A 144,179-nucleotide genomic window follows, 5' to 3' on the forward strand; every position below is an offset into this window, starting at 1 on the left:
GGGTTATGGACAGGCAGAGAACCTCCACAGAGAAAACAAGACCCTCTGATGTCCCCTCTGTGCGCGCGCGTGTGTGTGTGTGTGTGAGTGCTGCGCTTCTTTCTTTCATCGCTATAGAGCCGGGGTGCTACTGGGCCAAAATGTAATTCTATGCGAAGGTGACGAGAAAACTCATAAAAAAAGTTTAACACGCAAATGTCAAGTAAACGAAAGTAATACTTTTATTTGTGTTCACTATTTATTTTATTCATGCATCCTGTTATTTACAAATGTTTTGATTTAATGATGACTGGCAAGCAGTATGTCTGTAAAAAAAAAAGAAAGATTTAAATTAAAAAATGTATAAAATGGAAGCTGTGGTTGGCAGAACTTCAGTAGAAAAAAACTGGGTTGCAATATTTTGCAATGTTCAGCAAAAGCTGTAGGTATATTTTATTAAATGGTATACTGTTACCAAACTACATAGGGCCTACTAATATAATACTGACAATCACCAGAAAATACGGGTATTAATGAGAAAACCTCAAACTAAAGTAAACAAATGTAAGGTGCACAGTGTCATTAACACAAATACTTAACACCATCATGGCAATGCACATGATAATGTAATAAACATTCATAGAACAACATATGATTTAACACAAAACCCTAATGTACAGAACTGATAAGAAAAAAACTAAAAAGAAACATTTAGTTCATGAACCATCAAAGGTGCCACGACATGGATTGTGTGAGTGTTCATTCATGGTTTGTCCCTGTCATCACATGACACATTAATTCATTTTGTGTCTGCCCCGACTCACGCTTACAGGTTTACTCTTAATCCTGAGTTTTGTTAACACTGTATATTTTGGTAGAGGATTACCAGATGTTCTCGCTCAACTTTACCCATGATGAACAAACCATCCAAATTATGGTATTTCATCAAATGTACCATAATCCACTGGAAAATGGAAAATTGTCTAAGCAGTTTTACAATGCATGCTCTCTGATTGAGAAAGAATGAGCTGATGTGATTTTGGTGGATGTGAGATCCCAATGTCCTCCTTCTGTCGACTTCCATACCTGCAAACTCACCTGTGTTTTCAGCAGAGCTTCTTCATTCTCCTCAGTGTCGCTTGCATTAGTCTTGCTGACATCTCAAAGGCCTAAAATAATGAGATACATCCATTTACAGTGAATAGGCCTGCAGTTCCAGGTCAACAGTTTCAGGATGAATGTGCAACATTAAATCTGTTTGGTGAAAACTAATGCACTATCCCTTCCCTTGCCTGCTGTGATACTAAACTGCAATAAACAATGTTTGTTGTCATAAAATTGTGTCATTAAAAAAACAGCCATCAAGAAATGGTTTGTCCTTAGACTTTTTCTAACTCATAAAACTTCCAAACCCACAGGAAACAAGAATAAAACACAAGAACATAAACATAAGCATTTATAAGACCAAACACCACATTCCGATAATATTAATTCAGATAAAATAATCATAAAACACAAATAAAATTATTTAAATTTTATAGAAAAATGTATAATTATGCCAAAACATTGCTTACCTATGTGACTGTACACAGAACAATATACAAATGTGATTTTGCAAATTAAAAATAATTTCTTGCTGAAAAAGAAATCATAGTGAGGAACAGGCCAAAAACCTAAATCAGCATAAACATATATATTTGGAAGTATTGTTATGTTTTTAAATCACAAATGTATTTGTTGTTATATATGTTTGACTATTTCTTAGGGACGCAAAAGGCACCGATTTGGTGGAATGACCCTCCTATTATACGCGAGTGAACTACATACGTACAGTTTAAAACTACATCCCCCACATGGCGCGAAAGCTGTAGTGTCCCGGATATTGAGAGCACCGGAAGAGAAGCAGGTGTCTTCCTTGGCCATCTTGTGGTTATCCACCGTGAGCCGTTCGCGCGAAGCCTCGAAGAATCGGAGGATAATCCCGTTGTTGGGGCGCCATCATGCCGGGGCATCTGCAAGAAGGCTTCGGCTGCGTCGTTACCAATCGGTTCGACCAGTTATTGGATGACGAATCCGACCCCTTCGAGATATTAAAGGCGGCCGAGAACAAGAAGAAAGAAGCGGCCGCGTCAGGCGCCTCGAAGACGGCAGCTCAAGCCGCCAAACAGCCGAAGAAAGAGTCCCAGAAAGACAGGAAAAATGTAGTGCAGGACAAGAAAGAAGAAACCCAGGCCCCTGTGCCACTTAAGAAAGAGGGTATGTAGAAATACAGTCCTAAATATCGGGCGCGTCTCAAAAACTAGAAAGCCTAGGCAGCATATTTGGAGATTGTAGACCCGCTCAGAGCCATAAAAGCGGTTAAAACTGCTGGAGTGAAGCCTATAAACGCGCCAACGGTTGAGCTATTGAATCGCGCGCATGGTGCCTATAATGCTGTCTAGGTAGGAAGCTCAGTAGGTTCTGAGACACTGAGTGCTCGTGTGCATATAAACACAGCAGAGAAGTCAACACGGACGACAATAACAGCCTGAGCTGCTGCTGCTAACGTTACTCCTATCGTCGACGACGTTTAATGTACACAAACACATATTTTTTGTGAGCGAAATACCCCCGGAGGTGTTTTATTTACCCCTTTTCTTCCACTGACATGTCCGTATCACTCTCCGATCACGATTTCACTTGATTTATAACTGCGTAGCTGCTTTAGCCACATGCTACTATGCTAGCTGTATGTAAATATTACGCGACTAGCCTTTGCTCTGCTGATTTGCACATGGTTTAGAAACGTTGGCGTGTATCGATATCATGCAAATATGAATGAGAACACTTTAACTTTTATTTCATAAGGCGTGACGAAGATAAAGGGATCAACTCATTAAAGCAGTCAAATGTAGGCCAGCGTTGATCTGTCATTTCGTATTGTCATATTTCTTACATGCATGCATGATTGCGATCTTACTCGTATGTAACCTGGTGCTTTAAAAACAGAGCTCATAACTGAAAATGCTGCTTCGGACATCACTAGAGTTGATTCAGGAATAGTGTGACCTTGGGGAAGACACTAAAACTAACATATCATTCACTAATTACAAATGCTCCTGCATAGACCATGTATATGCTTGAATTATAAATATTGACTACGTTTAGTGGGCTTTTGTGAGACTGTGTGTTATGCTTTTTGAAGCTTGATAGCGGTTGAGTATGTTTTTTTTGTAACCTCTGTACTGATTTGGATAAGAGTATTTGCTCAGGACTAGTCGTTTTGTCAGTGTTGAGCTTGTTTCTGAGTGTGTGTGTGTTTTAGGGATGAGGAGGGTTGGCCGGCGGCCGGAGCAGCAGGGTCAGGTCAGTTCCCAGCACCAGGGAGGTCAAGGAGAGGCTCGGCCCGGCGACAGACGACCCGAGAGACGACCTCCTCGTGAACGACGCTTTGAGAAACCAGCTGATGAGAAACCAGAGTCCGGCGAGTTCTCTGCGGACAGGTGAGGGTTTTTATTATAACACAAATGACTGCTTTAGGGCTGACACTATCACTTTTTTAAATTTTTTATCATTTTTAATTTTAATTTATTGATTCTTTATTCAAAACGATCAATCTTTCTCTCTTGACGCTTTTGGAGGTTTAAAATAATATACTCTGTAATCATCCACTTATATTTACTTTTTTTTGTATCAGTTTTAATTTCTTCTCCTTTGGTAATAGAACTGATTTACAAAACAACTTTGAATATTGTCAGTTGTGTTTATTCTCAATAATTATTTTTGAGTATATGAGTATATTTTTCTTTACTGAGGCAATCCAGATGTTGTTTTTTGTTTTTCTTCCCTGTATTTGTGTAAATGTGTGCCCTTGTTGTCTTATGTTGGTTATTGTTTTATACCTTTGTGTTTGTCAATATAACTTAAAAACTCTGTATAAAAAAAATAAAAAAAAAAAATATATATATATATATATATATATAGAAAATCAATCAATCTTTGTTGACGTGCGAACAAAACTTCACTAAACATTATTTGTAGTGCATTTCCATCCTTCCAGGTTTGTGCCTTCTTGCTTGATATGAAACAAAGTCTCTCTGCTTTCAAATACTTTCAACAATAAAAAAAATTGCACAAAGTTAACATGAATGAACATCAGAAAATGTCAAAAGTAATCTTACAACTATTTTTAGGGTAAATACTCAATCCTTGTTTCAGCCGAAAAAGATTAAAATAAAAAATCAGCTTGTAAGCTATCCTGAGATAAATTATTTCTGAAATTCATTGCTTTTTAGAAAACTTGAAAAAATAAGTCTAGAGAGGAGCAGTTTGCTAAAAACATTTGCGTTATATATTTATTGTATTAAGTGATGTCTCATTAATTGTTTGTCAGTATAATTTATGGAATATCAATTATTATATCTGCCATAAAAATCCTGACAGCCACTGTTTAAATGTCTATATTTAAACAATGAATATGGGTAGAAACTATTATATTTTGTTACAATACATTATTAAAGTTAATATAAAACTGCCTTAAATGCAGTTTAAATGTTTTTATACAAACTTGAGTATGAATAATAATAATATATTAAATGAAAGTGCAATTTTTTAAATTTTTTTTTTAGCTTTTAAAATTTTTTTTAAAATTTTTTTTCTTTCATATTATAGCAATGCACCAGCTGTCTGGGTTCTGTTGTTATTGATGTATTTAAGAGCTTGTGAATCAGATTGATTTGTGAAGTCTGTCAGTACTCCGCAGTAGACAGCGTTCGGTGGTTTATGGGTGTATAGACAGTGGAGGTCTAGTCGAGTGAAGGTGGTTTCATTTAGAAAACCCTTTTGCAGAAACCAAACAGAGTTTCACAGATAAAGTCTGTCTGTTTTCAACTCATGCCAGTGTTTCTGTGTCGTGCTGATTGTGATCCTTAAGCATTTGTAGAAGCACCATGGTAATAAATCCACTAAATTCCTATTTAATCAATAGCTGAGCAACATCATTGATTGTGTAGCTCCAGAATGCCAGATGTCTTTGTGCGTGTTGTCCTCAGGCCATTTGGGGATAAGCCCCCTAGAGGCCGTGGAGTAGGCCGCGGGGCCAGAGGAGGCCGTGGACGAGGTGTGGGACGCGGAGAAGGCTTTGATTCCCGAGGCAAGCGTGACTTTGACAGACACAGCGGCAATGACAAATCGTAAGTGCTGAAGCCGGCAATACTGAAGGGTTGAAAGTGTGGTGTGCACTAGTCTCACTGGAATGTCCTTCATGCTTTAGTCGACAGAAAGGAGAGGAGAAGCGCGGTGGGAGTGGCTTGCACAACTGGGGCAATGTGAAGGAAGAAGCCAGGTACGATTGGAAATGGTTTCTGCATTTCTTAAATTCATCGTTCCACAAATGAAGGCCTCAAAAAGATTGTAAATCAGAGCTGAGAGTCTGAAATTCATAGTCGTGGAATTAAATGTCACATGCATTGCTAAAAGTTAATTACTTGAGATGAAAACGAAGACGTGAGAATTTGTTTTCTGAAAAAATTGAACTATATTAAGTTTACTTTTTAAATGGGATGGGGAATGAAAACATCCTCTTAGAATTAAGTTGTTGTTTGAGGCCATTTAAAAACAAAACAAAAAGTATTAAACAGTAATGAGATCTGTTCAGAAGCTATGTTTTCAAACTTTGAAGTGTTGCTAATACAAATCATTGTGTGCTCCCTAAACATTTACATTTAGAGAAGACATTTTCATATTGTGTTCCCTTCAATTTATCCCTTGTTCTAAAACAACCTTTATACAATCCAAATAACCTTTATAAAATCTGCAGAAACCCTGAATGTGTGATACAGAAAAATTGCAGGTTTTCTAAAATATTGGACTCTTGTTTATTCTAATTAGTGGTGCTTGATACGGAAAGCATTATTATTATTATTTATACTTGGGATTAACTTAAGTATTAAACTATGACATGCAGCTTGTCCCAAAGCACTTGTGTCCTGGACATGAATAACCGCTAACACTGAAAGACCAGGTGGGCTGGATATAAAATAATAATGTTGTCTGATTTGACAGTGAGCTCGATCAGTCTGCAGCACCAGAGCCTGTTCCTGAAGGTGAAGATCAAGCCCCTGCTGACTCTGAAAACAAGTGAGTAAAAGAGAATTCTGTTCAGAACAACAGAGCAGTTCAGTATCTCTCGACTAGATGTACAGAGAGCATGTCATTGGATGGTTGTGTCTAGGGCTGTAGCTATCGAATAAATTTAGTAATCGAGTATTCTACCAAAAATTCCACTGAGTAATCGGATAAAACGTGTTTGATTTAAAGTGCAATATTAATTATGCAAGAGAAAATAAGACTCCTGCGTCTCTTAAAATGAACACCTTAGTTTCCTTTTTTAGATTTGTATTTTTTATTTTTTTAAATGCATAGAATGCAAAGCAAACATCAAAAATAGACATTAAATTATTACCCATTGTTTCTCTGTCTGTACTTGTACTGTGAACAATGACAAGAAAGTTGACAGATGAATGAAGTGCATTTAAGTGCCATTCAGTTGTGGTTTAAATAAAGCATTTTCTGAGATGCACATTAAACAAATAAAACATTAATTTATCTTTTAATTATTGAAAATTAAGCAAACTTAACTTTTTGGTAAACACAGGGGATTTAGGATCCTACTATTAAAAATAAAACATGGAAGAAATGTTGTGTGATTAAACCTTAAAACCTTTTTTTTTTAGTAGTAGGATAAATACATTCTGCTGAACAATAGTAATACATATCTGGCAAATACTTGTCTTTAAACCGGACTTTTATTTTGACGGGTTGACTGACATACCTTTACAGTTCTGTTGTGACGCTAGTTTTACTCAAATCAAACGGTCAAATGCTGATGAAGTGACTATCAGAGCAGTTCTGGAGATGTTGTTCATGTGTTCACGTCCTTATTTAGTGAGAGGAAAGACGCTGAATTCATCGCGAGCATCACGCACGCTTCAGTGTGTGTAAATAAAGGAAGTCAAGCTTCTGCTCCATTCATTAACACAGACACGCAGAACATGCAAGATTTCATATTTAAATAGACTGTTCCGGCTTAATATTTACAGATATTAGTCCATATCGTGATTTGATGTAAGTGCAATGACCTATTTTTGATTAATTCATTCAAAATTTGGCAAATTCCGTGCCATTCCGCGTTAAACTGTAAATTCCGTTTTTATGACTGGATTCCGCGATTCCCTCCTCGTTTTCTGCATCACGGAAATCATAGGGCCCTAGTTGTGTTATGCCAGCTCTATGGACACACGCCACGACGTTCTCTTTACATTTGCCCGCGTCCTCAAATCAAAACACTGCTGACTCCTTGCAGAATGAGATTTCAGACACAGCGCTTGTCTCCTTCCGCTTTGTGGATGACGTAAACGCGTCGTCACATTAAAAAAAAATCTTTGCGAAAGAACCTGACGTGAGATTTAAAATAAATATTATAAGAGGCTTCGAGGCAGAGGAATTTGCCTCGATCATTTTTTGTAATAGTGTTACTCAAGGAATTGTTTCAGCCCTAGTTGTGTCTGTAGGGAGAATGAGGCCGAGGAGGTGAAGGAGGAAGGTCCTAAGGAGATGACACTGGATGAGTGGAAGGCCATGCAAGACAAAGAACGCTCCAAAGTTGAGTTCAACATCCGCAAGCCCAACGAGGGCAACGACGGTCAGTGGAAGAAGGGCTACGTACTGCACAAGTCAAAGAGTGAGGAAGTTGGCACGGTAAGTTAAATTAGTCCATTTACCAGCCTTGTAAAATCTGTCATTTTAGGGTTTTGAGACTAATCTTCTTTTCTTTTCTTTTTTCATTTCCAGCGTCCAGCTGGATCTGTGATTGAAGCCGGAGATGTTGATCCTGATTCATTTCAGAAGGTACCTGTCCCGGTTTGTGTCTGGATTTGGTTTATTTTATTTACCGCTCACAGTTTTGGTCACCTTTGTAATTGATGGTCTGTAGTTAACCTGAACTAAAATTTAGTTCACTTAGAACCATGCCAGAATACAAGAGTCTTTGGCCATGTACACACAGAGACATGTTGGCTGTTCATTTATTTTTAAATTCCCACTTTTCAGTTCGCAATAAATGTAAAATCAAACAATTCTAAATACCAAAGCAGAACAGGGTAACTCGTACAAGTAAAAAATTAAGTGCTCGGATTATTGAAAAGTAATTAAACAGTAATGCAATAAAAACTAAAGCAAAGCACAAATTCAATATAAAAACGATACAAATGAAAGTGTTTTACTCTTCTGTACAGTGTAGAAATTGAATAATCGAATATAAAATAAAACAGCACTGTAAGAATTCAACTTGCTTTGTTCATTTTCAGAGCTACATAAGTCATTCAGTCAAGAGCAGTGAGTGATTTTCTGTCTTTTTTTATTAATATTTAAGCACAGAGTCAGCAGCAGGAATATTAGACTGCTGTCACTTTAAGAGCTGCACAGATCCACTTGAGTTAAAAACGACGAGGGATTCTGTGAATAATAATCACTGCATTTTGACACATTTTTGCATGTGTTTGACCCTTTAGGCATGCAACTTAAACTAAAAGTTGACTATCTTGTCCGTGTTGTATTCTGTCTTGGAGCGCATGCACAGAATGCCTCCTGAGGAACAGCACAAGTGCTCTTTTGCACCTTTAAAAACATGTGAAAATAAAACTTTAATAAATGAAGCACGTTCCATTTTGCAAAAGTCATGTCACAAGATTTTGCTGATTTACACATGAAGTTTGAGCTTTTATGGAAGAACGAAAGTGCACCTCTGGAAGGGGGGGGGGGGCGATTATTGTTTTCTCGATTATTGGATTTTCATAATCATTGGAGTCTGAAATCAAAACAGTATTATGCTTAACTGCACAGCTCTACATGAAAGGAATTGTATTATTTAGAGAAGTGCATTCTGCTTTTCAGTAGTAGTGTATTTCTGTCACAGTTTCTTCCAGTTGGTTTTCATGAAGACCTTTGAGTTTTTAGTCAATATTGCGATTGTGTTCATTTGTACAGCCTGCTTGTGATTTTATTCATCCAAGTTCTGTGAATTCCATTCTTATCAGATTGTGTGATTTTGTCCATGTTTTCCGCATTGAGGAGAACTCCTAGTTTTCTAGCTGAAATCCTCACGGCCCATTACGAAAGCAAGCATTATGTGGTAATGGCATCTAGATCTGTTTAGTTCCTGAAGCTGATCTTGTATCATTCCCTCTTAAAGGCTGAAGAGGGGGGAGATCACCACTTCCGGAAGCCCGCCAATGACATCACCTCCCAGCTGGAGATAAACTTCGGAGACTTGGGTCGGCCAGGACGTGGTCGTGGAGGATCTCGTGGAGGCCGCGGCAGTCGAGGTGGAGGTGGAGGAGGAGGAGGAGGTGGTGGTGCTGGTGGAGGAGGAGGCGGTGCTGGTGGAGGAGGAGGCGGCGCTGGACGACCAGGCCGAGGTGGAGGCAGATCTGAGAAGGTAAAGGACAAACAGACATGTTCTTCTGATGTTTGAGTAGGGAATTTTGTGCTAAAGCTCTTAGTTGTTGTTAAATTCAGTCGTTTCCATTGAGTGTTACTGGACTGCATCTGTTAGTTGGGTGTAAAGCAGTACAAAAATGTGTACTTTAATAGCAAGTATTGTAAATATGTCAAAGTCAATATATTAAAAAGTTGTTTTCATAGAAGCCTGTTTCTATCACTGAATAAAAAAGAAACAAAGACAACACTGCACCGTTGTGCTTTTCCTGATCCCGTCCCTCTCTGTCTCCCACTTTACTTGGTCTAAACACCGTCCTGTCAAAATAGACAAAAACGCCAAAACTGGTGACTTAGTCTCACAATTCTGACTTTTTTATTGCAATTGCAAGACTTTCTGGCAGTTTTTCCTCACATTTCTGACTTTATAACACACAATTGCATGTTTATAATGTTGAGAAAAAAGAATTGCAAAATGTAAACTCAGTTGTGACGAAAGTTTTTAAGATATAAAGTTGCAATTGCCAGTAGCAGAAACTTCCATATGTATTTGCACTTATAAATGTAATGATTTACGTTGAATGATTACAAATGACTCTTTGCAACACGTGAATGAATTGAGGCCAAAATATTTCTTACGGCCCAAGAAACTTGTTTCATGTAGCTTGGTTATTACTATTTTTCACTTGTTTTTTTGCCATGAATATAGCCATGATAGATGGTATGGTGCTCAATTATAAACGATCACGAGGGACAGCAGCCTAATACACCAGCCACTGTCAAACAAAAAAGAACAAGATGATCACCTGCTGCTATTGACCCAGGCGTAAAGCAGTAGTTCATCCAAAAATTCAACTTCTGTCATTACTCACTCTAAAATTGTTCCAAACCTGTATGAATTTCTTCTATTGTTAAATATGAAGATATTTCGAAGCCTTTTGAAAATAACACAGTTGCTGGTGCCCACTGACTTCCATAGTTAAAAAAAAAAAAAACTAAACGGTTTGCTTGACTTTTGAAAGTTTTATGTGACACACTGAAGATGCTGAACGCTTGTGAAATGCTTGTGTATGTTGCAGCATCCAGAGTTTGATCATTTCCAGATTTCACTCATTTGGAGTCTGTTCTGTAGCCCTGAAGTCTGTTGCTTTTGACTTTGACAGGGTGGAGGTGTTTCTGTTCCCAACGTGGATGATCCTGAGGCTTTTCCAGCCCTGGCTTAAGCCTCCGCTCCACCACCGAACCTTCCTCCAGGCCCCTGACCCTCCTCTTCGACGCTTGCATGATTCCGGATCGTTCGACCATAGAAACCAGAAAAGAGAAATACATGAGACTGTCATCCATACACTGAGAACTGGCTTTTACCTGCAGAAAAACACAAAAAGGACTTCTCGTTACACTGAAGCAAATTATGGGTAGAGGTTTTGTATTTAGAGACATGATAGCAGGGATGTTCATACAGTATTTTTTTCCCTTTTTTCCAGAGATTATGCATTCGCCATAAATATTTTTTTATTGCTGCTTGAATGTATGCATTTTCAAGATAGGATCAAAGTGTGTTGTGAACGCTTACGCTTCAGTCGTGACACTGCGGTGTCTGCGTGTAATCCAGTACACTCTCAATGGCTCTACCAAAAGCAGAACTTTTTGTTTTAATTTTTTTTTCTCCAACAAGTGAGAGTACGAGACTTGTAGTGATGATTTTACTATTAAAATATATACACGAGTAATGTATAATGACTATTTTAAATGTTTTGAGAGAAGGTTCTAAGGTCAAGCTACCCTCCTGATGTTTGGATTTTATTTTCTTGACCGGTAGCAAGAAGCAAATGCGTCGTCTTGATCTTGCTTTAGTGTGTTTCCTGTCGTCCTCTGCTGGACCTTTGATATTAGTATGCATAGTTGTATTTGTTCCTCAGAGAGTTGATTTCCTCATCTTGTTGGAGCACCCAGGGCTCAATGGAGATCCAGGCTGGTCCTTGTAAGTTCATCTCTTAGAAACCTTAGGACCACTTTCTGAACCGTAAATGTTGGTGATTTTTGTGTGTATGTGTGCGGAAGAGAACCTGTTTTTAAATATTCATCGTCCACAAGTTTATTTTCCTGAGCTTAGATGGTAAGTTTCTGCAAGACATGTTCTTAACATGAAGTTTTATTGACTTTTTAGTGAGTTTTCTTTAGCTGAGTTTGTTGACATATCTTGCACTTGGATTATGGTGACGTTTGAAATCTAGCTACTAAGCACATGGTCTATTTGCATCAGTACCATTTGTTTATTTGTATTCCTTCTGTGATCTTTGCTGTGTTTTTATTTTTAATTATTACTATGATGGCACGACTGCTTGTGTTTTCTGGAAAAAGTGTGTAATTCAGGGTGGGACAACAGTGTGCTGCGAAGTTGGAACCAGCTTCTTATGTATGTGAACTAGTGAGACCTCCAAGTGTGATGGCCGATGTACTCTGTATTCATAGGAGGAGGGACAATAAAATGGAAGACGACACTAGATTTGAGTCCAGGCTTCTGGTTTGTCACTTCTCAGCGTTAGTCTTACTTTTAATATCATTTGTTACCCAGTTGTTTGTAAATAAATAACTTCTGCAAATAAAATGCTTTTTAGTCAGTGCTTCCCATGCAGTAAAAAAAATTAGTACCAAAGAATATTACAGGTGCTGGTCATATAATTAGAATATAATTAAAGAGTTGATTTATTTCACTAATTCCATTTAAACAGTGAAACTTGTATATTATATTCATTCATTAGACACAGACTGATACATTTCAAATGTTTATTTCTTTTAATTTTGATGACTATAACTGACAAATAAGGTAAATCCCAAATTGAGTATCTCAGAAAATTAGAATATTACTTGAGACCAATACAAAGAAAGGATTTTTAGAAATCTTGGCCAACTGAAAAGTATGAGCATGTACAGCACTCAATACTTAGTTGGGGCTCCTTTTGCTTGAATTACTGCAGCAATGCGGCGTGGCATGGAGTCGATCAGTCTGTGGCACTGCTCAGGTGTTATGAGAGCCCAGGTTGCTCTGATAGTGGCCTTCAGCTCTTCTGCATTCTTTGGTCTGGCATATCGCGTCTTCCTCTTCACAATACCACAATAAGGTCAGGTGAGTTTGCTGGCCAATTAAGAACAGGGATACCATGGTCCTTAAACCAAGTCAACCCCCCCCCCCCCCACCTTTTTGAATGGGTTTTGTTTCACAATCCTCTCCAGAGTGCGGTTATCCCTATTGCTTGTACACTTTTTTTTTTTTTTACCACATCTTTTCCTTCCCTTCGCCTCTCTATTAATGTGCTTGGACACAGAGCTCTGTCAACAGCCAGCCTCTTTTGCAATGACCTTTTGTGTCTTGCCCTCCTTGTGTAAGGTGTCTATGGTCGTCTTTTGGACAACTGTCAAGTCAGCAGTCTTCCCCATAATTGTCTATCCTACAGAACTAGACGGAGAGACCATTTAAAGGCTTTGCAGGTGTTTTGAGTTAATTAACTGATTAGAGTGTGGCACCAGGTGTCTTCAATATTGAACCTTTTCACAATATTTTAATTTTCTGAGATACTGAATTTGGGATTTTATTATCATATATCATAATCATTATTATTATATGATATTATCATTATCATATTCATTATCAGTTATAATCATCAAAATTAAAATAAACATTTGAAATATATCAGTCTGTGAGTAATGAATGAATATAATATACAAGTTTCACTTTTTGAATGGAATTAGTGAAATCACCTTTTTGTTGATACTCTAATTATATGACCAGCACCTGTATGTACTGTACCAGAGTCTCAATAACCCATTTTTTTTCATATATATTTTGAATTACCTTGAAGTTTGTGTTACCTTAAATGCATTATATATAAGTCCCTGAAAATTCAAAACCGCTTTAAGCATAGTTGGATTTGGTATTTTTTTTACCCATTAACATTTCTTGTTTATGCCAACTCTGGTATTTGAACAATACAATTATTTTGTACATTTCTTGTTTTGTAGATGTATATAGTCTTAGGCAAAAAAGGCTAAAAGCTAAGCTTTTTACTTTTGGTCCTAACAATAAGTTTCTGTTAAGGAAATTAAACAAGAATTAAGCAAAAAGTCATTTTTTGGTTCATTTAGTTTGATAGAATTAAACAAATGGGCAAGCCTGTGGTGATCCAACCCCACCAAAAGGGCGGGGCATCGGGCTATATAAGCGTTTTGAGTTTTGCTGGAAGTGCCTTATCCGCTTCTTTATAACACCTAAGATCAGAAAAAAACAAGTCTCTGAACAGCAAGCTTGCTGGAGGCAGTGTGGACAGTTAGAAGCAGATCACACACATATTTTTTTGGAGCTGTGAGAAAATTCAGTCTTTTTGGGACAATGTGCAGGTAGTTATGTCGGAAGTGTTTGTAAAATACCCAGAACCTGTATGTTTCTACTTATGGGAAATATTAAAGGCATAGTCCCTAAAAGTGATCAATATTTATGTAAGATCCTTCTTGCGGCTTGCAAAAAAACTATAACTAGGAATTGGCTCAAAGATACTACTTTGAAGTGTAAACAATGGTTTGAAATAATTGAAGAAATCATGGTTATGGAAGAACTTACATATATTTTAAAGACGAAGAAGGGTGCTTTTAAAAGGGACTGGGAAAAGTGGTTGATATATAAAGAATGTAAAGACATCCTCAACTAAGTAAACATTAATGGCTATTAGAATGATTACCCCACCAGTTTGGCTTTGTTGTTCAGTGTTTTTTTTTTTTTTCAATAGGGGGGGTTAGCGCATACATATCATTTAGGTATGCAGGTATATGATGATTGATATTTAAGAATATGTGTGGATATGTATAGATATAAAGCCGTCTATGCTATGTAGCATACATCTGCGATGTATTCATGCTTAATTCCTTCTCCCCCCTTCTGTTATTATTGTTTTTGCATTAATTGTTCATCCTGTAAATAAAAAATTAAAAATAAAAGTGATAAAAAAGGGTAGAGGGAGTACAGCCCCTATTCCATTAGCATCAATGGAATAGGTTCTTCACACCATATTTCTGATATTATCGATCAATCTTATCAGATTAACTTTGATCGTTCACTTTTATTTTATATCCGTGAGTGCAGTACACCTGCAAAGCGTTAGCACTCGTTAGCTTGTCATTAGCATTTTCATTCGAACCTATCGCTGTTTTCTTTTCTCCTCTCCTCTCTCTCGCTCCAGTTTTTCACAAGTTCATCAAACAACCGCAGTAAGAATATTTCATCAAGCACGGTGAGTAATGGCTTCTCCTGCTATTGTTACTTGCACCTCTTGCCACATGTACAGTTTATCTATCTCTGTCGCTGATGAGGGATTCACATGTGATAAATGCAGGGAAATAGTTAGGCTGACAGAGAAGATTTCAGAATTAGAGACACGCATCCAAACTTTAATTGAGGACAGTAAGAATGTTAGGGCTCTAGATACGGCTTTGGATGCGTCTAGCTCAGGGATTCCTGTACATTGTTCGGTTCCGGAAACAGAGCCCCTGCAGCAGGGCAACTGGGTGACGGTGAGGCAGCGTAGTCGTGGGTCAAAACACCGCTCTTCTGTTCCGATCAAAACATTAAACAGGTTCTCCCCACTCAGTGATGCACCCACTGAGAAACCTGATGAAAGTGCTCTAGTTATTGGTGATTCTATTGTACGGAACGTGAATATAGAGACACCAGCCACCATAGTCAAATGTTTACCGGGAGCCAGAGCGCCTGACATCTTGGCAAATTTAAAAGTGCTGGCTAATGCTAAACGTAAATACAGTAAGATTGTTATTCATGCCGGCGCTAATGATGTTCGACTTCGCCAGTCGGAGATCACTAAAAATAACATTAAAGAGGTGTGTGAACTTGCAAGCACGATGTCAGACACTGTAATATGCTCTGGTCCCCTCCCTGCTTACCGTGGTGATGAGATGCATAGCAGATTGTCATCACTCAATGGCTGGATGTCTAAGTGGTGCCCACAGAATAACATAGGTTTCATAGACAATTGGACGAGCTTTTGGGGCAGATCTGACCTGTTGAAAAGAGATGGTCTTCATCGCTCCTGGGGTGGCGCCACTCTTCTCTCTAGAAATATGGCAAATAGTCTTAGTGTTTATACTTGACTAACTGGGGCCCAGGTCAGGAAGCAGACAGACTGGCTAAATCGACTGTCTGCTAGCTGCCTCACGTCACAGAGGTCAGTTAATTCTCAGCACATAGAGACCTTTTCACCTAGATATCACACTATAGAGACTGTGTCTGTTCCCCGAACTAGAATATACAAAAAACGTCCAAACCAAGTTAAGATTAACAATTTAATTGAGGTTCAACAAACGAAAAACAGAAGCAATATGGGTAAACAAATGATAAAGCTTGGCTTATTGAATATCAGATCCCTTTCTACAAAAACACTTTTTGTAAATAATATGATCACTGATCATAATATAGATGTACTCTGTTTGACAGAAACCTGGCTAAAACCTGATTACATTATTTTAAATGAGTCCACCCCCCAAGATTACTGTTATAAACATGAGCCACGTCTAAAAGGCAAAGGTGGAGGTGTTGCTTCAATTTATGACAACGTTTTCAGGATTTCTCAGAGGGCAGGCTTCAAGTATAACTCGTTTGAAGTAATGGTACTTCATATAACATTATCCAAAGAAACAAATGTTAATGATAAATCCCCTGTTATGTTTGTACTGGCTACTGTATACAGGCCACCAGGGCACCATACAGACTTTATTAAAGAGTTTGGTAATTTTACATCCGAGTTAGTTCTGGCTGCAGATAAAGTTTTAATAGTTGGTGATTTTAATATCCATGTTGATAATGAAAAAGATGCATTGGGATCAGCATTTATAGACATTCTGAACTCTATTGGTGTTAGACAACACGTTTCAGGACCTACTCATTGTCGAAATCATACTCTAGATTTAATACTGTCACATAGAATTGATGTTGATGGTGTTGAAATTATGCAGCCAAGTGATGGTATCTCAGATCATTATTTATTTCTGTGCAAACTTCATATAGCCAAAATTGTAAATTCTACTTCTTGTTACAAGTATGGAAAAACCATCACTTCTACCACAAAAGACTGCTTTTTAAGTTATCTTCCTGATGTATCCAAATTCCTTAGCATATCCAAAACCTCAGAACAACTTGATGATGTAACAGAAACTATGGACTCTCTCTTTTTTAGCACTTTAAATAAAGTTGCTCCTTTACGCTTAAGGAAGGTTAAGGAAAACAGTTTGACACCATGGTATAATGAGCATACTCGCACCCTAAAGAGAGCAGCCCGAAAAATGGAGCGCAGCTGGAGGAAAACCAAACTAGAAGTCTTTCGTATTGCTTGGCGGGAAAGTAACCTATCCTACAGAAAAGCATTAAAAACTGCTAGATCTGATTACTTTTCTTCTCTTTTAGAAGAAAACAAACATAACCCCAGGTATTTATTCAATACAGTGGCTAAAAACGAAAAATAAAGCCTCAACAAGTGTTGACATTTCCCAACACCACAGCAGTAATGACTTTATGAACTACTTTACTTCTAAAATCGATACTTTTAGAGATAAAATTGCAACCATTCAGCCGTCAGCTACAGTATCACATCAGACCCCCTGAGGAACAGTTCCACTCATTCTCTACCATAGGAGAGGAAGAATTGTATAAACTTGTTAAATCATCTAAACCAACAACATGTATGTTAGACCTTATCCCATCTAAGCTCCTAAAAGAGGTGCTTCCAGAAGTCATAGATCCTCCTCTGACTATTATTAATTCCTCATTGTCATTAGGATATGTCCCCAAAACCTTCAAACTGGCTGTTATTAAGCCTCTCATCAAAAAACCACAACTTGACCCCAAAGAACTAGTTAATTATAGACCAATCTCGAATCTCCCTTTTCTGTCCAAGATACTAGAAAAGGTGGTATCCTCACAATTATATTCCTTCTTAGAGAAAAATGGTATATGTAAGGATTTCCAGTCAGGATTTAGACCGTATCATAGTACTGAGACTGCTCTTTTTAGAGTTACAAATGATCTGCTCTTATCATCTGATCGTGGGTGTATCTCTCTATTAGTTTTATTGGATCTTAGTGCTGCGTTTGACACAATTGACCACAACATTCTTTTGCATAGACTTGAACACTTTGTTGGCATCAGTGGAAGTGCATTAGCATGGTTTAAATCGTACTTATATGACCGCCATCAGTTCGTAGCAGTGAATGAAGATGTATCATGATCACAAGTGCAGTATGGAGTACCTCAAGGCTCAGTACTAGGGCCGCTACTCTTCACGCTTTATATGTTACCCTTGGGAGATATCATCAGGAAACATGGTGTTAGCTTTCACTGTTATGCTGATGATACTCAGCTCTATATTTCTTCGCAGCCCGGTGAAACACACCAATTTGAAAAACTAATGGAATGCATTGTCGATATAAAAAACTGGATGACGAGTTATTTCTTACTGCTAAATTCTGAAAAAACAGAGGTGTTAATTATAGGACCTAAAAACTCAGTTTGTAATAATCTAGAACACTGTCTAAGAATTTGATGGTTGCTCTGTCAATTCTCTGTCATCAGTTAGGAACCTAGGTGAGCTATTTGATCGCAATCTTTCCTTAGAAAGCCACGTTTCTAGCATTTGTAAAACTGCATTTTTCCATCTCAAAAATATATCTAAATTACGGCCTATGCTCTCAATGTCAAATGCAGAAATGTTAATCCATGCATTTATGACCTCAAGGTTAGATTATTGTAATGCTTTATTGGGTGGTTGTTCTGCACGCTTAGTAAACAAACTCCAGTTAGTCCAAAATGCAGCAGCAAGAGTTCTTACTAGAACCAGGAAGTATGACCATATTAGCCCGGTCCTGTCAACACTGCACTGGCTCCCTATCAAACATCGTATAGATTTTAAAATATTGCTTATTACTTATAAAGACCTGAATGGTTAAGCACCTCAGTGTTTGAATGAGCTCCTTTTACATTATAATCCTCTACGTCCGCTACGTTCTCAAAACTCAGGCAATTTGATAATACCTTTTCCTATTTGGCGCCTAAACTCTGGAATAACCTACCTAACATTGTTCGGGAGGCAGACACACTCTTGCAGTTTAAATCTAAATTAAAGACCCATCTCTTTAACCTGGCTTACACATAACATACTAATATGCTTTTAATATCCAAATCCGTTAAAGGATTTTTAGGCTGCATTAATTAGGTAAACCGGAAACACTTCCAATAACACCCTATGTACTTGCTACATCATTAGAAGAATGGCATCTACGCTAATATTTGTCTGTTTCTCTCTTATTCTGAGGTCACCGTAGCCACCAGATCCAGTCTGTATCCAGATCAGAGGGTCACTGCAGTCACCCGGATCCAGTACGTATCCAGACCAGATGGTGGATTAGCACCTAGAAAGGACCTCTATTGCCCTGAAAGACAGCGGAGACCAGGACAACTAGAGCCCCAGATACAGATCCCCTGTAAAGACCTTGTCTCAGAAGACCACCAGGACAAGACCACAGGAAACAGATGATTCTTCTGCACAATCTGACTTTGCTGCAGCCTGGAATTGAACTACTGGTTTCGTCTGGTCAGAGGAGAACTGGCCCCCCAACTGAGCCTGGTTTCTCCCAAGGTTTTTTCTCCATTCTGTCACCGATGGAGTTTCGGTTCCTTGCCGCTGTCGCCTCTGTCTTGCTTAGTTGGGGTCACTTCATCTACAGCGATATCGTTGACTTGATTTCAAATAAATGCACAGACACTATTTAACTGAACAGAGATGACATAACTGAATCCAATGATGAACTGCCTTTAACTATCATTTTGCATTATTGACACACTGTTTTCCTAATGAATGTTGTTCAGTTGCTTTGAAGCAATGTATTTTGTTTAAAGCGTTATATAAATAAAGGTGACTTGACTTGACTTGACATCGCTTAAAATATTTCTGCCTTGTTTACGTGATTATAATCCACATTGGATCGCGTTATTTCAAACACTCGCTGAGGACTGAAAGCGAGTTTTGAGCTCAACTTATTTAAAAAAGTGTTTAATGCTGGTGTTAAAGCTGTTATCTTTCTGAAATGATCCGCAGTGCAGACGCTCATTTTTATAAAAGCTCCCGAACAAAAATCATTATATTTTGATGATATGCTATGTGGAGCTAAACTCTCGAAACGAGACTTATGACGGATAAAATATGTTAAATAAATACACAATTGTGATAGAGAATAAGAAGCTGGCTTCTGATTTATCCAAGTGGTTGTATTTAACATGTTTACTATGGTAACATTAATGTTTAGCGTGCATAATCTTTTACATCGCTTATAAAGATTTCTGCCTTGTTTAGTGATTATGATCTACATCGGATCAAGTTATTTCAATCACTTGCTGCTGACTAAGAGTGAGTTTTGAGCTCAACTCACTATTTTAAAAAGTCTTTAAAACTGGTGTTAAAGCTGTTTTCTTTCTGAAATGATCCGCAGCGCTGAGCTCTCTAGACGTGGAGAAACTCCGCCTTTGTTCATAGCCCGTCCTCTAGCCCCAGCTGGCCCACTTTGGCTCAAGGTTTTTGTCGGGCCAAAAAACCCTGGTAGTTGGCTCAGAGGAAACCCTGACGAGGCACGATCAAGCCCCGGAAGTGACAGTGGAAACGCGACTGGCCCTGGCACACACTAGCACACACGGTTTAAGCTCGCCAGTGGAAACCTGGCTATTGATTCAACAAGGTGCTGAAAGCATTCTTTAGAAATGTTGGCCCATATTGATAGGATAGATAGTACCTTGCAGTTGATGGATATTTGTGGCATGCACATCCAGGGCACGAAGCTCCCGTTCTACCACATCTCTATTGGGTTGAGTTCAAGAAACCAATTTGAAATGATTCGAGCTTTGTGACATGGTGCATTATCCTGCTGGAATTAGCCATCAGAGGATGGGTACATGGTGGTCATAAAGGGATGGACATGGTCAGAAACAATGCTCAGGTAGTCCGTGGCATTTAATCGATGCCCAATTGGCACTAAGGGGCCTAAAGTGTGCCAAGAAAACATCCCCTACACCATTACACCACCAGCAGCAGCCTGCACAGTGGTAACAAGGCATGATGGATCCATGTTCTCATTCTGTTTACGCCAAATTCTGACTCTACCATCTGAATGTCTCAACAGAAATTGAGACTCATCAGACCAGGCAACCTTTTTCCAGTCTTCAACTGTCCAATTTTGGTGAGCTCCTGCAAATTGTAGCCTCTTTTTCCTATTTGTAGTGGAAATGAGTGGTACCCGGTGGGGTCTTCTGCTTTTGTAGCCCATCCGCCTCAAGGTTGTGCATGTTGTGGCTTCACAAATGCTTTGTTGCATACCTCAGTTGTAATGAGTGGTTATTTCAGTCAAAGTTGCTCTTCTATCAGCTTGATTCAGTCGGCCCATTCTCCTCTAACCTCTAGCATCAACAAGGCATTTTCGCCCCCAGGCCTCCCACAAACTGGATGTTTTTCCCTTTTCACACCATTCTTTGTAAACCCTAGAAATGGTTGTGCGTGAAAATCCCAGTAACTGAGCAGATAGTGAAATACACAGACTGGCCTGTCTGGCACCAACAACCATGCCACGCTCAAAATTGCTTAAATCACCTTTCTTTCCCATTCTGACATTCAGTTTGGAGTTCAGGAGATTGTCTTGACCAGGACCACACCCCTAAATGCATTGAAGCAACTGCCATGTGATTGGTTGATTAGATAATTGTATTAATGAGAAATTGAACAGGTGTTCCTAATAATCCTTTAGGTGATTGTAAATAAATAAGACCTCTAACATTAGCTTGCTCTTTTCTTTTTCTATTCTATCTGTTTTCTTTTTATTATATTATTTAAAAGCCCATGCTACGTGTACTGTGTATTGAGACTTGTTATATATAGCACTTATATATCATTGCATTTTTTTTTTTTGATTGCTTCCACTGTCCTCATTTGTAAGTCGCTTTGGATAAAAGTGTCTGCTAAATGAATAAATGTAAATGTAATATTCAGTAATTATGTTCCCACTGGATGCAACAACTGCCCCGTTGTAATGAGTTTGATTGTTGAGTGGAACGAAATAGTGTGGAAGAAAAAGATGCATAACCAACCGAGAGAACTGCAGCATTATGAGGATTGTCAAGCAAAATTGATTCAAGAATTTGAGTGAACTTCACAAGGAATGGACTGAGGCTGGGGTCAAGGCATTAAGAGCCACCACACACAGACGTGTCAAGAGATTTGGATACAGCTTTTCGTTTTCCTCGTTAAGCCACTCCTGTACCACAGACAACATCAGAAGTGTCTTACTTGGGCTAAGGAGAAGAAGAACTGGACTGTTGCCCAGTGGTCCAAAGTCCTCTTTTCAGATGAGAGCAATTTTTGTATTTAATTTAGAAACCAGTGTCCAAGAGTCTGGAGGATGGGTGGAGAAGCTCGTATCCCAAGTTGCTTGAAGTCCAGCGTTAAGTTTCCACAGTCTGTGATGATTTGGTGTGCAATGTCATCTGCTGGTGTTGGTCCATTGTGTTTTTTGAAAACCAAAGTCACTGCCCCCATTTACCAAGAAATCTATGAGCACTTCATGCTTCCTTCAGCTGAACAGCTTTTTGAAGATGCTGATTTCATTTTCCAGCAGGATTTGGCACCTGCCAACACTGCCAAAAGCACCAAAAGTTTGTTAAATGACCGTGGTGTTGGTGTGCTTGACTGGCCAGCAAACTCTCCAGACCTGAACCCCAGAGAGAATCAATGGGTTATTGTCAAGAAGAAGATGAGAAACAAGAGACCAAACAATGCAGATGAGCTGAAGGCCACTGTCAAAGAAACCTGTGCTTCCAGACCACCTCAGCAGAGCCACAAACTTATCACCTCCATGCCACGATGAATTGAGGCAGTAATTAAAGCAAAAGGAGCCCCGACCAAGTATTGAGTACATGTACAGTAAATTAACATACTTTCTAGAAGACCAACAATTCACTAAAAATGTTTTTTTATTGGTCTTATGAAGTATTCTAATTCGTGGGTTTTTGTTAAATGTCAAAATCAGCACAATTAAAATAATTAAAGACTTAAACTACTTCAGTCTGTGTTCTTTGAATTTATTTAATACACGAGTTTCAGAATTTGAGTTGAATTACTGAAATAAATGAACGTTCTAATTTATTGAGATGCACCTCTATGTTTTTACGTTTTCCTTAAATGAGTTTTTGCAATGTCTGCTTTATAAACCGATTATTCTTGAATTCAAAATAGACAATAAAAATGTTAGTCAAGATTATCTATATTAAACTTATTTCTACAATTTAATTACCTTACAAAAATGTATTGTTTAAATCGTGAACTGCTACTAACAAAACACCCGCTGAAAACAAAAAAATGTTTTGATAAAACCACGTGACCAGCATCATGTGATTTATTTCTCGTGTGGTGGATATTTTGAACACATTATGGTAAACTTACTCTTCATTTTCTCTATATTTGATGTCCAGAGACCTTTTGTCAAAGAGTATATTAATTACCCGTCTACTATGTTGAGTTGATTGTTATGGTTTTTAATATTTTAATGACTTCAATTCAAATAAATATTAAAATTTTAGGTTAACCTGATTAAGAAAATTAAGAAAATCATGAGTAAAAATTGTGAAACTGTTAATCGTAAACCCATACAGCTTGTCCGTAACATAGTTGACAAACTCAATATACTAGAAAAACATATTTTTCTTTGTACTATCAAAATGGTGTTTAATTATTAAGCTTGCCAACTAGCAGATAAAATATATAAAACTGAAACCAGCAGCTGTTTTATTGAGAAAGAAGATTTTTTTTTCCACTGATGTACCTTAAAGTATAGCATGACTCATTTATTAAAGTTTACTGGAATTAATACACACCTTATACTTTGAAAAGTCGTAACTGAAGCATTCTTATTTTCCCTATATTTTAGGATTCTCCAAAATGGTGTTACGGTGAGGCGGAGAGACACAGAGGAGACAAACTGTTGAATAAAGTCTTTTTTTTTCGCATACAAACCGTGTTCTCGCCACTTCATAATGTTACGGTTGAACCACTGAAGACAGATTGACTTTCATCTCTCATACTTTTCTTTTTAAATTGAGTTTTTACTCTAGGATCGCGACTGTTGTGCTTTATACTCAATTCAGCACAGCATTGACCAATCGGCATCCAGCACCAGGGGCCTGTTCCATAAAACAAGTTTTCCAAATAAGCCTGGTTTATTTCAGATAGTCTTATAAGTTGATTCGGTTCAAAATAAGTCAGACTGACTGAAATAACCCTGGCTTATTTTGTAAACTAGTTTTATGACACAAGCCCCAGATCTACTTTACTAAAATTGTTCATGCTTCAATATCTCTGTGAAAACCAGTTTCAGATTTTATGGTAGAGTATGAAAAAACATCCACACAGGGTCTCCAAAAAAGTAAACAAGCAGCAGACCACCAACACCGTGCACACAGCGTTTACACTCGTAGCCGCTTACATCCATGGTGCTCTTAACCAGGATAAAAAGAACTAGCTGACTGGGTCGTAATAGTTTTTGATTAAGGTGATTTCATGAAACTTGTGACATTCAGAATCATGGTTTTCCCAATGAAGATACCTTTCAAGTCTTGTACACTAAGTGATCCATTCTTTATATCTGCATTTCCTTACTGTTACGACTAACTCAGAGCCATAACAAGCGATAGGAGACCATGCCACAAACAAACGGTACAAAACATACATTTATTGTGTATCCAACACAATTTAAACAACAAAAATCCAAATATGGGGTGTGTGAATGTCAATATCAGTAGTGTAAGGCAAATGCATGGATGCATGATGTGTATGAGTGCAAGTGTTGAGTGTAACATAAGACAAAACTTAAACTCAAATGTGCATCAGTGAAGAATGCTGGCGTCTTGAGCGAGGCATGCTTTGAGCCACCGGAACAGAGCAGGAAGAGAGCCCCGAATCCAGCAGTGAACCTCCTATTTAAACACCATTCTCAGGTGACAGCAATAGACTGAAATAGAGGAGGAGCAAGAGAACAAGCAAAAACAGGCCAAGGGCCGTAACACTTACATATGAATCCAAATGAATATGCGCTCCCTTCTGCCTGACTGATTCACTGAAGCCATTCATAACTAATGGGTGTTCATGTTGTGGACTTTGTCAAATTTCACAAAGAGTGATATTTCTAAATGAATTTCCCAGATGGTAATAACCAAGTATCCTATAAAATAATAATAATCTCAACAACTCTCTCCAATATTTTTAATTTGGACTGCAGTCCCCTTTTCAATGGCTTGCTGTCAATATGACATACTCCACCTTTAAGTAAATTTTAATTTTTTGGTTTAACAATGCTTTTCAGCAAGCATACAGAAATAAAGAAAGAAACAAAACTATGCATAAATATCCATTTCAACACCTTTATGTCTAGCCATTTGTCAGGACCATCAAACCATGAGGAATCAAACATTCATGTTTTTTTCTGGTTTGTAAAGTGTATAAATGACCGTCCCAAGTGTGTTGGTCATATGCATGATGGATGAAGTTCATTCATCTCCTTCTGAAGACTCCTCAGCCTCCTGTAGCCATTGAATGAACTTCAAGAGCTGTGGACACACAGGATATAAAAACTTCAATTAAGAACACACACTCATTTCCTAGAAACTACTTCTGGCACGGTGTGATTTTGATGATCCACACTGCTTTCATTCACACACATCAATGACAGCCCCATAAAGACAGCTTGCAATTAGACAGCAATATTCAGAATAAAAAAAAATCGAGTGTAAATGTAGCTACAGGCTTCATTTGACATCGTTTAAACCGTCGCACCCCTTGATTCCTGCGGAGCTGCTGGCTCTTCTCTGTGCTGGAGCTCTGTTTGAACCAGTGCATGATGCCTTCCTCCTCCAAGATCTCCAGCTGGTACATGCTCATCAGCACCTGAGGTGGACATACATCACACACAATCAGCAAGAGAAGCTGTGCTTTGGTTCACTGCAGAAACAGAGAAGCCTCACTTTGACCAAAGCTGCCCAATGAGTTTCACGTTCAAGGAAAACCTCCTCCATGGAAGCAAGACAGTCCAGCTGGTCTTGAGGTCTCTTCACATAGTTCTTGAAGACTGGCGCCCACTTCTTCAACAACTGGGAGGAAAAACACAAACATTTAAAAGTTTTTATTGTTCTGGTACCCATTGACTTCCATAATAGGGAAAAAAACAATAGTATTCAATGTGAATTCAAATTCAGTTTGGTTAGCAACATTCTTCAAAATATATTCTGCTATGCTCAACAGACGACATAAATACATACAGGTTTGGAACAACACTCACAGGGTTAAGTGAATGATGACTGAATTACATTTTTGGGTGAACTATCCCTTTAAGAGGTTTCTTTTCTTTGTTGTTGCTGTATTCCTGTACATGAGGAGCAGTGGTACTCACAGGCAGCAGGTGTGACGAATACTGAGCTGTGCTCATCTGAGCCCCCTGCTGCTGGAACGGAAACTCAAGCACAACTCGAATCAAGATCCGCATAACCTCCTGCAGAGAAATGATGTAGGCGTACCTGAGAAGAGACGATGACATTTACCTTATCATACAAGTAGTATGACTTGTGAAGCCATAAACATTTTGTTTGAGGGATAGAAAAAGCCTCCATTTACTTCGGTTGTTTAAAGTCCTCTTAAAAAGAACCGAACCCAGACCCCTTTAAGTGGACCAAGTGAAAAAAGACCCAGTTTTCTTTGTGTTCACACTATCACAGCTCCTGAAAGAGGACTCTGATCCTTTGTTGGTCCACTTAAGCAGTAATGCTGTCTCAGACTGTTGCTTTTTGGATCTAGTCCAGTTCAGTGTTTGATGGCTGACATTATGGCCTCCAAATCTGTAATGTTTTTATCTTTCGCACAAAAATATAAGTTGCGTGCACCTTTCTAATATTTCTTTTGAACTGTTTTCCTTGTCTATGTAATCATGTTTATTTTATAGCACAAAGGGTTTCTGCAGGAATTTTAAACTCAAATTTAAGACTTCAAGACAATTTACAAGTTTACACAAATTAAATTTTTTATGAATGGTTTAATGGCTGGTTTAATATACATTTTAAATGCGAATTCATTCTCTGCCAGCAGGTGGCGCTTACAGAACTGCATAAAGATAGAATTTGAAACCTGCAGCGTTCATATTTATCCAATGAAATCCTAGCATTTTTGTTTTTCATTTTAATAATAGCATGAAGTTATATGACAATTGTCTTTCTGTTCCCATTGTACTTTCTATGGCCTTAAATATGATACAATTAAATGTAAGACATTTTAAAGACCAGCAGAAAAGGCATGGTGACATTGAGATAGCAGCAGTATTGTCTGTGGATGTTTTGGCAGCTGTAAGTCTCTGTCCTCGCTCGACAACAGCATAGACAATCTATTCCTCCAAGACCAAACACATCAACACTTCCATGTATATTACCTTGCAAAACTGAGTTGTTATGACAGAACTGGAACTATTTATATAATGTTAACCTACTTGAGTGAGTTGATCTCAAGAACCAGATTGTCACAACTTATGTTCTCATCCAGCCCTCTCTGTAACGTACCATGAACCTCGTTCTGAAACACTGAGGGGAAAGAAATGTTAGAAGAAACCTGGCAGATCCAAGTTATTTTAGAAAGGGTAAATTGAGCCCTGCTAAATATTTATGTCAGATATATGGATGCAACAATTTTACACGTCTCACCTTTGACATCATCCAGTTCAGGTGATGCCGGGTGGCTTCCCAGGTCATGTGACCCCTCACTGACCTGACTTTCACTGTCACTCTCAGGGTCAGCATTCAATACTAGGCCTGGAAACATGAGATCAACATTAATGAATTTTTATTGAACGTTTATTGCATATAAAAAAAAAGCCTGTATACACCTTTCACATTCCCGGGTTAGTTTTGAAACATGAGCTTATAAAACAGTCGTAACATTTTCCATCTTAAACCATATTGTATCTGATCAGTAGCTTCTGAAACGTGCAAAAAATTCTAAGTTAATAATGCTACCGTTTTTTTACTACATTAATGTTTTTTTTTTTTTTTAACAAATTACACTAAAATGTGGAATTTTCAAGTTTACAAGAACTACAGCAAAACCTACTGATTTCTTTTCAGTATTCATGAGAATTTATATCAACATGTCTTTATATGAAATTTCTAAGAACATAAAAACTGATAAGTAACACTACTGGAACGAAGGAAATTTTATTAAATTCCTTTGAACTAAAAATCATGCTGCTCAAAATCCTAACAAAACAACAAAAAAGTCTCTGAAATGTTTTCAAACTAAATATATTCATTTTACTTGCATAAACTTTGACTTTCAGCCCAAATCTGCAATGCTTTATCAGTAAGTGGAGATAGAGTGAAATTTTTATTTCTTTTTCTCTTTATGCATGCATATTTAAATCTACCAACAAAATTAAATCATAAAACTGAATGTGAGATATAGGAAAAAAAGCCACAGTTCACGAGGTCAAAACTGAGTCTAATCTATTATTTTATGGCATCACCCCAAATGCATTCTGCGAGCTCATCTTCCTCCGTTTCATCAAGACTGCTGGACTTCCATCTGTATCCTTTACCCTCTGAACCAACTTCTGCTGGGTTAAATACTGACAAAAAAAAAAAAGCTAAACGTTTAGAGCTACAAAATGTTGAACAGATCACACTTTATTTTAATGTGTCTTTATTGCCCATTTAACTGTTATCACTATACTGTAATAAATACATGTAACATTTAAATAATGTTAAATGTAAAGGAGCAAGAACCTTTCTGTTTGGTTTTGTCTTTACTGTGGCCAACATCTTTGTCATCGCTCAAGAACTCATCCTCATCTTCATCATCCTCTTCATCTGGATGGTGCATGGACAGAACTGTGCCTTCCGGAAGAGTAACATCTGGACCCACCACAACCTGCATTACAACATTGGATTAGAAAACAAGAAAGATAAACCAGCATCTCATTCTGCCTCTGTTCTGATCATCAACAATTTGGGGATCAAATTATCATTTCATTTCATAACTTTCAGGTCTTAAATATATATAAAAATACACATTGAGTTTAAATATTATATCTAATGCAACAGTTTAGTTGAGACTAGAGCTGCGCGAATCTGGAGAAATTGAGAATCACATTTTTAGTCAACTAAACAAAATAACGTAATTTACTAAAGGTTCTGACAAAACATTAATTGCTTTAATAAAAAAAAAAAAACTGTTTCAATGAATGATTCAATGACTCACTCATAAAGATATCACTTGTTTCTCAGTGAATGAATGAATCAGCATTTTTAAAAGAATCTCTTGATTGAAAGATTCAATGAACACTTCACTTGCTTCCTTATTGGATGAATCAGTGTTTTTAATGAATCTCTTAAATGAACAACTGAATGACTCACTCATTAAGTGTTCACTTGCTTCATTAATGAATGAATTAGCATTTTTTAAAGAATCTCTTGATTGAATGATTCAATCACTCAAAGACTTCACTTGCTTCATTACTGGATGAATCAGTGTTTTTTATGAATGATTCACCCCTGGTTTCACAGACAGGGCTTAAGACTAGTCCTAGACTAAAATGTAAGTCTGAGCTGTTTCCACTGAAATAAACTTGCACTGACTGATCTTAAAAATATATCAGTGCCTTTTTAGTTTTAAGATGCACATCGGTAATGTTTTTTTTTAAGCATGTTTATAAAAATTACTTAAATGTCCTAATTGATCTATGGTCTAATCCTGGCTTAGTCTAAGCCCTGTCTGTGAAACCGGGCCCTAATGTCTCACACATAAACACTTCACTTGCTTCCTTATTGGATGAATCAGCGTTTTTAATGAATCTCTTAAATGAACAACTGAATGACTCACTCATTAAGTGTTCACTTGCTTCATTAATGAATTAATTAGCATTTTTAAAAGAATCTCTTGATTGAATGATTCAGTCACTCAAAGACTTCACTTGCTTCATTACTGGATGAATCTGTGTTTTTTTAATGAATCACTTAAATGAATGATTCAATGTCTCACACATAAACACTTCACTTGCTTCCTTATTGGATGAATCAGTGTTTTTAATGAATCTCTTAAACAACTGAATGACTCCCTCATTAAGTCTTCAATTGTTCCTTAATGAATGAATTAGCATTTTTAAAAAAATCTCTTGATTGAATGATTCAATCACTCAAAGACTTCACTTGCTTCATTACTGGATGAATCAGTGTTTTTTTTTATGAATGATTCATTGTCTCACACGTAAACACTTCACTTGCTTCCTTATTGGATGAATCAGCGTTTTTAATGAATCTCTTAAATGAACAACTGAATGACTCACTCATTAAGTGTTCACTTGCTTCATTAATGAATGAATTAGCATTTTTAAAAGAATCTCTTGATTGAATGATTCAATCACTCAAAGACTTCACTTGCTTCATTACTGGATGAATCAGTGTTATTTTTAACGAATCACTTAAATGAATGATTCAATGACTCACACATAAACACTTCACCTGCTTCCTTATTGGATGAATCAGCGTTTTTAATGAATCTCTTAAATGAACAACTGAATGACTCACTCATAAAGACTTCACTTGCTTCATTACTGGACGAATCTGTTTTTGAATCAAACAAATTTTTTAACAGTCACTTGTCGCCACCAACTGGCATAGTGATGTAATTGATCAAACTTTATCTGAAGCGTTTATGAATTAAATCACGTGGGTGTTTAAATCGAGATCGTTTAACAATGAATCATGCAGCTCTAGTTCAGACAGCAAATAAAAAATTATAATTCGAGGCTGTGTTGTGGTTTCTTACATTGTAGGCGAGCACACACTGCTCGTTCAGAACGACTCTGTGTTTCACCTCTACATTATCACAGATGACAGACTGTGTGACCTTCACATCGTCGGCGATGTGGACTCTGTTCCAGATGTAAGCTCTATCCAGAGTCACATTGTCTCCTAAGCAGACAAAACAGCAGTTAGCAGGATGTTTTCCACACACTTTTTTTTTTTTTAAAGTTTTGTTAGACCTTTAGAAGGAATTTAAACTTAACTTTTTTATGCATAATTAAACTCCAGAATAAGCTTTTAATTTAGGACCCCATGAAATCCATATAATTTTTCACTACATTAGTTTTTTTGCATTTTCATTTCTCTGGATTCTGTATTTTATGATTTAAAACAAAATCACAAATCGTGTCTAATGAAATCAGTTAATATAACTTCAACAATATATATATCAGTTTCAGTCTATTTAATTTTTTTATTGCATTCTCAACATCTGAATGTAATATTGTTATCGCCCAGCCCTACAATACCATAAACCGAAACTAAATAAGTGCCTGTAAATACTGTACCGATGACACAGTTTGCTCCGATCACAGTGTTTGATATGGTGCAGTTCGCTCCGATCACTGTATTTCGGCCAATAAGCATATTTTCCTCCATCTGGCTGCCGTGACCCAGACTGACCCCTGGCTCTCGGTACACATTATGTCGAGAGTGAGTACAGCTCTGGCCTTCCTGGTCTGTGAAGTTGGCCTCGGGTGTGATGGGAAAGATCCAGCGGCGGATAGTGTCTGAAGAGACTGTGTCGTACATGAGGAGGTTCGACACTCGAGCCCCATATCCATCTTTAGTGACATGCAGATGGATCTGGTTTCCCAGGATCTAGTGAAAAAACCCTGTGTCAGATAATAAACGAATTCATAAATGAGCAAGTCACATGACTCGGTGTCTCATACCTCTTCATTCACTAGAAGCCCACGGACAAAGTCATTTCTCGTCTGGTAGTCAAAGTTATCTGTGAAAAGCTCAGCGACCTACAATAACCAACATTCAGTTTCATCAAGAAATATGTTTATGGTTTCAGCAAACGGTAAAACAAATGAACGCTCACCTGTGGAGAACAGATGCTAATATGACAATCCAGAAGATCAAACCTAATCTCAAACTCATCACTTCCACTATGGAAAATATTCTGTGTGGGTAAGAAAGAACAATTATAATCAATAAATGACATGGTTTTGATTTGAGACTGGGAAAGCATAAACATTATGGCCTTGTTATACTCTGATTTTCATGACTGCAATACCCCGAGTGGATTATTAATAAATGTCACTGCTCATTAATAAATCACCATTGAGAAGGAGTATTACAAGATCAAAGCAAAGGTAAAAGATGCAAACAGGAAACTGCAGGAGATTGTGTGTCTTCTTTTTCCTCAAGTAGCATTATTTATAGGGATGCTCCGCTCAGGATTTTTTCAGAAATTAATGCTTTTATTTATTAAAGACGCATTACATTTTTAATAAAGTGACTGTAAAACCGTTTTTTGGACTTCTTGAACATTGTATTCGTCAAAGAACCTGTAGTTCATACTACAATCTTAAGCAATACAACTGCTTTCAACACTGATGATAACCAGAAATGTCCCTTGAGCAGCGAATCAGCATATCAGAATGATTTCTGAAGATCATGTGACACTGAAGACTGGAGGAATTCAGATTTTTTTTACTGTATTTTTGATTAAATAAATGCAGCCTTGGTGAGCAGAAGAGATGATGTTTTTGCATCATCAGTATGAGACTGGTTTATGAAACTGGCAAACTGAAAGCAAAGCACCTCGAATCATTAGTATAACCCCTCACCATGGGGAAGTGGAGTCTCTTTAAGGCCTGTGCTCTCTGGTAATGAAGAATGCGCTTGCTCTTGCCGTCTATAGCGACTATGATGTCGTCTTCTTCACAGCGAGTCTTGTGACCGGGAGGAGACTCTTTGAAGATCATGGTCATCACCGAGACGTTCTTATCCATACTGCGCCGCTGTCTTTCAGGAAAGTACAATGGCTTTCATTATACTGTGGAACTTTTATATATGCAGGGTCTGTGGAGGAGCGACTCTCACTTGTGTTCCTGTAAAGCCTGGGAAACATCGATGTTGGACACCACGTCCCCATACACCAGCAGAAAGTCAGAGCGGATGAGAGCTTTGGCGTCCACGTCCCTCAACACATCCCCGAGGGAGCGGTACAGGTCAGAGGTGATCACGTGCACCAAGTTTGGAGATGTGGGGCGACACCATTTGGACTTCCTGTGAAGTAAGATGACAAATTCTGAGTGATCAGAGTCACGGTCATTCAACAGCGTGGTTAAAAACATCACAGCGTCTCACTGTAAGTGTTCCTTTATTCTGCTGGACATCCAGCAGCAGAAGACGAACGTCTCTTGCACTCCAGTAGAGGTCAGGAACTCTAACGTGTAGTCAATCATGGAGACATTAGCCAGAGGCAGAAGAGCCTGATGGGAAAAAGAAGTGTGAAAAGTTACTCTGAATTAAACGGGTAACATGAAAAAAAAAAAAAAAGATATCATGGTAAATTATATGCTAGTACCATGATGCAGTTCTTTTTGGCATCTTCTTGCACTTCAATGGACAAATATACACAAATTATGTCAAAATAGCCATCCTGGCCAGTAACCTTGTATTAAATTGATCAACGCATTAGGGCTTGTCTGCCTTTCATGTTAATAAAACAGCAAAAGACAAAGAGAAATCACTTACTGCTCTTGACTTAATAGCTTTTGAAAGCATTACTCTATATTTGATTTATTCAATTTCTGTACTTTAATGCTATTGTTAGATATACCAGAAAAACTGAACCGCTGTTTATTTCTTTGCTTTATTGTTTTTATTTGTGCTATTGCTTGTACTTTATTTTTCTTAACTTCTTATTTTATTATGGAGTGTCTTCAGTTATGTCTGATCTCTGTATTAGTTAAGCTAGTAGTTTTTGCTGTGGTATCAAAATGGTTCAAAATGACAACCATAACTTTTTATTAGGGGTCGACCGATATGTGTTTCAGGGCCGATGCCGATACAATTATTACAGATCAAGTATCCGATATATGTCTGGTGTGAAAATGACAATTAATGTCAAAATTAAGAATAATAAGGGATCTGACAAAAGTACTTTTTTTTTGTAATTGTTTTTAAATTATTTTATTGGCAAATTGATACCGATAACTCATAAAAATCTTAATATCGGTGCCGATAATCGGCCAGACTGATAATCGATCGACCACCACTTTCTATTTTATAAATGTATTTAATTGTGGCAGGGTTACTGAGAATGTTGGAAGCACAAGTATTTTTTTCTTTTTAAATTATTATTATTATTATTATTTTCTATGCAGATGCACTTCCCAACAAAATCACCTCACCAACTAATGATTCATTCTTTTCAAAAATAGCCATCCAAGTCAACGTTTTTGTACAGTACTGCAATGCCAGTCTTTTTTCCAATATAGTGCAGTTCTTACATTAATGAATGATTACCATACTCATTTATACCAAGCTATTTCAAAAGTACTGGTACCCTGTCCCAATAAATATATAAAAATAAAAACTGGTCAAATAAAGCGGCATCAGAGATGGTAATACTATGGTACTTTATAGTAATCGAATAACATGGTAAATATTAATCACCCAGTGTGTTATATAAATGTTAATAGCACTATACTATTAAAAAAGCAACTTTCCCCCAAAGAGCATCGTACATTGAGCTGTTATGCTCAATAACAACGCCTTTCTAGCTTTTATTCAGGAAACATTTTATATAACTTTAGTGAAACCTAGGTTGTCACAATGAGTTTCTTTCTTATACAACAGCCCATAAGTGATGAGCTATAAAAATACTTCGATAACTTAGATAGCATAGCATTTTGATCTAAAAAAAAATAAAATAAATAACCAAAGCCCTGATCCTACAGTATTGCTGTTAAAAAATAGAGAAATAGACAAAACGGTGCAGCCAGAACACATGCTGGTGCTCGGTGTTGTATCGAGTGTAACAGTGACTCGTTGATCCGGAGGTGCTCGGCTGTGCTCGGGTCGGTTCGGGTCACTCACCCGCGGCTGGTCTTTGGTGATGGGGAAAAACCTGCGGTTGAAGCTGTCTGCGACAAGAACAGCCTGCAGCGGATGCTCCTCTTCGTCCTTATCCGCCTTTCTGGAGCGACTCTGTCTCCCGGCTTTGCCTGCCATGTTTGTGAGCGAGGTCTGCAGCGTCACAGAAGCGCAATACAACGGCAACAAGCGTGAAACTGGGTTTAGTGACCCGGAAGTTGTCTTTTATTAGGACGTTTTAATGTTTCTAACATAAATTCTTCAGGTTTAACTCTTAACTGCGTAATGTCATTTTAATGTCGATTACAGTTTGTCAGTGTCAATGCTCAGTTATAAATTGTTGTTCGAGCTGCCGCTAGAGAGCGGCGTAAACGTCGCCGCCACGTGACACACGTTACTGCCAGGTCCGCTGTTTTCCCGCGGCATTGGGTTACTTTAACACTGTTTCCGCGGGTTGAAATAAACGCAATAACGTAATATTAACGTGTATCTTACCAGGGGAATCTACCCAAAACAAGTGTATTTTAATTTTACCACCCGAAACGCGATTGGGATAATCTTAAAGAGCAATTGGGCGGGTTTTATTATAAAAACCTGGCAACCCTCCCCGAGTCTCGCATTCGGCCTTCTTCGGATTTGATCGCATCTGGCTAACAAACGTGTGGTGCATCTCCGCCACCTGCTGTGAAGGAGCGAATAACAGCAGCTCGGGCAGTAAAGAGCTCATCCCACAATACACACATCACCAGATACTGTGATTTCTTGAGATATGGACGATGCAAACACAGCGTATTAACATACAGAGATCTGTCACTCATAGCAGTTCTTTCACATTTGGTCACATTTAAAAAAAGAAGTTCTGAATTAAAGTAAATTTCAAAGCTTTTTTTTTTTGCATCATTTGAAATGGAACGAAAGCAATTGCTACAACAAACTGTTTAATGCACTTAATGTTGATAAAAAAGAATGCAATACATTTTGTTCCTCTATATCTTTTTTTTTAAATATATATATCATAGGTTTAAATAATCTAAAAGTATTATATTGGCTAAAATGTGCAATCTACGCATGCAACGTTGATGCCTCTGCTTTAGACCCATTCATATATCACACAATAGTGCATTTTAAAGTGCATTGAAAAGCTTTAAAATGCTTTCATATTTAAAGACTTCAAGTAAAATGCTTCTGAATTTTCATTCTAGTTTCTACAGCTTACAAAGGAGTAAAACCTGTTAACTTCTTATACCTCTAATATCAATAAATGAAATGTGTCTCATTATTAAAGCAAATAAAACACACACAGAGGACAGTCTTCGGTGATAGATAAAGATATGTTTATTGACACATATCCATCAGTGCGGCCTCCAATGCACTTTATCATGCAATGCATCCACGACAAAACAGATCAGTTCCAGTGCTTATTTAACTGAACACGCTTGTAAAAACCATGTCGGATTATTGAGGAGGTATTCATCATTTGAATATGTACACTGAATGAAATCTATTTTAAGGTGGGGATGTTACCGGTTCTTTAATAGATTCTGAAAATAGCAGGACTTGTCCCCGTCATCATGGCGCTTCATGCAGAACCGTTGAACTTTGGTTGACGACATTTAAGACATGCAATAGATGGTCCGCTCTGGCTGAAAACCATTTAGGTTTCAATAAAAAAAGAAATGAAAATCACACTGTAATAGATATGTTTGCTCTCAAAGTATCATAATAGTAAAGACTCGTTGGAAAGAAACAGATATGGCAATAAAACTGTTATCCGAAAGGCACTAGGTGAGCCGAACACTACAGCTGTTTTAGTCTTCTACAAATAAATTACAATTCAAAACAGTGCAGTTACATTTGTTAACTTACATGTTTTCCTTTTTGAAACAGTTATGTATGTAAGGCAACACATTACACACACACAAAAAAAAAAGATAAACAAAAGAATATTACAGAAATAATGTACCCGATGAACACACACGGAGCCACAAACACCTTTCAATGGTTTCTATGTCATTTCATGTCTCCTGACGCCATTATGATGATATCCTATGGCTTGGAGCCTCCAAATAAAAAAGATAAAGACAATTATGAAAATCTTATGCATAGACTGTAATTATTACCCATGCTCCACAAAAACAACAACAACAAAAAAAAACTCCGTACCCAACCCTTTGCCCCAAAAAACAATTCATTTTCCATTTAGACTTTGAGGCATTGAATAAGGCAACCAGAGTCCATCAGAAGGCGGCATCGAAGTAGATTTAAGTAGAAACGGTTTGCGAAATAAAAAAATTGTCCCAGAGATAATTCCCCAGATATCCCCTTTACCATGATGTCAAGCTTTAGTCCCAATCCCACAGGATTCAAGTCCAGATCGGAATGGCGTATCGTTTCCTTCCCAAGAAAAGATCTCTCCTCTGGACATCAGGAGGATGAATGTTATCCCAGTGTTAGAGGGAGAAACAAGGATGATGCCTTCAATGAACTTTCCATGAACTTCAGCACCAGTTACTCTGAGTGTTGTATATAGTTTGTCATTCAATTCTGAAATGCAACTTTAAGAGGTTAATTCCAAGGTTACAGATTATTTTCTAAAGAGGTTTCTGGAGAGGAAAGTACAGCATCCCCAATTCGGTTCAGATGGTTAGCTGGAAGAAAGAAGAAAAAGAAAATGTCCAGTATTTGTAAGAAAGTAAAAAAATTAGGAACAGAATAATTTAATAGAAGGTCATGACAGAATGTTAAACAAAAAAAAAATCATAATCTGTTCAAATGACACACATCTGAAGTTAATGTAATGTGGGTGAATCTAATAAAAACATGTCCAGCTCACACTGAACTGTAGAAAACAAACAACAAGAGAAGTTACCATTAAAACTGAGATTTTACATGAAGAAGCCTGTAGGACTATTAAGATATTTTATGCAATATGACACTTTAATTACAATTAGATTTCGCCTTACCACGAAAAGCCTGGAAGTTAGTTAATCTTACACCGAGTATATTATAACTTCTGGTTTTTGAACACTTTATACCAATACTAACGCAGTTCTAATGAAAAAAAATAAATAAATAAAAACTATGATAAATGACCAGAAGACCAGATTAAATGATCTAGTACTAAATATTATATTCTTTGCATATTCTATTGCACTTTTCCACTCAATAAAACATTGTTTTTCAAATGAAGTGTGGTACATGTACTGCTACAGAAACAGCTGTACAATTAATCCAATTTCTAATCGATAAAAGCGGCAAATAATCGTTCAAAGTCCACTCATGTCATACTTAACTTTTCTTTTTACATGTTATCTTAAGGGTTTTTCCCAATACTTAAATTTTAGTTTTAGTATAACATTCGAGACTTAATACTATAGAAAAGCACTAAGAGTGTTTTTCAGCTTGTTTATTGTTTATCATATAAAAATACGGCATGTAGTTGCATCAAACTATGGTATGAACATCGTTCAATGTAAATTGTGATAATCGTAATTACAATTTCAAGGGAATAATCAACAATTATGATTTGTGTCATAATCGTGCAGCCCTAGAGATGCTCGCGTCCACAAGGAATATGTGAGAATGAATCTAACACAGCCCGACTGTTAATAATGTCTAATCATTTTCTTCATGCAAAATTTCATGTGATTCATGTTTTGTTAGCATCACAAAAAGATGCGGTAAAAAAAGCAAACACTTACTCAATACTCAAGTACTTAATATTTTACTCAAGGATTTGACTTTTTGCATTATCATAAAATCGTAAAATCTTTGGCAGTTCCTTGTCAGAATTAGGGCCAGATTTACTAACAGCTAGCACACGCTCTTTTGCCAGCATTTAATAAAGACATGCATTTAAAAATTAGTGATGAAAATGCATGGACCGTTATTTTTGTGGCTAACCTTTCCTGTTGTGCATCTGTAGGAGTTTCCCTTTCAGACGCTAAATTTATAGGAGAGTTTTTAAATGAATCATGTAGCATGATTTACTAAGCTCTGCAGTCGTCTAGCACCTGCGCCTTCATTTAATGCTCCAAAAAAGCATGCCTTATTGATTTGATTTATTTTAGCCTTTAGTAAATCTGGCCCTTAAAGTGGAGCGTTTGTATTGAATGCCACTTCGTTAGCAGGGGAAGCTCAGGAGAGGATATCTAACAGAATTTAAGAAGAAGGGGAGATTTGAGGTTTTAAAGCCAAGCCCCTAGAGAGCCTCGGTCCAGCTGAAGGAAATTCCCTTTTAACTGCCCAGAACTGGTTAAGTTTGTAAAAGGAAAAGCACACCCTTCCAAAGACGACGTCACCACAGTTAACCCCAACCGTAAAAACAAGGAGTAGTGGACTACACCATTAGAAATCTAAGGTCTGGAGAGGCTGTGTGACGCGGTCAGCATGTGCTGGATGTTGTGTCTGCCGCTTGGAGAAAGGACTGCGCCCTGCTATGAGACAACAGCAAATAAACAGCCCGCCGACTTACAGCCTTCAGGATCACAATTACAGCTTTTATATCTTGAGCTGCTAAAGGTTGAATCTCAGAAAAACATGTCACGGCCACATTTCATGCCTAACAACAAAAATGATATTTTGCATATTTTTGAGACATTATTTTTATGAAATGCAAGCACTTCCCACACCCTTTCTGCTCTAAATGCATGATGTGATTTAAGCGGAGTGTGACTGTGTGGCTGTAGTTACCTTGGCTTGCCCGGCATGTTTTTGGGGTTCTTGCGGAAGGACTGGTTTGCTGTGGAGCGAGTGGACATGTTGCGAGGAGACGCTCTTGGGAAGGTAGAAGGAGGGGTCTTGGGAATCTTCTTGCCGAGATGTCCGATCCATTTCTTCTGCTCGTCTTGGGACAAGGCCAGGAGCAGCATGTCTCTCGCCGATGTCACATCATAATTCACTGAGGAACAAGGACAAAATGATATGTGAGTGTTGCTGTGAGATGCTCAGTCTTTAACAGTTTTCACACATACAGTCTTTGCCGTAGTCCATGCGTCGACTTGTGGACAGATGGAGAGTAGTTATGTCCTGCTTGCATTTATATTGTTATAGAGATATTCTCTGCTGGTGTTTCACCTTTGCAAGGGGCGATAACGTCCTCCTTCTTGTCCAGATGGTCTTTGTGGCACTTGACGTGGCATCGGCGGCACTCCAGGGCAGGCGGAGGCTTGAAGACGTGCCACAGCGGTTTGGAGCAAGCCTCGCAGTTCGTGGGGAAATGATAAAGGGTGGGGATGAACTCGTGGCCTTTGTGGGGCAAGCAGTTGGTCTTATCCCCCTGAGGAACGCTCTCCACGTCCACATCCTTCCTGCACTCACCTTCATTAGCATACAGGATCTAAACAACAAAAACAGACTTCAAAGTGTAAACGGTTAAAGAGTCGTGATCTTAATATACATGCATAACGTGCAATATGGTAGATTACACAAATTATAGTTCGTTACTGATTCCAAATTACATGACAAAAAATATTGTTAGTGACGGAATTCAACGCATTACACATTTTTGGTATTATAATCAGACTGCTTTTTTATAATTTTTTTTTAGCTAATTTGTTTATCAAATTGATTTACAATGGACAATCTTGATATAAAAATACAAAAAGTTATGTTATTAACAACATGAACTTCATTAAACATTATATTATGGGTTTGTGAGCTTAATGAAAAGCTAATAATTAATTAAATGGATAAAAAAAAATCTAATTCATGGGGTCATTACTTTTAAAGAAATTACTTTAATTCAAGGATCCATTAAATTGATTTAAAAAAATGAAATGACAGTGAAATATATATTTTGATATTTGAAAATAAGTGCAACAACATTTTTTAAGCATGTTTTTCAAGATTTTGGTTGCTACAGGTTTGGTGATGTTGTTGCCCAAATTTAAAAAGACAATTATAAAAATAATCTAAATTCCTGTTTAGACTATATCCACGGGGCATGTTTGTTTGTAGCATGTGGATGAATTCACGTTTTGAACAGTTTATTGTAGAGGTAGCTAATCTCCGCTCTAAACTAAAGTGCTGCTAGACTGCATGCACGCACAACACACAAGCTTGCACATAACACACAGATCGTGCACACACAGAAACATTCAGAAGTGCAGAAAACGGTCTCCATACACTGTACTGTGATTTATCAGCTTAAAAAAGGAAACGGTGAACCCGGAGCGGAGTGATTATGAATGCTCTTGAACACCCTTTTTACTGCTGTGTTTGGATGTTTTCAATGAGCTTTCAGTGAAAAAGAATAATATTGATCTCTAAGTTTTAGAAAATACCCTGCTTTTGACAATAAATTGAATTTCCTTTTTTTCCCTGAGATAGTGGACATGGTAATTTTGGTCGATAAATATACCACATGCCTTTACATGTATATATACCCTCCTTTACTATATTTCATGATTTTGTGAGAATATTTCGATGTTTGCTTACAAATACTTTAAGTAGAAAGATACTATCTACAGAAATCTAACCCTAACCCTAACCCTAACCGTCATTTCCAAAATAGTTACTATTTTAGTGCTGTCCTGATTTCTATCTTTGTTAATGCATTAAATTATAAATCTTGTTTTTTTGTCAGTGTGGTGTGCCAGCTCTAATAATAAAAAATGTTTCTTGAGCAGCAATCAGCATGATTTCTGAAGGATCACGTGACACTGAAAGCTGGAGTAACTGAGCTTTAGCATGAGAGAAAAACACATCTTAAAATATGCCAAAAAGAAAGCAGTTCTTTCAAAACCATAAAAAAAACTTTGGTTCCCTATAATGAGGGAAAGAGACATTGCACCAGCGACTGAATCTATGGGGAAACACCTTTCTGTGAAAACAGTGAAGCCCCGTTGAAAAATGCTACTGTTAATCACTGCTCAATGGCATTTGAGCGTTCTTAATTAAGTGCTAATTCTAAAAAAGGAAGTTCTCTTTCAATTTAGGTTGACTTGACATTGTGCCAGTAGCTGATGCACTGTGATATGAATGTACTCATATCATTAGTCACATCACCCACCTTTAACACTGTCTTCTCACCGATTTCAAAGCCAGACATCCATATATCTGGACTAGAAAGTGCTTTTTCTGATCATAGCTCAGCTTTCCTAGAGCAGTTTTTATCATGATGCAGCACAGTTCAACTATGTGTATTCTTGCATACACATGACTTTATTAGATAAAATCGCTTTGGAAAATAAATAAACCGATCAAAATAACTGACCTGGAATATTCTTGGAATTTCTTCTGCCTCCGCTCGATAAACGTCGCCTTGTGTGACGGGACGTACATGGAAAAGTTTGCTGTTTTGAAAAAAAATATTAAGTTTTAAAAGCGGCAAAAGGAAAATCATTGCATTTCATATACAAGAATGAATGAATCAACCAGTGAAACGATCCATGAATAGTTATTCATCAGAATACTTACTCAATGTCTAGAACCATACAAGGGTTGGACTGCTCCTTGTCTTGCTCATCATTGTAAAAGAGAATTTTTTTACTGCTCACCACAACATACTGAAGGAAACAACAACCAGTGGGTCACGCATGTCCACATGCACAATAATAGTTTAACACACAATTCTTCACGCAAGTCTTACCTGCTTTTTCCAGCCGTATCTCTTAATATTTGCTCTATTCGGTATCGCAAGCCAGCCTTCAAGCCTTGATTCTGAAGACAAATAAAACCATGCATAATGAAGTCCTTGCCAGAATTTGAACAAACAATAGAAAAAGACATGCAAGGTTGTCTGGAAAAGCAAACCAAGGTTGTGACGCAATCCATAAAAATCATAAACCTTTCACTAACATGCCTAAACCAGGTACACTTTAAAACAACTGCCTCACAGCACAGGGTAACAGCTGTAAAACAGCATGAAACGGCATTCACAATTCATTTCAACTTACAATAATGTTGTGAAGTGAAACGGGGAAGAAAGAGCGGGTCTTTATTTGATCAATCAAGGAGGATGAAAATGGGATGCTCCACAATCGCTCAAAACATCACAACAGCAGCTATTAATAACTTGATTAACATGAGCAAACAGCCGAAACGTTGTTTCAGTGGTGAAGCTGTTTATTATATTTCTATGAATGATTATGCAGATTGAAATTGTGCACCTCAGCAGTATTAGTAACCGGCTCGATGCTTTCAGTGTTCAAGTTAAAGTGACAAGACAAGCCTGTAATTCTGCGCTTCAACCCAATTGCAATTTGCAATTTAATTAAAATGTTTCTGGTTTGAAAGCATACTTGGCGGAAAATACAGGTGACAAAAGAACGGTGTAAAGACTCATGCATGAACTGTGACTGCTAATGTCATTCATTCTGTAGTGAACATGCTGCTGGTGCAACAGATGAACGAACCGTACATACAGTCAACATACTACATACAGCCGTGACCACAAAACCCAGAAGTCAAGGGGACTTTAGAATGATTTTTGTTTAATCATTAGTAAAATAATACCAAATGTTCTTATGTAGTTCCTTATTACAAACAAACATGTAAAAAATAAATGGTAACACTTTACAATAAGGTTCTTTAGTTAGAACAGTAGTTCTACAGCATTTATTAATGCATTATTAAAATCAAAAGTTGCATTTGTTAACATTAGTTAATGCACTGTGAATTAACATGAACGACTGTGTTAATGTAAATGAATAAATACTGTAATAAACATATTGTTGATGTTAGTTAATACATTAACTAATGGAACCTTCTTGTAAATAAACATTGCTGCTTCACAATTCATGTTTTCAGTGTGCAATTTATGTTGTAGAGGGAAATCTCCACATATTATCAGTTTAGTTTTTACCAGAAGCCTTGTTTTTGCTTGAGAAAAAAAAAAAACATGATAAGACCATTTTAGGAAAATCTCAAATCTCTTTATGGTGAATTATTCTTCAGGGTTTTGATATTGACTGCAGCACTCCGTACAGATGGGTGGATATCATATTCCTTCATTTGGGAATGTTTTATTTTCAATGTCAACAACTCTGATTCAATTATTTCCAATTTATTTTACCTAGTTTTAAAACAAAAATGAAAATGACTTCACAGTCTCTTTACTGTTCCTGCTCTAATAGAAACTGACTGCATGCTCCGTCTGTTTGACATGTGCACACACATGTGCACCGAGTCTACACACACTTTCAGGACTGACTATCCTTATGAAAAACAGAAATTATCATGTGACTTCTAACATTTACAGATAAGGATGCAAGTGTGGAGTGTAAGCTACGCTTGGAGGAAAAAAAAAATCTTAAATGCTTTAAACAGCAGACACATCTATCAAGCGCCTGTCAGGACAGACTGCATTAAACCATGTTTATAAAAATGCTGAAACGCTAATATATAGCATTCTCATGTTTAAGACAACTTGGACTTTTCTCACTTCATGTGTTCCACTATATGACATGTCTATTAAAAATGTGGTGTTCATTGCTGTAAAATGGTGTGACCGGTGAATGTTTTCCGTGCACAGCGTAGAGACTTGAATCAATTAGTTGTTGCAGCCCTAGTGCATAATTTGTAATTTGAAGGCAACACAAGGTTCATCAGATCTTCTAACCCAAGCCAATGGGAATACAAGGGGCAAACCACACACACACACACACACACACACACTAATAGAGCCTCTGAAAGGTGCTCAGAGTAGGGGTTATTTTTACTCATTTCAGTAGTTTAGTATTGAATCTAAGCTCATTCAGCATTGCTCCCTTTCATTATAAACACTGGGAGTAGCTTATTTCGGAGGCATTACCAAAACACAAGATGCATTCATTAAAATAAAAAGGAATGAGAAGCCACCCAAGAGCATCTTTCAGGCATAACAGGAGCCCGATCTTAAAGTTACTCACAGAAGACAAAGAATAGAAGATACAAAGATAAGAAGGGCAAGAACCAGCGACTACAAATGAGGGAGAACAAGAGAGGAGAGAGCACTTTAAACACAGATAACGGCAGTCAAACATCCCATCATCACAGCATTAAAAGTGATGATGAGCGCTACTTATGTGCTGATAGAGCAAGTCTGGTAACACTTTAGATTAGGGAACACTATTCACTATTAACTAGTTGCTTATTAGCATGCATATTACTAGCATACTGGCTGTTTATTTGTACTAAAAAGCACAAATTAATGCCTTATTCTGCATGAGTATATTCTAGATCCTAAACATTACTACTACAGCAACTAAATCACTTACTATTAATAAGCAGCAAATTAGGAGTTTGAGGGAAAATATGAAAAATATATGACTTTCTTCTTTCAGACGAATACTGTACATTCGGAGTTACATAAAGAATATCGTGGCTTTTCCAAGCTTTATAATGGCAGTGAATGGGTGTTATTTTTTAATAGTCTAAAAGAAGTCCAATAAAGCGCATCCATCCATCATAAGAAGTATCCCACATGGCTCTGTAGGCAGAAAGGTACAGATGAGAATATGCTAGTCTTGTGAGAACCAACGTTTGTTTACAGGAGCAAAGGAGAGCTATGGGGGACACTTTTTATTATGGATTGATGCGCTTTATTGGACTTCTTTTGGACTATTGAAAAATAACACTAATTCACTGCCATTATAAAGCTTGGAAGAGCCAGGATATTTTTTTTAAATATAACTCTGATTGGAACCATCTGAAAGAAGAAAGTCATATACACCTAGGATGGCTTGAATGTGAGAAAATTATGGGGTCATTTTCATTTTTGGGGGCCCTAACCCTTTAATAGTGAATATGTGTTTCCTAATTTAAAGTGTAACCGAAAATCCAATCTAATTAATAACATAAATACACACCTGATAAATATTCCCTAACAAACTGTCATGCATTAGCACAAATAATTTAGGCAAGAATTATTTTATGAAATGGCTAACTAATATACCATAAACAGAATATAGACATTATTTGTGTTTTAAAATACTGCTGTCAAACAATAAATCGATTCCAAAATAAAAGTTTTTGTTTACATATATTATTTTGTTTAATTTACAGTATGCATTTATACTGTGTATATTATGTATATATAAATAAAAACACATGCATGTATGTATTTAAGAAAATATTTTTTAGATGTACATAAATATACACAACAGACATACATATATTATGTAAATAATTATTGTTTTATTTTAAACTTTTATTAATATAATTAATCGTTTGACAGCAATAAATATATATTTTTACATGACAAAAACACATCACCAAGTCTATATTTTGTAATGAAACGATGACCAGCAAAGTTATCATTTCTTTTTCACACAGTTTAATGAGAGTAGGGCTGGGCGATATGGAGCAGCATACGATATATATCTCGATATACGATATATATCTCGATATCTTTATAGGAAAAATAACCCCCCAAAAACTACTGCAAAAACAAATATGCCAAATATTACATGTTTAGGGCCCTATGAAATGTTAAAATTTTTTCTTCACCATATTTTTTATTGTTACCTAATTCTGTGTTTTAGCATGTGTCATTATTTAAATGCATAAAAACAACTAAATTAGTAAAAACATTTTTTTAGAATAGCCTTATGTGAAATGTTTTTTTCCCTTCAGAAATTCTGTGTATTCACATTTTTCTGGTTATCAAATGAAGGCATAAAACATTCATTTAATTTATCTTTTAATTATTTAAAATTAAGCAAACTTTATTTTTTGGTAAACAAAGGGGATTTACTATTAAAAATAAAACATGGAAGAAATGTTGTGTGATTATTCCTTAAAAAATTATGTTCGTTTCATTTTAATAGTAGTAGTAGTGGGCTATGTACATTCTGCTGAACAAAAGTAATAGATTTCTGGCAAATACTTTTATTTTGACGGGTTTACCGTTACAGTTCTGTGTATGTGATACTACAGTCTATGATGTGATATGATGCTAGTTTTACTCAAATGTTCCTCATGTGTTCACGTCTTTATTAGTGAGAGGAAAGACGCTGAAATCAGCGCGAGCGTCACGCGCACTTCCGCGTGTTTAATGAATGAAGACGCGCTTCTGCGCCATTCATTAACACAGACACGCAGAACATGCAGGAATCATATTTAAATAGACTTTTCCGGGTTATTATTTTCAGATATTAGTCCATATCACGATTTGATGTAAGTGCATGACCTACTTTTGATTAATTCATTCAAAATTTGACAAATTCCGTGACATTCCGCGTTAAACTGTAAATTCCGTTTTTATGACTGGATTCCACGATTCCGTCCGCGTTTTCTGCTTCGCGGAAATCATTGGGCCCTACAGTAGACATCTGCCTGCTGTTCGTCCGACGCCTTAAAACCGAAGTATCTCCATATAATGGAGCCAGTTGTCCTTTTTTTTTTTTTTTTTTTTGACTAGTTCTCTAAACGCGAGAGGAGGGGGGACAAAAGCTAGAAGGCGGGGGGCGAGCACAGCACAGAGTAGGCAAACAAGCAAAGTGGCGGAATCAGAATTAAATATAAAAAATACATCGATATATACAATATGTCAAAATCCATATCGTGTTTAAAAAATATCTCGATATATTTTAAATATCGAGATATCGCCCACCCCTAAATAAGAGCATATAACATTGGCATATTATTTGAAATCTGGAATCAAATTCAGTTTGAATAGTTCTGGATGACAAAATATGTAAATACAGGTAACACTTTACAATAAACTATGAATTACGGCTAAACTGCCAAAATATTACATCATTTATTTTCTGTATTTTGCTCGTTCTGCATGATTTCTGTAATTAAATTTTTTTTTAAATCCATTCCCAGCACAAATGTACTTTCATCTGTGATCAAAGCTTCAGAATTAGCTTCTACTGAGGGCTTTCCAATCTTGACTAAATCAGACCAACACCGATTCTGACTAAAGTGACTATCAACTGGTTGAACCTCTCTGCTCCTTAATTTACCTGAGATTGATCTAGCAGAAAAGCTCATGTTCAGTTCAAGCTCAGCTAGCAGAAAAGCTCATGTTCAGTGCGCGTGTGCTTACCAGCGATGTTACTGTCCACCTCGTCTGGCTGCAGACTGGTGACGCTGGAGCTGTCCACACGGAGCTGCAGGTCGTTCAGTTTCTCTCTGAGCTGCTCGATGTCACTCTCCTTACTGTCCAGCTGCATCTGCAACTCATTGCGATACGTGCACTCCTCTACCAATTGCTGCGAATACAGACAACAACATTAACTACAATAAGTAAGACTTGTGCAGTGCTGAAACTCCTTTACCTACTTTTTAAAATTGCTTGTATAATGCTCTCATTATGCTGTAGTATTATTTATTTTTTTAGATTGGCACAGGTTTAGTATTTTGTATTTGGAACCGACTGCTCTTAAAGGGATAGTTCACCCAAAAATCATAATTATGTAATTAATGACTCACCCTCATGTCGTTTCAAACCCGTAAGACCTCCGTTTATCTTCTGAACACAGTTTAAGATATTTTAGATTTAGTCCGAGAGCTCTCAGTCCCTCCATTGAAGCTGTGTGTACGGTTTACTGTCCATGTCCAGAAAGGTAAGAAAAACATCTTCAAAGTAGTCCATGTGACATCAGAGGGACAGTTAGAATATTTTGAAGCATCGAAAATACATTTTGGTCCAAAAATAGCAAAAACTACGACTTTATTCAGCATTGTCTTCTCTTCCGTGTCTGTTGTGAGAGTTCAAAACAAAGCAGTTTGTCATATCCGGTTCATGAACGAATCATTCGATGTAACCGGATCTTTTTGAACCAGTTCACCAAATCAAACTGATTCGTTTTAAACGGTTCATGTCTCTAATACGCATTAATCCACAAATGACTTAAGCTGTTAACTTTTTTAATGTGGCTGACACTCCCTCTGAGTTAAAACAAACCAATATCCCGGAGTAATTCAAGCACTCAAACAGTACACTGACTGAACTGCTGTGAAGAGAGAACTGAAGATGAACACCGAGCCGAGCCAGATAATGACTCGTTCACGAGTCAAGAACCGTTTCTGTTAGACGTGTCTGATTGGAGAACCGAGGAGCTGATGATACTGCGCATGTGTGGTTCAGCGTGAAAGCAAACCGACTCACAGAGCGTCTGAACCGAACTGATTTCTTTTGGTGATTGATTCTGAACTGTGCTAGTGTTATGAGCGTGGGTAAATCGAAGGCTTGAATCAAGGGCAATCATCGCCAATTACGTCATTACGTCGAGCGCAAAAGAACCGGTGAACCGTTTTCTTATCTGGCTCAGCTCGGTGTTCATCTTCAGTTCTCTCTTCACAGCAGTTCAGTCAGTGTACTGTTTGAGTACATTAATTACTCCGGGATATTGGTTTGTTGTAACTCAGAGGGAGTGTCAGCCACATTAAACAAGTTAACAGCTCAAGTCATTTGTGGATTAATGCGTATTGGAGACGCGAACCGTTTAAAACAATTCAGTTCAATTTGGTTCAAGAAGATCCAGTTACATCGAATGATTAGTTCATGAACCAGATATGACAAACTGCAGTGTTTTGAACTCTCTCTCACAACAGACATGGAAGAGAAGACAATGCTGAATAAATAAATGATGTTTTTCTTACCTTTCTGGACATGGACAGTAGACCGTACACACAGCTTCAATGGAGGGACTGAGAGCTCTCAGACTAAATCTAAAATATCTTAAACTGTGTTCAGAAGATAAACGGAGATCTCACGGGTTTGGAACGACATGAGGGTGAGTTATTAATGACATAATTATGATTTTTGGGTGAACTATCCCTTGAAGCCTCACAGATCTGAATGTATGCATCTCAATTTATGAGTGAAAAAGCATTCTTTTTAGGGATAATTTTGGCAAAGTTCATTGAGTCATTTAATTTACAAGTCATTTTTATAACCTGTTTTTTTTTTTTGACCAGCAACACCCAAGGTAACAAAAAAAACTTAAAAAGTACAAAAACTGTCAGGGAATTTTTCTACCCTGAGTGAGCAAAGTCAGTAAATTTAAGTCCAATGTGATTAAATTAACTGGCATTTTCAGGAAAAAGAAAGTCCTCAAATGACTGGAACTTGACAGGCAAATAGGCTCATGACAGGCTCATGAATATAATTTTAATTATTCTGATGTTGCTTCTTGAAGTGTCTAGTCACGCAACACAGTTTAAGACTTCACCGCAGCAGGATTGGAATATTCTTGTTGAACCTGATGTTGATAACCATCAGCTTCAGCATCAATGATAAAAACTGAAACACAAAGCGAGTAACTGTTACTGTGGAAAGGCTAAAGGACATTGACTTGCCGCTTGCATCTCGTTCAGCTCCTTCTGGTTCTTGATGGCCATGTGGTTGAACTTCTCCTTCTCCTGGTTGAGCTCCAGCTGCAGCTTGCGGTTCTCCTTCTCTTTCTTGCGCAGGTCAGTGGTGCTGCCTCTCTTCTTCTGGTCCAACTTCATGTCCTTACGGTTCATGATCTCAGCCAGCTTGTTCACCGCCTGCAGTCACACGTTGAAGCATTAAGATGCAGAATGACTACAGTGTTTAATTAGAGAGCAAAAGTCTTTTCAGACCTCTTGGAGCATTTTTAAATGATATGGTTTGGTCTTCATAGGTGCCACACAAAAAGTGTTATTTAATATTGTAATTGACTTTGCTGTTACTGTTAACAACCAGATATTCAAATAAGCATGAAAATGCAAAAACAGTGTATATGGTATGTAAAACTAGATTTGAAAAAACAAACAAATTGTTTAGAAATTTGTTTCCAATATCACCTTTTGTTAACCGAGCGTGTCACAGGGTTATTATGTTTAACTAAAACCATAAAAAAAACATTTACAATACATGACATAAAATAAACGCTAAATAAAATAATTTTAAAAAATCATATTTCAGCAAATTTGCGATGCAACATTTCTCGTTTTCTTTTAGTTTAACTTGATGTGCTACAATAACTAAAACTGAACTACATATGCATTTAAAAACAACAAAATGACTAAAACTGAAATTAAATCAGAAAATAGAAAAATTCAAATTAAGTTGTCAATGTGGCTCACATTTAGTCTGATTGTAGTTGAATCTCAGAAGGCATCCCTACTTCTCATTCCTTGTTCATTTTCACACATTCAAAATGACATTAGGTTTTTACTTTTAGCTATATACACAAATATTATTATTATGTTTTTCTTTACTATGGTCTGTGTTTAATGCTGTTTGCTTGTTATACCTGGGTCTTCAGAGTTCTTTCTATATTAAGGGCCTTCTCGTAGTTGGCCTTCACTGTGTTTGTCAGCTCGTCCTTCTCTGCAGTAAACTCTACAGGAAGACATAAGAATAGTTATGATAATGCATGAAGATAAAGTGCACGTTAACCAACTGGAATAATATTACCTTCTTCATGAGCTTGGAGTCTCTCGTTCAGCTCGGTCTTCTCCTTGCTGAGGATCTCCACATCTTCGGTGAGGGTTTTGTTGGATTCCTCGAGCTAAGTGAAAATGCATTAGAATCAAATTAAAAGCCATTGATATAACCACAGAGTTAAAAATAACGACCAGAGCTAAAACAACAGATGACCTTCACAGTACATAAAGATCTGAAACTGAAAATGTGATGCATTGTTAGGGCCGTATGATTTCCGTGGGAAACGCAGACGGAATTGTGGAATCCAGTCATACCAACGGAATTTTCTGTATAACGCAGAATGTCACGGAATTACATATGTTACATTTTGATTGAGTACAACGAAAGTAGGTCAGTACATTTAAATCAAATGTCAATATGGACTAGTGTCTGTGAATATTTCACTACATATGAATGCTGCATGTTCTGCGTCTTTCTGCATCAAAGAATTGGGAGTTTAACCTACAGTTTTACTTGCAATGTTTTCAGCATCTGCCACCTCATTAAATAAAGACATAAATACATGAACAATATCTCCAGAACTGCTCTGAGAGTCACTTAATGAGCATTTGATAACTATCAACATATCAAATACTCTCAAAATAAAAGTCAAAATAAAAGTTCGGTTTAACTTGAACAAATTGTGACAGAAATATATTTCTATTACTACGAATCAAATTATTATTAAAGCTTCATCTTTAAGGAATAATCATACAAATTTTCTTCCATGTTTAAAAGTAACCTTTTGTGTGGCACTTAAATAAAATAAAATGGTTTGTTTAATTTTCATTTGATTAGAAGATTAATTAAATTGATGTTTTATGCCATCATTTGATTGGCAGAAAAATAAAGTGCATTCAATTTCTGAACAAAAAAATTGGTAAGGGGCCAATCCGAACACATAAAATTAATAAAACATTTCTGGAGGAAAAAAAATAAAGGGGTTTTCATAGGGCCCTACATTGTCTGATTCAGAGAAGGATGCCTGTCCTTCACTAATAACGGCTCAGGTGAGGCACAGACCTGTGCGATGGTCGCGTCCTTCTCGGAGATCTCCTGTTTGTACCGTGAGACGGCTTTCTTGTGCTCCTGAGAGAGTTCAAAGTACTGCTCCTCCTGCAGCACGCGAGCCAACTGCTCCGACTCGGCCTTCGTCACGGTCAGGTCCAGCTGAGCAGACAGCGACTCCCTACGTTCACAAGATGACATTCAATACAAATGCTGAACAGTATTTCAAACTCACAAGATACTCTACAGTTCTTTATTCCATTTTTTAAAGCTGTTCTTTTGAAAATGCTACTTGTTGATGAAAGGACTTTTACTTCTCTGAGTACAGGTCCTGGACTTTTCTGAGAGCCTCTTGAGTTTGCCGATTCTTCTCCTCGTTCTCCTCCTTTAGCTCCTTCACCTGAGTTTTATAGAGTGTCTGAAAACAAGAAAAACCTCTTGTAATAAATGACGTGACTGCTAGTGATGTCACAGTGAGGAAATGTACACATCGGTATATATACTCGCAGACAAACAGAAAAATCTAAACTAAACTGTCCTGTTGAAGATAGTGCTTGCATGCATTTTTTGCCAAGAAAACCAACACATTCGCCTTCTAATGGTTTAAGAATCAGTCTTTTATTATCAAAATATCGTCACTTCTACATTTTACTTGGAAACCAAACCTGTTTTGTCAGTGTTCATGTCGTTCCCAGCCGCTAAACTAAGCCTTATACCATGGCATTGCTGCATTTTCAATTATTATTTGGTGATAGATGTTTTGAAAGGTAGTTAATTTGTATACAGCTGCAAGGATATAACAGTTTCATCTCCATTAACATTTTTGCAAATTCAGTAAACCGAGTTTTTTATATTTTGTAACATGGCTTGGGCTGTGTAATCAAAAATATTATAAAATATATAGTTTAGAACACAAATGTGTTTTTTCAGGTCAAAAAACAGAAAATGTCTTAAGAGAAAAACATTACATTAGACATGTACATCTGTGGTACAAGACGAATGACAGCTTAATTAGGCCTAAAAAAAAAAATTGTTTGGTTCCGGTTTCCGACCGACCCTGTCAATTTATGTGCGACCCAAATTTATTTTATGAGACTGGGGAAGAACGGTCTTTCACACATCGTTAATTAAATTACAGTTTCCTTTAAATGCTGTTTTACACTTAAGTAATCCGTTAAAAACCATTAAGTATTGCATCAAAACCCTTTAACTGTCAATTCCTAAAGTGAGCTATAACTTAAGGTTTGGAAATCGTAACATTAAGAGAAACACGGGGGGAGGGGGGAGTCAACAATATATCGCGGAACAGAGAGGGCACTGACAACATGCTGACAGACAGGACATTAACATTACCAGCTTACTTTTAATATGAAACAAAGTCTCATTTGGTTATTTCACCTTTCAAATGTGGTCATTTTTTAAAGAAATGTAAACAATAAATACCGTTTTGTGGCTCTTGAATGTGTCGAACAGATCGCTCTAAGTTACATCATCAGTTAAAACTAACTGATCGTCTCTTGCTTCTAGTTAATTTATAGCATCAAAATCAAATAAACCACATAAATGAACATAACAAAGAATGTTGTTTGACTACAAAAAGATGTCTGTACACTCCGTTTTTCAAGTTCAAATCCTCCATGTTAATCTACTATGAGATCGCCTGTCAAACTCCCGCGAAGGCTTTTTGTGTGTGTGTGTGCATTTTGCGTGTCTATGGCAACAACAGACTTTAAACGGGAATACAGAATCACTGTCGTAAAAGTACCGGTACACACATTTAAAATCAGCGCGCGTGTGTGTGTGTGTGTGTGTGTATAAAACTGCCACTGGAGAAAAAAATAAATAAATTAAAAAAAAAAAAAAATCCCTACCGACCAATGACCTCAACTGACAACCAACCGGAACCAAACTTTTTTTTTTTTTAGGCCTTACACTAAATAGACCTCTGTTTTAATTAAGGGATTTCATTATTAAATAAAGGCATTCCCAGTCTGATTACTGACAAATGTGTTCTTCATATAAAAGATCGACTGGAAGCTGGGCTTCCATCAACATATTTTTATGCAAATGTTGTCACTGCAATGAAACAAAAAATGCTCGAACCCACCCAATCACATTAACAATTACAGAAATAAATGCATTTTTTATTGCACATAAAAAATAGAAATAAAAGTCAGTTGTTCAAAGCACTTAATGAGAAAAAGCTCATGTGTGATCTGTGATACTCACTGAGAAATACTGCTCAGCCTCCAGCTGGTCCTGAAGTTCTCTCATCTGACCCTCATTTCCTCGGTACTGCCTGAGAAGATGCATTTCCATCAGTTAGTATAACTCAATATTCAACTGAACATAAAAATGGCAACTTTCTAAGCCCATTATAACAGCATAGAAAACTTGTGATCAATCAAGTAATTATATTTTGATGAAAGATTACAAAGACAAACTTTTCCTGATTATCAAAGAATGTGAAGTGATGCATTGCTCACGATAGGGCCAGGAACCTGCGTAATATAAATAGGGTAATGATTTCATGTTGACTTTAAAGTGGAGAACACAAAGCTAGGCATTCTGTCGAAATGTGTCAGTAGCAGAGGTGAAGGATTAACCGGCTGTGGTTTGGACGGAGGCTAATTCTCAATCCACTCGTGTAAATACTGGCAGCCAACAGTTTTGGCCAGGTTTACACATAATCTCCAATAATCACTATTTCGACAATAGAAAAGCATTTCAGATATTTAGTGATGTAATAGCTTTTGTGAGTAAGGCTCAGAGCGAAAGGAATGATGTTATAAGGTCAGTGTTACAAATGAAATCCAACAGCAACAACTAAAAAAAACTAGGCCTCACAATTTTTTATTGCAAAACAAATTTACTAACATATTTAATGCATAACGCCTATGAGAATAGAGTTTTACATCTCTAAAATTCAAGATATGAGGGCCAAAAACTCACCTGTATGGGTTTCTGTCTTATATTTATACCATATGATTTAGTTTAGCAATATCACACGAGAAATAGTGCTGTTTTTCCTAAATATCTGCATAACTGCAAATGTGATTTAATTCAGTAGTTCCAAAATTTCTAAAGTTTGTGTTACATTTTAAGCACACTATTGTCAATCCTGTCTGTTTTGCTCAGTTTTACTAATGGAAATAGCTCCAATCCAGTCCTCAGCTGAACTAATGTGCATCTCTAAGCGGTGTTTCTTTATTGAAGTGACTCGTTTATAAAGAAAGCTACTTTGCTTTGTTTCTGGATGAATCAGGCATTTGAACAAATCATTATGTGAGTAATAAGACTGGAAATTTGAATCCCTTAACAGCCTTAAATACAGAAAAATAGTTAAGGGATTATTAATTGCAACCTGTTTAAACAGGTTGACATTTTTTAGACATTTTTTATTGGTATTAAAAAATAAAATAATGAAGATAAATTCGTAGGCTACTCCTAGAGTATATTCATGACCCTGGTGAGGTCAGGAGAGAGAAAGCACTGTACTTGGTGAGCTGTGCCAGCTGGAACTCAACAGAGCGCTTGTTCTCGAGGGCAGCATTGATCTCCTGTTTGAGCTGCTTCTCTGATCCTTTCAGCCGCTCGGCCTCCATCGTCCAGTTCTTCAGCTCGCTCTGGGCCAGCACACGCTTCCCAGACTCCTGCTCCAACTGCACCCGCAGCTCCTTCACCTGGTGGGGTGGAGGAAAGAAGAAAGATATTGAACTTGTGATGCTAAAACCCCTTCAGCAGTCTTGTCAAGTCAAGTTTTCTGAGGTCAGACAGTGGGTTCACCCTCACCTCTTCCTCCAGCCTCTCCTTCTGCTTCATCAGCTGCTCCATCTTCTGCACAGACTGCTTGAGGTCAAACTCCAGCATGGAGCACTGCTTCTCCACCTCCACCACCCTGGTCTCCGCTCGCATCCGCAGCGTGTTCTCTTCAGCCACCTTCTGCTCCACCGCTGGACAGACGAGAAAGAGGATTAGTTCATCAATATACCTGCATTTCTAAATCATCTTAATCTAGAACTTCGGTTTGCCTAAATCAAGCGTGTTGGGGCTCTTTTTTTTTCTATTTTGGCACAAGTAATAATTCTGATTATGTATTTGTCACAGTTTTATAATTACATAATTGTCACAAGTTTGTCAATTAATCATAGTTTTCAGCCATGTGTCTGTCACAGAGATTTAGAGGTGAAGACAACCATAGAAGCGTAATACAGACCTGTCAAGTTTCCGTTTCTTTCAAGCTAGTTTTCTGGTTTTGTTTTCAAAGCCAAAGAAGAAAATCAAAGATATGTGAACAAACGGTTCAATCACTAAAAACCACGAGACATTCTAAAATGCTTAATGTGGAAAACATTTAACACGTATTTAAGGGCTAATTCACCCAAAAATGAAAATTCTGTCATTAATTACTCATTCTCATGTTGTTCAAAACCCACGAGACCTTCGTTCATCTTCAGAAAACAAATTAAGACAGTTTTGATATATTTTTTATATATAGGCAAGCAGACAAGTCCAGAATATGAATGCATCTTAATGCATTAAACCCTATTAAGAATGGTTTTCTATGGGAAAATATGCAATTTTGCATGTCGCGTTCATATTCTGGATGAATCTGTTCACTTATATATAGAATGCATCATCAGTAAGGTTTGTAGTGAATTTGGTCTTTTACTAACACTGACTTCACTACATTAGTTGAAGCGGTTAGCGGAGGAAAGTGTTGTTTCACCCTCCATCCCGACGCTCCTAAAAGGGTGTGATGTCACATGAAAACAATGAATTGCATTTCTGTCACAGGTCATTGTTTTTGAATTATTTTGGTATCAAATAGAATGTTAATGTACTCTGTGTGTTTCAATAGAGACGCATTTTGGACACACCCTTCTTTGTAGCCTGACTTCCTGTTATTAGATGGCAACCTGTAAAGCAAGACTTTTATTTGAATGTTGCTGAGAATTCTTGCTGAGCACAGAAACACACACTTATGATAATTAATCCCCCTTTCCATTAGTTTCCTATATAATTTGATAAAATCACTGCTATAACACTATATTTGCAAACACCACTTGATTTGTTCATAAGTATTATTATGGATTTTGGATGCTTATTTTGCCTAGAAGTGATGGATTAAAAGTAAAATGCCTAAATAATGGATTTAATTCTTACAAACGTGCACCTTATCACAAGATGATGGACTGGAGTTTTGTGGATTATTGTGATGTTTTTATCAGCTGTCTGCTTTCATTCTGACGGCACTCATTCACTTGAAGAGGATTCATTGGTGAGCAAGTGATGCAATGCTACATTTCTCCAAAGCTGATGAAGAAACAAACTCGTCCTAATTATGGATGGCTTGAGGGTGAGCACATTTTTAGCCAATTTTCATTTTTGGGTGAACTATTCCTTTAAATACGATATCAGCAACAAAGAATTCCTTCAGTCTGATTACACCACAGGGAGTACTTGTGCTCTGAACTTATTTAAAAGCATCATAATATTGCTATTTAAAGAAATTCTGCTGTTCCATATGCATTAGTGTGAAATCTCAGAGGCGGTGTCTGGGCACGCAGTGAAACGAGACGCTGTGTGTTGTCTGGGCACGCATCACGGTATCGCACGCAAACATACTGTGCATAGCAGCTGACTTGGTCTCTTCAATAGATTCATATTTGTCTGTGAGTTGAGCCTTCGTGATGCGATGCTCGGTCAACTCCTGATCCAGCCGCTGCTGCAGAGTCTTCAGCTTGTAGTTCAGGTCGATTTCCAGACTGTTCTTCTCCTAAAACCGAAGAGCACATCGAAACACTGGTTATACAATAGACAATAACTTTACAGATTGGAAATAACTCAGGTTGGCAAGTAATTATCCACTAATTTATTACACTATTTTAAACACTATACCAGTTTCATTGTTTTATATTTATAAATTATAGATATACCTTTGAAACATTGAGATATGTTAAATCTTCAAAGTGCTGCACAGATTTCCATTCAATGTGCCAAACTGTAAATGACTAGCTCATTTACTAAAATGCTAGAATGCACAAACTGACATGCATTTTTTTTAATTACATTAACTTTCATACACAGAAAAAAATGGAAATATATATATATATATATATATATATATATATATATATATATATATATATATACACTTTTACAAGGACCGTGTACCTTATCTACGCTAAATTGCTAATGTAATTTATTGTCATGTAAACTGATGCAAAATAGTCAAAAAGCAAAAGTCTTAATGGTCCACAATAGACTGCAATTATGTAAATTCTACAAAAATAAATGCAAATTTTTTATATAACAAGACAAATAGTACCTTCTCAAGAATGTTACATCTGTCCTGCATTTGTTTCCTCTCCAGCTCCACTTTAGAGAGACTGTGCTTCAAGTTTTTATTGTCCTCCTGTAGACCCGTGATATGAGCTTTAGAAAGGAGACAAAGAACAGACTTACATTACACTGCAAGATCACAATATTTGCAAAGAGAATGTTTGGAAATTTTAAATTGAGTATTTCCTGGCACACTAAAGCAATATGTGAAGATTACAAAAAAATAGCTCAATCTTCCCTCCATTCCCCAAAACAACAAAGCAAAAAAAAAATATTTTTGACAACTTTGCAGATTTGCAGTTTTAAGATAAAAGTTTACAAGTATTCAGATCCTTTGTTACGTTATTTGAAACTGAGCTCAGGTGCATCCTGTTTCTCTGGATCATTTTGAGATGTTTCTACACTTTGTTTGGAGTAGATCTGTGGTGAATTTGAATGACTGGACATGATTTGGAAATGCACATACCTGTTTATGTAAAGTCTAACAGCTAACAGCTAAAAAGGCAAAGTAAAAACTAGGCAAATCAAGCATGCATGGCTCAGAAACAGGACTGTATCGATCTAAGGTTTCAGATCTGAAGAAGACTACTGAAGAAAAAAGAGAGAGTCCCGACAGCACAGGGGCCTTCTTAATTCTTAAATATGGCTCTTCCTAGAGCTGGCAAAATCTCCAGGACATCAATCACTGCAATTCTTCACCGATCAGGCTTAAGTGTCTTTAGTGTGGTCACATGGAAGCTTCTCCTCAAATCAGGGAAAGCCCTTCTTACCTTGCAGCTCTCTGATCTCCTCTGAGCCCTGGCTGCAGCTCCGTCTCTCCGTGTCCAGTGTGGTCTGCAGCTGGAGCAGCTCTTTCTCCAGCTGCTGTTTGACGTTTTCTGCGGCACGGCTCTTTTCCTGCAGCTCGCGATTCACACTCTCCAGCTGGCTCATGGACTTCCCCATCTCTGTGTGGCTCTTCCTCAAGCGGACCACCGTGTCAGACTCGGCCCGCAGAAGATCGTTGGCTTCCCTCAGCTGTGGGGACAAGGTTGTGTGAGATGGGGTTTCTTAATTATCGTGTGACGCAATATTTCCAGAGAGCCACAGTATTTGAGTTTAAGGGAATCCCAAGAATGGCTTCCAATCAATAGCACAAGTCACATTTAAACGTATTTTCATTTGGTTAATGTGTCATGTAAAACATACTAATTATATAGATAGAAAGATAGATAGATAGATAGATAGATATGTCAATAATATATTACACAATATAATAATATAATATTAGTGTGAGTACTTATATATTGCATATATCAAATATACATCATCTCCTTGTCTAATTCCTAAAATATTTATAATTCCTGAAGTGTTCTTGATAAGCTTACTTGGTTCTGCATCTGGGCGACCTTTTCATTGTTTTGACTCATTTTCCTCGAGTCTTCCAGCTGCTCCTTCAAAGTGGACACTGGAAAAAAGGAAAAACTTTTTTTTACGTTTTTTTTTTTTTTATGAAAGATTTAATATGGGGGATGCTTTATCTTTCCTTATAACATGTGACATTTCCCATTTTCCTCAGTACAGTCGTTCGATGATATTGTCTGTGCTTGCAAAGATAATATTTCTGTTCTGAGGGTTACTCTAAGCAAAGTTTCATAATCTGCTTTCTAGAGTATATACTGGAATGAGACACTGAATCCTCACCCTCATTCTCCAGATTTCTTCGTTTTTCAGCCTCCTGCTCCGCCTTTCTCTGATATTCTGTTGTTCGGTGCTGGATCATGATCTTGTCTTTCTCCAGTAAAGACATGTTAGTCTCCATACTCTTCCTTAGGTTACTCTGAATCACATCAGGACAACAGAATAACAAGAAACCAAGAATTAACATACTAAAAACAACTCAAGTTTTAACAGATATTTAACTTTAATTACTGTATCTATTAGTCTTGTAAACAACATAAATACCTTCTGTAATTATCTACATTCATGCTTTAGAGATGAAATGACTTCACTCACCTCCTCGTCTAACTCTTTTATTATCTTGTCTAGCTTTGTATTGGATGCCCTGAGGAGTAAACAAATCAAAATACAGATTTCAAAAGGCCTGATTTTACAGTGAGACATTTTTACTTTAGGTTTGGATATAAGGATGAGGAGCTTAAATGAGAAAAAGTGAATGGATTATTGATGATGGATGGACTTACAGTACATATGGATGGCTGAATGAAGAGTTTGATTTGAGATGAATGATGGATGGATTTTCTTTTTGGATGGGCGGATGAGGTGTTTGATTGGTTTTGGATGGACGGATGAGGTGTTTGATTGGAATTGGATGGACGGATGAGGTGTTTGATTGGTTTTGGATGGGCGGATGAGGAGTTTGATTGGTTTTGGATGGACGGATGAGGTGTTTGATTGGTTTTGGATGGACGGATGAGGTGTTTGATTGGTTTTGGATGGACGGATGAGGTGTTTGATTGAATTTGGATGAACGGATGAGGTGTTTGATTGGATTTGGATGGACGGATGAGGTGTTTAATTGGTTTGGGATTGACGGATGAGGTGTTTGATTGGTTTTGGATGGGCGGATGAGGTGTTTGATTGGTTTTGGATGGGCAGATGAGGTGTTTGATTGGTTTTGGATGAACGGATGAGGTGTTTGATTGGATTTGGATGGACAGATGAGGTGTTTGATTGGTTTTGAATGGACGGATGAGGTGTTTGATTGGTTTTGAATGGACGGATGAGGTGTTTGATTGGTTTTGGATGAACGGATGAGGTGTTTGATTGGAATTGGATGGACGGATGAGGTGTTTGATTGGTTTTAGATGGGCGGATGAGGTGTTTGATTGGTTTTGGATGGACGGATGAGGTGTTTGATTGGTTTTGGATGGGCGGATGAGGTGTTTGATTGGTTTTGGATGAACGGATGAGGTGTTTGATTGGATTTGGATGGACGGATTAGGTGTTTGATTGGTTTTGGATGAACGGATGAGGTGTTTGATTGAATTTGGATGGGCGGATGAGGTGTTTGATTAGATTTGGATGGACGGATGAGGTGTTTGATTGGTTTTGGATGGGCGGATGAGGTGTTTGATTGGTTTTGGATGGGCGGATGAGGTGTTTGATTGGTTTTGGATGGGCGGATGAGGTGTTTGATTGGTTTTGGATGGACTGATGAGGTGTTTGATTGGAATTGGATGGACGGATGAGGTGTTTGATTGGTTTTGGATGGGCGGATGAGGTGTTTGATTGGATTTGGATGGACGGATGAGGTGTTTGATTGGTTTTAGATGGGCGGATGAGGTGTTTGATTGGTTTTGGATGGGCAGATGAGGTGTTTGATTGGTTTTGGATGGATTGATGAGATGTTTGATTGGAATTGGATGGACGGATGAGGTGTTTGATTGGTTTTGGATGGGCGGATGAGGTGTTTGATTGGTTTTGGATGAACGGATGAGGTGTTTGATTGGTTTTGGATGGACGGATGAGGTGTTTGATTGGTTTTGGATGGACGGATGAGGTGTTTAATTGGTTTTGGATGGACGGATGAGGTGTTTGATTGGATTTGGATGAACGGATGAGGTGTTTGATTAGATTTGGGTGGAAGGATGAAGTGTTTGATTGGTTTTGGATGGACGGATGAGGTGTTTGGTTTTGGATGGACGGATAAGGAGTTTGATTGGTTTTGGATGAACGGATGAGGGGTTTGATGTTTGGTTTTGGATAGGGTGTTTGGGGATGACTGAAGGAAGGATGTATGGATAGATAAGTTTTGATTGGTTTTGGATGGATGGATGGATGAGATATTTGGTTTGGCTAGGGTGTAAGATGATGGACAGAGTGACGTATGGATAAATAGTTTGATTGGTTTGGGTAGGGTGTTTGGTGAAGGACTGATGGATGGATGAGGTGTTTGAATGGTTCTGGATGAATGGATGAGGTGTTTGTGTTAGATCTCAATGGTTGAGGTGCTTGACTGGTTTTGAAGGACAGATGGATGGTTAGATAAGGTGTTTGGGCAGATGTGCAAATAGAAAAATAAACACCTGCACTTCTGCTCCATCTCATCTCTCAGCTGCATCTCACTTTGAAGTTGTTCTTCTAGCTGATAAATTCTCTTCTGAAGATTCTCCAACTGAGAGATCAGAGAAACACAATCGGTCATCCTTGCAGTTTAAGAAACAGACTCACTATAATCATGCTATGAAACTCTATTTTAATGTCTTTGTTCTGAGCTTCTTACATGACTCTTATCTTCCTTTGTCGAGCTGCGTTTGTCGCTTGTCTTTATAGCTTGTTCCCGATGGAACCTGACAGTGAGTCAATAATTGATTAATTTAACACAAACATTTGGCTCTTAGCACCAACTGCCTGTTCTAAATCTCAATACTCACTGGTAGTAGGTAAAGCCCACAAATGGAAGCTGGTTGCCTACAAATGCTTTAGGAATGGGGAATGTCTCCTCCTCCCCTCGATCCTCCTCAATGTCGTCAAAGTTGCTTGTGTCTACGTCACTGCTTAACTCTGGCACCACCGGGGCAGCCGCTACATGCGACAATACAGTAATGCATTTTAATGAGAATGAACAAATAATGCTACAAGCACAAAATGTCAAGGCAGGTACAATTTCAGTTCTTGTTGGTATATTGGAGTCTAGAATTTCATAATTAAGCTGCTGCATTTGAGGTTCAGAAGCTCAGCTCACTCTCTCTGATGTTCTCCCAAGCCCACTGGTCATTCTTGAAAAAATTATGTCGCTTGATTTCATCGACTCCATTGCGTCCTAACCGCACCTCCCTAGAGAGAGGAGATGAGATTAGCACAATGTATTTTGAGTAAACCAGCTTTAGTTCACTTCTTGATATGCAACAGAACAGTGATGCAACCATCTCCTCCTGCTGTGAGTGTTAACTCATTGAAATTTATCAAATTATCATCTAATGTTTATGATATGAAAGCACTGATCTCAATTGGAATCTTTATGCTTCACCTATCCCAAATCAAGGCTTTGTAGCTATTAATATTCCTTCTTAAGTTGAGTTAAAATGCAGAAATTATTAATGAAATGAAGGTGTTATTTCCACAAGGCAATGAAACTGAACAACCGAGAGGAACTATAAGTATTAAGAATCAGAAGTGCTCACAATAAGCCTAATTGTTGGGAAGATCCGGGGTATTGTTCATGTTTGCAGCACATATGTGAGGGTGAGACTACACCCTGGTGTTTAATACTTCAGGTAAGGCATTTGTTTAAATCCCTAACCTCTAGTATAAGCAACAACAATAGATGATTGCGTCAGATGTCAAAACTATAAACTGGTCATTCAGCAAATTTTTTCAGTGGTTGATATATTAATCTTCTGCGGTTTGAATACATTTTTTGTATGCAAACCTGTCAGTGAGGAAAGCACAGATGAGGCTTTTTGCATCCTTTGAGATGTCGCTGTCATCAGGGAAGGTCAAGGCATTCTTGTGATTCATGATCTTGCTGTAGGTGCCCACCAGAGAGTCGGCGTAAAACGGCGTGTCACCTGAGGATGCATTAAATAACACAGATCCTTATTCTTCTGAATGCCTTCTCTATTCCTAGCTTTGTGATCTCACATCTGTTGGGAAAGCTCCCATTCATGTCTTTGCCTTTATGCAGTTTAGTTTCTGAGAATTTAAACTGGAGCCAAAATGCAAACTGGTTCTTTACGAATCACATAGCGAATAAATGTGGTGATTTATTGGTAATCTTCTGACTGTTTGTAAGAAGGAACAGAAAGATGCAGAACAGAAATGCTCTGGTTGCATTGATGTTGAAACTCACCGACGAGCATCTCATACAGGAAGACCCCCACAGACCACCAGTCACACTCTCGGCCATAGTATCCGTCTCCTCCCTGCGACTTCAGTACCTCGGGAGAAATATAGTCAGGTGTTCCTACTGCTGTGTCACATCGTACCATGCCATCCTGAGAGCGGGAAAAACAAAACAATAGAGTCTAAAGCAGAACTGAAAGAACATTAAATTTGACGTTTTGTTGGCTTTAACAGTTCAAGTGTTTCTCATATTTGCAACTAAAAATAGTGAACTGTAAAATGTATTTAAAAGCATGTGTGCAAAAAAAGTAAAAAAAAAAATAAAAAAAAAAACAGACGTCCTTCGTCATCAGCCAGAGAGGTGTTGTGAAGGCATGTATGACAGTTAGTGGAAGCTAGAGATTAAGGTTTATAAAGTTTTAAATATAGACACGTTTCTAACAAAAATGCATTGATTTGCTTCAGGAGGCCTTTATTCAACCCCTGGAACCATGTGGGACACTTTTTATTATGGATGGATGCGCTTCATTGGAAATCTTTTGGACTATTGAAAAATAACACCCATTTACTGCTATTATAAAGCTTGGAAGAGCCAGGATATATTTTATGCAACTCCGATTGGATTCATCTAAAAGAAGAAAGTCATAAACACCTAGGATGGCTTGTTGAGGGTGAGTCAATCATGGGCTTATTTAAATTTTTGAGTGAACTATCCCTTGAAATCAAACTTCCAACATGTTACAAGTGTGTTGGATCTTTTTTGGATCAATTTATGATTACAATGCAGTGGTTGCCTCTTATTTCAAATGGCTATGAAAAAGCAAGATTGGTGCATCAGTGAAGAATACGCAATGTTATTTTACATGTGATTATTCAATACCTGAACACCCACGAACATAAAAAGCATCATTTCAGTTGTTCTATATATTTAATTTTGCTATTGCTTGTAATTTGTTCATTTAGTCTTATTTACTGACTAAACTTTATATATGTAATATGGTGGCGTGGCGTCTTCACTATTATTTTGTCATGAGAAATCCAGTTCTCTATTACAGATCAGTGGTCCCAGTGTTTTAAGGTTTGTTTATAGTTAAAAGCCCAGTGTTAGGCTTAAAGTTTTTTTCCAGATTATTATTGATACATTGGTTACAGAATAAACTGTCTCTGGCATTTAATTGCAAGTAATGTTTTGTAGTTTCTGTCTGGGCTGCCATGTCACAGGAAGGAAAGACTAAGAACATTATTTAACACATATTATTAGACATTACTGGTATCAGCACAATAACTTATTTATAGTTTAGACATTTGGAAGTAGTACTACAAATAATTATATAATTATTAAAGAGTCTGATGCAAAATATTAAAAAACTTAGTGTATTTTGTATATATTAAATTACATTTTGCTTGTGAATGTCTCCTTGTTGATTAGTGAGACTGAATAGCTCTAAATGATGTAGATTTTATTTTTTACAGTTGTAATATTTTTTAGCAGTAGCACTTTACGAGTTTAAGAGAGACATTCACTGCTCTGTTGGACAAACAGCTGCCGTTTCATCCAGTACAAATGATAATGTGTATTAATATATATTTCCAGTTATAATGACAATTATGAGAGTGGGCTACTGTCAGCTCATAGTAGAACAGAGAAGCTTTAAACATCAGAGTTTCTGAAAGACATTCTTATTTATATCATATGAAGAATGAGAATTATTGTTACTTCGTCAAATATTTGCACACTGGAAAGTAGACAATGACGTAAATGTGTTACATTTCTTTACATGCTTACATTTCTCTTGTTTTAATGACAAAATGTGATTAAAATATAAATTGCACAATTATTATAGTTATCTCAAATAACTGTGATGAAATCAAATAACCACAATCAGATGATTAATTGGACTATTGAATTTCAAGAGATTTTCAGAAAGGTTTCAAATCGCTTACTGTGAGTATTATTCCCATTATTAAGTTAAATGTCTGGTTTTTGTTTTTGAACAAGAATCATTTTAAGCGTTTTGTGCCAGGCTTCTTTCCATAACTCATAGTGAGATTGTACATTTAATACAACGAGTCAAGTTCAAATTAGATTTCGGCTTTTAAAACAGAATCTTGAGACCTCCGTGTTACATTATGCTTCATTCCTGTACATTAACAGGGCTTCCTCTAGGCCAACTAGTCATCCAGTGACTTTTATGAAAATGTGTAGTTTTGTACCTTGTTTACTTTCATGCAGGTCCCAAAGTCTGCCAGCTTCAAGTGGCCTGCCTTGTCCACCAACATGTTGTCAGGCTTTACATCCCTGAGACAAATGTCAAGCAAAAACACACATACACATAAACACACAGGTTATTTTCCAAATTTCCCACAGCAGCAGAAATGATGAAAGGCTTGTTGGATGTATGATTGAGACCTGTGGATGAAGCCCATGGAGTGGATGCAGTCCAGTGCCAGCACAACCTCAGCAGTGTAGAAACGAGCCCACTTCTCAGGCACATCGTAGTTGCTCATCAGGTTGACCAGGTCTCCACCTGGCATATACTCCATCACCATGTAGAGGTAGCGGTCGTCCTGGAATGCATAAAACAGCTGGACGACAAAAAAAAATTAAAAAAATTACGTCATACTCAAGAATACAGCAAAATGTTTCAAGAAAACATATATATAAAAACAACAAACTAAGCACATGATAAATGGCCATAGGAACAATAGGATGTTTTTAGTTTTTAAATGTGGTTTTATATAAATGACAACTAGACATTCACAGCCATTCAAGGTAAATCACAGAGCTGATTATAAATAATGATCATAAGATAACAGTTTATCTAGACCAAGAATGCTGTTTTCCCAAATATCACCATATGAGCATGTTCGCAAATGTGATATTTTTATCCAACATTTCAATAAACAAGGAGTTCATATTGAGTGAATTACATATTAGTATCAATAGTGTTTGGTTTTTGTGTTCGCCGATGAAAATAGATCCAAACAAACCCAATGTGAACATCCGTGCCAAACTGAAGTGTTTGGTTCCTGAATGAATTCGTTTTTGAATCTTTGGAGTCAATGAATGAATCATCCAATCGTAAAGAATGAATGAATCAGCCATTTGGAACAAATCATTTGAATGAATGATTCAATGATTCACTCATTAAGACAGGGACCTGCTGCCAAGTCATATTTATTTATCCATGCCAGGCCTAAACCCGCCAAGGTACCAACACAAAACACACTCAAATTTTATAGTTACCGAGAAAAGAAGAATAGATATAATTTTTTTTTGTTAGTATCGCACAGTTGTTCTGATCACATGAAACTCACAGAGAAGCATGCAGCACATTGCTATGAGATACATGACAAATGAAAACAAGGTTTTAAAATCATCTCAAAACACTGAACATGTTTGATATCCTTCGACTGCATGCAATCCTAGTCTGATAGTTTGTGACCATCATACACTATTCTATAAAACAGTTAAACTCAGAACTGCAGACTGGCTTTGGCAATTAACATCAACTTGTCCCAGAAAATAAATCAATGCAGAAATCTGCACAGAGGTTGTGTAGTGTGTTCCATCCTTAAGCCAGAACAGTCTGAAGGTCTGACCTGTGTTTGGTGTTTGTAGCTTTAAAGCTCTAGGAGGAGATGATTCATACCTGTACTACCCAGTTACTGTTGGCAAAGGCCATTATATCCCTCTCTTCCCAGAAGAAAGCAGAGTCCGACCTCTTGATCATCTCAAACTTGCTGAGCAGCTTCATGGCGTAGACTTTCCGTGTGTCTTTGTGCCTCACCTACCGAACACAGAGAGAGGGAACAGGAACAGGGCTCGTTATTTACTTTACCGTCACTGAACTATGACATTCAAATAAAGTAAACAGTACAGAATATAACACTCGGATAACTACTACTCTATTCATACTAAGAAAGGCAAGCGCAGAAACTGAATAGAGATGATGATTCTTTCTAAAGAAATATGAAGTGAACAAAGCGGCATTATTTCTCCAAATCTGCACACTTTTGGACTAAAAGCCCTAAATGTCAAGTGAAGCCCTGTGATCACAAATAATCCTGAGCATACACGACTGAATATGTATGCATCTCGTAGCTCTATGTGAATTTTGCACTCCTGATACAAATGAGCAAATAGCTGTCACTGTAACAGATTTGATGATAAATAGTGCACAAATATCAAAGCTAGGGTCCTAAATCTCTGATACACAATGATACACAGTTTGTCAATATTAAACAAGAATGTCTTGGTAATAGTGTTCCTTCTCAATACACTCTATACGTGGTGAACAGTGTATAAGCAACAATTTATTATGGTGCTATTTAAACAATGCATAAATTAAAAGCAGTATGCCGGATCAACTGATATAACATCTAGGTAGGGGTGTGACGAGATCTCGCGAGAACACGACGATATACCTTTCAGATATATTTGCATTACACTGGCTTTTTAACATTTTCAAATCAGGCAAGTGGCCACATGATAAGTGGGAAAATGACGCAGTGTAGTCTTTATCCAGTCATAAAACAGAATTCACCGTTTAACGAGGAATGTCACGGAATTGGTCAAATTTTGAACGAATTAATCAAACTCATCACACTTAAATCAAATCATGATATAGACTAGTATATCTGTAAATATTAGGCTGCAAAAGTTGATTTAAATATGAATCCTGCATGCTCTGCCTGTCCCTGTTAATGAACGGCCCAGACACGTGGTTTCATTTATAAACGTTACACACATACTAAAGCGTACGTGATGCTCGTGGTGATTTCAGCGTCTGTCGTCTCATGAGGATGTAAACACATGAACAACATCTCCAGAACTGCTCTGAGAGTCACTTCATGAGTAAAACTAGCGTTAGATCACATACACAGAACTATAAAGGTATTCACGACAATGCGTCAAAATAAAAGTCCGATTGGAAGACCATTGACTACTACTATTAAAATGACACAAAGGAATAAATCACACAAAAGATTTCTTAAATTGGTTTTAATTTTAATAGTAAATCCCCTTTTGCCAAAAAAATCTTGTTTGCATAATTTTCTATATTTAAAAGTTAAATGATTAAATTAATGTTTTATACCTTCATTTGATAACAGAAAAATGTAAATACACAATACAAAATTTCTGAGGGGGGAAAAATTAATGAGGCAAAAAATGAATAAATGAAGGTGTTTCATGCATTCAAATAATTAGACATACTAAAACACAGGATTTGGTAACAATAAAAAATCTAAATAATATGGTGAGAAAAAATAAACCATTTCATATGGCCTTAAATGACATTTTTGTTCAACTTTTAATACATTTATGTGAAAATGTATAAGTTTCATGGTTTTAATTAATAAGACATGCTTTTTAATGAATACAATTTTCTTTAACTATTTAAAATGAGTCGAGAAAAATTAAACTGAAAAAAAAGAATGGAATACAGAACATTTAAAGCATAACATTTATTAAAATAGAGGTTTAATTTCATTAAGAGCAAGTTGATTTCAAAATGCACTTTGCATTTTGTGTTTCTGAGTTAAATAAAAGACTATTTTCCATATATATATATATTTTATCATTGAGGATTTATCGTCTCGTGAACCCAGTCTCATCTCGTCTCGTGGGATAAGTGTCTCCCTACCATCTAGCATTAATATACTGTTTATTAAAAAAAAAATAATAAATACAAATAAAAAAGAAATCTGGTGAGTACAGTTAAGGGCCGTTCACATAGAGCATGTTTTTCCAATGTGCCATTTTTCATTGTTTTTCTACGTAAATTTTCTAGACGGACGTGTCACATCACATTTTTGCAGCCTCTTAATCATGAGTGCCATGTTTTTTAGACGCGCACCAAGGTAAACGAATGTAAACTTTTACACGCAGCGTCGCTCATCAATGTCAGTTCCAAAACAGTGGACCAATCAGAAGACACCAGAGGCGGGGCAAGCAATGTAAGCTTTTGTTGACAGTATCTAGTTGACAAACCGCAACTAGAGACAACAGAACCAGTTATAATCTGTGATCCGTTCTACACCGGAAGCGGCACGGATCGACACAACAAATCTCTGACAGTAAACTGATGTCCCGCTCGGTTTCTTCTGCGCTCGCATCTGATCTAGATACGGTCTTAGGATCACAAGGAAGACAATTCAAAGACTATTTTTGAGTGTCTTATAATGTCATCTGTATGGTTCTGTTGATGGAGTACTCCTGTGTTTGCGTCTCTCTAGTATTTCCTTCTACTCTCAATACAAGCAGTATCAGTGGGCGGGGCTAAAGAGGCAGTGATGTAGCAGCAGGCGTTGATCTTCTCCAGCGGAGGCGGGGCTTAGCCACACTGTTACATCATAAAGTGGCACATTCCCAAACGAGTCGTTTTCTGAGCATGGATTCAATAAAAGCATTTTTTATACTAATGAGAAAGTTTAGATTTGTGAAACTTACAGGACACTTTTATAGTACATTGACCTGTTATATGTTAAAAGATCAAGTGAAATTTGATTTGATTTTGAATAATAGTTAATAGTTATTTTATAATGAAAATTGTCCCCCACACTAAAGTGTGACCAAAAAGGAAAAAAAGGGGAAGTAACAGCAGCACAAATGATAACAATACTCCATACACTTACCAGCTGTACTTCTCCAAATGCACCTCGTCCTATGACCTTTACCACTTCATAGTCCTCTGCTTTCATACGAAGCTCCCGGATTTTGCTGATTGTGTCCTTATCTAGAAACAAAAACACGTATGCACAATATCAGACAAACATCTGCATATTGTTAAGAATCCATTGGGCAGCAGAATATGGTTGAAGATTGAAGATTTGCCATTTTGAGACTCACACCTGTAACTAAATGCAGGTGTCAATCTCAAAAACTGACGGTGTTAACATAGCCTTAGATAACCTCGCTGCAGGAGGCACCCGTTTAGGTGAATGTGTGCGCCGCTGAGGGCCCTAAAGGCTTTATCTAACATCCATCTCTGCTTCCCGAGGGAACCGATAACATTCAGCCAGATTTGGTCTTCGCTGAGCAACTGGCATTCTTTTCTTGGATGAAGTGGAGTGGCTTCCAAGTTCAACAGATTTTAAAATACAGCAGAGAAACAATATGATTTGGATCATATTCATTCAGTAAAGAGAAGCCAGCAACTGAAGTGAATCTATGTTATGAGAAGGGGATAGAAGAAATCTCACAGTATTTTTAGAGACATTAGAGAAATGATTTATGATTTTTGTCATGCTGGACAGTTAGCAAAAATTTCAAGGGGAAGAAAACAGTTGCATTTCATGTCATGGGGAACTACATTAGTGCCAAGATGCAAGTCAGTCATCTCAATAATCTTAAGCCCTTTGGTGATAAATAACTTGATATTTAAGTATTTGAAATAGCAATCAGAGAAGCAATAATTTCTTTAAGAACAAAAAAGATTTGATTCTTAGATGCATCACCATTCTTTTGTAATGATTAGTTTTGTTTGCAAATATGAGAGTTAATAGTTGCACACTTGCTCGTGTGCGTGGATTTGCATGACTGCATGCGTGCTATTAAATGCATTTGCAGAATTATTGTATACAGTTGGTTATGGCTTGTAAACAGAGGGGACAGAGCATCTGATATGTCAAAACAAATCTATGCATGTGAAAGAAGACTTGACCTGCTGCTGTATACGAACAAAAAATGTTGCTTGCTTTTATTTCTGGAAAACTTTCAGATACTGAAAGCAATATTGCTTGTAAAGTGTTTTTTGTTCTAGTGACTGTTAATTGCAAATTTATTGACTATATACACTACAGTATACACTTTTATACCTTTTAATTACATAAAAAAAAATGTAAAGTATTTTTCAAATGAAAAATTTATAAATTAAAACAATAATTGTTTTAATTTGCCATTTGAAAAATACTTGGAAAATATTTTTTTAAATAATTAAATGGTATAAAGTGTATAAATACAAAAGTACAAATTATAATAAAGTAAATAAAAAGTGTTCAATAACATCTTAACATCATCTTTACTATTGAAATTAGTGTTTCTTAAATTGCATAGATTTGAAAAAGGTTTGATTCACAAAAATCAGACATAAGAAAAAATTAAGTGAGATGCTCTTAAAAAAAAAAGCCTTTGCATTAAAATAATTGTGTTATTCATATTATGTAGCTAAATGATAATATTGCTCAGCCCTAGTTCCAAAGCACTGACAAGAATGAGACATTTAATTTTAACACGTAGGCCTGTTTTTGGCAATGTTTAGACTGCAAAGCTTAATGCATGGATTCAATCTTTCAAACAAAAGATAATATAACAATATAATAATCACAAAAGACTTGTGGTGCATTCTTCTAAAGCCATCTAATATCTCTCTGTTAGGAACAGATATACCCCGACAAATACACTATAATGGCGCCAATGTAAAATTACGACTTTAAAATGTCCATGACCTTCACATCTGTGTATTGACGGTGTATTTCTATTTAAAAGCAATGCAGTTCCAAGTTCATTTATATGTGACGCTTGAACAGCTAGCCTATTTCTTATGGTCTCCCGTTTATCCCTATAGAAGTTGACCCTTGGATTGAAACCTGGAAATGCCCTTTTGTTGAGTGAATACTTGGACTGACAAAATGTTATCTGACTGAAAGTACTGACACAAAACCAACCCCCCTTCACAGCAAAGCAGCTTGAAACTCTTTATCAGGCAATTCTGAATGATTCCAGACAAAATACTTACATCTATTTAAGAAGTTATCGATGCTTTTGTTTTTCCTCAGGGCTGGAAAATCAAGGTCATACACCAGAGCATCCAGACTGTCCTGGAAATAAGAAAAAACACAAATATTACTGCAATGAAATGTGTATTTTGTTTGTGCTGACCAGTAGTTGTGCTACACATATTCATTAGTCATCACTTTTGCAAACTAGGAAAGAAATAGTTCTGCATAATCAGCAAGAAGTGTTCAATTTTACTGAAAATGAATGAATTTGTCAAGTCCTCTGTTAAAATCCAGTGTTGGTGCTTTCAGTCTGTTAACATACTAAATTTAGAGATTAGTTTTTAACATGCATGCAATATGCTGTAAATTGTAAACATGTTAAAAACGAATCTCTAAATTTGTCATGTTCAAAGCAGACACTAAAAATGTTAAATCTAAAAAAAATCTACTTACGAGTCAGTGCACCTATGCATCAACTAATAATTGTTATTGGTTGAAAAAAGCCATTTGCACAATCATCCACTGACTGTTCATGTAAAAACACAACGTGTAGAAGATCATTTTATGTTGCAGCCTTATGCTAAAATGCTTTGAATTATTATTTTTTGCATCCATCTATACTCCAAACCTCATACCGGCAAAGCAAAAGCAGTTTTGTAATCGATTGTGAATGCAATATATTAAAAAGAACAAACTGAAATGTGCATGCATCACTGTTTTACCAAAGCACAAGCTGCCAATGATGAGTATGTCACTCACTTCCTAAAAAAACTAGGGATGCACGATCATGATTTTTCATGGCCGATTCCGATACCGATTTTTTTACAAGCAAACCATCTGAAATTAACGTCAGTAACTGCACAGTAAGTAGCCTACATTCAATACAAACACAGATGGTACAGACATCAGCATTTAGCTTTTGTTTTTGAATTGGGTTGAAACAACAGAGAACTGGCCTTAAATGAAAAGATTAACTGTAACCAGGTGAAATTCAAGCACAATCAACACACATTCAGCATCAGCATTCAGTATTTTTGTTTTTAAATTTGGTTAAAACAAGGTCTTTACCAGTGAGACTAAATAAAGGTATGCTATATAAATATTGTTCCAAAAAGTTAAAATCTAATAATGTTGGTGCGAATAAAACAAAGATTCATTAAGTGTTTCATTCATCCAATTTAAAAAAATAAAATAGGGTAATGATTCACATCTATATTTTTTTACTTGAGCCAATGAAAAATAAATAACTACTGTCTCAAGTTAAAAAATATAGATGTGATCATTACCCTAGATATTTTTTAATTGGATGAATGAAACACTTTTTCAGTGTGCTACAACAGGTGATTTTAAAATCAAATTCAGTCGATATATATAAGGTAAAATAAAAATAATCATCCTATACAGAACTGAGGTTTACTTCTGGCTTTTCAAACATGTATGCAAGTTCTACTTTGTCACAGTTTAGTCCGTTTCGTTTCTCATCCAACACACGAGAAGCTGAGCTGAACATCCCTTCACTGTCTCCGCCTGTCCAGGGTGCGAACAGGTAAAGTACACTCGCACAGCTTCAGTGAGCAGGAAAGGGACTCTTATTTTGTGCAGTCGGCAGTTCTCTTCCAGTGCTGATTGCCCATGTCCTGCGCACAGATTTCGAAATACTTCCACACAACTGACATGATAGCGAATGATTACAATGTAGTCTGTGCACGCGGGCGCACTTCTGGAAAAATAGGCCGAAAAAAGACCAAAAACCGGCCGATTGCCGATTGTGTATTTTAAGCAAAAACCAGCCGGTTCCGATTTATGGCCGGTGCATCCCTAAAAAAAACTAATGAATCATTACGGACTTCACAAACATTATAAGTGAACCTGAAGGAATATATTAAAACAATAAAAAAGCATGTCGCTTCTGAATTGAGGCTGAGGGCACATCCAGGATTACAGTAGATTAAGATCAACAAGCCTGTTGATGTCACTTCTGCCGCTGCTAACCTGGTTACACCGGTCTGCAGTTTCTCAACCTTGAACACTTGATGGGCGTTTGTACACACAAGCTGTCAAAAGTCTAGAATAATTCTGAATCGGTTTTTATTTTATGGTCACCAAGGCTGCATTTATCTGATCAGAAATACAGTAAAAACGTATACAAATAAATAAAGTTTTCTATTTTAATATAGTTTAAAACTCCACTTATTTACTGTGACACAAAGCTGAATTTCCCCCTTTTCAGAATACTGTATTTGAAAGATAATTCTGAAGAGTTTTCATAAATTTTATAAAACCAACCACATGTGCCCCATGTGTTTGAGAAATTGCAAAAGACCTCCCAACCCCACATTTATTAATTTAGTTTCTCAGACTGTAGGGCTCAGTGTAGAGCTTTTCTTTTTAAATGTCATACATGTCTGGAATAGTGTTGTCAAAAGACACGGTACTTCTGTACTAAGTCAGTACTAAAAAAAAGAAAATGTTATGGTACCAGATTTTCAGATTTTTTTTTAAAATACCGGTGGTACAGAGTACATGGTTCTTGATGGGCTCCCGAAAACTGGGCAGATGTGCTCTTTTCATAAAAGCACTGAGAGCTGGCGACATCACGAGGAGAAAACATCAAACTAACAAAACACTTTAAAAGACAGACACCCAGAACAAATGAAAGAGTTCATTCATGTAAGTTTCATTGTGTTTCCCATTCATTGATTTATTTGTGGCGGTCCGCCACAATATCAAAACTGACAAATTTTCCAAAAGGCTTTGACTTCATTGAATAAACATTAGCAATGCACGAGTCAAAGTCGAAACCCAGTGCGGGTGTTTTTCTATCACTGTACTTCTGAAGGAAACTGACAGTCTTCAGAAAATGATGGATGTTATTTTCATTTCAGCTTGCTTGAAATGCTTGAGCAGCGTTTGTGAGCGCAGGCTCAGTGGTTATCTGTAGAGGTCGACCGATATTGGATTTTGCCGATACCGATAGCTAGGTTGGACCACACTGGCCCATACCGATAAATTAACTGATAGTTTTTAAAATGGATACTGGAAAAAAAACTAAAATAGTGCTTTATTTACAATAGTAGTAGTAGTAGTAATACAAGTAATAATAACAATAAAAGTAATAGTAAATGTTGAAATTACCACACTCTATTAGGGCCCTATGAAATATGTTTTTTCCTAAATTCCATTTTATTTCCAAATTCCGTTACTTAATTTTTCTCGATTCAGTTTTTTTTTTTTTCATTTTAATTTTACTCCACTCCTTATTAATAGTTAAATTAAAGTTCCTTAATCATAAAGCAAGTAGAATTCATTAAAAACATGAAACTTACACATTTTCAAATCAATTTAATAAAAGTTTAACAAAGATTACATGATTAGGGCCTTATGAAATGTTTTATTTTTCTCACCATATTTTTTTTATTGTTACCAAATTCTGTTTTAGCATGTCTAATTATTTGAAGGCATAAAACAGCTTAATTCTTTTTTTCTTAAAGAAGCCTAATGATTTTTTTCCCCTCAAAAATTCTTTGAGTAATTACATTTTTTATTATTATCAAATCAAGGCAATTACTGAAAATTAAGCAAACTTTTTTTTGGCAAACAATGGAGATTTACTATTAAAATTAAAACATGGAAGAAATGTTGTGTGATTCTTCCTTAAAAAATAATGTTTGTTTCATTTTAGTAGTATGCTATGTACATTCTACTGATCAATAGACTTAAAAACCGGACTTTTATTTTGACGTTTTTTTCTGTGCATGTGATATGATGCTTTTGCTCAAATCAAACGGTCAGATGCTCATGAAGTGACTCTCAGTGCAGTTTTGGAGATGTTCCTCTTGTGTTTTGTCCTTTAGTGAGACGGCAGACGCTGAAATCACCGCGAGCGTCACAAGCGCTAAACTGTGGATTCTGTTTTTATAAATGGATTCTACGTCACAGAAAACATAGGGCCCTACATTTATACCAGTACAATGTATACTCTCACACTTGAACTGCTTCTGTTATTGAACACTCAAGTGATTATCTAATCAATATAAAAGAGCAGCTGAGTCTGGGAGAACTCCGGTATCACACACACTCCGGACGTGTCGCATTCAACTCGAGCAGCACTCTAAAACTGTTTATTTTTTATTCATCAAACGGACACAAGTTTACTTCAAGAATGAACAATGAGGCAAAGATAAGTTTGAAGTTCAGTGTTTAAAAAAACGGAGCAAACGGAAAGAGCGATCTATATTATAGCTCTATAAATAAAGCATACAGACTTTATTAGAGCCACAGAAAGACAAAAAAAATAATAATAATCAGCATGGATTTTGCCGATAACCGATTTTTCCAGCAATCAACTATCGGTGCCGATTAATCGGCAAAACTGATCTTCTGAATTATCTGATTACAGCCATTACAGGAAACCTCTCTCTCGCGCTCTACAAGCACCTCCTACTGGCAGAGAATGAATCTGCATATATACGCTGTTATGAATATTATTAAATATTTTAAATTTGGATGTCGGATTGAAATGAATGCTGTTATTAGAGTAGTTAATTGTTAGTATAAGCACAGCTAATGCTAATATAATAAGCATCAGAATGAAGTTTCTTTATTAACTATTTAATGGTCCTATAACTTTAATTAGGGTAAAAAAAAAACAACAACAATATTTACTATTTTTTCACACCACAGGCATTTAACTGAATTGTGAATATAAAATATGCATGCTAGAGAATGTATAAATGGTTAACATTGTGTCACATCAGTCAGAAAATCTTTTTTTTTTAGCTAACTTAGTTATCATTCTGGCCTTTAAAATTCAAAAGACCTTTTGATTAAATATGTACACAGTTTGGATCAAATGAAAGTATGGTCAAATTTTTTATTTGCATGTTTTGTTTTACTTTGGTACCGAAATTGGTACTGTGGATTTTCACTGGAATTGGTGCCGAATATTGAAATTTTGGTACCGTGACAACACTAATCTTGAACAACTTCAGGGTGAGGTAATGATGATAGAATTTATCACAAGTATGGAGCAGCATTTACTGTGAGCTGCAAACACCTGATCACGTGCATGAACACAGTGCAGCGCTTCACAAACAGTGCGTGCATTTTTTGAATTACATTGTAGCCTTTGTGATTTGATGATAATACTAAGCCATAGGGCTGGGCGATATGGAGCAAAAAATATATCTCAATATATTTTGCTATATCTCGATATACGAAATATATCTCTATCTTTACAGGAAAAATAACCCCCCAAAAACTACTACAAAAACAAATATGCCAAATATTACATGTTTAGGGCCCTATGAAATGTTTTATTTTTTTCTTCACCATATGTTTTATTGTTACCCAATTCTGTGTTTAAGCAAGTGTAATTATTTAAATGCATAAAAACATAATTTGTTAATTTTTTTTCTTAAAAAAGCCTTATGTGAAATGTTTTTTCCCCTCTGAAATTCTGTGTATTCACATTTTTCTGGTTATCAAATGAAGACAAAAAAACATTCATTTAATTTATCTTTTAATTATTGAAAATTAAGCAAACTTTATTTTTTGGTAAACAAATGGGAATTACTATTAAAAATAATACACGGAAGAAATGTTGTGCGATTAATCCTTAAATTATGTTCGATTCATTTTAATAGTAGTAAGCTATGTACATTCTGCTGAACAAAAGTAATAGATTTCTGGCAAATACTTTTATTTTGACGGGTTTACCGTTACACTTCTGTATATGTGATACTACAGTCTAAGATGTGATATGACGCTAGTTTTACTCAAATCAAACAGTCAGATGCTCATGAAGTGACTCTCAGTTCAGTTCTGGAGATGTTGTTCATGTGTTCACGTCCTCATTTAGTGAGAGGAAAGACGCTGAAATGACCGCGAGCGTCACGCGCGGTTCCGGGTGTGTAATAAAACGAAGAAGCGCTTCTGCGCCTTTCATTAACACAGACACGCAGAACATGCAGGATTCATATTTAAATAGACTTTTCCGGCTTAATATTTACAGATATTAGTCCATATCGTGATTTTATGTGAGTACAATGACCTACTTTTGATTAATTAATTAAAAATTTGGCAAATTCCGTGCCACTCCGCGTTAAACTGTAAATTCCGTTTTTATGACTGGATTCCACGATTCCGTCCGTGTTTTCTGCATCGCAGAAAGTATAGGGCCCTACAGTAGACATCTGCCTGCTGTTCGTCCGACGCCTTAAAACCAAAGTATCTCCATATAATGGAACCAGTTGTCCTTTTTTTTTATACTAGTTCTGTAGCCTCCGGTCTGGTTGCGGACGACGCCATGTTCAATGAGAGGGGAGGGGGAACAAAATCAAGGAGGCGGGGGTGAGCACAGCACAGAGAAGAGAAACAAGCAAAGTGGCGGAAACAGAATTAAATATAAACAATATTATCGATATATACAATATGTCAAAATCCATATCGTGTTTAAAAAATATCTCGATATATTTTAAATATCGAGATATCGCCCACCCCTACCAAGCCATACGACGATTTTGGTTTTATTTCAGTTAATCCTTGATTAATCTCTTTTACAGTTCTTCAACGACAGCCATAGTTTATAATCTTCTCTTATTAGCAGCTGTCATTAAAATGGTGACATGAACAATTCAACGCTTCATTATGCTTCATATGCAATCTTTTTGATCAGTAATGTATCACAATGTGATGGCGCAATGTGATTAACAAGGTGTTTTACAGGTATAGTAACTGTTAAAAGCAATTGTTTTCCCAACTTTCCAAACTCTGTAAGAACTCTGAGATAATAACAAACGTCTCTATTCAGTAATGTATGTTTGCATAACATCCTGCCACAGTCGCATTCTGCAGCAGGCTTGTACACGTCAGAGAGCTATTTTGAGAATGTGGCCAAACAAGCTCCCGACAAACTGGAGGAAAAAACAGCCAAGAGCAGTCAGAAAGTGAAGAGGGCCTTATTTATAATTAACACCCTTGAGCAGCGATTGAGACATTGCTTAAAGTCTGAAAAAACAAAAAGAAAAAAAACTGAATACAGCAGATAGAATTAGATTAAATAGAATATCAGATTAAAAGCATGAACAGTTTCTAAAAACAGGCCCAAATCCAAGGACATAATACAGAGAGTGAAAACATTCTTATTTAAATGTCTCTAGTAATCTCAGCAATTACAGATTTGACTAGTGTTATCAAAATTACCAAAATACTGAAAATGTATTACAGTATATCTATAATACACTTGACTCAATTCGGTACCGGATTCGACAGGATTTCCGCGAGACGTGTGTATCGCGTTCTTTAATGTTCTGCCAAGAAACAAAGATAGCGTGGTGCCAAACCCCTTCACGAAAGAAGAAAGCTGCAGTGTTTACAACGGTGACGACGAGTGCTTATCAGGATCAACTAAATGCAGGATTTTCAAAAGTATGTTAAATATTTAAAGTTCGCGGGATGGAATCTTTAAAGTACGGCCAAGAGTTTTACAGAGAGTCTGTTATTGTGGCGACATTTCCACGATGAGACGATGAACGAAACAAACTGTGATTGGTTGTTTAACCTGTCAGTCAAACGGCCTTAAGGGGCGGGACTTGGCCAATATAAGCTGCCATAGATTCCAGACCTACAGTCTGAAGCTACGCGAAACTATTGAGCAAATGAATCCGTGAGCAGAAGAAATCTGTTCAAAACGGTTTTCCCGTTTACGTCACACTTTCATGCATCCTGCTTTATAACTAAACAATGTAGACAGAATGTGAATAAGACATTCATTATTCAGTGTAGCGTTTGATAAGACCCTTATTCCTCAGCTGGGGTCGTGTAGAGCCCTTTGAAGCTGCATTGAAACTCCAATTTGGACCTTCAACATGTTGATCCCCATTGAAGTCCATTATATGGAGAAAAATTCTGGAATGTTTTCCTCAAAAAACTTAATTTCTTACTGACTGAAGACAGAAAGATCTTGGATGACACGAGGGTGAGTAAATGATCAGAAAGTCTGTATTCTGGAAGTGAACCAATCCTTTAAAGGGAAAGTCCACCCAAACATGTCAATTCTGTCATAATTAAGTCACCCTCAGAGTCCAAAAGTGTATGCAGTTCTTTGTTCTGCAGAACACAAAAGAAGAAATTCTGAAAAATGTTGGTAACCAAACAGTTCCAGTTCCCACTGACTTCCGGTGTATGGACAAAAAATACATTGGATGACAATGGGAATCCAAAACAGTTTTCTTACCAACATTATTCTAAAATATATTCTCTGATTTTCCACAGAAGAATGACATGAGGATAAGTTAATGATATAATTTCAATTTCTATGCCATCCTTCCACTACCAAAAAATAAATAAATAAAATAAACAGCAACAGAAAATGTAACATGCCTAATCTGATGGAGCTCTGATAAAAACACAGACTAGGAACTGTTCTCATGCGTTATCATTTACATGATGATGATGATATTTCCTCACAAACATACATCTGATAGCCTAGAAATCTAGACGCACCCTAGCGGCAGCAAAATGTATTTCGCAGCCTAGAGTACAGTCTAGCAACTCTCAATACACCTTCTAGCAGCAAAAACCCAGATTGGGTCAGGCCAATCACGTCGTGTATAGAGCAGGCGGGGCGGGCTTAACATATGACGACAGAGAGTTGCGACGGCTGCCACTTGAAAACAAAGATTGGCGGCTGCAGCTGTCGAACAACGATCTTTTGAATCGGGTTTGGCCGCGACTCTGGAGGACTTGGAGTTAAGTTTCTCTTTAAGAAAAGAGCAAAGAACGGCACTTAAGTCATTTTTAAAAAAGGAAGATGTGTTTGGAGTTTTGCCAACTGGATACGTTGCTCTGATTGGTTGTAGCGCTATCCTATTGCGTGCAGAGGGATTTTGAGAGACAGCCGTTTATCCCACCCCTCGGAGTAAGCCTCGTCTATGGAGAGTTTCCAGACTAAACATCTTGATGTAAGTCTGGCTGGCCAGGCTATACATCTGATTCTCTCAGAGCATGAAAATTTTTTAGATTGTTCAATCTCTTAGTTTAATCTGGACCATGGCACAGCATCCGTTCACCTAAGAAGCACAATTAAAGCCACCATGAAAACAAAATTGGCAATTCTTTTTTTATGGGATATTGGGGTGTTATTAAATGATTTATCAATGCACGTTATTTATTTTAAAGTTCCTGGATGATGTTCTTTGAGTGTGTGGGACTCTCTGTAAATGTGTGAATTCATTTAGAGCTGCAATTAAACTGACTGGAACTACTAGTGCATTAAAGAGTTTCAGCACAATGCTCATCTTTCAGCAAAATCAGAATCAGAATCATGAAGTCAGACATACAATTCCAGTATATCAGAGATACTAAAAATCTGACAAGTGCAGTATTAGGTGATGAAGACCTTCTTGGTTTTCCCTTTTTTATTTCTGAGCATTTGACACCTTTTTACTTTTGTATTCTGGAGCGATTTTTAGTGTGCAGTGCCAGAACTACAGCCCTCCCGACAGTGAACAGCTTCACACTACACACAAACAAATGCTCTGCAGATCACCTGTAGTGCAGACACTGTATGACGCCATTTACACAGCCAATGTTTATTTAACCTATTCCCATTAGTTTATGTTTAGACACATGTGAGAATGCACTAATATTTATGAGCAATGAATCAAACTCAAATCAAAATCAAACTTGAAATTAACTAATGCAACACATCTTTATGATTTTTCTCAACCTAACTGCATTTTTTCAATCAACTTTAAATGGTAGAATAAATAATTTAATAAAAAAAAAAGTAGGCTAATCATTTTATGTTGGGAATACATGAATCATTTTTGTTGAGTTAATTAACTGACCAGTGGATCTGTAGTTCCCAGCAGGCTTCCCACAAAGTGTGTTATTAAAGTATTGTTTATATACTTCTGTGGTGTTTATTAAAATGTATGTCCCAAGCACACTCCCATGAACACCTGAAATTATATATTGTAGAAATCTTATTATTGTTTATATTGAATTTATTTAAAGGGGTCATATGAGGCAATATCAAGTTTTTCTCTTTGGAGTGTTACAAGCTGCTCATGCAAAGATAAGATCCCTAAAGTTGTAAAGACTAAAGACTCAAACCCAAAGACGTGACATACATAATCAAAATGTGTTCAAAATGTTAGTTGCTACACAAAAAAAGTACACCTGCTCTCAACCATGTGTAGCTACATGGTTTGCAAAACAGATGACACTACATTTTGATAACACTATATGCAATATCATAATATTTCAAAAGTTAATTTGCCCATATACCTAGGTAATCTTTAAGATAGTGAGGTTAAACTAATCTGGCTTGAGCCCTGTGCTCTTATGTGCTTATTAGTGCTCAGGGGGTCCGATAGCCGATATAAAGCCGATATTATTTATTTATTATTTATATATTTTGTTTTTATTATTATTAATATTTAAGAAATTTGAAATAATTTGACAATGGATTAAAAAAAATATATGTAAAATAAACACTTTTTATTTTCACAAATAAATATTTAATAAACAAATAATTTAAAAGGAAGTAAACACTGTAACCAACGGGGCACTCAGTATTCTGGGAAGTTTGTGTGCATTGGGAATCATATTTTTCAAATAAAGCAAGGATATCCCCTCATTTTACATACAACACACAGTGAAAATGACATGAATATGACAGTGGGAGAACGGTTATAACGGTTTTCTATGGGAGGAAAAGGCTAACGTGTTATTAAACGAGTTGCATTTATAATCAGGGCTCATATGATTTTCTATAGATAGTATACTTTATTAGTATGATTTTTAGTGCGTTTGGTCTGTTAATATCACTATCTTAGTACATTAAGCCATGTTAAGCGTTTTTCACCGTAAGCATTTTAGAGTGTCCCCTGTCATCCAGCGCAGCTGCCCCCTCAAGCATCAGGTCGCGGAGCAACATCAAAAAGAACAGCTGAGACCGGCCGACAGTTAGGAGTAGCTGAAGCCTTTGTGAAATCTGTAAAATACAGCCGTGAAAGTAACAGGCATACCTGCTGAAGTCACGGACAACCTCCGCGTCAGTGCCCAGAGAGCGTGAGCAGATAACGAGCTCACGCGCTTTCTGCATGAGGAGTGCATCAACTCCAACGCGAATCCACTGTCCTGGTGGGCCAGCGGTGCCGCGGTAATCAGTCTAGATTTCCGCTGCTGTCCAAAGTCGCGCGCAAATACATGTGTAATACGTGTTAGAACTAATTACACATTGGCATCGGCATCCTGAACTCCCGTTGTTGTCATGTCAATATTTACAAAAAGATTAAATGAAATGGGACAAATTTAATCTTGACAAACTATATATCATTATAAAGATCGAAGCCTCAAGCATTGACGACAGATTGCTGTCAGTGGAAAGCTTATAAAGATTGTATTTGCTACATTTGTGTAAGCAGTACACATCAAAACATGAATAATGAAAACGCAGTACATACCAGATCCGTCGTAATAACGAGTCTATGGCTGTAGCTATCGAATATTTTTGTAATCGAGTATTCTATCAAAAATTCCATCGATTAATCGAGTAATCGGATAAAATGTGTTTTTGCTTAATTAAAGTGCAATATTAATTATGCAAGAGAAAATAAGACTCCTGGGTCTCTTAAAATTAACAACTAAATTTCCTTTTTTAGAAAAAAAATATTTTTATTTTTTTAAATGCATAGAATGCAATGCATACATCAAAAATAAACATTTTATTATTACCCATTGTTTCTCTGTCTGTACTTGTACTGTGAAAAATGACAATAAAGTTGACAGATGAATTAAGTGCATTTAAGTGCCATTCAGTTGGGGTTTTAAATAAAGCATTTTCTGAGATGCACATTAAACATTAAACACATAAAACATTTAATATATCTTTTAATTATTGACAATTAACTTAACTTTTTGGTAAACAAAGGGGATTTACGATAAAAAATAAAACATGGAAGAAATGTAGTGTGATTAAGCATTTAACAAAAAATAATGTTGGAGTTTTTTTTTTTAGTAGTAGGCTATGTACATTCTGCTGAACAATAGTCTTTAACCGGACTTTTATTTTGAAGGGTTGACTGACATACCTTTACAGTTCTGTGTATGTGATGTGACGCTAGTTTTACTCAAATCAAACGGTCAAATGCTGATGAAGTGACTGTCAGAGCACTTCTGGAGATGTTGTTCATGTGTTCACGTCCTTATTTAGTGAGAGGAAAGACGCTGAATTCATCGCGAGCGTCACGCATGCTTCAGTGTGTGTAAATAAAGGAAGTCAAGCTTCTGCTCCATTCATTAACACAGACACGCAGAACATGCAAGATTTCATATTTAAATAGACTGTTCCGGCTTAATATTTACAGATATTAGTCCATATTGTGATGTGATGTAAGTGCAATGACCTATTTTTGATTAATTCATTCAAAATTTGGCAAATTCCGTGCCACTCCGCGTTAAACTGTAAATTCCGTTTTTATGACTGGATTCCGCGATTCCCTATGCGTCTTCTGCATCGCGGAAATCATAGGGCCCTAGTTGTGTTATGCCAGCTCTATCTTGCAATGGACACTCCCACGACCCACGACGTTCTCTTGACGTTTGCCCGCGCCCTCAAATCAAAACACTGCTGACTCCTTGCAGTATGCTACTTCGGACGCAGCGCTTGTGTCTCCTTCCGCTTTCTGGGTGACAAACGCATTGTCACATTAAAAAAATCATTGTGAAAAAACCTGACGTGAGATTTAAAATAAATTAAAAGAGGCTTTGAGGCAGAGGAATTTGCCTCGATAATTTTTTGTAATCGAGTTACTCGAGGAATCGTTTCAGCCCTAAATGAGTCATAAAAACATCCACAGCTGTAAATCCCGGTTTAGTTAGAAAGGTAAGGGTCCACTGAACGACATCTCATGGAGCACGTTTAGACCAACGAAGCAATAACGTTGTAATATGGACGATAATTCCTTTGTTTACGTTTCAGTTCTTCAGCGACAGAACTTTTTGTGTCCGTTATGGAATAACTCATGGTGGTAAAAAAAAATGGCATGGTTTTGCAGCGTACAGTGTCACAAACAGAATGAGACAGTCCACCAAAAAAAAAAAGTGAAAGATAGGCGAAAGATAGTATATTTGAATTTTGGCGCTCCCTCGTGACGCGCTCTGAGTCACCTGTCAGCTGATGGAGCCAGAACTTATAGCGATCGCCTTTTTCTTTATTGGTTTTACTTTTCAACAGTTTTTATATATGTGAGAGTGTGTTTTATGTTGAATGTGAATGTATCTGCATGATTACCATCTGTTTGAGTGCAAATCAGCCCAAATCAGCTCGCTATTACTGCATGATCATGGCTATCAATGAAAACGCCATTTATATGAATAGAGAGTGGTTTATTGACTTTGACGCATTTGTGTTATTACCATCTGTATGAGTGGCCATCAGCACATCAGCACTTATTTGCATCAATTCATTGTAAATACTGCATTTCTAGCAATCTCAGGATTTTCTGTAATTGGCATAAAAAGTTTAATCTTTTTTATTTTATTTATTTATTTTTCTTACTCAGATTATTCTTATTGTATTTTTCTAGTGCTCAATAAATCACTTATATGATGTCTAAGTTTCTATTAAGTGTTTTATAATTTAAAAAAAAACTATGCAGTGGTAGGTTAACTGACTAAAATAGTTTGTAGAAGCCTTCAATACATTAAATATTTTTTTTTATATTGGGGGGGGGGGGTGTAGACAGTCTCAGAAAAATGGTTGCAGGAATCTAATTTTTCATGACATCTTCTTCAGATTTGAAACAGAAACTCATGAGACATGTGACTTTCAGCCCATTACTTTTCAAGATTGCTCCAGGACTGATTTCATGTATTTTTATATCAAATTATAAAACAATTCAGTGTGGTAAAAAAAGGCACTTCAGTGTCTATAACTTTTAATGTTTTTGAGCATTATCAACTCTGGTTGATAAAAAGTAAGGCCCAAAGGGTCTTCTTTCCAAAGACACCAAAATTATGTGTGTAACACACTGAAGTAGGAAACTATTACAATTTTAAGTTAGGCAGGGCACTTTCAGCTGTGAATCCCATAATGGGGGGTGCTGGCTAACAGGTTAAAGAGATCTGGTGATTATGTGGTTTGTGAGCGAAACTTTGCCTGAAGAACCACTGTGCCAGCTTACACTGAACTAGAAGTACTATAAATATTTCTCAGCTCCTCTATGATAAAATGCATGTGATGCTCCTCATTTGTAAATACTTTGGATGAAAGCATCTAATAAATTACTGAATAGACCTGCATCCTCAAATCAAATCAAACCCCATTTAAGTGGAACTCTTTTCACCCTCTTTCAGGTACAACTTTAAAAACGTTTTCATGCTGTAAAAAATTATCTGCCCCAAACCAATATGATGTGTTCTTTGCAACAAGAAAAGTAAACCTATTCAAACTTTGATTTAATTATATTATTACATTACAAGCTTTAATATTTAAGGCAAGAATTCCATGTTCATATTAACCACAAACAATGCGCTGTTACTTTAATTCAGCGCTTAAGGCACAGCAAAAATAGACTCTGTGTGGAAACGATCTCTGCACTGCTGCAGACTCCTGGAACGCACTGCAGATCAATCATCCCAACACGATTATCGGCCGATCGTGATCAGAAGCCGATCAATCGGAGCTCCCCTAATTACTAGTATCTGATTTTGAAGAATATTACTGAATATAAAAATTAAGTAACCAGCAATATTAACTTCTCCATTGTTGTAGGATGGTTGGTCAGTGTAGTATTTGTCCTGCTCCTCCTCCTCCATTGACTGGATGGCTGGGTAAAAATTGACAGCAACAAGTGCTGCGTTTTACCCCCCCCCCTGAGGAAATCTGAGGGCGCAAAATAATTAAAATACTGAGACTATCACCTTTGTGATATTTTTGTCCAAAAAATATGGAAATTGTCCAAATTAGCTAATTCTTAGCAATGCATATTAACAATCAAAAATTAAGTTTTGATATATTTATGGTAAGAAATGTACAAAATATCTTCATGGAACATGATCTTTATTTAATATCCTAATGATTATTGGCATAAAAGAAAAATCGACAAAAAAATTAGACCCTTACAATGTTTTTTTGGCTATTGCTACAAATATACCCCAGAGACTGCTTTTGTGGTCCAGGGTCACAAATTTTAATTTGAGCATTGCATTTTTAGAATGCCATTTCCTGCACAAAACACTGCAAGAGACGTGAGCACAATGATCAAACGTTTCCATAAAGTGCATGTTTACATACAGTAAACAGCAGAAAAGCAATGCAGTGGAATGAAAACCTGAAAAGAACTACTACTGTACGTTTGATATATGATGCTTCATATTTCATGCATCTTTTCTGCAAAGATATTTAACAAGTGACTTAGTTTTACATTTACACCACGTTGACAACCTAATGTGTGGTGCACTTTAAACAGAACTTTCTAGATGCAGATGACAGGGCGATAAAATAACAATAATTATCGCAATTTAATTTTCCTTGACAAATTGATAACAATAGTACGATATAATGTTTATGCAACATGAAACAGTGCCACATGGATGTTTATCCTCTCGACTCATTAGAGCAGATGCGTTCATGCAAGACTAAACAGCGCTGAGTGATCCAGAGAGAAGTGCTTGAGTTCAGAGAAGAACACAAATGAACACTAAAAAGCCTGCAAACTGGGCTGAAGATACGTCTCAAAGTCAGGAACACAAACCTGACTCATGATTTGAAACAATAACACTCAGAACATGAAGAAGCGAAGAAGAACAGGTTTTTTGCATGACATAATAGCTGTGGTGCGAAATGCAGCTGGAGGGCAGGAAGTGATTCTTCTGTATAGAAATCGCTAGCAGAAACTCAGAATGCCCGTTTTGTGTTGTTTGCTCAAAAGAAACCACAAGTTAATTTTATTGTGTATGGAATTTTTGTTGTTCAAGGGGGGAAAAGACAAGAAATTGACTGAAAACCCGAGGTGAAAATGGTTTATTTAAGATATAATAATATATTAATAAAGAAAAGCATAATTAGATAGAGTGCTGCCAACGATCACACATTCAGCATGAGATGCCAAACACCACACATAGACACAATGTAAATAAGATATTATATGTCTATTTTAGAGAGCTTCATTGATTATAACGGAACACTGCGAGATTGCGATAAATTGATTTGCTTGAAAGCTTTTTAGTGATTATATGGAAGCATTATATGTTCGCTTTCTAAGCTATAATCCATTCAGAATTAGAATAAAAGTTTTGTTTTATGTGCTGCTAACAGGACTAACAGCCACAAGCCCTGTACATGATGCACAGTTTCAGGAGTGACATATATCCTGCATTTAGTGGTTGACCGATATATCGGCCAATATTTGGCTTTTTTTAAATATCGGCATAGCCCGATAAGTTTTTCTGCTTGGCCCATGTGGCCTTTTGTGACTTTTATTTTGACGGCGCTGAGAGCAGCAGTCACCGTTCTCACGCTCTCTCTCTCGTTCGTCATCATCGTTAACAGTTCTGTCTAATACAGATAGAAGTCTGCCTGATAATCAGATAGAAAGGTTAAACAAATTAATTAAAATGTATACAAAAAGTATTATAACAATTGCTTTTATATTATTAGTAATAGAAAGGCAAACATTAAAAATACTTTCTCATTTGCCGTCAGCATTAAGCAAATTACACATAAAATGCTCATTTATATAATTTAAACAAATCTTTGAATGACCAATGAACATTTAATTTCACAAACGTTGCAAACTTAGACGACTCAAGCTGTGAGATCTTGTGAAGTGTGTATCGAGCATGATCTTGTGTTCTCTGTGTGACAGTCGGTCCGTGTGAATTGAATGCTTTAAATTTTTAACTCGTGATTTAAAATTATGCTGCGCTTTATGCGTTCGCCCACTGTCATGTTATTTTCACTGTGTGTTGTATGTAAAATGAAGGTTATCCTTGCTTTATTTGAAAAAATGATTCCCAATGCACACAAACTTCCCAGAATACTGAGTGCCCCGTTGGTTACAGTGGTTCCTTCCTTTTTAATTATATATTTGTTAAATAAATACTTTGTGATCTAAAGTATATGTTTATTTTACACATTTATTTTTTAACGCAGTGTCAAATGATTTCAAATTTCTTAAAAAAATGTATAAAATAAAATAAAAATGATATCGGCTATCGGCCCCCCTGCTTTCCAAGATATTGGCATCAGCTGTCAAAAAAACTATATCGGTCGACCACTACCTGCATCCTTCATATAAAAGCAGGATTCACTTTCAAAATAGCTAGTTTACAATCAGGGTTAGTTGCTTAGTCTATATCCACCACCTTGATGGCAGCCAAGTGTTTCAGTTTAGTTGAGAAATCGTGTAATAGTGTCTAAACTAAGACGGTACAGACTTTCCACAATCTCATCCATTCTGCTTTTTACTTCCTGCTCTCCGTCTGAATTTCTCGTCATCAGAATCGCATGACTGTAAACAAGCTATTCAAAAATGTGAAGTGCTTGTCATGTTCTGACCATAAAGGAGTAGTTCAAAACCACAATTAACAGTCTAGTTTCTACAACATTCACTTAGGTGCAAAAATCTGCCTTTAAACTGGAAAGAAATAAAATGAATCAATATCGAGCTGTCTGATTTTTTTTTAACATGAATATTCTTTTTTTTGGCCATAATTGCCCAGATCTTGTACACGTTCAAATTACACTGTGGAGTAGGGCTGCACGATGTGTCGTTTTAGCATCGATATCGCTATGTACACGAGAGCGAGCGAGCCTCGGCCGTGCGCGCATGCTCACCTTCACCTTCTTCAAACAACACGAGCGCTGTCTTGCTCTCTCGCGCATATTAATCGAAATCAATTGACAGGATGGTGTCCAAAAAAAACAAAATAACTATCCAGTGATGAAATGTTTTCTGTGTTGTCAAATCTTGTGCGATATCCTAAACTACAGAGATAATTACACAACGCTGATTCGCGAACTAATGATTCCTTTGAACCGATTCAATTTAATGGATGATTTAAACGACTGACCTGTCCAACACTGAACTCACGAGACGTCTGAATTGGTGTATAAAAAAAATCTGTAACACTTTACAATGATGTTCTATTTATTAAACTATTTAACTACATTATTTAACATTTACTATTACTAAACTGCACTTCTAAAACATTGTTAATTTCAACATTTAGGCTACAGCCTTCATTGTTGAAATCAAAAGTTGTACAGTATTTGTTAACATAGTTAATGCACTGTGAAGTAACATTACCAAACAATGAACAGCTGTGTTTTTATAAACTAAGATAAACAAAGATTAATAAATATAGTAACAAAAGTATTGCTCATGGTAAGTTCATGTTAGTTAATATGTTAACAATTCAAACCATATCCTAAAGCTACAAACAAGTAATTTACTCTAATTTAAATAATACTCTGATGTTTAAATCATTTAAAATGAGAATGTAAGTGTGCTCACCCCATTTTTGTTTGTAAGAAAAAATTTGATTAGATTTCATATCGCAATATATAATCGCAGAAAAATAAAATAGCGCAATGTCATTTTTTCCCAATATCGTGCACACTACTGTGGAGTGCTGTTTATGACTATTAAGTAAGATACTGTAAGTGCTACATTATGGGATGTTCACACAGGATGCTAAATGCAATGGAAGAGAAACTGTCAGTTTCATACTGACAAGAAGTACTCAAAAGAAACTGTAAAAACTTCATTTGAAAGTGCATGATAAAAGATTTTGAAACAATCTTCTCTTAAGAATACAAAGAAACTATTTCACGCCTGAACCACTTCATCATCTCAAATAGATTCCATGCATTAGCTGAGCTTCGCTGCACACGTGCTGGAGACAGCATCACAGCTGAGACTCAAACATGCATTCTTACACAATCTTGCATCCTTTTAATGTGTACTCATTCAACGTCATCCACATCCACAGAGGATCAATTCTAATCCAATTCTTGAAATCAAGAAACAGCTTCACTCACCTCCTAATCACCTACTACTTAAGCAAGAACCAACAAAACCACAGAAGGGAGTTTCTCTAGTAATAACGTGACATAAAGCACGAGAAAGCCCGGAAGTCTTTGTTCAGTTAACACAACCTCAGGGCGAGGAAACAAATCTGCTAGTGGGAGGTGTGAAGGAAGTGCCACTCTTTGTCATTCTATCAATTTCAATATACAAACGGTTTTAGATTAGTATTACAACCTTATTTCCAACCGGATATTACAGTAAAAAGTGGAGTTTTTATATGAATCATGAGTTAAAACAGAATGAAACGACCATGTAAGTCTTTCCCAGAAGTGACATATGGGACAAAAACACCATCAATCCAGATCTGCTGTGTAAAGAGTAAAAGGAGAAAGACTTATTGAGCTACAAAAGATTGTCTAGTCGCCCCATTCTCTGAAACAGGAGCCTGTTGCATCAACATATGGCCATTATGTTACGACTGTGTCTTTAATTCTGTGTCTGTTAACACTAGGGATGTAGTAATTGTATTAAATCAAATATAAAGTATTTCAACATGTTTACAAACATTACATGACCTTATGATATCACTAGTGCACACAAGTCCTCAACATTAACAAAAAGACGGGTGCGTTTATTCACACCGTCACTGTTCTAGTCCACGTCAGTAGTCAAAAAACAATTAATCAACTTTGCTCAAGTTCTGCTATTCTTAATTCACCACCATTTTTTTTTTAAACTGCAAATCTGTACCTCAAACCACAAGAATATGCATGGGCCATAAAGCACTGCACTGTTACACACATACTCTCAGGGGCCCCTGTGGGTCCAAAACAAGAGGTTTTTTGATTAGCAGGGCATTTTAATAAGATGTGGGTGGGGTGGCCGCAAGAGGGGGGGTGAGCAAAGGCCTTCATTCACTGATCAGCGACAGCTTCTGTAGAGCAAAACAACACTCTAGTGTTCAGAGATCATTACTATTCATCCTCAACCTAAACACGTCACAGGATGCCTACACAGTTTTCAGGTCACGTGACTGGGGGTCAAAACAAACATAAAACTGTGAGTTCATTTAACAATGCCTTTCTGACCTTTTTGGATCTTTTTACATTTTGGTTACAAAATGGATTCATTAAAACTGTAGTCTTATGGGTTAAAATGACACGAGGGTGAGTAACTGACAACAACAAAACTTTAGAATTAATCTAGAGTTTACACTACTCATCCACTGATATCAATAAAAACAGTGTGTTAAGCATTATGCAAATACATTCTATTATCTTAAACACATATATTGTGTTTGTTAAAACTGCCTTCACGTCCTTTAAATTACAGTTCAAAAAATCATAGTCAAGATTATCTGTTTTTAATGTACTTCTACAAACTAAATACATTTGAAAAACAGATCGATTTTAAATGTATTTTTCGATCGAATAAATCTCATGTCCAAAACAATCTGTTAACTGTTCAATGAGTAACCTATTAGTGTTGGGCGATATGGTCATTTTTCAGATCGTCATATCATCAGCCCGTGAGATCGACGATACACGATATATTCGTGCTTGAGTGGAGCAAGAAAGAAACTCTTTGTTCTTGTCATAGCAGAACTATTTGGTGTTTTAAACCTTGCAGGTGTGCGATAGAGAACCTATGGAATCACCAATAATCTAAAAAATATACTTTCGAACATACTGATAAACTAATGTTAAATATAAAAATACTGTATTTAAAACAGCTAGTTCATATATAATCGGACGCAGCCGTCATATCGCTCGTCCTGTGATTAATTTGCCGCATCTGCTCAAGGAAGTTATCAGTCTAAATGTCAACGGTGAAAATCAATAGTAGATTTCATTTACATTCCAACAGTTTAACACTAATATTGGACATAAACGAACATGTTAAATTTAAAGTATTCAAAACAGGTAAGTTCATATATTTGGAGTAAAGTTCAATTGAACTGATGCATTAAGCCTGTGTTATATTTTCCGCATGAGCGATCCGGACGCACAAACGGGCATCGCAGACTTCTTCCATTTATACTTCTGAAAGCGTATGCTGATGGTCCGCTCTGCAACAAACGTGAACAAACAATTGCCCAGAATTATTGAACATCTGGCTGTCTTTATATTCTTATATTGACGGATTGCACAGGTTCGTATAGCAATGGGTTTCTGCACATGTGCATTTGTGCTTTTGTGCCTACTTACCGTGCGCACCTGTCCACGCGCACGCGCTCATAAAAAATGGGAGGCACATGGTCTTCTGCTCAGAGTGTGTGTGCGTGCGTGTGTGTGTGAAACGCGGTGCTGAAGTGAAATAGCTGGGCAGTTTGATAGCCGAGTTAGAATAGGCCGCCTAATAAAAAATGTAGTAAATAATAATAGTTATTATTATTATTATAATAATCTAATACATTAATAGGAGAATGAAAAAGTGACATTCAGCCAAGTATGGTGACCCATACTCAGAATTTGTGCTCTGCATTTAACCCATCCGAAGTGCACACACACAGAGCAGTGAACACACACACACTGTGAACACACACCCAGAGCAGTGGGCAGCCATTTATGCCGCGGCGCCCGGGGAGCAGTTGGGGGTTCGGTGCCTTGATCAAGGGCACCTAAGTCGAGATATTGCCGGCCCAAGATTCGAACCCACAACCCTAGGATTAGGAGTCAAGCTCTCTAAACACTAGGCCACGACTTATTAGGCCATGAGTCTAATATCGTCTTGACTATCGACGGAGACATCTGCTATCGTCTATTGTCGATACACGATACTATCGTCTATCGGCACAACCCTATAGCCTATATTAATTTCCCATCTAGGTACATTGTAATGGTTTGCAGTATTTTTTAATTTTCAATTTTGAGGATAAGCTGATTGAGAAAATAATATTTGGTTGGCGTGCCACTGAAATGATGAGCCAAAATGGTGAAATTGTCAACTGTGTCACCTTTAAACCCATACAGTTGATCTGTAACAGTTGATAAACTCGCCAGCAGAAAAACATGCTTTCCTTTAGAATATCAAAATGATGTTTAACGAATAAGATAAAAACTATCAACTGAAACCAATAGTTGTTTTACTGTGAAAGCATTTTTTTTTCCAAATGTGAAATGTACCCTGAATTATAGAATGATTCACATTGGTCCAATTCTTTGAAATAGGTTTAAATTCACCAACATCTGAAAATACATTTTCAAAAGTAGTTTCAGTGCCACGAAATCAGAATTAGGTCAGTTTGCGGTGAGAAATGTTGTTGAAAATATAATTTCTGACACATTCCTCCAGGAATGTAAAGTCAGAGGAAAATATAACTTAAGCTGGAAACACTGATGCCTTTCGCTCAGAGCAGAAGAGGCCAGCCTCGGGGGAAGAGCAGGCCAGAGGTGAAAGCTTCAGATGAATAAAAAAAAAAAAAAAAAAAAAAAAAAAAAACACTTTCTATTTGCTTTTTGTGAAAGCAAACACAATGCTTAGGCCTCTACAAATGCATGCAATTTTATTTATAACTTGTCAATCATTTAAAGATATCTTTTTATAAAGCCATAGATCCTGCATTACCATTTATTCACTGCTTAGGAGTTTGGAATACTGTTCATAATTTATAATTAAAGGCATAGTTAACTCAAAATGAAAATGCTGTCATCATTTACTCAACCGTAAGCTGTTCCAAAACTGTAAGAGTGTCTTTCTTCTGTTGGACACAAAATAAGATATTTTGAAGAATGCTGGTAACCAAACAGTTGCTGGTAGCCATTGAATTCCATAGCATTTTATCCATCCATTTTTTTAATTGTGTATTTTTATTGATGCACTAAAATTTTGACCGAAACTGTTCTGGAGGGCTGAAATCTGTGACATTTAATTAGCAATGGCTTAGCTAAATTGTCTTGTGTTCACACAGCATGGATAAGCTATAACAGGTAAACATATCAGCTGTGTGGAAGCTAGTGTTGGATTAACAATATCAATTTCTCATTTTTAATCTTAATTCTTAAGTCTCAAGATCAGTCTTGCCGTAAATGCCGTTTTCTGTTCATGCTTAAGCTTCATTATGCATTATTTGTAGCGCAACAGAGCCAATAATCGCAATGAGCTATGATCTTTTAAATTATGTCAACTTTATCATGAAATACAAACAATAAATGTGTTTTACCCTCTTTAATGAGGCGTGACAGATTGCTGTAGCCACATCAGTTCAAGTGGGACGTGAACGGATCTCTTCATCTTTACTACTAGTTACATCAAATAAACATAAATGAACATCAGAAAGTGTGCTGAAAGAAACTTGCTGAAATATCTTATGTCTTGTGTAATTGCTCAATCAGTGTTGAAAGACAATTGCAACTTTATAATAATTATAATTTTATTAGTAGTAGTAGTACTATCATTACATTCATTAATTCCTGTCACAGTTTCTTCAAGTTAAACCGAACTTTTATTTTGACGGGTTGCTGTGAAGACCTTTAAGTTTCCATTTTTACTATTTTTGAAGTGTCGAAGTTTCTAGTTTGTATATATGACGATATATTTTCTATTAAGAAACAAAGTGCTTATGAAGTGCAGTTTTAGAGATTATGTTCATGTATTTGTATATTGAGGCGGTAGAGGCTGAAAATGTCACATGTGCTTCAGTATGTGTGTGCAGTAAACAAAACCGTACATCTGAGCCCCTCATTCACACAGACACATGCCGAATTCTTATTTAAATAGTGTTTTTGAAGCTTAATATTCCCAGGCAGTAGTCCATATCGCGTTTTGATTTAAGTTTACTGACCTATTTCTGATTTATTCATCCAAAATTTGGCGTTATACACTAAATACCATTTTTATGACTGGATTCCGTGATTCTGTTCTTCTAAATGTCCATAAACTCAATACTTAGAGATAAGCATTTTGATAAATATATGCATCTATATTGCATATTTATTCAATTTTTACTTTACCAGTTCGTTATTTAATGTAGGTCTGAAAAACTGTCATGAAAAGGTTATCACAGCCACGACTTAAATGTTTCTATTTCAAAGACACTGAAGTATAAACATAATTCTGTTATTAAAATGTTTACATAAAAACAGCCTTGTGTGTAATTTATGAGTGAGTAGATCTCAGTTTTTTAAAATGGAAACAAAAACCTTTTGAACACTACATCACAACGGCATGATGAGCAACACTAACATTTTGCCTGGGAGCATTTCATTTTCATCAAAACTCTCCTGTAGATGAATTCATCGCCCTCCTTTTTTCAGTGAGTCCATCTGTCTGACTGATCTGAGGAATCAAACATTATTTGTTAACAAAATCAGTGTAGATACCAGGTTTCGCAGAACGCTTGCAGAATGATTCCATGTGACTAAACAAATTAAATTAAATAGTTTTTATAATATCCTGATCACATGGTTTCAATATTTGCTCAGGATTTGGTGGTTATTCCACACATTGTCTCTCTCATGCAGTGCACATAAAGAGTCATGTGAAGTTTGAAGATCTCATGCCTTTTCTTTCTTGTTGCTTTTGTATGAATGGTATGGTGTGCATGTGAAATTATTTATCAATGTATTAAGATCGAGACCTCTACAACATATAGGGCTGTGACGGTGGCTGATTTTTACCACCGCGGTAGTCATGGACCAACAACCGCCGGTGGCGCGGTGTTTGAAAAAAAAAAAAAAGAAGAAAAAAAAAAAAACACACATACATGTATGTATAAATATATTAGTGTCAAAATTTGCTCGTTAACGAAGGCGATAATTTTTTTCCAGTTTAACGTATTCAAATTATTTTACGTAGGGGCGGGGATGGCCACCCTCTCACAACTGCTGCTTCTGTCACTTTTTCTCAAGACAAGAAGTGAATTTATTCAGTCGCAGAATGACTGAACAGGAGACATTTCAGACACGCGCTCCACTTCACTTTATTATCAGGTGCAAGTTAAGCGAGCGCGGACGGTCCTGTGCTCAAAGGCGGCGCGCTTCCTTTGTGCGTATCCTTTCATATCAAACTGCGAAATAAACTATGTGCAAGCAGTGTCGTGGTCAGTTAATTCATGGAATTACCAAAAAAGGTGATTAAAGCTGACTTAAACTGTGCATGCATGTAATATATTTTATATATATTATATACAGGATATATTTATATGTATGCACGTCTAGAAATCAGCCCAGCACTGTCTCACTCCTCTAACACATCCTATTTAACTCGTCAGTTAGTGTTTATTTGAGCACTTCTGTCAGTGAACGCCACCTGCAAAACACTAAAATAAATATCAAAGAAATAATTAAGTTAAACAAGAAAGTAGCCTAAATAAGAAAGGTTAAATACCCCCTATCTAACGGACGCGAGCGACGCAGCGCGACAAAATACTCATTATAATCAGTGATGCTACACTGGATGCAGCACAACACGACATGATAAATCCCCGTCCGGTCTGTGATGTAGGCTACTGACACGGAGTTCAAATGTCCTGTATAGACACTAGACAGACTAAACCTGTCGCAACGCGGTTGTGTTGCGTCAGTTTACTTTTCCGCCACCAAGCAAGCTCAATAACTAACTCTTCATCTGAACGCGCTCTCTTTGAAATAGGAATCGTTGCCATATTTCTTGTTACCATCGTTTATTCATCGCTGTCTCGTTTGTATTTGGCCAGTTTGGAGAAAGCCTCACCAAACCTGACCAGCCAGCGTTTGCGATCACGAGAACTTGTGCAAATGCTGATGGGTGACATGAATGCAGATGACTCCAGATCGGTGATGCGGTATTTGCTTTCCCAACAAGATCCATCGCCCAACACTAAATTAATTTGCTGAATGCATAAACTGTATTTTCCTGCGCTCAAATCTGCATATCTAAAAGGAAACGCTGTGTTTGAGGTAATTTGTTAATAACCCTAGACTTAGAATTTGCAACTATTACAGTTATTACACTAATATACAAAACTTTTTATTATGCTTGCTATAGAGTTTGTGACGTCGCGTGCACTACCGCCAGGTGGTAGTAGACAACCGCGGTAGCAACCGACCACTGCGGTGACGCGGTTGTCATGGCAACCGTCACAGCCCTAACAACATACTAAAAAACAACAACAACTCTTTTTATTTCAAGTAATCCTGTTTTTGTATCTCTACCTTCTCTCAAGAAATGAAGTGGTTTTGATGTTCTTTAATGTGTCATGACAGACTGCTGAATCCACTTCAGATCAAGTGGCAGGTGAACCGATCACCTCTTCCTATTTACTACTAGTTATAGCACAAAAAATAAACATGACTGGACCTCAGAAAGCATTCTGAAAGATACAGGGATTTCAATCAGAGCTTTACTTGCAGAAAGACGTCAATAAAACAATTATACCATGTGTCAAATATCACATTTAGGCTACCTCACAAAAGTAATTCAATGATCTTGTTAGCTTAAAAACATAATTCTAGAGAGAAGTCTCTTTTTTGAGTGTTTTTTAAAACCGATTTTTAACATTTTTTTCATAATTCACAGCAAATGCAAAGACATGTCTAAATGTTTATTGTTGTTTATTGTTGTTTAAATGTTTATTAATGTTACAAACTTTTGTGGTATGTCAACTATTGTGGTAATATGGCATATGTTATTTACTGTTTTCTAATGGCACAAGCTTGAGTAGGAACAGCTTAATGTAACACTTAATTTATTTAAAAATGTTTTGTTTTACCACTGTTATTGTTATGTATTTACCACTGGTTTTATATGCAGTGAAGTGAAAATTATCATTTTGTAGTACAGTACTGCATGACGCTACTGAAATAAAACTCCGAAAGATGTGAATTTTTTTGTAAATCAAAACGGAGACTTTTGAAAACGCTGCAGACCCTGTTTTAGTTTGAAAACTCTGGATTGTGTTTCAGTGTAAACGGCCCGAAACGGAGACTTTTGAACACGATGGCAAGGCTGCCCACATTCACTCTGCGTGTAAACGATAACATCATGCTCATTGTTGTACTTGCATGAACAGTCACGTGACCTGCGACCTTTCGTTGTGTAGTGTGGACGAAGACCGTTTCTGAAAGGCAGTGAAAACGTAAAAAGAAAGAAAATTTTAAAAAGAAGAAGCACTAGTGTAAACAGATCCTAAGACTCTCTCGCTTTCTTTCTTTGCATGGGTGTGAGAAACAGTGCTCTCAGTAAAGCAGTAAAGCGAGTCGTGCGCCTTCACACTAGTTTACGGGGCAACAATTGAGGAAAACTGAACAATAGCATAATTCACTTAACGGAGAGCAAAACTCTGAAGTGCTCAGTCAGAGTGAAAATACATCGGTGCTGAACCTGTACTTGGCCTCTAACTCATACACAGATGAGTAAAAAATAATTTATTAGCCAATGGCTAATGTTCACGGAGCCCCTTAAGGGTCATCGTGGTGGAACAACCCTCTACATTGCGAGTAAATCACTCGCATATGCGACTAAATCTTCATTCTGGTGACTAAATGATGTCTAATATTAGCCAATGGCTAATAAATTCTCAGATTTTACTCGCCAGTGTGTTAGTTGGAGGCTAAGTATAAGTTTAGCGCAGATATATTTCACTCGCAAACACTCTGACTCTGTCTGAGGGCTTCAGAGTTTCACTCTTCGTCAAGCGATCTGTGATATTTCTCAGTTCATCTCAATGGAAACGCAGCGCACCTGTATATGATGTACCATTAAACTCTGGTGTGAAGGAGCACAAATCGCCGTCGCTTTCTCTCACACACACACACAGAGACCGAGAGAGAGAGAATTGACTTAAACAATATTCTTTGTTTTATTTTCCTGTCAAAATAACAGCGTTCCTATGGAAGTCTTCAGCTTTTAAGAACAGCCTGGTTTTCCGGTAGTGGGTGGAGTTAATGCACAAACGGCAATCTCATTGGCTGGCGCTCACCTATTATCGTCCCTGTTTTGATTTCAGCAAATCAGTTCAAGCAAACGCACAAAACCTGATTACCGTATTTTCCGCACTATAAGGCGCACTGGATTATAAGGCGCACCTTCAATGAATGGCCTATTTCAGAACTGTTTTCATATATAGGGCGCACCGGATTATAAAGCGCATAGAATAGAAGATACTGCAGTCAGACGTTTGACTGGGTTTGTGTTATGCATCCACTAGATGGAGCTGTGCTAAAGGGAATGTCAATATTTTGACAGAGTGCATTGATCCATAAATAAATGCGCTTCGGTTTATAAGGCGCACTGTCGTTTTTTGAGAAAATTAAAAGGCTTTTAAGTGCGCCTTATAGTGCGGAAAATACGGTAATATTCATGAATCCAGCAGCTCATTAACCCTTAGTAATTCTTAGTGTGTTTTATAGTTCTTACTATTAGAATTTATATCATTATTATCCTATCAGTATTTTTGTTAGTTTTTTCCCCAATTGAATTTTTATCAGTCTGGAGAGTAAACTATTACTAGCCAATGGCGATTCAATTGCCAAGGTGTGCGTAGAGGGTTGTGGAAAAAAATCAGAGTGAGTGATAAAATCTGGGGTGGGAGGAAAAAATATTTTTCCGATTTTTTGCGTTCCCTCGCAAAACTTTTGCGTTCTCTCACAAAACCAGTTGAGTTCGGAGTCGGACAAAAACCTCCTGTTTATTTTACAGCTTGTAGTGGTTTATACAGCTCCAGAAGTGCACAATGGAGCGGTTCATAGAGATTCGTTTTGAACTTGAAGAAATAGTCAGTGCATGCTTATTAAGGCACGGTTTTACTACAACTCTTAATGTAAAACACTGGATGACTAAATTCAGTACACACCTTCTTAATAAAGCATACAGACAAGCAGAACAGCCCAGAATATGAACGTAACCCAGTTAAAATTTAAGCGTCAGCTATCCTTCATAGAAAGAAAATGCATAATTATTAATGGTTAAGAATTCGGAATACAGTTTATTAATAAATTATACATGAAAGCAGGTAAAGCCAGAAGCTTTTTCCTCCCATAAAGAAAACACGGCTTAATGAAGATGGTGATAAGAAAAGACCAAATATGCCATAGAGAACGCAAAAAAATCTGATAAATATTTTTCCCTCCAACCCCAAATTTTTTCCCTCACTCACTTAGACATCTTTTAGTCGCCCAGAGTGAGGCCCTGCAGACTGGAACTATCTGTTTTATAGTGACATACACAAAACCAAAAAGGGTTATGAATGGTCATAGCCATTTAGGCCTATAAATATATCTATATCTATACACACATAAAATCTAAATCAACACATTACTGTAAATCCTGTGACCTGTACTTGCTACTACTGATGCTGTCAAAGCCTGTGAGACTGAAGACTATATAAAAAGACTTTACAGGAAGTGTCACTGATGCCACTATTAAGAACTAAAAATCTCAGTGAGAACATTTTAATGCAAAGTGAGATTTAACACTGTAACTGTTCAAAAAATAAATAACACACAATCTGTGTGTCTGTGTATGCAACACTCAACTCACAGAAGTCCAAAGAGCTCAGATGTATGAAAACACTGAAATAATTCATCAAATCAATTAAAAAAATTGCTAATTTTGACATCAGTGCAAACTGCAGGTAAACACACACACATGGTACAAATGCAAGTTCATTGAAAACCCTGAGCATGGATGGTGTGGCCTAGTGGTTAAGTAAAGACCCTGCTGGTTACCAAATGGTTGTAGGTTCAACCCTGCAATTAACTACCAAGAGCTGTTCAAGAAACGTGTAAAGCTGTAATGCATGTGCTGCAAATGTAAACATTTTTTAAAATAGCAATTAATCAATTCATGGCAAAAATTCTATCACTAAAAAAAAGTCACCATTTCAAGCAAATGCCTAGAAATCAGTAATTAGCTAGACAAAGTATTTATGTTTCAATCCAGCAACACTCACAAAGAAAGTGTGACTTTTGTACTGGAGTGATTACAAACTGGCCAAAGTCATAAAGCATCAGATCCACTGAGCATACTGAACGCGCCTCGTGTTTAAATCAGTTTATAGTAGTTTGTGCAGACCTTAGTGGATACTATTTACAAAACACAATGATATCTGCTCAATAAACCAGATGCACTCACCAGCAGACAGTCTGTGTTGATCTCTGATCTGGGATCCTTCAGCATGGCATCGATCTTCTCGAACCGAGCTGTCAAACTTTCTCCAGCAGACATGTTCAGAACTGATCAGACCGATTTGATTCGAGTTACGGGCTAAGATTAGCAAATTACCTCGCTAACTTCCTCTGCCCTCTCTAAACAAGGAGCACTAGTTTGAACAAGGCAACGTTTTGTGCCTTACTGCCTTAATATCACTCTCGTTGAATCGTATACAACGCCGAGAGATGACAAAAAGCCACATTTTCGAAACAAAACGACAACAGGACAAGGAGTGGGATTAGTCCATGACAACTTCAGCAGATTACACCGAGCTAAGCTAATTTAGCTTCGGGAGATATGAAGGGAATGGGCTCTTTTAAAACACGCACACTGATCACATCCAGACGAAAATAAGTGATAAAAACAAATGCTGCAGAGTTAGCATGCGGCCACATGAAGTTCACTTTCTCCAGGCCTCTGTGTTTATAAAAGCTCGCCAGGCCGAGCGAGGCTGACAGCTGCAGGGTGAGAAAGTGGCGGAAAACAAACTTCGCCTTGAAAATTTCGATGAGTTAAAACAAGATCCTGGTTAAAACGATCCTTTACAAATCCTCCGGTGATAAATCCCTCTGAGCCCGCATGCCGGCTTTCACTTTTCCAACAAGTGTGTAATCCACGATGCTCCGGGTATGAGGACGACTCAAGCCTTAGAGATGTTACCATTCAAAAAATATATATATAAAAAAATACACTGGGTGCCCGATTTTCTCCCTCTGCCTGACCAAACATGTCCGCCTTCCTGTTGAAACACCCCGAGTCAACTTCGAAACCGCTCCAACAGCGCATGCGCAGAATCTCTCTCTCTCTCTCTCTCTCTCTCTCTCTCTCTCTCTCTCTCTCTCTCTCTCTCTCTCTCTCTCTCTCTCTCTCTCTCTCTCTCTCTCTCTCTCTCTCTCTCTCTCTCTCTCTCTCTCTCTCTCTCTCTCTCTCTCTCTCTCTCTCTCTCTCTCTCTCTCTCTCTCTCTCTCTCTCTCTCTCTCTCTCTCTCTCTCTCTCTCTCTCTCTCTCTCTCTCTCTCTCTCTCTCTCTCTCTCTCTCTCTCTCTCTCTCTCTCTCTCTCTCTCTCTCTTCTGTAGTATCCGCCGTAGAACACCAGCGCCAGCAGTTTAAAGACAGTACCGCTATTATTAAATAAATATACATTTAGTCATTTAGCAGACGCTTTATACAAAAAGACCTACAAATGAGGACAATAGAGGCAATCAAAAAGAAAAAAAAAAGAGCAATGATATTTATTAAGTGGCTAATTCTCGGTTAGTCTAACGCAGTAAACATAGCACGTTTTCTAAGAAATGTAAAAATATATAATAAAATCGCTAGTGTTAGAATGTAATTTAAATAAAAACAAGTAAATAGAATAGAAAAAGATTAGAGAAGGCTATGTTAGAGTCTTTTTAATAAGAAAGAAACAAGTAATTAGAATAGAAAGTGTTTGAGGGTCAAGTACTTAATATATTTAAAAAGAAAAGTAGATAAAATGGAAATAGAAAAGAGTGTAGATTTTACCAAGGTATAATAGGTTACATGATATTAACTTTAGGTTACTCACGTAACCCCGGTTATCTGATAACATAACGGGCGTGACCAATCCTGGAAACACCAATGGGAGGAAGTCGTGGCCTAATGGTTAGAGAGTCGGACTCCCAATCGAAAGGTTGTGAGTTCGAGTCCCGGGCCGGCAGGAATTGTGGGTGGGGGGAGTGCATGTACAGTTCTCTCTCCACCTTCAATACCATGACTTAGGTGCCCTTGAGCAAGGCATCGAACCCCCAACTGCTCCCCGGGCGCCGCAGCATAAATGGCTGCCCACTGCTCCGGGTGTGTGCTCACAGTGTGTGTGTGTGTGTTCACTGCTCTGTGTGTGTGCATTTCGGATGGGTTAAATTCTGATATCTCACAAATTCTGAGTATGGGTCACCATACTTGGCTGAATGTCACTGAATGTCACTTCAATTACACCACGTCTGTCGATTGACAGACCAATCATGACAGTGATGAGGGAGTCCACCTCCCCAATATATACCACTGCATAACAGTCCCCACCTCATTCTCAGCATATCTCTTTCCCGTGCTACTGCAAGGAGGGAAGTGTGGTGAGATACCTCACTCATGTTATCAGAGAACCGGGGTTACCGGGGTTGAGAGCCATGGTGGAACGGTGGAGTGATTTGGAAATGAGCGATACATGCTCCACTCACTGGTCTCGAGTCCCACGGCGGAGATCGGAAGGATACAAAAGAAAGAAAGGTGAAGGAAGAGAGAAGACTTTGAAATAAATTACTTTGAAATAAAATACGCAAATTTATTTTGATACAAATTGATTTTGGTCCTCTCTTGTCCTTCTCTGTCATATCTCCTCCTCTTTATACTTCCAGAGCTCCTCCATGGGACTCAAGACTGGTGAGTGGCGCAGGTGTCGCTCATTTCCAATCACTCCACTGGCCTTGACTTGTTCCAATGGCTCTCTGCCACGCCCCACTCATCACAGTGAGTAACCTAAAGTTCTCTTTCAAACATTCGTTCGGTATCTCACTATGGGATATAGACAACTCCCGTATTGCAGATGCTGTTCGAAGCAGGCATGCCAAGCAACTCAGTATTGTGTGAAAACAATAACACAAGCCCTCCATGTATTATTCACAGAATAGGATGGAGACATGTGAAATAAAAACAACATCTGAAAGAGTGTTTTTTTTCTTTTTTTGTTTTACACACTTAGGACGGAATGAGCCAACGAAGGCTCTGTAACATCCAGCCTATAAAACCTGACAAAAGTGTGTGGCCAAGCACAACTCGCTGCCTCACAAATGTCCTGAATTGAAACGCCCTTAAACAACGCCCACGAGGTGGCTAACCCATGCGCACTATGAGCCTTCAGCCCCTCTGGAGGACTTAGACCCATGCTATTATAACAAAATATAATAGCTTCCACCAGCCAGTGGGACAGGTGCTGACGAGAAATAGGTTTGCCCTTATGAGAATCAGCCCATGAAACAAATAACTGATTACTCTTTCTTAATCCCTTCGACCTGTCCACGTAGTGACACAACGCATGGACAGGGCACAAACAATGAAGCTGCTCGTCTTCCGGCGAGGAAAAAGGGGGTGACGAAAGGCCAGTAAATCTGCGCACCGTGTCGCGCATCCCTCATAAACCTGCACACAAGCGGGTGTTGGCCTATAGTATTCCTGTCAATCCCCACATGGCAAGCAGAAATTGCAGCAAGATAAACCTTAACGGTAGAGAAGGCTCTCCCCTTATCTAAAAGTTCTTGCTGAGAACACAACACCTCTGCCACTGAACATTTAAAAGGTACAGTTTGCCTTTGTGCGCACCATAATTCAAATACATTCCATTTCCTATCATATGCAGAACGTGTCGAAGCCGCGCTTGCATTTTGAATTGTTGCATTCACCCTTGGAGGCAAACCCGTAACACCTAAATTCGACCTCTCACGGGCCAGGCCCAAAGAGCCACTTTGTCCGGTGACAAGATGAAAAATATCTCTGCAAGCTTGTGAGAGGAGGTCTCTGTGCAACGGGAGAGGCCAGGGCCAATCGCGCAGGAGCTGGATTATCTCCGTCAGCCACAACTTGCCTGACCAGTTTGACGCAATCAGAATTAATAAGTGACCGCACTCTCTTACTCTTTTTAGAGTTGGTACGATCAGACTCAGAGGAGGAAACGTGTAAAGCAGTACGTTTGGCCACAGGTGAGTGTGATGCCAAAGCATCCACACCCATCGGTGCACCGTCTCTCGCCAGAGAAAAGAATAGGGGGCAATGGGTATTTTTGTACCCTGACTGACCACCCCTGGAAGGAGAGGCAAGTTTCAAAAACTTCCCCATCCTTCTTGCACAAGTCGCACTGCTGACTCATATTTGTCACTGCAGTCCCAAAAAGGGCTTTCGGCTCCACTGGGGCATCGAGGAAATCTGCCTTCTCCCTTTCTGATAAGCCGTCAGGCCCAACCACAGAGTTCTTTTACCCACCATGCCCATGCTGTGGCCACAGCTCTGGACCGCTCCCCTTGATGAATGCAGATTGAGATCTTCAATGACACAGATCTCTTCCCACAAAGCTGAATTACGTGACCCAGCATCAGTCTTCCTCTCCATCTCCTCCATGAGCTCAGCTTGGTATGCTGTGAGCAGTGAGGTGGCATTTAGGGCTCTGACAGCCAGGGCAAAGGAGCGGTACATTTTTTTTTTTTTGAAAAATAGAAGCAGACAACCTCTCTGTCCTTCCTGGCCGAGAAGGAGAGGAGGATAGGGCTGCCAGTCGATTGGGTTGGAGATGACTTGCCACCGATAGTTCGACTGTAGTTGGGTTGGAGATCCCCAATTTTTCCATATTATGAACATCCAGCCAAGAAAAACCTTTAACAGGAACCCTGTGTGAGAAGGGTTTGTCCCAGTAGCGCTGCATCTCTTTGACACATGCTGGGACGGCTGGTAGCAGCTGCTTGACTGGGGAAGCACACGATGGCAGCCTCTTCCCATCATATAAATCCCTCTCTGTACCCTGGCCCTCTTGCTGAGATGGCCAGTCGATAGAGAGTTTAGCAGCCGCTCTTCTACACATTTCAATAAGGTCCAGTTCCCCTAGCATGGGGGAGGCGGACTCACCGATCGCACTGCCAGGTCTGGAAGAAAGATTAGGAGGGAGGATACCGTCCTCTTCATCATCCTCCAAATCCTCTTCTAAGAGACGGGCAATCATTTCATCATCTTCATCCTCCTCCTCTTTGTCCCCTGCCAAAGGGTGTGATTCAAAGAGGGTAGGAAGTTCGGGAGATGCCTCGTCCATTAACTCTCCCCATCTGTACTGAGCCTGTGAAGCAACCTCGTTCATTTCCGCGGGAGGTGCGGAAAAACTCGAGTCCCCTTTATGCGCTGCCACGACTCTTACTCTGCGCTCCAAAACCCTTAACGGGAACTGAGAGCAGTGTGGGCAGCACTCGGGATTAGTGAGTGCAGCCTGTGCATGTCTAACTCCCAAACACGCTATGCACAGAGGGTGAGAGTCATTAGATTAAATCATCGACCCGCATGCGCACGTACGAGAGGGATCTTTCCCTTTCGCTGTGCTGCTGGGTGGTCTCGCAGTTGCCATAACAGATTTGCGAACACCAAGAGATTAACAAAATCACCACAACGTGCCTCTCGATAACGTGTCTTACCGCAAATTATTCCTGTAAATGCTCCGGGATCATAACGATCCGTACACCACTTATTACGTGAGGGAATATTAAGAGAAAATGCTGTAACCGCTCAATAAAGAAAAAGAGAACCTGCCTTGGTCCCCACTGCTAAATAATAAACAGCAGAAAGAAAATATTCACTTTAACATAGAGTATTTTCCCATCCAAAAAGCAGCTGCCTTCGGTGACGTCCCTAAAAGTCGGCTTGTCCGTGAACAGTTTAGTGGCCACTCATCGAGGATCTGCTGAGCATAGCTTCCAAAAGATCTTCACGGGAAGAGAACGAGAATGAGGTGGGGACTATTATGTAGTGGTATATATTGGGGAGGTGGGACTCCCTCATCACTTTCATGATTGGTCTGTCAATCGACAGATGTGGTGTAATTGGTGCTTCCAGGATTGGTCACGCCCGGGGCGATTCCCGTAGTGGAATACGAACGAATGTTTGAAAGAGAACCAAGATTAACAAATGGCATAAAACAGTGCGTATTGACATTCATTTTTAACTCTTGTCAGATATAACCCAAAGGGTTTCCCATTTGACTTTATAATGTGATATTTCCCTCATGTTTATTTTGTACTTTAAGTCACAGATAATGGGTGTTCAATGTCAAATGTACTGCATTTATTCATATCAAATTCAAAATAACAGTAACCGTTCTTTAAAAATAAAGCCTAAAAATATCTCTCCTGACAAAATTACTAAAACCTCCCCAAGTTGGTCTTAACTGGTTGAAGTAGCAGGTTTTAGCTGGTCTTAGGCTCAACTTCTGGGTTCAAACATTTTATCTTATGCCACGAGAAAACAACAAACGGTGCTTATATACCATCAAAATATAATGTAAAAATGATAATCCTATCCTTCATGGTGGCATAGTAGCATTATTCAATGGCTTGGTTTTCAATATAGTCTTTGCCACTGGAAGGTAAGCAAGCAGAGTCAACATTATGTAATTAATATTCGTGATTAATGCCTTCAGCGTGCACCAAGCACCGTCTTCGAGAGCTTATTATTAATATTCGTAACCCCAAACTTCGCCATGTGATTCCTGATGAAGTCTGCTCAGTCGCTCGCGGAGCTCATCGATCGCGTCTCGCGCAGTTGCAGCGTCATCGTGGGCTGCTGTTTGAATGAAGTTCAGAGACGCTCAAATCTTCCGCACCCCGACTTAAACCCGGCCTTTGGAGTCGAATAGAAGACAAGACAAGAGAAAGATGCCCGTATTTACAAGTCTGTTTACGAGATTGTTTTACATAAACCATAGTTGGTTTTTAAACGACGACAGAAGCGTGAAAAGAAGCAGCGCCGTTAGCATTAAACATTAGCTTCAGGCCTCAAGTGATAGTTTCTGTTTTAAAACAGGGAGAAGCTCAACAAGAACACCCTCTGGTGTGCCTTTTATATAGGAGAAGCGTCTATTTTATATGTATGTTTATTGTTTGTAATATAAAGCATTATATGAGTGATGCAGCATGTTGTTATCACACCGGCTACGCGGCTTACACTTTATTAAAATGCCTTTTAAACTTATAACGTTATCACTTTTCAATCCACAGACCGTTTTATTGAATATTGTACTGTATACAGACTTTACGTCCACATTTATGCAGAATTGACTCTAGAACTCGATTCATCACGCCTGGTAGTGTCTATTGAACTACATGACACATTACTCGTTCAATTTAAAGCATTTCTATAGACAGATCTGTTAAAGCTATATTCATTCGTGTCATTTTTGTAGGGAAACTTAAGTCTCTTATGTGGTTAGTTTGTCTTGAGTGTGGGCTAGATTAATTAATTGTGTTAGTGGGTTTCCAAACGATTTAAAGGAACAGTTCACCCCAAAATGTCACTTTTGTCATCATTAACTCACCCTAATTTTATTCCACAGTCTCCATTAATCCTTAGAACACAAAAGGAGATGTTTTGCAAAATGTTAAAGCTGCTTATTGTTAAAGAATAGGCAAAAATTGGGGGAAATGCCTTTAGAAGTAATCAACTTGTGCACTGTTTAAAGTCTGTTAATTTAATGTGAAGAACAGCATAAAATTTCAGTTTTTCTTTTTTTCTTTCTGCCTGGCTTGCAAGTTTTGTTGAGTCCCACATGACATGACAATGCACAAAAGTTGAAGTGCAGATGTGCATTTCATTATGCTAGTAATATTTGTTTCCCCCCGAAACAAAACAAAAAAATCTCAATTTTGAGTGGAAGATCATTGAATTTTCACTTTAGCTGGCACTTTTAAAGTCTTGGCTTTAGCACAGGTTTTGGACATTTTTCCCATTTTCTCATGTGTTTTTGCAATCTTAGTGAATGTGAAATGGGGGAAGGAGAAGTTTGATGCGGTGGAGCTGAACACGGAGGAGCCTCCCATGGTGTTCAAAGCCCAGCTCTTCGCTCTTACAGGGGTTCAGCCAGAGAGACAGAAAGTCATGGTGAAAGGAGGAACGCTGAAGGTACTCCGGCTGTCAGCTGTTATTAAGAACATGTGTCTTTAGATCTACTCTATTTGACTGACTTGACTCTTGTTCGCCAGGATGACGAGTGGGGCAACATCAAGTTGAAAAATGTAAGTATGTTACTAAATCTAAGGTCCAAGATTCTATCTATGACTTTAAACATCTAAAGTTCTAAAAAGGAAGTTTTGTTTTGGAATCAGAATTCAGCGGTTATTGCTTAAATATTTAAGGATATGATTCAAGCGGGGTTATCCAATAGTGCACCATGAAATAAATACTTGTTCCTGGCCTTATTATACACATTCAACATGAACACATAGTACCAAACTGTTCACTATATCTAAGGATGCCGAATATAAAGTGGGAGCTAAATACTTATCGCCACAACTCAAGAAAGAAAAGCTTTGCACTGAAGTACACCACTCACGAGGATGCTTCACTCAACAAGAGTAAATAGGCACAGAATATGCATTTAAAGAAGATTTTCATATATATTATGTATGCATTTAAACAAGAAATTCCAGACTAGAAAATACAGCAAAACAAACTAAAGAAAACCTAAACCCAATAAAATAATATAACCAACAAATAGACTCTGCAAAGCTGCAATACAAACTTTTAAAAAACTTTACCACAACATGCATTGAATTGAGCGCTCAGTGTTCACTAAATAGTGATATCCATCTAGACTCACCGCCAGTGTAGTACACTTTGAAAGACTTGCACTGTGAACTTGACCAAAAAAACCTCCTTAAAAATAAGTTTCAATCCAACTGGCTCTATTCTGTTTCTGAACACACATTTTTCATAATCCAGCCCATTTTCCTGCTTGAGTGATGCATCACAGTATTAAACATCAGTGGGTTGCAAGTGCTGTTTCATGTTGACTCTGAATGCGCTGGATGCAGGGGATGACTCTTCTGATGATGGGCTCTGCGGACGCTCTTCCTGAAGAGCCTGTAGTGCGGCCCATGTTTGTGGAGGACATGACGGAGGAGCAGCTTGCATCCGCGGTGAGTTTTCAGCCAACAGAATATCAAAATAATCTGCTAGAAACAAGAAAACAACTCGTCTCTGTAATCTCCGTCACATTCAGATGGAGTTGCCGTGTGGATTGACAAATCTGGGCAACACATGCTACATGAACGCAACAGTGCAGTGTCTCCGCTCTGTGCCTGAGCTCAAAGATGCTCTCAGGAGGTACAGTTTAGGCATATCCTTCATATTAAGTTTATTTTGCATAATGCATCAATGTCTTTTAGTGATCGTTTTCCTCCATCTGAAGGTACTCTGGTGCCTTGCGGTCCTCTGGAGCCAATGCACCTTCTCAGTACATCACAGCAGGTGACAGACTTTCACTGTCTCTTCAGGTTACACAATTCTTGGTTTTTTTCGTCAACGCTTGAGGATCTGTATTCCCAAGATTAACTTAAGATGAATCTGCATGTTTAGCACATGTTTGATCGAGTCAATTCTTCACTTAGCTATGCGTGATTTGTACGAGTCCATGGATAAGACCTCGTCAAGCATTCCTCCCATCATCCTGCTGCAGTTCCTGCACTTGGCCTTCCCACAGTTCGCCGAAAAAGGAGACCAGGGCCAGTACCTCCAGCAGGTCACATTTCATCTTTAATCTGAATATCTTCTGTTAAAATGGAAAGTTATAAAATGTTTTTCTCTCTCTCATTCACCCAGGATGCCAACGAGTGCTGGCTTCAGATCATGCGGGTCCTTCAGCAGAAATTAGAACCTCAAGAACCAGAAACCCCAATGGAGGCAAGCTGATCATATTATATATTCTGTTTCATAACTATTTAATTACAGAGAAACATATGGAAGCCCTTTTCTGACACTGAAAAAAAGAAAAAAAAATGGTTATTGCTTTTTATCTCACAATTCTATAAACGTGCAAGTGTGAGATTTAAAGTCAGAATTGTGAGATATAAATTATATAAAAAGAATTGCGAGTTTATATCACGGAATTCTGAGGAAAAAAAAGAAAGTCGCAAGTAACCTATTAAAAAATATTTATTTAGTAGCGGAAATGGGCTTCCATAGAAACTTTTCTATGTTTTAATGTCTTAATCATATTTTTTTGAAAACTACAAAATGTGTGTTTTTTTATTTTATTTTATAAATAATTATAATTATAATTTTCTTCTGCGTGTTTTTGATTTGATTAACAGACTGACAGTGATAGTGGAGCCGCTGCCGCCGCAAAAAAGAAGAATTTCATCGATCAGTATTTTGGTGTTGAATTTGAAACTACGTATCCTTTATCGTGCAAATCTATACCAGCGTGTGCTCTCTCAGATAGTACTTCTGAGTGCTGTCTTGTTACTTCATAACCTGCATCGCACCGTTTCTTTAACGTTTACTTGTTAAAGTTATCCTAAAGTGATATTTTGCACTTCCAGTAAGTGAGATGCGGTGCATTAAATCATAGTTGTCACAGGATATGACCTGTTAAGATCTACAGTGCTTTTCTCTTTTGAATTCACTGCATCGTTTGGATTGAATACACTGCGGTGTGTGAGAGGTTTGCAATACTTCATGCAGTTGAACCAGAGTTTTGATGTGATATTTGAAGGTCCTTAACCTGCATGTGTCCAGTATGAAGTGCACTGAGTCAGAGGATGAGGATCCGACTAAAGGCACAGAGAGCCAGCTGCAGCTTAGCTGCTTCATCAATCAGGAAGTCAAATATCTCGCCACTGGACTCCGATTGGTGAGTGAGACGTCTGGTACATACAGTTAGACGCACCACCAGTGCTCACAGCCCCTGTTCATCTTTATCTTTTCCTCATTGTGTCTAGAGGCTACAGGAGGACATTACAAAGTTATCCCCATCCTTGAAAAGAAATGCCCTCTATCTCAAATCGGTATGCTTTATCTTCTGACTTTTGTGGAGTCTTTTGAAGAAATGCTCTTTTGTTAAAGTTTTTTCTCTTATGAAATGAAAAGTCACTTGTTGTGTTACCGCATTTCAGTCCAAAATCAGCCGTCTCCCAGCATACCTCACGGTTCAGATGGTCCGGTTCTTTTACAAAGAGAAAGAGTCAGTGAATGCCAAAGTCCTTAAGGTAGGTCATATGCTCTGAGTGAGTCGGCATATAAAGTGTTATTTGTTGTATTGATTTGTTTGTTTTTTTTGCATTTTAATTTTGCTGCATTTAGGATGTCAAATTTCCTCTTATGCTGGACGTCTATGAGCTGTGCACTGCTGAACTGCAGGAGAAGATGGTTTCTGTGAGGTCAAAGTTCAAGGTGGTTGAAGACAAGAAGCTGGAGATGCAGCAGCAGCAGCAGCCCAAAGCAAGTGTCCTATGATGTCAAACTGAATGCTTCACGCATGTAGAAAACCCGCCTGTGATATTTTATTTCTCATTTAACAGGAGAATCTAAAGGTTGGGGCTCCGAAGGAAACAAAATACGAACCATTCTGTTTTTCTGAAGGTTAGTTCTCATTTCAACGTGGTTCTGAAAGTTTACTCTGCGGGTGGATTTATGAACTTTTAACTCTTTCTTCTCTGTAGACTTGGGCTCTAACAACAGTGGTTACTACGAACTGCAAGCGGTTTTGACGCATCAGGGCCGATCCAGTTCATCTGGCCACTACGTCAGCTGGGTTAAAAGGAAAGAAGGTCAAGTATAGTCAGTGTGTCTCTGTTCATGGGATAGTCCAGCTTCAGTTGCTGGTCCCCATTGACTTGCATAGTGTTTTCCATACTATGTAAGTCAATGGGGACCGGCAACTTAAGGTGAACCATCCCTTTAAATAACAGCAAACATTTACATGCATCATTTGTAGAATGCATAGTTTTTTGCCTTTGTAACTGTAAATGCATTGTGATTGCATGCTTGGGTGAGTATTCTAGGATTTTTATGAGCAAAATTGTTACATTACTAGTATTACAGTAATGTTATTTTTAAAAGTAAGGCATTATACATTATTAGTGACTTTTGCATTCTGCGCTCAGCTGGCCTTGGCTATCTCACGCTCTTACAGCTCTGTATTAAGATCTGTTTTTGTTGGTCCAATCACAACTGTACAAAGCTTAAATGTGTAAACATGGTCTGAAATGTTTTCAGCTCGTCCACTTCCACTGGTTTTTTTTTTTTGGACACCCCTGCTATTGAGTGTTTTAACTTTCTAGCTGATGTTGACTTTTTCCTCTCTCTTCTGGACAGATGAATGGGTGAAGTTTGATGACGATAAGGTCAGTGTTGTGACCCCTGAGGACATCTTGAAGCTGTCTGGTGGTGGTGACTGGCATATAGCATACGTCCTTCTGTATGGCCCTCGGCGTCTGGAGATACTGGAGTAACCGCGGTTCACAGAGGAGACTTGAAACATAATTGCCATTTCAGAGCACTGTCTGTATAGATGTGCAAATAAATTTTGGTGTCTTTAAAAACATGACCTTAATATTTACTGAACTCTTCATGCATCATCACACAAGCGGCATGTTAAAGGGTTTTTTTTTTTGTATCCCTTTTTTGGATGATAGATTGCTTGACGCGATCCTTGTTTGGATTTGGAGCAGTGGTTTTATAAATGTTTTCTATATGCATTTAATATTTTTTAAGCCTTGTGAAAAGGCATTCATGCTCAATAGACAGTATCCCACCGCGGGAGAAGTAGTGACTTGATTTACAAAGATGTTCAGACTTACAAATGCATCAAGACGTAAGATTCTGGGATCTCATAAGAAACGCAAATTGTTTACAATGTTATGTTGTGCGCGTGTGTGAATTTCATATCTAAGCACGTCTTTATGCTCAATTACTGCTTGTCACTGTAAACTCATCTGTCTTTAAATACTCGAATACAATCAGAGTAAGAGAACTTGAGCTCTGTAATATGTTATTGACTACTGGCTCTTCTGAAACGGTGAAATAAACATGCAATTGACACTCTTGTGTGTATTTTACCAAAAAAAAACTAAAAAACTATCCGATTCATTTTTAAATGAACATTTATTTCAGAAATGTAAAGAATGCATTTCATTGAAGTACGGTCGAAGTTTAAAACAAAGCAAGAAAATGTTGGCGATGTGGATTCATGTTTCGCTGAGACCTTCTGTGATGTTACTGAAACCAGCCGCGTTCAGAGCCGTGACCAGGCTCTCCATCGTGGCTTGAGGGCCTTCTCGGTCCTGCCAGGCCACCAGCAGCATCTTGGCCTGCAGTTCTACATCCTCGCTGTCAGACTCGATCACGCGGATCTCCTTCTCACTCATCTCCAGGTGGTCAGCCACCGTCTTCCACTTGGACCCAAGCTTGGCCGCGATCTCATCCATCTGACTGTTGGTCACTGCCTTGCTCTGAATGCTGGGACCTGGAGAAAAAAAGTTCACTTTTTGTTATCAAACATGTGATTTATTAGGGGTCGATCTACAAAGGGGCAAAGACCTTGTAACCTTTCTATAGAACTAGATGTAAAAAAAAAAAAAAAGACATAGGACATTGCAAAACTGGAGCATCCCAAACCCTCTAGTGCCACCAAAGGTTTACAGTTTCTACTATGCTTATGCTATGACCTTAACGCCTAGTAACACAATTTGACAACATAGTTTTTCGATTTAAAAAAATGACTTTTTCAAACTCATTGAGCCTGTTTAAACATGGATTGAAATGTCTAAGATCAGTATCTCAACACTTTGGCATATTGAGACGATCGATACTTTGTATACTAGACTCATTCCTTTAGATTCAGTGCAACATAAATCAAACAATACTGTTGAGCGACAATCATTTTGAATTTAGTCATAAAATGCTGTTTTACGAATGCATTGTCAAACGATCTTGAAATAGCACAGTTGAAGATGTGATGCTCACAGGGTCTCTGCAGGATTTTTAAATCAAATTCAAGACCGGCACAAATAAAATTAATGGCATGTAAGATGGGTATGGCAATGTCTAAAAAGCATGATGTACTACAGAAGCAGGGAAAAACTGGTTTAAATCCCTTACTTCCTCTAGCTCTCTAAAAAAAACAACAACTAGCGACTGTCTCAGTATGTGCTGCGGTACATTTTCTCTGCTCACCTCGAGCAAAAATAATCATCCCTGAAACTTTTATCCTACATTAACGACAGATAGATGAAAGTGCCATGCTGTGATGACGCTTTGGAAACAAAAACAAAAGTACACAGCGAAGCGAGCAACACGACTCCTATGGAGTTATTTTCTAGCAACGTGTGAAAAAAACACACCGTGTGCACAGAATCCAGCAAGCAGGGCAATTTCTGATTTGGTTTTTGATTTCTCATAAAAACACTCACTGTCATTGCTGTCTTTTAACAGGTTATCTCCATTCTCATCATCATCCTCCTCTCCTGTTTTTATCTCCTCAGAAGGAAGGTCCTTCTGTTGGAAGGGAAACAAAGATAAAGTTAAGTCTTTGGATTTTAAAATATCACTTAAAATATTGAATATTGGAGTAAAATATTAAGCAGAATATTTGAGTGATTTTTGTCATTTAAATTATATTGTACACCATCCTTCACTAATGTTCATGAAGAACCATTGACATCCATGGAACTTTTCCATTACACAGAGTGGGAAAGCCTTCTTTAGATTATTACAAAAAAAAAAATCCCTCTTTTAAGAACTGAATCCAAAATGTTTTTACTGCATCCCTGAAAAAAAAAGAACCTTTTTGAAGTTTTCCTTTTCTTTAAGAGTGTGGTGAGGAGTGTCAATAATTACGGAATGCATAGATAAAAAAATAAATAAAAAAATATATGCATGCTTCTATTATTTTAATAATTAGATATTTGTGAATATATCCAATGAAAGACCAAAAGATTTTTTACGTGGTCTGTTTAGCTCATGTTTAACAAGGGTGCCAATATCTGTTGACGACTCTTGTATACGCTGCGATTATATCAGCCACTGAAAAGCCTGAATGTTATCTACAGTCTAGAAAACTCTCTAGTGGTTAATAATGTGGATGTCCGCTCACAGGAAGCTCTTTGGCCAGTTTGATGACCATGTTCTCCAGATAGTCTGCCAGACTCTTGAACTGCTGGTTGGTGGGCTGGAAGAAGTGCGGACTCCTTCTGGACAGCAATCGCAAGGCTCGCCAACCGTAGTTTGAGTTACGCACAACTCTGAGGGAAGATTACAAATAATTAATTTACTCTGATGCACATTTCGATCATTTACGAGACTGAAAACGCTTAAATCTCTGTACTTGTACTCATCCTCCACCATGTTGGTTGGATCTGCCTGCTCGATGGCTTCTACAAAAAACTCCTCCAGTGACGGCATGAACTCCCTTTAATCGAGACATGTATTAATGCAACATTTCTCGCATGAAGCATCCGTGTGCAAGCGTTTCCCAAACACAAACCTGCTATCTGACTTGCAGGCCTCCATGTTGTCCGGGTTTAGATTCCAGAGCCTCGTGAGCTCCTCACTGTTGATGGTCAAGAACAGCAAAATAAGATCTGAATCGAAGACTTCACCTCTGTTACATAAGTCACACAGCAATCAATTACGATCTTACTTTCCCATGAGGATCTTGCGATCTGGGCCCTTCCCCAAAAAGTCCTCTGGTGCTGGTCTCTTTCTGCTGGGACGGATGGGTTTGGTCTCTGCTGGTCTGAGAGACAAGTCACACATCCATTCAGAACTAGATTCAGATCTGGCTCATTTATATGTCTGGTCTTCTCCAAATCATGCATGCTTCTTCAGAGTCATTACATCTGTATTACAAAACGCTTTAAAGCAAATTTATGGCAACACCTTTCTTTCACAAAGCTCGGACAGCCTTCATTTTTCCAAGAGTTCCAGTTTTCTTCTGTATTCAGGATGTGCTGTTGACGATATAATGAATATGTTAAAATCATAAAATGATGAAGCTTTTAGAGCAGTAGGCTGCAATATACGTGTTCAACTACAATCCATATGTGCGTATACTACTTACCTCAACCATAGATGCAAACTTGTCTCCATCTGGAGGGGTTTCTTTCACTAACTTAAATGAAAAGTAGGTGAACAGTAATAAATGAATATGAAACGCACACCTCAAATCAGTGATTCTTAAGATTACAACAGACCTGATAGACTAGTTTGGTTGTGTCTTCAATCCACAAAGACTGATCGTCATTCAAAACACAGCTGGAGCTGTGATGGTTAGAGAAAAATTGCAGAATAAAAGAGTACATTACTGTTATCCTTCCAGCTTGGCAAGTCTAAATTATGACTGAAATGATGCTGAAGATGCTTGCTGTTTCTCCTGACCTCTTGAACTTGACCTGGCCCTTGAGATACTGGAAGAGGATGAGATACTGGAGCAGGATGTGTCGTCTGAAGTTGCTGTCACTGAGCTGAAGGTCCATCAACTGCAGAAAGATTTGCTTTGTGTTACCTGACGTGTATTTATAACAGCAGGACTCTCTTATTGAAGAGTAAAGACTGGAAGAACCCACTTTCTCACTGGTGAGGAACTTGGCAAAGTAGACGTGGTCTCCAGCAGCAGTCCTCATCTCCTCCAGCTTTCTCTTTGAGGCCTGCATGTCATCCAGCTTGAAGCTCTTGAACACAGCTAGCGTCTCGTCTGAATACTACAGAGAACACAAACGAGGGGAGATTTAAACAAGATACAGCTGCTCAAGTCAGTTGTTCTCTAGTTCACACAGATATGCTGTAGTCCATCGCGTTTAAACTGTGGACAACCGCAAAGTGTGCATAAACTCTGTCTACATTCAAGACCAAACTTAGGCTGTACTGAAACCTTTTTATAGGAAGCTTGATCAAATGCTTCTCAGCTCACCATTAGGTACCATTGTTTATTTTGGTTGTGCATGCTCATGCATCTCTGGTTATAACCGACCTGAGGTCTGGACTGGCAATGAAGACGTTTTAAGTGCAAAACCTTCGAAGGGTTGACTCATGAACTATCACCAGTTTGCAGTTTTACATTTAACTTCAAATACATCAAACACGACTGCCTTGGAGGAAGACTTCGGTTTGGATGAAACCATCGGATAACTGGATGATCCACTACCTTAAGGAAAGTCATCCATGAGAACTTGTCGTAGCACTGTACAGGGTTTCTGAAATAGTCCTGCAGGGTCCAGAATTTTCTGTACAAGTTGTAGTCAATAGGAATGGTGCTACAAAACAAAAGCCCTCAGCATTAGACACTAATGATTAAAAATGATGTGTTTCATGATGTGAAAATACAAATATGGTTTACCAGGGAGCAGGTGCATCTTCATCACCCATCTCTCCCTCCTCCACATCCATCCCCTCTTCTTTAACCTCGGTCTGCTTCGGGGGGAAAAAATAAACATGTCTAGCATCTAACGGCCAATTTTAAAAATGCATGACTAAAGTAAATCAAACCCAACATCTGTCAGCATGACTTTACCTGCAGTCCAAGTGTGCTCTCCTGCTCATTCTTATTGAACACGGTGATGTTATCAAGGTTGAACTGACTCTGTAAGTTCAGGCCTGTAATAGAAGGGAAAAACATTGAGTCATAAAATAACCACTGAACAAAAGAACCAAGAAATGTAAAAAAGTATACCTGATTTTTCTGACAAAGGAAAGAGACGTGCTAGAAACAGCTGGATTCGTCCACAAAACACGGTGTTCTGAGACTTGGAGAGTCTCCGGAGGAGGTCTGTAGACAAACACAGTGTTGATGTTAGGCTTCTCCTGCACATTCACAACAAATACCACTGAAGAAGATATACCTTAATATGTGTGTATTAGCGCTGGGTATACAGACAGAATTCATGAGTTGATTTAACTGATTATATTTCAACAAACCATAACAGAAACTATAATTATGACATAAAAAAATATAACAAGTTTTGATTACAAAATACATTTTTATTATAAAAACCGACAACTTTATTTTTTTCAGGAATAATGGTCTATTTTAAGATGTAGTATAAATATAACAAATTGTACTGTTTTAAGACAAATCCATCAGAGGAAAGAAAAAAAAATCATAAATAAAATTTAAACTTGAAACTCACCATTGCACATTCTTAACAAGTAATTTTTACCAGCAGAGTAAAATGTACTCTGTAAAAAAAAGGAAAGAAAGAAGAGCAGACATTAATAATAAAGCTGCAAATAGCAACTAAGGGGTCATTGGTATGCGATACACTTTAACAAAAAAAGTGACGACACTAATCATGTGACCCAAATTTGGTAAAGATTGACTGAACCGTCCAGGATTTTCAAAAACCGTCTTAGAGTTCAAAAAAGTAGGTTTTACTTACACTAAATGTGGCATGATATTACTTTATAGATTTACAATGAAAACAGGTCATTTTGATCATGTAGCATAGCAATACTATGTTTTTTCATTCAGCAACACAGCTAGAAATTGAAACAGAAACAAACAGCAGAAATATAGTATTTGAGAATTCGAGCCGCTGGTGGCGATTACATATTTCTTATGGTATAAATGTCCTCTTAATGGTGTGCAAAAGTTCATAATTTTCCATGCAAGTGGTTCTTTGGGTTGTCAGGAACAATTTCACTCCTATGATCCTACATATTTATCCAATTTATATCTACTTGCAAAAACTAAGCACTACCAACTACAAGTTCCATACGTACAGATTTCCACGTAGAGACATTTTCTTCAACAAAGGAGAAGATTTTGTCGCACTGGTCCAGAGGAAGACAGTCGAGAACATCTCCAAGCAGAAGAAAAGGAGTGCTGGCAGAGCAGACACCTGTGTGAAACCAATACATCAATGCAAACAGATGATGATCGGAAAATCTTTTGTTTTATATGTTAATATTTGTGTGAAAGGCTGGTACTGCACACATGCCTTCAGTCACGCCGTCTATACTGATGTAGATCAGAGAAAGGAAATCATCAACGTTTGCTTTCTGCTTCACCTTCAAAATCAAACCGTTATCATACACAATAACTCATCTGCATATTAATAGGAGTATTCTACACAAAGCAGAAGCAGTGACTCACGATCTGCTCCTCGAGAACTCCTCGCAGGGCTTGATCAAGAGTGGCTTTCTTCTCAGTTTCACTGTAGAGAAACACAAGATATCACAGATCAATGGTGTAACTTACGATGCTTTAAGCAAATAAACCTACAAATGAACACAAGACCATGAAAATCTTGATAAAGAGCCGTTATTACTTTCCAGGCAGATGGCTAAAAGCGCTGGTCAGGGGTTTACAGTTCCTGATATCCACAGCACTTTTAGTGGCAGCCTGGAAAAGAAAGTAAGTTTAATACAATTAGAGTAAAGCTGTTATAGACGGTATTTGAGACAAAAACAGCAAAGCGGCACGAGATCACGTGGTTTCCAGACGTAATCACACCAAAGCAGTGAAAATTATAATTTTTTCTTCATAAGTTAATATTGTTTTCATTTAGTATCACGATATTTCCATCGCAGTAACACATTATGTCCTTCACAAACACCATCGAAAGCATTCACTAAATTACTGTACACACGTCTATATATATATATACGACTTCGGAGAAGAGACTTGGCTGCTAAGGGACAGAAACACAACACTCTCATCTTTGAAATCATCTGTTAATGCCGGAGCACGTGTATCGGTGAGCGGTTGTGATGATAATTTACCGTGAATGTATCTCTGGCTTCAGTGAAGTCGAAGTGAGACGGAGGAGACATGTTTACTAGCGCTTTGTCTGCCTCGGAGTCGATCTACTTCCGGTTCTCCTTGTCTTTCGTTGGTTTAAATGTATTGGCGACACGCATGTATATCTCCACCTACTGGACTGCTGTGCAATCATGATTGTTTTCTTCTTCTTCAGATTTTTGCTTTTCCTTCAATCTGATGCAGTTTGACACCAGTTATAACGCTTTAAAAGGTGGGACGTTTGCCGTTGTATATTTAAAACAATAATATCTTACTCTAAACCTAAACTTGACAAATTATATGATTGGAAAGCTCTCTGATAGTTTTCATATTTTCACACAATTTTGCATCATAAGTATAGTTGTGTCCTTTACTATGAAAGTCCAAACACACACTCACAATCGTGCAAATGTTGGTTTTTAGGCTAAATATTCAGACCACAACAATTTTTAATATTATTTGTACAAAAATATTGAAAAAAAAAAACATATGTATTGTTATTCATGTTTTAATGTAGTAGTTTACAACAATCATGTCCATTTGATAAATGATCATGATTGAAATCCACATTTTGTTTGAGTTCCCTCTCGAGGCAGTAACTCAACATTACGTCAGCTAAGACGTATATGGGAACTCCTCCCTTCTTCACTTTCGCTGAAATCTTATTGGCTAACACCAGCTGGGGGACAGCTGGCCAATTGACGCGAAGCATGCAAATACTGACAGGTCAGCGGGCAGTATAAAATGTATGGGTGCGAAAATTACGTCAGAATCTCTTTCTTCACGCTAGAAGTCTTATCTAAGTCATCGTGGAAGTTAGCAATAGAGGACTACTCACCCTGTTTTTCCTCTCCGCATCCGATGGCTGCTACTGCTAGATTAGGACCAGTTCTGTGTGACCTGCCTGGAAGCTTCACACGGACAACAAGTGCGCCCACTGTGCCGAGCTGCCAGAGCGCCCTCAGGGCCAGAGTGGCTCGGACAACAGCGGGAATGAGGCCCACTGCCGCCAGCGAGCTGCTGGTGGGCCCTCCCCCGCCCGAAAACGAGTTCGACGTCGGCTTGGTGGACGATAGCTTCCGCCCCGCGAACTTCGTCCTCTTCGGAGCTGGCGAGAAGGACGACTCCATGTCGGATCAGAAAAGGTTTGGGTGTCTCAGTCGGACCGCCCCGACCAAGAGGGCCCTGCAGACCTCCAGGAGGAGCTCGTCCGGGTCTTCGGCAAGGCCGTCACGGAGCTGGGTCTCGCATGCAACGCACCTGACGAGCCTGTGAAAAGTAGCTGGACTCGTGGCTCCTCCAGTCGAAACGCTGCCAGACAGGATTGAGACAAGAACAAGAGCTCGTGGTGAAGTCGTGGGCTGCACCCCAATCGGCGCGCACCCACTCAGTAACCCACATTCCAGTAACCCCCCCCCCGTCGAGGAGACTGTTAACGTTTCCCTCTGCATTGGGTTCGGACCACAGCCTGCCTTCCAAGCCGTGCGGTTCACGGCCCATAGACGGATAAAGCCTATACTTCTTAGGGAAGGCAGCTTCTGCTCTTCATGCCAGGGCAATACTCCAGGTGTTTCAGGCAGACGGCGGCACAGTAGCGCTGACTTCATCAGGGATCTGCGCGCGGCAACCGTTCTCGCGCTGATGGCTACTAAGCGCTCTGCTCAGCTGTTTCATGGGGCTCATGGTCGTCCTTACAGGCACCTATGGCTTACCTTAGCTGACCTGGAAGACGCGGACCGTAGGACGCTCCTAAACGTTCCAGTTGCTCCCAAGGCGATGAACCACGTGATGCCCCTTCGCTGACTCCAGTCATCATCTGCGAGGTTCCGCTCTTCTGCACCTCATCAGGCTCTAAGACCAGCTAAAACAGCCCGCCGTGGCACCCTGCTTCAAACCGGACGCTTTTTTCGTCCGAAACCAGCAGTGGTAAGAGCCTGGGAGGAAACGTCAGGATCAGTTCAGGACCCCGCGCCACGAGAGAGCCAGCGCGCCACCCTTGGCCACCGAGCCGTCTCCCTGACCGACCGATAAAGTGGAAGAGTGTGCGCGCGGGAGGCCCCTCCCCCCAAGCACCATGTTCTGGGAATAATTCACGACAAATATTCTCTCCAATTCAAACGCAGACCTCCCCGCTTCAATGGCGTGGTCCCGTCACTGACTTTGCCCCAAAAACGCCCTGTTCTGCGACAGGAAGTTCTCAGTCTGCTCGAGAGGAGTGATAGAGTGAAATTTCCCTTGAGATCGATTGGAATGCGCAATGTTGAATTAACTGGATGATTGGCTGATTTTAGCCCACTCAAGAGATGTGCTATCAGTCACGTGGAAACAATGCTTCGCCATTTGGATACGCTGGGACTGCGAGTGAAAATGCAGAAGAGCGTGTTTTTACCGAGGCGGACCGTAACATATCTGGAAAACGGAATATGTTTGGACTTGTTGGCGATGTGAGCCCATTTCTTTCTAGAGCAATTTCATCGACTCTGCGCTGTTTCAGACCGGGCAGGTCGTTTTCACTGAGGGAATTTCAGAGGCTTCTGGGACTGATGGCGGCGGCTTCTTCAGTGTGCCATCTCGGTCTGCTGAATATGCGGCCGCTACGGTTTGGCTGTAAACTCGAGTTCCGAGTTCCCACAAGCTCATTACGGTCAGCATTACGGTGAGACCGTGGAACAGCCCGGATATGTTCAGCCCAGGAGTTCTTTTATCGATGAACGCATCTACTTCAGGCTGGGGAGCAGTGCGTCTGGGCGTACCTGCCTCAGGCCTGTGGTCAGAGTCACAGAGAAGGTGGCACATAAACCATTTGGAATTGGAAGCAGTGTCCTTAGCCCTGCAAGCCTTGCGGTCGAAACTGGAGCGGCAACATGTACTAATTCAAACCAACAACACGCCTGTGGTCTCGTACATAAATCGCCAGGGTGGCATGCATTCCAGAGTTCTATTCAAACAGGCAGCGAGTCTCCTGTTCTGGGCGGACCGACACTTAATCTCCATAAGAGCGTCGCACATCCCCGTTATTCTGAACCGTGGAGTGAGCATGCTTTTGAGGAACGGGATTCCTCAAGGAGATGGAGGCTTCACCCAGGATCAGATCAAATGATTAGGGAGGGAGGGAGGGCGGAAGTGGATTTGTTTGCCACGAGCGAGAACACGCACTGTAAGACATTCTTCTCACTCCCCGCTGCCGGGAGATGCTCTGACATCGCGTTGGCCGGAAGCCAGGCTTTACGCGTTCCCTCCGGTGAAGATTCTGCCTATGGTGTTGTGCAAATTCAGGGAGGAGAGAGCGTCAGTTATACTCGTGGCCCCGAACTGGCCGAATCAGCCCTGGTTCGCGGACCTGAGAGAGTAGTGATGGCTCCCCCATGGTCGCTGCTACGCTTTGAAGTGGGGAGCTTTCACAAATGGTGCGAAAACATTTATATTGACCCGGGGACCTGTTCCGTGCTGATGTTTTGCGCTTTCTACAGCACAGTATGAATAGCGGGAGTTTGCCATCCACGCTGAAAGTTTATGTGACCGCTATTGCCACTTTTCGTTCCCCGGTTGACGGGCAAACGATCGGTAAGCACGCTCTGGTAATCAGTTTTCTCAGGGGAGCAAGGAGATTGTGTCCTTCACGGCTGCCCTCCGTGCCGCTGTGGAATCTAGCTCTAGTTTTGAGGGCTCTATCTCTACTACCGTTCGAGCCCTTAGCTTCGATTGTGGTTAAGGAGCTTCCCTGAATACTGCCATGCTTCTTGCTCTCGCCTTGGCGAAGTGCCTTGGAGACTTTCATGAGTTTTTGGTGAACGATATTGCATCTGTTTCGGACCTGGCGACTGTAATGTCACTCTCCGGCCGAGACCGGGTTACATTTCGAAGTCACTCAATACACCGTTTTGTTTCCCTGCCTGCCTTATCTGCTGAGCTGTCAGCCTCGCGTGACACTGATGCTCAGAGCGCCGGGACCCTGTAAGGGTTTTACGGATGTATATGGATCGCTCGGCCGCCTTTCGTCAGTCGGACCAGCTGTTCGTGTGTTTGGTGGATGTAATAAGGGACGTGCTGTTTCTAAACAGCCAATATTAGATTAGTCATATTAAAATAGTTTTATTTTATTCTTAGATATTTGTAAAGCTTTTGACACTGTGGAACATAATTTTTTATTTTCTTCTTTAAAGGTTTTTGGATTTGGTGAGTTCTTTTGTGCAGCATGTTGAAACCCTGTATAATGATGCAAATTGAACTACCTCTAGATTTGATTAAAAATAGGTATTAGACAGGGTTGTCCTATCTATCCATATCTTTTCCTGCTTGTAACCCAATTATTATCTGTGCATGTTAAAAAAAGTATTCTTAAGGGTGTCTCAATTGCAAGTCAGTTAGCCGATGATACGACACTTTTTTGAAAAATAGTGCCCAATTTCCAACTGCAGTTAATGTTATTAATACGTTTTCTAGTGCCTCTGGTCTCAATATTAGTAAGTGTGAACTAATGGCTGTTAAAGACTGTGATGTAATAGATATTTGTAACATTCATGTAAAAGATAGTGTTACATACTTAGGAATCATTATTGTTAAAGACCAGCTGAAAAGATGTTCTCTCAATTTTAACCCCAATTGATAAAACTAAAAGAAAATTCAACTTCTGGCTTCAAAGAGATCTATCCCAAAAGGGAAGAGTTCTCCTTACTGTCATGATCCGGTAATTGAACTTCCATTTATCCACTACCAGAGGTCATCATCCACAACACAGACTCTCACATTACACAGTACACCCTGGAATACATTTCAATAACAATCACACCATGCACCTGTGACCAATCACACACACAAAGCACAATCGTCAGACACACTTTATAAGCACAGGACTTTCTATCACACACTGCCGAGTATTGTTCTGCACATATCCCTCCCCTAGACTATTCCGTGTTAGTTTTCATAGTCTTCTTTCAATTTCTAGCTTTGACAGTTTTGTGTGTTTCTAGTTTTCATACTCTTGTTTCAGTTTCTAGTTTTCATAGTTTAGTCTTTTTACCCTTTTGGTCTGGATACTGGATTACCCCTCTTGCTTAGCCCTCTGGACATTGTTCGCTAATCGAAGACCCACGTGTGCCCTAGGAAAATTCTTGTGTCTTGCCCTCTATATACCTGTTTGCAAGTGTTTGACCCATGCCTGTTATGACCACGTCTCTGTCCAATAAAAGCTTGCATATGGATCCGCATGTCTCATGTCTAATTGGCTCCCATGTTACACTTACGAAGGCTGAAGGTATATCCCGACTTCGCACCTAAAGCCATAAAGAAGACGGCCCATGCGATCGGACGGAGCACAGAAGGCACAGAAATGCTCTAAGGCGATGAGTCACTTCCTTCCACGCTGGCACACAACATCCTGCACACAGTAGATCCTCATCTGCTTCCAAACGGTCGTCGAAGCGCCCCCCCTCTGCTTCCATTTCATAAGCGCCAGACCCGGAGCCATCTGTTCATTACAAAATTCCATGGCAGAGGACACCAAAGGAAAGGGGTCACGGCTTCAAGAAATGTCGGCCATCCAGGAGGAACCCATCCATCGGAATAAAAGCCTCGTTTTAGATGGGAGGGTGCAGAGGAGGAGAGCGCTGAGCAACAGGCCCACTAAAAAGCATCTGAGATGTTCTCTCAATTTTAACCCCATAATTGATAAAACTAAAAGAAATTCAACTTTTAGCTTCAAAGAGATCTATCCCTAAACGGAAGAGTTCTCCTTACTGTCATGATCCGGTCGTTGAACTTCCATTTATTCACTACCAGAGGTCATCATCCACAACACAGACTCTCACATTACACAGTACACCCTGGACTACATTGGTGCTTCATTGCACCAATCACATTCACCTGATAACAATCACACCATGCACCTGAGACCAATCACACACACAAAGCACAATCATCAGACACACTTTATAAGCACAGGACTTTCTCTCACACACTAGCGAGTTTTGTTCTGCACATATCCCTCCCCTAGACTATTCCGTGTTAGTTTTCATAGTCTTCTTTCAATTTCTAGCTTTGACAGTTTTGTGTGTTTCTAGTTCTCATACTCTTGTTTCAGTTTCTAGTTTTCATAGTTTAGTCTTTTTCTTGCCTTGCCCTGTTACTCGTGTTTTGACCCTTTTTGTCTGGATACTGGATTACCCCTCTTGCTTAGCCCTCTGGACATTGTTCGCTCATCGAAGACCCACGTGTGCCCTAGGAATATTCTTGTGTCTTGCCCTCTATATACATGTTTGCCAGTGTTTGACCCATGCCTGTTATGACCACGTCTCTGTCCAATAAAAGCTTGCATATGGATCAGCATGTCTCATGTCTTATTGGCTCATTACACTTACCAAGGCTGAAGGTATATCCCGATTTCGCACCTAAAGCCATAAAGAAGATGGCCTAGGCGATTGGACGGAGCACAGAAGGCACAGAAATGCTCTAAGGCGATGAGTCACTTCCTGGCATGCTGGCACACAACATCCTGCACGCAGTAGATCCTCATCTGCTTCCAACCGGTCGTCGAAGCAGCCCCCCTCTGCTTCCACTTCATAAGCGCCAGACCCGGAGCCATCTGTTCATGCCAAAATTCCGTGGCAGAGGACACCGAAGGAAAGGGGTCACGGCTTCAAGAAAGGTAGGCCGTCCAGGGGGAGCCCCTCCATCGGAACAAAAGCCTCGTTTCAGAAGGGAGGGAGCAGAGGAGGAGAGCGCTGAGCGACAGGCCCACTACAAAGCATCTGAGATGTTCTCACAAAGTCCCCTTGTCGGTTGCAGGCGACTATGAGAATGTCTGTGTTGTGTATGTTCAAAATGCAATAAAATCTGTGACACCGTCACAAAAAGAAACCGTTATTAGAATTGGGCTCGCAGCTTCCCCGTGTATCTGGCAATGCTCATGCCCCGGTGTCAGGTGTCAGACCCTCTCTGCCATGGCTTGCTCTCAACATCTCGCACACACGCATGTTTGTATTGCTCTAACATTCAGTAGGAGGCTCGCGCACCCCGTTGATCAGCGAGGCAGGAACCTCTCTAACATACAACGCTCCTACTCATCTCGTGGGCTTTCTGAATACGACCCCGGTACACAGCAGCATCATTCAGAATTCAGAATTCTGTGTGTGCGGGAACCGGTAACATGATACCTGCATGATGGACATGATAGTGGAGGCATGAACCCCTTCTAAAACGAATGGACGTCAGCAGTATGCTCTCCACGCTTAAAGTTTATGTTGCAGCTATCTCAGCCTTTCACGCTGTTATTGATGGGCGCTCAGTGGAAAAAAACAATCTAGTGATCAGATTTTTGAGAGGCGTGAGAAGACTTAAACCCTCCCACCCCCCTGCAGTCCCATCCTGGGATCTGGTTCTGGTGCTGGGAGCGCTAGCCCTCCTGCCATTCGAGCCTCTTCAGACTGTCGGCTTGAAGGAGCTCTTACTTAAAACCGTGCTGCTGCTCTTCTGTCAAGCGTGTGGGTGATTTGCAAGTGCTCTCTGTGAATGCGGACTGCATGCAGTTTGGACCAGTTCATTATAATGTCACGCTCTAGCCAAAATTTGGCTACATGCCTAAATTGCTCTCGACACCATTCAGAGCGCAAGTGGTGGCTCTTTCTGTTTTCACTCCAGAGTCGGAGACTTGATTGGATCTCAGGTGTTGTGTCCGGTAAGGGCTTTACAACTCTATATCAACTGCATGGCTCAGTTTTGGCAATCCGAGCAGCTGTTTGTAGTCTTCGGAGGCAGCTTCAAAGGGCAGTTTGTCTCCAAACAACAGCTGTCACATTGGGTGGTCGACGCTATTGCCTTGGCATATACTAGCCATGGTATGGAATGGCCTATTGGTGTCAGAGCCCATTCGACGAGGGCTGTCGCCTCCTCGTCGGTGTGGACTAAGGTAGTTTCTATCAAAGATATTTGAATGGCGGTTGGATGGTCTTTGCAGAATACCTTCACCAGATTCTACAATTTGGAAGTGCAGTCATTAGCCTCACAGGTCCTATCGGTGAGTACGCCCCAAGGTTTGTCCTGCAACCTCTAGCCACTTGACTGTGCTGGTGGTTTCCACTAGGTCCTGTAGGGGACCATAGTCAGGTTCAGAGTGTGGCACCTTGATGCAGCCATTTTCTATGTGTGTTATATTGTGCTTAGCATTGCTGCTCACATGCTTGTTGCACTGTTGTACTACATGCTTGTATGTGTTCACAGGACTGTAATGTATTATCTTTGTATGGCGACAGCGCTGCATCTCTCTCTCAATAAGAGACCTGTCATCGGACATGAATTCTAAGTAACCTGATTGAAACTCCATACGGGAATCTACATCCAATCCCCTCGAGGCATGTCACAGGGTCGTATCTCATTTGTTGTGGATTAATTTTTAGTGTCTTGCAAGAACTGCTCATGGTAGCTCCACCGAGGCTGATCCTTTTTACTTCGCTGTTTCCACGGCGTTGTTCTATACAGTCCCTAAGGTATTAACGCCATGTCAAGAGACAGTTCTCGAGAGGGAACCTCTCCGGTTACTGTCGTAACCTTGGTTCCTTGAGAGATGGGAACAAGACATGGTGTAGACCGCCGTGTTCACCGCTCAGGTCTGCTGTACTATAGGTTCAGTCAGAAGTTTATGCTGCCAATATGGCAAATTATATAGTGGCGGGGCCCCGTCCCCATTCGACATCTAGGGCGGCATTGGCCAATGAGAGCTGGAACTTTACTGGCGTAGTGCAATAAAATTTCAGGTTGGTTAGGAAGGAAGGGAGTCCCCAAGGTGTTAATGCCAAGACTCGTTCCCGTCTCTTAGTTTTCCAGAGTTTATGACAGTAACCGGAGACGAATCTTCATTCGGTTTTCACACACAGCATCATACAGGTAATTTTGTGGTAATATTACAACTTCCCTAACTGACAAATTGACAGATGATTTTACCATTATTTTTTTAAAAGTCCTATTAACGCATGATCTCTTAATGGTACCGTTAATTTATCATGTTGAAAACTTGTGTAAAGGCTCTAAAAACAATCATGGCCACCATATTGAAGGGTAATTCCAAATCAATGGAATGTGATTTGGGATACAGCCAACTCTCTCTCCTACTGAATTACAAGTAGTGATGGGTATCGTTTTGGTTTTATTGTTATTACGATACTGTTTATTCATCCATCACTTTAACGTCTTATCGGTTCTTTTCATTTTTTGAAAAAAAAAATGCCTTTATATTCTGAAATGTAAACATATATAGTAAAAACAGCATGTCTGAACAAATTACTATTATAAAAAAAAAAGTATATAAAACATCCCTGTGGCGGGGGAGGCATGGTTTAGCGAAGTCTGCAACGGGAGAGCGAGTGAAGAGATGAGCGACGGTAAGTGGTTCAGGTGAGAAACAAGTAACAGCTGGATCTCGTTGCAGTGATTGGCGTGGGGAACCAACATTTAAGGAGCGCGACAGCTGGCGAGGGAGAGAGAGACGGGGACTCGTGAGAGCTAGAAGCTGGAGAGTGGCTCGGCAAGGACTGCAGAAGTGACTCCAGAGCGAGTGTGTGAAGTGTGCGCACCTGCCGCGTTTGTTTTGTGTTTTTGGAAATTCTGTTAAATAAAATATCTCACGAGCCCCGTACACCGACCCTGGTCTCCTTCCTCTACCTCAGTCGAACCTTCATTACACTGGTGCCGAAACTCGTGAGGAAGGAGAGCATTCGCCATGCAGACTCCGTCAGCTACATCATCCTCGCCGTTTGCGGACATCATTTCATCACTCGCGGGCCTGCACCAAGAACACCACCAGGCCCTGCTGGACCTGCGGACCGACCAGGACCACCGGTTCCAGACTATAATGCGGGTCCAGCAGGAGGACCGCGAGCTGTTCCGGAGCTTGCTGGACCGGGAGGGACGGATGGGGACGGCCTCCCCCAGCGCCCCGCCCGCCCACATGCCGCTCACCAAGATGGGACCCTCCGACGATCTGGAGGCTTTCCTTGACCTGTTTGAGTGGACGGCGGAGGCATGTGGGTGGCCGATGGACAGCTGGCCCGTCCGGGTGATCCCTCTGCTGTCGGGGGAGGCCCAGAAGGCGGCCCAACAACTACCCGTCCCGAACCTCCTGGTCTACGCCGATCTCAGACGAGCCATCCTCCAGAGGGTTGGCCTCAGCCCAGAACAACATCGCCAGCGCTTCCGGTCACTGGAGCTGGCCGAGACGGGCTGACCCTTTGTGTTGGCGCAGCAGCTCCGGGACTCGTGCCACAAATGGCTGCTGGCCGGGGACGGCGACGCAGAGTCCATCATCAACGCTGTGGTGCTGGAGCAGTTCCCGCTTCCCAAAGAGGACCATCCAGTGGGTCCAGTGCCACCGCCCGGCGTCGCTGGATCTGGCCATCCAGCTGGCGGAGGATCAGCTGGCGGCGTGCTCCAGGGTCGGCGAGCCCCTCCCTGCTGTCTCTCTCTCTCTCTCTTCCCCTGTCTCCCCTTTCCCCCCTGCTCCAAAATCTATCCCTCTCCCTAGGTCCCATTGGGTAGGGCCACCGCGGGCTGCACACTGCTGGAGGGTGGCGATGGAGCCTGCGGCCGGGGCACGAGGTCCCGCACGAGGGATGGCCGCACCCCCGCGACTGGGGAGTGAAGACCCTCCGGCTGCTTCCCCACGTCAATTCCCTGAGCCACTTCCCGCCACTGGGGCCGCGGGGAGACCCGGGCCAGCCTGCTGGCGTTGCGGGGATCCGGGCCACTTTGTGATTTGATACAATCCGGGGCATTGGATACGGGCCGCATGGTTAAGGTGAGGTGCGTGCACGGGGATATAAGGGAATACCCATTAAAAGCCATAGGCATAAAATCTCGTGGCCAAAAGCATAGTGTGGAGGTGGCCGTTAGTCCGCGCCTCCGGCATCCGCTAATTTTGGGGACGAATTAGCCTGCGTTTCAACATTTACTGGGGTGTTTGACAGCGGGTGCCGTCGGGGGAAAGAACGGGCCGGGGGGAGGGGCGAGCGCTCAGGTGGGAGAATCTATCCCAGGACCTAGTGGGGCGGTCCCAGGGGAACCGAGCAGCGTGGCGAGGCTAAACCTTGCCGGCCGCGATGACTTTCCCCTGGAGCAATCCCGGGACGAGACGCTTGAGCATGCCTTCGAGCAGGTTCGCTCGATTGATGGGCGGGTCCTCCACCCTGAGCGTCCGCTATCCCACCCGTATTTTGCCGTTATTAAAGACAGGTTGTATCGAGTGACCCACGACGCTCAGACAAAGGAAGATACAACCCAGCTGTTAGTACCGTGGATTGTAATCCTATGGCAGGGCACTTAGGAGTAGCAGCAACACTAAATCGTCTAATGACCCGATTCTTTTGGCCGGGCATTCATGAGAACGTGCGCAGGTGGTGCGCGTCTTGTCGGGAATGTCAGTTGGTAAACCCACCGGCCGTTCCAAAAGCGCCTTTGCGCCCTATTCCTCTAGTGCAGGTCCCCTTCGAGCGAATTGGTATGTACGTGATCGGGCCGTTAGAGCGATCCGCATGGGGACACCGTTTCGCATTGGTCTTAGTGGATTACGCGACACGGTATCCTGAAGCAGTGGCGCTCCGCAACATCTCGGCAAAGAGTGTGGCGGACGCCTTGTTTCGTTTAATCTCCCACGATGGAATCCCAAAGGAGATTCTCACGGACCAGGGCACCGCGTTTATGTCACGCACGTTAAGCGAATTGTACGGATTGTTGGGCATTAAAGCGGTGCGTACCAGTGTCTATCACCCACAAACGGATGGTCTGGTCGAACGGTTTAATCGCACATTAAAAACCATGATCCGGAAGTTCGTACAAGAAGACGCGAAAAATTGGGACCGTTGGCTAGAACCCCTCTTATTTGCTGTGCGCGAGGTCCCCCAAGCCTCCACTGGGGTTTCCCCCTTGAGCTTCTCTATGGATGTCAGCCCCGGGGGGTGCTAGACGTCCTGAGAGAGACTTGGGAGGACGGACACTCGGATAGCAAAAATGAAATTCAATATGTCCTGGACCTGCGCGCAAAACTCCATACACTGGGGCGGCTCTCCATGGAGAATTTGTTTCAGGCCCAGGGCAGACAAAGCCAGCTATATAACCGGGGAGCTAAGCTGCGAGAATTTACACCGGGAGATAAAGTGCTCGTATTACTGCCAACCTCTAGCTCCAAATTGTTAGCCAAGTGGCAAGGACCCTTTGAGGTCACACGGCGGATAGGAGATCTCAATTATGAGGTAGTACGGACAGATAGGGGCGACTCACGGCAAATCTACCACCTCAACCTCCTTAAAAAATAGAGCAGGGAGGAGTCAGTGTTGCTAGCGACGGTAGTGAGTAGGGAGTAGGATCTCGGGCCAGAAGCAAATTATTAAAGGAAAACCCCTCGCACTGGCCCTAGGAGGGGACCACCTCTCGCCCTCGCAGCTCACTGACATCACGCGGTTGCAGGTAGAATTTGCGGACGTGTTTTCGCCCCTACCCGGTCGTACGGACCTGATTCAGCACCACATTGAGACAGAGCCGGGTGTCGTAATTCACAGCCGGCCGTATAGATTGCCTGAACACAAAAAAAAGGTAGTTCAGACTGAATTAGAGGCCATGCTGGGGATGGGGGTAATCGAGGAGTCACACAGCGATTGAGCAAGCTCGATAGTTTTGTTGCCCAAAACGGACGGCTCGGTACGGTTCTGTGTAGACTATCGCAGGGTGAATGCAGTTTCCAAATTTGATGCTTATCCAATGCCGCAAATTGACGAGTTGCTCGATCAGTTAGGCACGGCTCATTTTTATTCGACATTGGACTTAACCAAAGGATACTGGCAGATCCCCTTATCTCCCATGTCCAAAGAAAAGACAGCCTTCACCAAGCAGTTCGGATTACACCAATTTGTTACGCTTCCGTTCGGCTTGTTCGGGGCCCCGGCTACGTTTCAGCGCCTCATGGATCGAGTGCTGCGGCCCCATGCTGCATATGCCGCAGCCTACCTGGATGATTTTATCATCTATAGTGGGGACTGGCAGCGGCATATGGAGCATGTGAGGGCGGTACTCAGGGCGCTGAGACGGGCGGGGCTAACGGCCAACCCGAAGAAGTGCGCAGTTGGGCGGGTGGAGGTAAAGTATCTGGGCTTCCACTTGGGCCATGGGCAGGTGCGTCCCCAAATTGATAAGACGGCAGCAATTGCAACCTGTCCCAGGCCCAAGACCAAAAAGGAGGTGAGGCAGTTCTTGGGGCTGGCGGGATATTATAGGAGGTTTATTCCTCATTATTCGGACATCACCAGCCCGTTGACTGACCTCACTAAAAAGGAGGTACCGGACACGGTCCAATGGACGGAGCAGTGCCAACAGGCCTTTACCCGAGTTAAGGCAGCCCTGTGTGGCGGGCCGCTCCTGCACTCTCCTAATTTTGCTCTCCCCTTTCTTTTGCAGACCGATGCGTCGGACAGGGGGCTGGGCGCGGTCCTTGCCCAGGAGGGGGGGGGGGGGGGACCGCCCGGTGCTGTACATTAGTCGGAAGCTCTCAAAGAGAGAGACTAAGTACAGCACCATAGAGAAGGAGTGTTTGGCCATCAGGTGGGCGGTTCTCACCCTTCGTTACTACCTCCTGGGACAGGAGTTCACCCTCTGCTCGGACCACGCGCCCCTCCAGTGGCTCCACCGCATGAAGGATACCAACGTGCGAATCACCCGTTGGTATCTAGCTTTACAGCCGTTTAAGTTCAAGGTGATTCACAGGCCGGGGGCGCAGATGGCTGTGGCCGACTTCCTCTCCAAGAATGGGGGGGGGGCTGCAGGACAGATGGCTCCCCGGCCCGAGCGGTGGTAAGTTGTTCAGGTGAGAAACAAGTAACAGCTGGATCTCGTTGCAGTGATTGGCATGGAGAACCAACATTTAAGGAGCGCGACAGCTGGCGAGGGAGATAGAGACGGGGACTCGTGAGAGCTAGAAGCTGGAGAGTGGCTCGGCAAGGACGGCAGTAGTGACTCCAGAGCGAGTGTGTGAAGTGCGCGCACATGCCGCGTTTGTTTTGTGTTTTTGGAAATTCTGTTAAATAAAATATCTCACGAGCCCCATACGCCGACCCTGGTCTCCTTCCTCTCCCTCAGTCGAACCTTCATTACAATCCCATATCTCCACTATGTCGCGCTCCTGCTCACCTCAGCTGGAACATTTATCCAATATTTGCCACCCATTTTATCTGCCCCGGGAGTTTTCATAGATCATCGTTACTGCTGTTTACATCCCACCACAAGCAGACACCAGCTTGGCTTTGTCTAAGCTTTACGATGCACTCAGCGGCAAAACATCAACAAACATCCTGACACTGCTATTATCATTGCGGGGGACTTTAACAAAGCCAGCCTTAGGCAGGTCATGCCAAACTTTTATCAACATGTTTCCTGTCCAACCAGAGGACCGAATACACTGGATCATTGCTAATCTCAGTTTAAGAATGCCTACAAAGCTCGCTCACTACCGGCTTTTGGCAAAATGGATCATGCTGCCATTTTTCTCACACCGGAATATAAACTCGTTCAAGATCCCCCGGTGCAGAGGATGGTGATGCGCTGGTCCACCCACTCAGAAGCCATGCTACAGGCGGCTCTTGTTGACTTAGCCTGGGACATGTTTCAGGCAAGTTCATCTGACGTCAGCGAGTTCACGGATGTAGCATTAAGCTTTGTAAACATGCTAGCCGAGCAAGCAACTGAAACAGTAACTATAAGGACCTTCTCTAATAAGAAACCATGGGTGGACAGAACAATCCGTGCAGCAATAAACAAATGCACTTCTGCTTACAACGTCAGTCTTTTCTCAGGAAACATGAGCGAGTACAAAGCATTGTGCAATGCTCTCTGATGCTCAGCAAGAGCTGCCAAACTCAGATACAGGGAATGAATAGAGTCTAATTTTCAGTTCAATGACTCCCAACGCATGTGGCAGGGACTAAGGACTATCTGTGCCTTTGGAAACAAATCCTCTGCAGAGGTGAGAGCAGGTCCGTCACTGTCTGACGAGCTACACTCTTTCTAAGGCCTCCTTGAAAACAATCTAAGCAGCGCGAGTCTGCCGATCAGCGCGTCAGTGTCACAGTGTCTGGGTTGTGTTCACTGGGTGTCCACTAGATGTCCTCTTTTCCCACGGTGTCTTTCACTTCATTAATCACATTCCTCACATCCCTGCTTAATTATTGCACCCAGCTGTCACTAATTACCTATCATCACACCCTGTCAGTTTCCCATTAGCGTTTGTCTCTCCTTGTGTATATAACCCGGTCTGTCTTAGTATGTGTCACGGAGTCGTTGTTTTTTCATGTCCGTCAGTTCGTGCCCTTGCCTTGTCTTCTTGTTTAATTTATGTTTTGGATGGATGCTTCCTATTGACCCCTGCCTGGACTGTTTATGCTTTTTGGATTACCCCTTAATAAAAGACTTACTCGCAATTGGTTCTATCTCCGTGCCTCATTGGATCCCGGCCGTGACAGAATGACTCCGTCACAGTAAAAACCAGCGGTATGTCTGCCTATGTCTCATCCCCAGCCACAGAGCGGGAGAGGGACGGTTTTGAGGGAACTCGCCTGGTGGTTTTCCGGGGGACCAGGGGAGGACGCCGAGGAGGGAGTGGTCAAGAGGAGACTCGGCATCGCTCTCAACCATGGCCTCCCTTCGACCCGGGGCTCGTGTGGAATGGGTCAGAGCCACCATCTCACCATGGCGGACAGAGAGGAGAGAAGAAGTGCACGCCCGCCATGGTGGCGCCACTGCCCATGATGGCCGCTAGATCAGCGCCAAGAGGCAGGATGGACGCCAGCACAGCGCCACAGCACAAGGTGGTCACCAGTCCAGCGCCACGGTGCAAGATGGTCGCCAGCTCAGCGCCAACGCCCAAGATGGCCGCGGACTCATTCTTGGATTATTTCTCCACGCTGTCAAAGATCCTAGAGATCCCTAAGACTGTTCACGTCACAGCTGCTGAGCCAGCGCCACAACCCAAGATGGCCGCTAGCCCAGCGCCACAGCACCAGGTGGTCGCCAGCCCAGCACCACAACACAAGATGGCCGCTAACCCAGCGCCAATGCCAAAGATGGCCGCTCGTCCAGAGTCCTGGCCCAAGATGGCCGCCAATCCAGCGCCACCACACAAGATGGCCGCCAGCCCAGCACTACAGCACAAGATGGCCGCTAACCCAGCGCCGATGCCCAAGTTGGCCACCGGTCCAGAGCCACGGCCCAAGATGGCCGCCCGTCCAGAGTCATGGCCCAAGATGGCCGCCAATCCAGCACCACAGCACAAGATGGCTGCCAGCCCAGTGCCACCGCATAAGATGGCCGCTAACCCAGCACCGATGCCCAAGTTGGCCACCGGTCCAGCACCACAGCACAAGAGAGTCGCCAGCCCAGCAACACAGCACAAGATGGCCGCCTGTCCAGAGTCGAGTCAGGTGCTCATGGACCCTCCAGAGTCAGGGTTAGTCACCGTCGACCTTCCAGAGTCAGGGTTAGTCACCATCGACCTTCCTGAGTCAGGGCTAGTTCCTGTTGACCCTCCAGAGTCAAGTCAGGTGACCGTTGAATTTTCAGAGTTGAGTGAGGTTCCGGTTGACCTTCCAGAGTCTAGTCAGGTGCTCGTGGACCCTCCAGAGTCAGGGTTAGTCACCATTGACCTTCCGGAGTCAGGAATAGTCACCAATGACCCTCCAGAGTCAGGGCTAGTCACCGATGACTCTCCAGAGTCAGGGCTAGTCACCGATGACCCTCCAGAGTCAGGGCTAGTCACCGATGACCCTCCAGAGTCAGGGCCAGTCACCGATGACCCTCCAGAGTCAGGGCCAGTCACCGATGACCCTCCAGAGTCAGGGCCAGTCACCGATGACCCTCCAGAGTCAGGGCCAGTCACCGATGACCCTCCAGAGTCAGGGCCAGTCACCGATGTCCTTCCAGAGTCAGGGCCAGTCACAGATGTCCTTCCAGAGTCAGGGCCAGTCAACGATGTCCTTCCAGAGTCAGGGCCAGTCACCGATGTCCTTCCAGAGTCAGGGCCAGTCACCGATGTCCCTCCAGAGTCAGGGCCAGTCACCGATGTCCCTCCAGAGTCAGGGCCAGTCACCGATGTCCTTCCAGAGTCAGGGCCAGTCACCGATGTCCTTCCAGAGTCAGGGCCAGTCACCGATGTCCTTCCAGAGTCAGGGCCAGTCACCGATGACCCTCCAGAGTCAGGGCCAGTCACCAATGACCCTCCAGAGTCAGGGCCAGTCACCGATGACCCTCCAGAGTCAGGGCCAGTCACCGATGACCCTCCAGAGTCAGGACCAGTCACCGATGACCGTCCAGAGTCAGGGCCAGTCACCGTTGACCTTCCAGAGGCAAGTCAAGTCACCGGTGATCTGCAAGGACAGAGTCAAGTCATCTGTGATCGTCAGGGACAGAGATCAATGCACCGGTGATCTTCAGGGACAGAGTCAAGTCACTGGTGATTTTCAAGGACTGAGTCAAGTCACCATAGATCTTCATGAACAAGTGCCAGTCACCAATGATCTTCGTGAGCAGAGTCAGGCCAGCACCGATCCTCTGGAGTCAGGTAGAAACATCAGGGGATTACCAGAGTTTCGTCGTCCCGTTGGTCCGGCCGCACGGACGTCTGCTCCGCCCTGGGGGTCTCTCGTCCTGACCACACGGTGGTGGTGGTCTTCTGCTCCGCCCTGGGGAACTCCGGCCTCGACCACAGGGATGTGGTGGTCTTCTGCTCCGCCCTGGAGGGCTTCCGCCTTGGCCACAGGGGTGTGGTGGTCTTCTGCTCCGCCCTGGAGGGCTTCCGCCTTGACCACAGGGGTGTGGTGGTCTTCCGCTCCGCCCTGGGGGACTCCGGCCTCGACCAAAAGGACGTGGTGGTCTTCTGTTCCGCCCTGGGGGGCATTCGTCCTGACCACACGGTTGTGGTGGTCTTCTGTTCTGCCCTGGTGGGCACCACGTGATGTCCTTATGGACTTATGTTTTGTGTTTCTTGTTTTCTGTTAGGTTTTCTGCCTGTTCCCCTCTGTGAGCCTGGCCCTCCGTCCCTCCCCCTGAACCTCCTCCGGTCCTCCTCCCTCCTGGTCTCTCTGTTTTGTGTCTACACTTCTGGTATCTGTTCCCCATGATTTTTTTTTCTGGCCCTCCGTCCCTCCCCCTGAGCCTCCACCTGTCCGCCTCCCTCCTTGTCTCTGTGTTGTGTCTTGTCGTGGAGCGTCTGGGAGCCGCTCCGTAGAGGGGGTTATTGTCACAGTGTCTGGGTTGTGTTCCCTGGGTGTCCACTAGATGTCCTCTTTTCCCACGGTGTCTTTCACTTCATTAATCACATTCCTCACGTCCCTGCTTAATTATTGCACCCAGCTGTCACTAATTACCTATCATCACACCCTGTCAGTTTCCCATTAGCGTTTGTCTCTCCTTGTGTATATAACCCGGTCTGTCTTAGTATGTGTCACGGAGTCGTTGTTTATTCATGTCTGTCAGTTCGTGCCCTTGCCTTGTCTTCTTGTTTAATTTATGTTTTGGATGGATGTTTCCTATTGACCCCTGCCTGGACTGTTTATGCTTTTTGGATTACCCCTTAATAAAAGACTTACTCGCAATAGGTTCTATCTCCGTGCCTCATTGGATCCCGGCCGTGACAGTCAGAAAGCAGCAGTCAGAGCAGTAATCATGTGTTAACCGTGTAGGAGGACGAGGTTCGAAGGGCTCCATAGTGAGTGAACGTCAGAAAAGCAGCCGGACCTGATGGGATTTCTGGCTGTGTTCTGAGGTCCTGCGCTGATCAGCTCGCTGGTTCATTTACAATCCACAATGAGTCTCTTGCTACCTCTGTGGTTCTCAACTCCTTTAAAAAAATCTGTAATCATCCCTGTGCCACATCACTACATCTGCTCCTCCATCCCGGATACTTTGGACCCTCTTCAGTTTGCTTATCGCCCCAACAGATCCACTGATGATGCCATCTCTCATATCCTGCACTCTTCTCTCAAGAACATTGACAGCAATAACAAGAACTATGTAAAGCTGCTATTTATCGACTATAGTTCAGCTTTCAATACTACAGTCCTCTCTGAATGTGAGCAAAACTAAAGAGCTGATTGTGGACTTCAGGAAGAGACAGCAGCAGCCCTATACTCCTCTTATGATCAGTGGGACCCCTGTGGAGAGGGTGAGCAGCTTCAATTATCTTGGTGTAAACTTCTCTGAGGACCTGACTTGGACTACCCATATTCAAACACAGATTAATAAAACCAGGCAAAGACTGTACCATCTGCGACAGCTGAGGAAATTCAGGGTCTCACCAGCAATCCTGAAAACTTTCTATTCCGGGGTCATGGAAGTGTATTGACTCAGTGTGGTATGGGAACAGCTCCAGTCAAGACTGCAAAGCCCTGCAGAGAATTGTGCGCTTAGCTGAGCACATTTCAGGGTCTGCTCTTGCTTCTCTGCAGGACATCTACCTCAAAAGCTGCAAAAGCAGAACTGTTAAAATCATCAAGGACTCCATCCACCCCAGTTACCATCTTTTCACTTTGCTGCCATCTGGTAAATGCTTCTGTAACCTAATGGCAAAAACTGAGAGACTTAGGAGGAGTTTCTTCCCCCAGGCCATCATGCTCCTAAACTCAAAACCAGCCTCTTAATATCTACATGTCTCCACTTAATATTCACTTAATCAGTAAAATATTCATAATTCTCTGCCTCAAATTGACATAATGACCATGTCAACCTGTTTGCACATGGAATCTTGTAAATTCCTGTGTGTCTTAATATTTTAAGACTACAGTGCACTTTCATTATTTTCTATTCTATATTTAATTCTACTGTATACTTTTTTTAAATGTTTTTTTTTAACTTATATTTTTGTCTACTTTTATTGCATTATTTTATACCTATATTTATGTATATTTTTTATCTGTGTTGTATTCTCTAATAATTGCACTGTCCATGGAGCGGACCTGACTTACATTTCGCTGCTGGTTATATATGCTCTATATTATCATGTATGTGATGAATAAAAATCTTGAATCTCTGTAATTGCACCAGTATGAAGTCATTTTTAGTGTGTGTGTGTGTGTGTTGTGTTTTTATTTTTTATTTATTATTATTATTATTATTTTTATATACATAATTTATATAATTTTAATCCTAAAGAAAAAAAACTATGCTAGGCTAAGGTCTTAACAGTACTATTCAGGTAAATAATAGCCTACAAAATAAATTTTATAAATCAAACGTAAAGAAACTGTATTATTTGAACGATTAATGCTTATTAAAGATACTAAAGTTATTAGTGTTTAGGCACACATCTGAAATCCAAAGTATACTTTGATCTCGTTCTGCTCTGTCTTTCACCCATTTTTTCCTCCAAAACAGTTTGAGTGCTGGATCAGAGCCAGGGCCTAGTCTCAAATATGTTCTGTCTTTTGACACTCAAAGCACCAGCTCCGAAACAAGAAAAGTGGTCCGTAAGTAGCACCAAAACATTGCTGGTCTAGAAGTAATAACCACTTGCATCAGGGGTTGGTTGCCAGGTTAACGTGTCCAACAAGATGAACAGAAACTTTTGACCGCCATTTTTAAAATGGCAGCTAAAAACAAACACGTTGGATTTGCTGTGTTTGGAAGCCGATATAGGTTCACAAAGCCATGAAAATCAGTGCATTGCAATGTCCACCATTGTTGATGGTATGTTTAAGCTTGTCCGGGATGCATCTGCACTGCACGCACCAGTCGGTGTGTGGCATCAGGGTGCCTCGGGAGTGACTGGAAAGCAGTCGACTCTCTTTATGAATGAATGAATGATGCATTTATATAGCGCTTTATTGTGTATAGCTGTATTGCACCTAAAGCGTTTTTCAATCATGTGTGTTGGTGGGGGGTCTCTCTCCTCATCCCCCACCAGTGTGCAGCATCCACAGGCAGCCACAGGACAATGGAACCAGTGCCCTCACCACACTCTGGAGAGGAGAGAGAGTCATAGGACAAGGACCAGTGGAGGGAATTTGGCCAGGACACCTTTTGTCCTACTTTTGGCAAAACATCAGTGCCTGTGTTTATAAAGCACAATTAAAAACAACAATTGTTGTACCAAAGTTCTGTACAATTTAAGACATTATTAGGCAATATAAAATCACAAAGCAAAAAAAGCTATCTCATAAGATAAAAGAATAAATACATGCAGATAAAACAACTATAAAACACTGTCTACGGGCTGCAACTGCAAAAGCTCTGACCCCTCAATCTTTAAGCAGGCCGCGGAAATAAAAGAAGCAATTGATTACATTAGTGGAGAGATCTTGACACAGCATGTGGCTAAAGCAGATCAACAATACTGTATACTGTGGTGTTAGCCCGTGCAAAGCTTTATAGACATATAAAAAACCATTAAAGTCAACCCTGTTTTTAAATGGTAACCAGTGCAAGGAAAAAAGAACAGGGATGATGTGCTCTCTTTTGCTAATTCTTGTCAAAAGTCTAGCAGCCGCATCTTGGACCAATTGCAAATGATGTATAGAGGCATGAGAAAAACATATATATTATATATTTTAAATGAATATAATGTCAGATAGCACACATATGTATTGCAAGATATCTATTATCACGTCACCTGAAAAGCATACTGAATGATCCATTTGCACACTGGAATATTTTTCTATGCACTTTTTAATTTCAAGTACACCGGTGTAAAATTTTCATATTAATGAACAAGTGCACTAGTGTAAATGTTCATATGTTGATGTTGATAGTTGATGTTCATATGTTCATAGTTTCTGCTTATAGTGTTCATAAACTTTTACATAATCCATCTGTATAGAATGTTCATAGTACACCTATATGTACATCATGCTGATAGTATTGAAAATCTGTAAATTATGTCCATAATACTTATCTGTATATTTATTGTACATTTGTAACATATTGTAGACCTTGTATATTCTGTACTTACTGCTTATTGCACTTCTGGTTAGATGCTAACTGCATTTCGTTGCCCTGTACCTTACATGTGCAGTGACAATAAAG

General features: G+C 39.3%; 6 protein-coding genes across 6 annotated transcripts in view; 2 read left to right on the forward strand and 4 right to left on the reverse strand.

The window, feature by feature from the left end:
• LOC132155270 (leucine-rich repeat-containing protein 52) overlaps positions 1-84 on the reverse strand; it is a 5,581-nt gene extending 5,497 nt beyond the window's left edge. Inside the window, exon 1 of the mRNA XM_059564150.1 lies at positions 1-84. This exon is cut by the window's left edge and continues 648 nt beyond it. The gene's annotated coding sequence lies outside the window, so the exon portion shown is untranslated.
• Positions 85-1,860: 1,776 nt separating this feature from the next.
• On the forward strand, positions 1,861-11,957 carry LOC132155271 (SERPINE1 mRNA-binding protein 1-like). The gene is made up of 9 exons (XM_059564151.1): positions 1,861-2,235; positions 3,284-3,461; positions 5,010-5,150; positions 5,231-5,302; positions 6,022-6,096; positions 7,530-7,716; positions 7,810-7,866; positions 9,209-9,454; positions 10,617-11,957. Exons 1-9 carry the CDS (start codon positions 1,980-1,982, stop codon positions 10,674-10,676), a joined length of 1,272 nt encoding a protein of 423 aa, XP_059420134.1. The 5' UTR covers positions 1,861-1,979; the 3' UTR covers positions 10,677-11,957.
• Positions 11,958-24,947: 12,990 nt separating this feature from the next.
• Positions 24,948-34,880, reverse strand: LOC132155273 (translation initiation factor eIF-2B subunit epsilon-like). Its single transcript, XM_059564152.1, has 16 exons — positions 34,496-34,880; positions 32,759-32,883; positions 32,492-32,677; positions 32,236-32,413; positions 31,485-31,565; positions 31,330-31,407; positions 30,943-31,255; positions 30,399-30,544; positions 28,358-28,502; positions 28,099-28,200; positions 27,281-27,388; positions 27,070-27,160; positions 25,987-26,110; positions 25,562-25,687; positions 25,374-25,484; positions 24,948-25,147 (listed from the first exon to the last, which is right to left on the reverse strand). The coding sequence occupies exons 1-16, from the start codon at positions 34,628-34,630 to the stop codon at positions 25,088-25,090; spliced, it is 2,109 nt and encodes a 702-aa protein (XP_059420135.1). The 5' UTR covers positions 34,631-34,880; the 3' UTR covers positions 24,948-25,087.
• Positions 34,881-36,845: 1,965 nt separating this feature from the next.
• LOC132155274 (rho-associated protein kinase 1-like) lies at positions 36,846-102,886 on the reverse strand. Its single transcript, XM_059564153.1, has 33 exons — positions 102,785-102,886; positions 72,704-72,785; positions 70,602-70,702; positions 67,616-67,753; positions 66,373-66,548; positions 66,177-66,261; positions 63,970-64,114; positions 63,550-63,688; positions 62,863-62,954; positions 62,552-62,702; positions 62,401-62,467; positions 62,204-62,292; positions 60,171-60,219; positions 59,859-59,994; positions 59,543-59,622; positions 58,946-59,192; positions 58,162-58,268; positions 57,459-57,609; positions 55,623-55,783; positions 55,329-55,513; positions 54,060-54,129; positions 52,145-52,248; positions 51,846-52,011; positions 50,814-50,907; positions 50,650-50,738; positions 49,727-49,918; positions 47,469-47,634; positions 42,084-42,154; positions 41,912-42,000; positions 41,709-41,787; positions 39,569-39,830; positions 39,185-39,392; positions 36,846-37,140 (listed from the first exon to the last, which is right to left on the reverse strand). Exons 1-33 carry the CDS (start codon positions 102,875-102,877, stop codon positions 37,137-37,139), a joined length of 4,068 nt encoding a protein of 1,355 aa, XP_059420136.1. The 5' UTR covers positions 102,878-102,886; the 3' UTR covers positions 36,846-37,136.
• Positions 102,887-109,115: 6,229 nt separating this feature from the next.
• LOC132155275 (ubiquitin carboxyl-terminal hydrolase 14-like) lies at positions 109,116-115,444 on the forward strand. Its single transcript, XM_059564154.1, has 16 exons — positions 109,116-109,297; positions 110,379-110,524; positions 110,605-110,637; positions 111,436-111,540; positions 111,624-111,727; positions 111,813-111,871; positions 112,012-112,142; positions 112,223-112,303; positions 112,714-112,796; positions 113,141-113,255; positions 113,344-113,409; positions 113,518-113,610; positions 113,705-113,848; positions 113,926-113,983; positions 114,064-114,171; positions 114,719-115,444. The coding sequence occupies exons 1-16, from the start codon at positions 109,282-109,284 to the stop codon at positions 114,853-114,855; spliced, it is 1,479 nt and encodes a 492-aa protein (XP_059420137.1). The 5' UTR covers positions 109,116-109,281; the 3' UTR covers positions 114,856-115,444.
• Positions 115,445-115,583: 139 nt separating this feature from the next.
• On the reverse strand, positions 115,584-122,270 carry LOC132155276 (THO complex subunit 1-like). Its single transcript, XM_059564155.1, has 21 exons — positions 122,123-122,270; positions 121,669-121,742; positions 121,494-121,554; positions 121,339-121,408; positions 121,121-121,239; positions 120,529-120,577; positions 120,072-120,167; positions 119,913-119,995; positions 119,739-119,812; positions 119,547-119,655; positions 118,969-119,103; positions 118,781-118,881; positions 118,597-118,663; positions 118,464-118,514; positions 118,283-118,353; positions 118,044-118,139; positions 117,888-117,953; positions 117,729-117,812; positions 117,498-117,645; positions 116,815-116,899; positions 115,584-115,868 (listed from the first exon to the last, which is right to left on the reverse strand). The coding sequence occupies exons 1-21, from the start codon at positions 122,171-122,173 to the stop codon at positions 115,591-115,593; spliced, it is 1,968 nt and encodes a 655-aa protein (XP_059420138.1). The 5' UTR covers positions 122,174-122,270; the 3' UTR covers positions 115,584-115,590.
• Positions 122,271-144,179: the final 21,909 nt, after the last annotated feature.

The sequence above is a fragment of the Carassius carassius genome, chromosome 12 (genome assembly GCF_963082965.1).
Source record: "Carassius carassius chromosome 12, fCarCar2.1, whole genome shotgun sequence".
Classification (NCBI taxonomy): domain Eukaryota; kingdom Metazoa; phylum Chordata; class Actinopteri; order Cypriniformes; family Cyprinidae; genus Carassius; species Carassius carassius.

What these genes read in the sequence shown, in the direction of transcription:
- LOC132155274 (XM_059564153.1), bottom strand. Translation starts at nt 102,877, where the DNA reads ATGTCTGCTGGAGAAAGTTTGACAGCTCGGTTCGAGAAGATCGATGCC. An exon ending in TTGGGAGAACATCAGAGAGA is followed by an intron (nt 62,703 to 62,862) that starts GTGAGCTGAGCT and finishes TGTCGCATGTAG; the next exon opens with CGGCTGCCCCGGTGGTGCCA. An exon ending in GATGTAACATTCTTGAGAAG is followed by an intron (nt 57,610 to 58,161) that starts GTACTATTTGTC and finishes CTTCGGTTTTAG; the next exon opens with GAGAAGAACAGTCTGGAAAT.
- LOC132155276 (XM_059564155.1), bottom strand. Translation starts at nt 122,173, where the DNA reads ATGTCTCCTCCGTCTCACTTCGACTTCACTGAAGCCAGAGATACATTC. An exon ending in CTTGTTAAGAATGTGCAATG is followed by an intron (nt 120,168 to 120,528) that starts GTGAGTTTCAAG and finishes GTTTGTCTACAG; the next exon opens with ACCTCCTCCGGAGACTCTCC. An exon ending in CGCAAGATCCTCATGGGAAA is followed by an intron (nt 117,954 to 118,043) that starts GTAAGATCGTAA and finishes GACCATCAACAG; the next exon opens with TGAGGAGCTCACGAGGCTCT.
- LOC132155275 (XM_059564154.1), top strand. An exon ending in AGGGCCAGTACCTCCAGCAG is followed by an intron (nt 112,143 to 112,222) that starts GTCACATTTCAT and finishes TCATTCACCCAG; the next exon opens with GATGCCAACGAGTGCTGGCT. An exon ending in AACCAGAAACCCCAATGGAG is followed by an intron (nt 112,304 to 112,713) that starts GCAAGCTGATCA and finishes TTTGATTAACAG; the next exon opens with ACTGACAGTGATAGTGGAGC.
- LOC132155271 (XM_059564151.1), top strand. Translation starts at nt 1,980, where the DNA reads ATGCCGGGGCATCTGCAAGAAGGCTTCGGCTGCGTCGTTACCAATCGG. An exon ending in GGCGAGTTCTCTGCGGACAG is followed by an intron (nt 3,462 to 5,009) that starts GTGAGGGTTTTT and finishes TGTTGTCCTCAG; the next exon opens with GCCATTTGGGGATAAGCCCC. An exon ending in ATCCTGATTCATTTCAGAAG is followed by an intron (nt 7,867 to 9,208) that starts GTACCTGTCCCG and finishes TCCCTCTTAAAG; the next exon opens with GCTGAAGAGGGGGGAGATCA.
- LOC132155273 (XM_059564152.1), bottom strand. Translation starts at nt 34,630, where the DNA reads ATGGCAGGCAAAGCCGGGAGACAGAGTCGCTCCAGAAAGGCGGATAAG. An exon ending in CAGGCTTTACAGGAACACAA is followed by an intron (nt 32,414 to 32,491) that starts GTGAGAGTCGCT and finishes CTTTCCTGAAAG; the next exon opens with ACAGCGGCGCAGTATGGATA. An exon ending in AGTGTGTGCTCGCCTACAAT is followed by an intron (nt 28,503 to 30,398) that starts GTAAGAAACCAC and finishes GTTGTAATGCAG; the next exon opens with GTTGTGGTGGGTCCAGATGT.